The sequence below is a fragment of the Somniosus microcephalus genome, unplaced genomic scaffold (genome assembly GCF_052327205.1).
Source record: "Somniosus microcephalus isolate GS21.2 unplaced genomic scaffold, FLI_Smic_1.0 unresolved_chr2, whole genome shotgun sequence".
Classification (NCBI taxonomy): Eukaryota; Metazoa; Chordata; class Chondrichthyes; order Squaliformes; family Somniosidae; genus Somniosus; species Somniosus microcephalus.
Genome location: NW_028225180.1, coordinates 15,746,207 through 15,889,228, shown reverse-complemented (window position 1 = coordinate 15,889,228; position 143,022 = coordinate 15,746,207). Strand labels below are relative to the sequence as shown.

The following is a 143,022-nucleotide window of genomic DNA, read 5'->3' as shown; positions in this document are numbered from 1 at the left end:
TGGCAGGAATGACGTATGAGGAGAGATTGGGACGATTGGGCTTGTACTCGCTGGAGTTTAGAAGAATGAGAGGGGATCTCATTGAAACTTATAAAATTCTGACAGGACTGGACAGACTAGATGCAGGAAGGATGTTCCCGATGGTTGGGGAGTCCAGAACCAGGGGTCACAGTCTAAGGATAAGGGGTAAGCCATTTAGGACAGAAATGAGGAGGAATTTCTTCACCCAGAGAGTGGTGAACATGTGGAATTCTCTACCACAGAAGGCAGTAGAAGGCAATTCATTAAATATATTCAAGAAGGAGTTGGATATATATCTTAAGGCTAAAGGGATCCAGGGGTATGGGGAGAAAGCAGGGACCGGGTACTGAAATTGGATGATCAGCCATGATTGCATTGAATGGCGGAGCTGGCTCGAGGGGCCGAATGGCCTAATCCTGCTCCTATCTTCTATGTTTATGTCTATCTTGTAGATGGTCCACACTGCAGCCACGGTGCGCCGGTGGTGGAGGGAGTGAATGTTTAAGGTGGCGGATGGGGTGCCAATCAAGCGGGCTGCTTTGTCCTGGATGGTGTCGAACTTCCGGAGTGTTGTTGGAGCTGCACTCATCCAGGCAAGTGGAGAGTATTCCATCACACTCCTGACTTGTGCCTTATAGATGGTCCATGTCAAGCCCTCTCAGAATCTTATATGTTTCAATGAGATCACCTCTCATTTTTCTAAACTCCAGAGAGTATCGGCCCATTCTACTCAATCTCTCCTCATAGGACAACCCTCTAATCCCAGGGATCAATCTAGTGATCCTTGGTTGCATCGCCTCCAAGGCAAGTATATCCTTCTGCGGGAAGATCTAAGGAAATAGGCGGAGTGGACAATCCCTGTACTGAGGAACCCGCTCACCCTCCAGCCGCCCTGGAACGTTGGACCCACCTTTTAGCCATGATGAGCTGATGGATGGCCTTGATGTACTCAAAGCTGGAAAAGCAGCAGATGTCGTAGACAAGGATATAGGCGTGAGCGGGCTGGATGTCCTGGTCTCCCACCTCACTCCATCGCTCAATCCACTCCTGGGGAGACACAAAAAACACAACCCCAGACAAGGCCGTGAGGTCAATTTCAGCAGAATCTCAAAAAAACGCATCAAACTCTTCGCGGGCTTGACAGGGTAGTTGCTGAAAGTCTGTTTCCCCCAGTCTAGAATGAGGGGGGTCACAGCCTCAGGATAAGGGGTTGGCTAATTTAGGACTGAGATGAGGAGGAATTTCCAATTCCAGTTTTTCTTCCCTGCCTATTGACTCTGATGTGCCTCAATAAATCCGAGACTCGATGTTAGCGAAACAAAACAAGGCTTTTATTGACTTAGAAGGTAACACACAGAGGAGAATGTATCTTCCATCCAGAGGTCTGCCGTACTGGATGTGCTGCAGGCTGGGCCAGCTTACATAGGAGCCAGGTATGGGCGGAGCCCTACACACAGTACAATACAATGGAAATGAAACTGAAACCAACCACAGTCACAGGCAGAGAAATACTGATGAGTGATGAATGGAATATTTCATCACAGACTCTATACTTAGTTTCCCATCCCCCTGCCAAGCTAGTTTAAACCCTCCCTCAACAGCACTGGCAAACCCTCCCGCGAGGATATTGGTCCCGTTCCCATTGAGGTGCAACCCGTCTGGTTTGTAGAGGTCCCACCTCCCCCAGAAACGGTTCCAATTCCTCAGGAATCTAAAGCCCTCCCTCCTACACCATCTCTCCAGCCACGCATTCATCTGCTCCATCTTCCTATTTCTGAACTCACTAGCACGTGGCACTGGTAGTAATCCGGAGATTACTACCTTTGAGGTCCTGCTTTTTAACCTCTTTCCTAGCTCCCTAAACTCTGCCAGCCGGACCTCATCCCTCTTCCTACCTATGTCGTTGGTAGCGATATGGACCACAGCCTCTGGCTCTTCGCCCTGCCCCCTCAGAATGCCCTGCAGCCTTGGAGACAAGAAGGCTAAGAGGAGATTTGATAGAGGTGTTTAAAATCCTGAAGGGTTCAGATAGAGGAAATAAAGCGAAACTGTTTCCAATGGCTGAAGGATCAATAACCAGGAGGGACAGATGTAAGGTGATTGGCAGAAGAACCAAAGGCGACATGAGGAAAAACTGATTTACACAGCGAGTGGTGAGGATTTGGAATGCGCTGCCTGATAGGGTGGTGGATACCGACCATAGAGCACATATACCAGAAACGCTGTTTACGGAGGTCACGGTCCATCATCAAAGACCCTACCCACCCCAGCCACAGTCTGTTCGCCCTCCTGCCATCTGGGAGACGCTACAGATGCATTCGCACCCGTACGACCAGATTTAGGAACAGCTTCTTTCCCAGGGCTGTCATCCTACTGAACTCCACAAATAAACCCTAAAGCCTGCACATCTGCCAATGCACTTTATTATGGTTATGTTTATGTTAATGTATTACAAGCCAAATGTATGTTGAATGTTTAAATGTCTTAATCTAAATGTACACTCTCGGGAGCCGCAAGCCTACATTTCGTTGTACTGCACTTGTGCACTAACAATGACAATAAAGCTGATTATGATTATGGTGATTATGAGATTCAATAGTAGCCTTCAAAAGGGAATTAGGTCAATACTTGAAGGAGAAAAAATTGCAGGGATATGAGGAAAGAGCGGGGAGTGGGACTGACTGGATTGCTCTTCGATGGGCCGAATGGCCTCCTCCTGTGCTGTATTATTCCATGATTCTATGATAAGGGCTCCTCTCTCTAATGGGGTGGGGGCAGTGTGTCAGACTCTGACCTTTCCCCCTCCAGGAGCTGGAGGTCAAACCAGCCCCAGACATAGAGTCATAGAGTCATACAGCACAGAAAGAGGCCCTTCGGCCCGTCGTGTCCGCACCAGCCATCAAGCCCTGTCCATTCTAATCCCATTTTCCAGCACTTGGTCCGTAGCCTTGTATGCTGTGGCGTTTCAAGTGCTCATCTAAATGCTTCTTGAATGTTGTGAGGGTTCCTGCCTCTACCACCCTTTCAGGCAGTGAGTTCCAGATTCCAACCACCCTCTGGGTGAAAAAGTTTTTCCTCAAATCCCCTCTAAACCTCCTGCCCCTTACCTTGAAACTATGCCCCCTGGTTATTGACCCCTCTACTAAGAGGGAAAAGTTCCTTTCTATCTACCCTATCTATGCCCCTCATAATTTTGTACACCTCAATCAGGTCCCCCCCTCAGCCTTCTCTGCTCTAAGGAAAACAACCCCAGCCTGTCCAGTCTCTCTTCATAGCTGAAGCGCTCCAGCCCAGGTAACATCTTGGTGAATCTCCTCTGCACCCTGTCCAATGCAATCACATCCTTCCTATAATGTGGCGACCAGAACTGCACACAGTATTCCAGCTGTGGCCTCACCAGCGTTTTGTACAGCTCCATCATAACCTCCCTGCTCTTATATTCTACGCCTCGGTTAATGAAGGCAAGTATCCCCTATGCCTTTTTAACCACCTTATCTACCTGTCCTGCTGCCTTCAGGGATCTATGTACATGCACACCAAGGTCCCTCTGATCCTCTGTCCTTCCTAGGATCCTACCATTCATTGGCCCAGTAATTCCGTTCCAAACGCGCGAGTACGGTTGGGGTACTCACGCGTCTGGCCGGAGGAAATGCCGGTTTTCAGCATGCACAGCGCATGCGGGGAAAACCGGCAATTCCTGTCCTCTGAACGAAGGGGTTCAGAGGCACAGCGCGTGCGCAGTGAACTTCGTCGATTTCATTCATGGATTCAGTGAGGTTAAGTCCTTACAACTTACACATGAAAAAAGCATGAGTAACGTTGCTCCAGAGGCTGCGGAGGAAGATATATTTTATCGTGGAGCTTCTGAAAGGCAATATTTTTCTTTGGTAAAGGGAGGAAAGTTATTTTAAGAAATGCTGAGGTAGGTTTTAAAGTTTAATTTTTTTTTTTTTAAATGGGTTTTCAGTACTGTAGGTAGAAGGAGCAATTGTGGCTGTGTGAATTGAATTTGCTGTGTTTATTAAATGTGAAAATGACTGTTCTAAAATGAGTAATGTAACATTTCCAACATTTTTAAGAAAGAAACTTTTCATCAGTAATATATTCTTTTAAGTAATTATGTATGTATGTCCATATATATTCCTTTACGTATATGTATGTATGTATATATTCCTTTACTTATGTGTCTGAATGTATGTATTTAATTACAATTTTCCAATAAGTTACTTTCTCTGAAAGTCATAATTAAATACATACATTCATACACATAAGTAAAGGAATATATACATACATACATATACGCAAAGGAATATATACAGACATACATTCATTAATACTTAAAAGAATATATTACTGATGAAAAGTTTCTTTCTTAAAAATGTTGGAAATGTTACATTACTCATTTTAGAAGTCATTTTCACATTTAATAAACACAGCAAATTCAATTCACATCGCCACAATTGCTCCTTCTACCTACAGTACTGAAAACCTGTTTTAAAAAACAAAAATAAACTTTAAAACTTACCTCAGCATTTCTTAAAATAACTTTCCTCCCTTTCCCAAACAAAAATATTGCCTTTCAGAAGCTCCACGATAAAATATATCTTCCTCCGCAGCCTCTGGAGCAACTGTACTCATGCTTTTTTCATGTGTAAGTTGTAAGGACTTAACCTCACTGAAAGCATGAATGAAACCGGTGAATTTTACTGCGCACGCGCTGCCTGTACAGTCGCACGCGTTCTGCCTCTGAACCCCTTCGTTCAGAGGACAGGAAATGCCGGTTTTCCCCACATGCGCTGTGCATGCTGAAAACCGGCATTTCCTCCGGCCAGACGCGTGAGTACCCCGACCGTACTCGCGCGTTTGGAACGGAATTACTGGGCCAACATTTTACATGTCAATAAAATGAAAAATTTAACAATTGCATGATTTGCCCCCTCGCATCTGCGACTGAGGGTCCAAGGGGGTGCATTGCACAAGAGGTCATCGTCGTACGTATCCTCACATTGTTCCCTTTCGGGAACTGTATGAAGTGGTGGAAGGATTTCTGGCCACGTTAACGCTCCTTCCGTGACCATAACCATCTTCATACCAGCCATTAGGGTGGTTAGTCCTATGGCGTGAGGGTTTTACGGGCTCCCGCAACCCATCTGAGGGGGGGGGCCACCCACACCCTCGGACGCAAGTATCCCGCTGGATGTCCACCCAGAATTTATAGCTGGAGCTCCGACTCCACTTGCCGGGACTGTCTGGAGTGGGGTTCGAAACCCTACTCCTTCTGGCCCAGCGGCGGGGATGCTTACCGCTACGCAAAAGGCCCACTCCGCGCAAAAGGTGACACCCATACGTTTCCTGCGCCTTTTCCCTCCCCGTGACTGGAGCCCTATGCTGCCACTTGAAAGACCAAGCTATCATCTGCCCTTTTTGCGGCGCCTTTGACTTCTCATTACCAATGATGAGCAGGCGCTGCGCCTCCACCTCCTTGAGGAGATTGCTGAGGTCATCATCAGTTCAATTGTGAGTTCTTTTAATGCCGTGAATTGTGCTCATTCCAGCCATTTCACGTTGCTAATTGGAGTGGGCCTTTGGCGTAGCGGTAGGATCCCCGCCGCTGGGCCAGACGGGGTAGGGTTTCGAACCCCGCTCCAGACAGTCCCGGCAAGTGGATTCGGAGCTCCGGCTCTAAATTCTGGGTTGACATCCAGTGGGATATTTGCGTCCGTGGGTGTGGGTGGCCCCCCCTCCTCGTATAGCTTGTGGGAGCCCGTAAAACCCTCCCGCCATAGGACTAACCGCCCTAATGGCTGGTTCAAAGATGGTTACTGTCACGGAATGAGCGTTAATCACGGCCATAAATCCTTTCACCACTTCATACAGTTCCCCAAAGGGAACAGTGTGAAGACACGTATGACAATGACGTTGCTAAATAAATAAGTGGAAAGAAAAAAATTCTTTCAGGGCTTTTAAAAGTCTTTAAATTGCTTTAATTCTGTTTAAAACTACTTCAGATTCTTCAAAATAATGTAAACGTTTTTTAAAGTTTATAAAAGTTACCAAAAGCTTCATAAAAATACCAAACACCTATTTAAAATGCTGCTCGCCATGTAAAAATGCTTAGCAGCTTGTGAGAAACATTGGGGGCGTGTCCTATTAAACTGAGACCTCAAGGGGCGTGTCTCACTTGCACAGCGCGCTCCAGGCTTCGCGCTGGCTGCACTCCTGGGCGGCGTGATGTCAGACGCTGCCCAGGATTCTTCTGTTTCAAAAAGGAATTCCAGGCGTCCCTGGAGGTGAACAGCAGGTGCGTCGGGTAAGTGCAGATAGGGGGCTTGCACGCGCGGCAAGCCCCCGATCCGAATTTCTGCCCCATTGTGTATTCCCTTGCCTTGTTAGTCCTCCCAAAATGCATCTCCTCACACTTTTCAGGGTTAAATTCCATTTGCCACTGTTCTGCCCATCTGACCAACTCGTCTATATCGTCCTGTAGCCTGAGGCTTCCCTCCTCGCTATTTACCACTCCACCAATTTTCGTGTCATCTGCGAACTTACTGATCATACCTCCTACATTCATATCTAAATCATTAATGTACACTACAAACAGCAAAGGACCCAGCACCGATCCCTGCAGTACACCACTGGACACAGGCTTCCAGTCACAAAAACAACCTTCGACCATCACCCACTGCCTCCTGCCATTAAGCCAATTTTGGATCCAATGTGCCAAATTGCCCTGGATCCCATGGGCATTCATGGAGATGAAGGGCTCCTCTCTCTCTCTGATTGGGTGGTTGGGGGGGGGGGGGGGGTGGTCAGTGGGTCAGACAAACGTCCTTACCTGCTGGTTGTCGGTGAACATGAGTGACGCCGGGATGTCCAGAATGACCAGGTGGTAAATCCGATCGTTGAGGACCACGGACGGCCTGTAGACTCCCCCGTTGGGGCTGTGCCCGTTCTCGGCGAACTCGTTCCACAAGAACTGCTGGATGATCGCTGTCTTCCCCACCCCTGGGGCCCCCAGGATGGCAATCTTGAGGAAATCAGCCATGTAATAACGCAGGACCATGAAGAAGTGCGTAACAACAAAAGGAAAAGGTCTTGGCAGAAACCTTTTAAAGGACAGAATGGTTTGGGGAAGAATTCCTGGCGTGGTTGGCAGGAGATTTAGTGAGGTACCAGGTTCTTATACGTCACTGTTCGGGAGGGAGCCTGATGCTTGAGCTGGGAATTCTCAAACAGATAGTTTGGATCCCTCCCCGGGCTGGGACCACCCAGCAAGTTAAATCTTGAGCCTCCTCCCTCTTCTTCTGCGAAGCTCTTTCTCCAACGGAGAGGGTCGAACCTTTGTGGTGCTATTCCTTGTGCAGCTTTGGTGACCCGATGTTCAAAACGTTTGGCTCTTTTGCAGGGATTAGAAGCACATCTCAAGTGATTATCTCTTGGCTTCTGCGCCCCATGTAGAGCCTTGGTCCCAATCTCGCTACAAAATGAGGTGTGCTCCCTCAGAGCGTGGTGGGTTCCTAGTTTGACGTTGCCGATTTAATCGAGTTGGACCTTGAGTTTTTTTTCCCAACTCGATCAAATATTTTTTGGACTCCTTTCTCTTCAGGATAGAAAAAATAATACCCTCCCGAGCTCATCGATCTCGTCGAGTCTTTGTTTAAATTCTATCTCGGTTTCAAACCATCCCTCCCTGTTTCAGTTTGACTGTTTCAAAATCTTCGCTTTGTTCATTTCAATCGGTCAACTTCATCTCTTCGCTTTCAAGCGGTGCTCAATCCCAATTCTTCGCCAGTTTCTCAATTGGCCACTTCAAGCCGCTGTCAGTTGCGGACCGTATTTGACTTCAATTCATCGGTTTCAAACTAAAGCTTGCTTCTTTTGCCCCAATCATGTCTAGGAGGGACGAACGGATGGATGAATAATGCAATCTTCAAAAAAAATCTGCTTCGTGCAAACCGTCCTTTGGTTTCTCGTGTTAGCAAAGGAGACGATGTTAGAATGGACAAACCTGCTTGGATTTCAAGAGGTTAGTTATAATCGGGTGGGGGGCAGAAATGGAGGTGAGGAGGAGGGGGTGGGGTTACCCCATCCAAAGACCAAACCCATCCAAAGTGGACTTCTCCAGTCAGACCTGCCCGCAAGCCAGTTTGCTGTTGAAGGGAGGTCTAGCTGAGGCTCGACAGAACAGGACGCACAGCCGCTGGAGGTTTGGGAGCAAACTCCGGATTGATGTTGTGTAGCGACCCCCGCCCCCCCCACCCAGGGATTGTGGGTTTGGTCAGTTGACCTTTGGAGGTAGGGGGAGGGGCGGCCAGCAAGGATGGGGGAGGGGGTCAAAACTGAACCAAAGAATCAGAAGCGAGGGCAGTTCACTGAAACCGCGCACACACACACCCCCTGGCCAGGTAACTCGCCTTCGCTCACTGCGCCCTTCACCACCTCAGGACGCGCCGACGCGCTTTACGGTCAACTTTTTGAAGTGTTGGTCACTGCCGTGACGTAGGGAAACGCAACTGGCCGATTTGCGCACGGCAAGATCCCACAACACAGCGATGAGTGTCCACCCCACCTCCACCCCCCGGCACTAACTGAGTGTTGGCGAGACAATGTCTGAATGGAGACCGGTTGCGACCCCTTTAGTCCACCCTTCAGTTGGAGATTTCAGGGTTCTTCTCTCCCTCAGAATCTTTTTGTCTTTTGAGGAGGCCTACGATGGATGTGGAGGCGGGAGGGGCTCCAGTCTCTCGAATGTCGTCCACGCAACTTGGGTAAGGGCCTTGCATTGACGGAAGACTCTCGCCCTCCCAGGTCCCTCACTCGCCCGCTGGAGGGGGTGGGGGGGCTACGCTCCTGGGCCTTCAGAGAGTTTGAGACGCCAGCATCCGTTGACCCGCGGAGGGATTATCAGACCTCGGGACCTGGATTCGAAGACAGAACGGTCTGCGACTTGGTGACTCAACAGCCCCGCCTCCGTCCCCCGCCCTTCTCGAAGGACCACCCGACGTCTTCAGGCTCCTGCCGAGTCCTGTGGTAGAGGAAAGGGGGAGAGAGAAAGGAGTCAGTCTGAAGGTGGCGCAGAACAAAAGCCAATGTTCAAGTGGCTGCCGGTTCGACAATGACTCAATTTTAAAATTCTCCCTCCATCCTTGATTTCAAATCCTTCCATGGGCCTCGTCCCCCACCTCTCCCTATCTCTGTAAACTCCTCCAGCCCCTACAACCCTCCATATCTCTGTAACCTCCTCCAGCCCCAACAACCCTCCCTATCTCTGTAAACTCCTCCAGCCCCTACAACCCTCCCTATCTCTGTAACCACCTCCAGCCCCTACAACCCTCCCTATCTCTGTAACCTCCTCCAGCCCCTACAACCCTCCCTATCTCTGTAACCTCCGCCAGCCCCTACAACCCTCCCTATCTCTGTAACCTCCTCCAGCCACGACAACCCTCCCTATCTCTGTAACCTCCTCCAGCCCCTACAACCCTCCCTATCTCTGTAACCTCCTCCAGCCCCTACAACCCTCCCTATCTCTGTAACCTCCTCCAGCCCCTACAACCCTCCCCATCTCTGTAACCTCCGCCAGCCCCTACAACCCTCCCTATCTCTGTAACCTCCTCCAGCCCCTACAACCCTCCCTATCTCTGTAAACTCCTCCAGGCACTACAACCCTCCCTATCTCTGTAAACTCCTCCAGCCCCTACAACACTCCCTATCTCTGTAACCTCCTCCAGCCTCTACAACCCTCCCTATCTCTGTAACCTCCCCCAGAACTTACAACCCTCCCTATCTCTGTAACCTCCTCCAGTCCCTACAACCCTCCCTATCTCTGTAACCTCCTCCAGGCCCGACAACCCTCCCTATTTCTGTAATCTCCTCCAGCCCAACAACCCTCCCTATCTCTGTAACCTCCTCCAGCCACTACAACCATCCCTATCTCTAACCTCCTCCAGCCCCTACAACCCTCCCTATCTCAGTAACCTCCTCCAGCCTCTACAACACTCCCTATCTCTGTAACCTCCTCCAGCCCCTACAACTCTCCCTACCACTGTAACCTCCTCCAACCCTACCATCCTCCCTATCTCTGTAACCTCCTCCAGCCCTACAAATCTCCCTATCTCTCTAACCTCCTCCAGCCCTACAACCCTCTCTATCTCTGTAACCTCCACCAGCACTACAACCCTCCCTATCTCTGTAAACTCCTCCAGCCCCTACAACCGTCCCTATCTATGTAACATCCTCCAGCCCATACAACCCTCCAAATCTCTGTAACCTCCTCCAGCCCCTACAACCCTCCCTATCTCTGTAACCTCCGCCAGCTCCTACAACCGCCCCTATCTATGTAACCTCCTCCAGCACTACTACCCTCCCTATGTCTTTATACTCCTCCAGCCCCTACAACCCTCCCTATCTCTGTAACCTCATCCAGCCCCTACAACCCTCCCTATCTCAGTAACCTCCTCCAGCCTCTACAACACTCCCTATCTCTGTAACCTCCTCCAGCCCCTACAACTCTCCCTACCACTGTAACCTCCTCCAGCACTACAACCCTCCCTATCTCTGTAACCTCCTCCAGCCCCTACAACCCTCCCTATCTCAGTAACCTCCTCCAGCCTCTACAACACTCCCTATCTCTGTAACCTCCTCCAGCCCCTACAACCCTCCCTAGCTCTGTAACCTCCTCCAGCCCATACAAATGTATATAAATGCAAGTTGTTGTTGTCTCTAAAGGCAAGTTGTTGTTGTGTAAAAATGCAAGTTGTTGTTGTATTTACATTAAGTTGTTGTATCTAAAGGCAAGTTGTTGTTGTATATACATGCAAGTTGTTGTTGTATATCACTGCCAGTTGTTGTATATAAGTGCAAGTTGTTGTTGTTGAAGGTTCAGCCCTCCACCCCCTCCGCCCCCACCCCCCCATAGACCAGGATCTCCGCCCCGTTATGTTAACATAAACAGCTAATCTCCTTATGTGGCTCGGCGTTAAATCGTCTGCCTGTGAAGCGCCTTGGGACATTTTACAGGGTTAAAGGAGCGACGTAAATCATGTGTGTGTGCGACAGGTGTGCGTTTGTACGGTACGTGCATGTGTGTGCAAGGTGTGCGTGCGATATGCGGGCATGCGTGCGATTTGTGATATCTGCGCGGGGGGAATATGCGCGCACGTGTGATATCTGCGTGATTGGTATGTGTGTGTGTGTGTGCAATATGTGCGTGTGTCTGATATGTGCGAGCCTGTGATATTTGCGTGCGTGTGATATGTGCGTGTGGGAGATATGTGCGAGCGTGTGATATGTGCCTGTGTGAGATATTTGCGTGCGATATGTGCCTGTGTGAGATATTTGCGTGCGTGTGATATGTGCGTGTGGGAGATATTTGCGTGCGTGTGATATGTGCGTGTGGGAGATATGTGCGAGCGTGTGATATGTGCCTGTGCGAGATATTTGCGTGCGATATGTGCCTGTGTGCGACATGTGCATGCGCTTGCGAGTTGGATTCGATCTCCGGTTCGCTCGCCCGTCTCTAGTATTTGCTTCCCTCGACAACAGTCAGGAAATTCCACGGCTGCTGGCTGGGTTGTCATGACGACCCGTCTCTAATGAGATGCCCAAAACAGGAATGCCGTCACTGAACCCCAGCTGCCAGCCGGAGCTAACATACCCCCACCGGCGACCGCTCCCGCTCCGTCCCCCTCCCCGCACCAATCTTCCCGTCTACGGGGGCTCGATGGACCGAATCGAAAGGATTGAGTTCGGCCTCGCTCACCCGAGCCCTTCTCCACTCGCAAAGTCTCTCCCGATAAGTTCATTCCGAACGGGGACGGTTAACCCGTCCACCACCTCTTTCACCGTTTACGGTTAGTCACTGAGAGAATTTCAATGTGTGAAACTCTTACCTGGCTCTCTCTCTCTCCCCCCGCCCTCACTGAATCTCGAGCGCACTGGCTGCGGAGCCTCCGACTGGCTTGGCTTGCAAATGCCTGCACAGGCAGCGATGGGAAACAGCCCCAGGAAGGAGCGAATAGATTATGGGAAGGGCTGCCTGGGTTGCCATAGCACCGTATTGACTGCAAAAAGCCATTGTTCATGAAACCGCCGGCACCAGTCCAGTCACTCGCACAAGCGCCCTGGAGGCTGGTGCTGCAGCTGATCGTCCGCTCCGCTCCCCCTCCCCACCCCTCCTCCGACACTGCCCCATCACTGAACAAGCAGCCCGCCAGCAGTAACAAAGGCGGTCCCACCATCAGGGACCCTTTTAAATGAGGGAGCCTCTTCATCAGGAACACGTTTAATTGAAGGAATCTCTCCATTGGGGACTCGTTGAAATTAAGTGTTTCATCGCTGGTACCATTGCTTCTTCAATGCACCCTGCCGTACCCACCCCATCCCCCAACCCCCGCCCCCAACACACCTCAATATCCACCACTGGCACAGTCCCTGCCCTGGGAGTGTTTGATGGGACAGTGTAGAGGGAGCTTTACTCTATATCTAACCCGTGCTGTAACTGCCCTGGGAGTGTTTGATGGGACAGTGTAGAGGGAGCTTTACTCTGTATCTAACCCGTGCTGTAACTGCCCTGGGAGTGTTTGATGGGACAGTGTAGAGGGAGCTTTACTCTATATCTAACCCGTGCTGTAACTGCCCTGGGAGTGTTTGATGGGACAGTGTAGAGGGAGCTTTACTCTGTATCTAACCCGTGCTGTAACTGCCCTGGGAGTGTTTGATGGGACAGTGTAGAGGGAGCTTTACTCTGTATCTAACCCGTGCTGTACCTGCCCTGGGAGTGTTTGATGGGACAGTGTAGAGGGAGCTTTACTCTGTATCTAACCCGTGCTTTACCTGCCCTGGGAGTGTTTGATGGGACAGTGTAGAGGGAGCTTTACTCTGTATCTAACCCGTGCTGTACCTGCCCTGGGAGTGTTTGATGGGACAGTGTAGAGGGAGCTTTACTCTGTATCTAACCCATGCTGTAACTGCCCTGGGAGTGTTTGATGGGACAGTGTAGAGGGAGCTTTACTCTGTATCTAACCCGTGCTGTAACTGCCCTGGGAGTGCTTGATGGGACAGTGTAGAGGGAGCTTTACTCTGTATCTAACCCGTGCTGTACCTGCCCTGGGAGTGTTTGATGGGACAGTGTAGAGGGAGCTTTACTCTGTATCTAACCCGTGCTGTAACTGCCCTGGGAGTGTTTGATGGGACAGTGTAGAGGGAGCTTTACTCTGTATCTAACCCGTGCTGTACCTGCCCTGGGAGTATTTGATGGGACAGTGTAGAGGGAGCTTTACTCTGTATCTAACCCGTGCTGTAACTGCCCTGGGAGTGTTTGATGGGACAGTGTAGAGGGAGCTTTACTCTGTATCTAACCCGTGCTGTACCTGCCCTGGGAGTGTTTGATGTGACAGTGTAGAGGGAGCTTTACTCTGTATCTAACCCGTGCTGTAACTGCCCTGGGAGTCTTTGATGGGACAGTGTAGAGGGAGCTTTACTCTGTATCTAACCCGTGCTGCACCTGCCCTGGGAGTGTTTCATGGGACAGTGTAGAGGGAGCTTTACTCTGTATCTATCCCGTGCTGTACCTGCCCTGGGAGTGTTTGATGGGACAGTGTAGAGGGAGCTTTACTCTGTATCTAACCCGTGCTGTACCTGCCCTGGGAGTGTTTGATGGGACAGTGTAGAGGGAGCTTTACTCTGTATCTAAACCCGTGCTGTACCTGCCCTGGGAGTGTTTGATGGGACAGTGTAGAGGGAGCTTTACTCTGTATCTAACCCATGCTGTACCTGCCCTGGGAGTGTTTGATGGGACAGTGTAGAGGGAGCTTTACTCTGTATCTAACCCGTGCTGTACCTGCCCTGGGAGTGTTTGATGGGACAGTGTAGAGGGAGCTTTACTCTGTATCTAAACCCGTGCTGTACCTGCCCTGGGAGTGTTAAATGGGACAGTGTCGAGGCAGCTTTACTCTGTATCTAAACCCATGCTGTACCTGCCCTGGGAGTGTTTGATGGGACAGTGTAGAGGGAGCTTTACTCTGTATCTAACCCATGCTGTAGCTACCCTGGGAGTGTTTGATGGGACAGTGTAGAGGGAGCTTTACTCTGTATCTAACCCGTGCTGTACCTGCCCTGGGAGTGTTTGATGGGACAGTGCAGAGGGAGCTTTACTCTGTATCTAACCCATGCTGTACCTGCCCTGGGAGTGTTTGATGGGACAGTGTAGAGGGAGCTTTACTCTGTATCTAACCCGTGCTGTACCTGCCCTGGAGTATTTGATGGGACAGTGTAGAGGGAGCTTTACTCTGTATCTAACCCGTGCTGTACCTGCCCTGGGAGTGTTTGATGGGACAGTGTAGAGGGAGCTTTACTCTGTATCTAACCCGTGCTGTACCTGCCCTGGAGTATTTGATGGGACAGTGTAGAGGGAGCTTTACCCTGTATCTAACCCGTGCTGTACCTGCCCTGGAGTATTTGATGGGACAGTGCAGAGGGAGCTTTACTCTGTATCTAACCCATGCTGTAGCTACCCTCGGAGTGTTTGATGGGACACGACAAGGGAGCTTAACTTTGTATCTAACCCGTGCTGTACCTGCCCTGGGAGTGTTTAAACTTAGAAACATAGAAACATAGATGATAGAAGCAGGAGTAGGCCATTCGGCCCCTCGAGCCTGCTCCACCATTCAATACTATTATGGCTGATCATCCAAATTCAGTACCCTGTCCCTGCTTTCTCCCCATATCCCTTGATCCCTTTAGCATTAAGAAATATATCCAACTCCTTCTTGAATATATTTAATGAATTGGCCTCTACTGCCTTCTGTGGTAGAGAATTCCACAGGTTCACCACTCTCTGGGTGAAGAAATTCCTCCTCATCTCTGTCCAAATGGTGTACCCCTTATCCTTAGACTGTGACCCCTGGTTCTGGAAAATCCATCTAACCCATGCTGCACCTTCCTTGAGAGTGTTTGATAGGACAGTGTAGAGGGAGCTTTACTTTATATCTAACCCATGCTGTACCTGTCCTGGGAGTGTTTGATGGGACAGTGTAGAGGGAGCTTTACTCTGTATCTAACCCGTGCTGTACCTGCCCTGGGAGTCCTTGATGGGACAGTGTAGAGAGAGCTTTACCCTGTATCTAACCCGTGCTGTACCTGCCTTGGGAGTGTTTAATGGGACAGTGTAGAGGGAGCTTTACTCTGTATCTAACCCGTGCTGTACCTGCCCTGGGAGTGTTTGATGGGACAGTGTAGAGGGAGCTTTACTCTGTATCTAACCCGCGCTGTACCTGCCCTGGGAGTGTTTGATGGGACAGTGTAGAGGGAGCTTTACTCTGTATCTAACCCGTGCTGTACCTGCCCTAGGAGTGTTTGATGGGACAGTGTAGAGGGAGCTTTACTCTGTATCTAACCCGTGCTGTACCTGCCTTGGGAGTGTTTAATGGGACAGTGTAGAGGGAGCTTTACTCTGTATCTAACGCGTGCTGGACATGCCCTGGGAGTGTTTGATGGAATACTAGAGGGAGCTTTACTCTGTATCTAACCTGTGCTGGACCTGCCCTGGGAGTGTTTGATGGGACAGTGTAGAGGGAGCTTTACTCTGTATCTAACCGATTCTGTACCTGCCCTGGGAGTGTTTGATGGGACAGTGTAGAGGGAGCTTTACTCTGTATCTAACCCGTGCTGTACCTGCCCTGGGAGTGTTTGATGGGACAGTGTAGAGGGAGCTTTACTCTGTATCTAACCCATGCTGTACCTGCCCTGGGAGTGTTTAATGGGACAGTGTAGAGGGAGCTTTACTCTGTATCTAACCCGTGCTGTAACTGCCCTGGAAGTGTTTGATGGGGCAGTGTAGAGGGAGCTTTACTCTGTATCTAACCCGTGCTGTACCTGCCCTGGGAGTGTTGATGGGGCAGTGTAGAGGGAGCTTTACTCTGTATCTAACCCATGCTGTACCTGCCCTGGGAGAGTTTGATGGGACAGTGTAGAGGGAGCTTTACTCTGTATCTAACCCATGCTGTACCTGCCCTGGGAGAGTTTGATGGGACAGTGTAGAGGGAGCTTTACTCTGTATCTAACCCGTGCTGTACCTGCCCTGGAGTATTTGATGGGACAGTGTAGAGGGAGCTTTACTCTGTATCTAACCCGTGCTGTACCTGCCCTGGGAGTGTTTGATGGGACAGTGTAGAGGGAGCTTTACTCTGTATCTAACCCGTGCTGTACCTGCCCTGGAGTATTTGATGGGACAGTGTAGAGGGAGCTTTACCCTGTATCTAACCCGTGCTGTACCTGCCCTGGAGTATTTGATGGGACAGTGCAGAGGGAGCTTTACTCTGTATCTAACCCATGCTGTAGCTACCCTCGGAGTGTTTGATGGGACACGACAAGGGAGCTTAACTTTGTATCTAACCCGTGCTGTACCTGCCCTGGGAGTGTTTAAACTTTGAAACATAGAAACATAGATGATAGAAGCAGGAGTAGGCCATTCGGCCCCTCGCGCCTGCTCCACCATTCAATACTATTATGGCTGATCATCCAAATTCAGTACCCTGTCCCTGCTTTCTCCCCATATCCCTTGATCCCTTTAGCCTTAAGAAATATATCCAACTCCTTCTTGAATATATTTAATGAATTGGCCTCTACTGCCTTCTGTGGTAGAGAATTCCACAGGTTCACCACTCTCTGGGTGAAGAAATTCCTCCTCATCTCTGTCCAAATGGTGTACCCCTTATCCTTAGACTGTGACCCCTGGTTCTGGAAAACCCATCTAACCCATGCTGCACCTTCCTTGAGAGTGTTTGATAGGACAGTGTAGAGGGAGCTTTACTTTATATCTAACCCATGCTGTACCTGTCCTGGGAGTGTTTGATGGGACAGTGTAGAGGGAGCTTTACTCTGTATCTAACCCGTGCTGTACCTGCCCTGGGAGTCCTTGATGGGACAGTGTAGAGGGAGCTTTACCCTGTATCTAACCCGTGCTGTACCTGCCTTGGGAGTGTTTAATGGGACAGTGTAGAGGGAGCTTTACTCTGTATCTAACCCGTGCTGTACCTGCCCTGGGAGTGTTTGATGGGACAGTGTAGAGGGAGCTTTACTCTGTATCTAACCCGCGCTGTACCTGCCCTGGGAGTGTTTGATGGGACAGTGTAGAGGGAGCTTTACTCTGTATCTAACCCGTGCTGTACCTGCCCCAGGAGTGTTTGATGGGACAGTGTAGAGGGAGCTTTACTCTGTATCTAACCCGTGCTGTACCTGCCTTGGGAGTGTTTAATGGGACAGTGCAGAGGGAGCTTTACTCTGTATCTAACGCGTGCTGGACATGCCCTGGGAGTGTTTGATGGAATACTAGAGGGAGCTTTACTCTGTATCTAACCTGTGCTGGACCTGCCCTGGGAGTGTTTGATGGGACAGTGTAGAGGGAGCTTTACTCTGTATCTAACCGATTCTGTACCTGCCCTGGGAGTGTTTGATGGGACAGTGTTGAGGGAGCTTTACTCTGTATCTAACCCGTGCTGTACCTGCCCTGGGAGTGTTTGATGGGACAGTGTAGAGGGAGCTTTACTCTGTATCTAACCCATGCTGTACCTGCCCTGGGAGTGTTTAATGGGACAGTGTAGAGGGAGCTTTACTCTGTATCTAACCCGTGCTGTACCTGCCCTGGAAGTGTTTGATGGGGCAGTGTAGAGGGAGCTTTACTCTGTATCTAACCCGTGCTGTACCTGCCCTGGGAGTGTTGATGGGGCAGTGTAGAGGGAGCTTTACTCTGTATCTAACCCATGCTGTACCTGCCCTGGGAGAGTTTGATGGGACAGTGTAGAGGGAGCTTTACTCTGTATCTAACCCATGCTGTACCTGCCCTGGGAGGGTTTGATGGGACAGTGTAGCGAGAGCTTTACTCTGTACCTAACCCGTGCTGGACCTGCCCTGGGAGTGTTTGATGGGACAGTGTAGAGGGAGCTTTACTCTGTATCCAACATGTGCTGTACCTGCCCTGGGAGTGTTTGATGGGACAGTGTAGAGGGAGCTTTACTCTGTATATAACCCATGCTGTACCTGCCCTGGGAGTGTTTGATGGGACAGTGTAGAGGGAGCTTTACTCTGTATCTAAACCCGTGCTGTACCTGCCCTGGGAGTGTTTGATGAGACAGTGTAGAGGGAGCTTTACTCTGTTTCTAAACGATGCTGTACCTGCCCTGGGATTGTTTTATGGGACACTATAGAGGGAGCTTTACTCTGTTTTTAACCCTTGCTGTACCTGCCCTGGGAATGTTTGATGGGACAGTGTAGAGGGAGCTTTACTCTGTATATAACCCATGCTGTACCTGCCCTGGGAGTGTTCGATGGGACAGTGTAGAGGGAGCTTTACTCTGTATCTAAACCCGTGCTGTAACTGCCCTGGGAATGTTTGATGGGACAGTGTAGAGGGAGCTTTACTCTGTATCTAACACTTGCTGTACCTGCCCTGGGAGTGTTTGATGGGACAGTGTAGAGGGAGCTTTACTCTATATCTAACCCATGCTGTACCTGCCCTGGGAGTATTTGATGGGACAGTGTAGAGGGAGCTTTACTCTATATCTAACCCGTGCTGTACCTGCCCTGGGAGTATTTGATGGGTCAGTGTAGAGGGAGCTTTACTCTGTATCTAACCCGTGCTGTACCTGCCCTGGGACTGTTTGATTGGACAGTGTAGAGGGAGCTTTACTCTGTATCTAACCGATGCTATACCAGCCCTGGCAGTGTTTGATGGGACAGTGTAGAGCGGACTTTACTCTGTATCTAACCCATGCTGTGCCTGCTCTGGGAGTGTTTGATGGGACAGTGTAGATGGAGCTTTACTCTGTGTCTAACCCGTGCTGTACCTGTGCTGGGAGTGTTTCATGGGACAGTGTAGAGGGAGCTTTACTCTGTATCTAACCCGTGCTGTACCTGCTCTGGGAGTGTTTCATGGGACAGTTTAGAGGGAGCTTTTCTCTGTATCTAACCCTTGCTGTACCTGCCCTGGGAGTATTTGATGGGACAGTGTAGAGGGAGCTTTACACTGTATCTAACCCGTGCTGTACTGACAATGGGTGTCTGAAATGGAAACTTTTTCATTCCCCAGTACTGACACCCCCTCAATTTAATAATCGAAGATTATTCACCCCCACTCCACCAATTTACTTCAGATTTATCCGTATAAAGATTTGTTTGCAATCATTTATTGTCGATTTGAAAAAAAGTTGCCCTTGATCTCCGATTGGCCTTCCTCATCAGTATCTGACCAGTGACCTGCATTGCCCAGTGAGGCTGGCAACAGCTGGAAGAGAGGAATGGAGACAATTGAGAGAAAGATTAACTTGGGTGGATGCCATTGTAAGGAGCCAAACCCCTTCCCTGATTTAAAGAGACGGTTTTACTGTTTGCTTATTCCCATTAAGGATGTGTCAAACCAGCCTCATGGGAGTCTTTCCCTTCAGCACTGCATTACATTGTGTTGTTATTTTTAGTATGAAAGCACTATTGACAATTAGTTTGTTTTTAGCACTTTATATCAACAACTTCTACTTAAGAAAGAAAACATTTCCATTTTTACAGCACTTTTCACAACATCAGCACGTCCCAAAATGCTTTACAACCAATGATATACTTTTTGAAGTGTAGTCACTGTTGTAATGTAGGAAATCTTGAAGCCAAATTACGCACAGCAAGCTCCCACAAACCTCAATTTGATAATGACCAGATAATCTGTTTTTTTACTGATGCTGGTTAAGGGATAAACATTGTCCCCGGAATACTGGGGAGAACGTCTCCCCTCTGCTCGTCTTACAATACTGGCCGTGGGATCTATTACGTCCACTTGAGAGAGCAGATAGGGTCTCTGTTTAATGTCTCATTCACAAGACGGCTCCTCCGACAGGGCAGCGCTCCCTCAGTACTGCCCCACCGACAGTGCAGCGCTCCCTCAGTACTGCCCCTCCGACAGTGCAGTGCTTCCTCAGTACTGTCCCTCCGACAGTGCGGCGTTCCCTCAGTACTGCCCCTCCGACAGTGCGGCGTTCCCTCACTACTGCCCCTCCGACAGTGCAGGGCTCCCTCAGTACTGCCCCTCCAACAGTGCAGCGCTCCCTCAGTACTGACCCGCCGACAGTGCGGCGTTCCCTCAGTACTGCCCCTCCGACAGTGCGGCGTTCCCTCAGTACTGCCCCTCCGACAGTGCGGGGCTCCCTCAGTACTGCCCTTCTGACAGTGCAGCGCTCCCTCAGTACTGCCCCTCCGACAGTGCAGCACTCCCTCAGTACTGCCCCTCCGACAGTGCAGCACTCCCTCAGTACTGCCCCTCCGACAGTGCAGCACTCCCTCAGTACTGCCCCTCCGACAGTGCAGCACTCCCTCAATACTGCCCCTCCGACAGGGCAGCGCTCCTTCAGTACTGCCCCTCCGACAGGGCAGCGCTCCCTCAGTACTGCCCCTCCAACAGGGCAGCACTCCTTCAGTACTGCCCCTCCGACAGGGCAGCGTTCCTTCAGTACTGCCCCTCCGACAGGGCAGCGCTCCCTCAGTACTGCCCCTCCGACAGGGCAGCGCTCCTTCAGTACTGCCCCTCCGACAGGGCAGCGCTCCCTCAGTACTGCCCCTCCGACGTTACGGTGCTCCCTCAGTACCGACCCGCCGACAGTGCAGCGCTCCCTCTGTAAAACAAGGCCCTCATCCCCATCCTCGACGCCTCTTGTTCTTGTAACCTTATCTTCCAATCGAACTTCTGCCAAATTAGCCGAATGTTTTAAAGCATTTGGGGCTGAGGCCTTGGAAATGTTCCTGGCCTTCATTTTCTTAGTTTTTTTTTACCAGAATGATACCTGGATTCCAAGGATTAAATTCCGGGGAGTGATTATTTATTTCATTTTTATTTATACATTTCACAGGATATGGGCGTCGCTGGCAAGGCCAGCATTTATTGCCCATCCCTAGTTGCCCTTGAGAAGGTGGTGGTGAGCCGCCTTCTTGAACCGCTGCAGTCCGTGTGGTGAAGGTGCTCCCACAGCGCTGTTAGGGAGGGAGTTCCAGGATTTTGACCCAGCAACGATGAAGGAACGGCCGATATATTCCCAAGTCAGGATGGTCTGTGACTTGGAGGGGAACTTGGAGGCGGTGGTGTTCCCATGTGCCTGCTGCCCTTGTCCTTCTAGGTGGAAGAGGTCGCGGGTTTGGGAGGTGCTGCCGAAGAAGCCTTGGCGAGTTGCTGCAGTGCATCTTGTAGATGGTACACACTGCAGCCACGGTGCGCCGGTGGTGGAGGGAGTGAATGTTTAAGGTGGTGGATGGGGTGCCAATCAAGCGGGCTGCTTTGTCCTGGATGGTGTCGAGCTTTGAGTGTTGTTGGAGCTGCACTCATCCAGGCAAGTGGAGAGTATTCCATCACACTCCTTACTTGTGCCTTGTAGATGGTAGAAAGGCTTTGGGGAGTCAGGAGGTGAGACACTCACCGCAGAATTCCCAGCCTCTGACCTGCTCTTGTAGCCACAGTATTTATGTGGCTGGTCCAGTTAAGTTTCTGGTCAATGGTGACCCCCCAGGATGTTGATGGTGGGGGATTCAGTGATGGTAATGCCGTTGAATGTCAAGAGGCGGTGGTTAGACTCTCGCTTGTTGGAGATAGTCATTGCCTGGCACTTGTGTGGCACGAATGTTACCTGCCACTTATCAGCCCAAGCCTGAACGTCCAGGTCTCGCTGCACACACAAACTAGGGTTGTATTCACTAGAATTTAGAAGGTTAAGGGGTGATCTGATCAAAGTTTTCAGGATATTAAGAGGAACAGATAGGGTAGACAGAGAGAAACTGTTTCCGCTGGTTGGGAAGCCTAGGACTCGGGGGCAGAGTCTAAAAATTAGAGCCAGACCTTTCAGGAGTGAAGTGAGGAAACACGCCTACACACAAAGGGTGGTAGAAGTTTGTAACTCTATTCTGCAAATGACAATTGATGCTAGATTAATTATTACGTTTAAATCTGAGATTGATAGATTTCTGTTAACCAAAGCTATTAACGGATATGGGGACAACGCTGGGTATATGGAGTCAGGTCCATGATCTTATTCTAAGATTCTGAGGGGGATTGACAGGGTAGATGCTGAGAGGTTGTTTCCCCCTGGCTGGAGAGTCTAGAACCAGGGGTCACAGTCTCAGGATAAGGGGTCGGCCATTTAAGACCGAGATGAGGAGGAATTTCTTCACTCAGAGGGTGGTGAATCTTTGGAATTCTCTGCCCCAGAGGGCTGTGGATGCTGAGTCTTTGAGAATATTCAAGGCTGAGATCGATAGAATTTTGGACTCTAGGGGAATCAAGGGATATGAGGATCGGGCGGGAAAGGGGAGTTGAGGTCGATGATCAGCCATGATCTTATTGAATGGCGGAGCAGGCTCGAGGGGCCGAATGGCCGACTCCTGTTTTATGATCATTTGTTTGCTCGTTATTTACCATAATCTTCAAAGTGCTCCTTCCATAATACGCTTAAAGGAAAGGAAAAATCGAAAGACAGCACGCCTTTAAAAGGTGACACGTGACTCGTGGGATCTTACTTAAATATTATTGACCTGTCCAGTGGATGGCTCCCACAAGGACAATGGCACCTCTACTCGTACAGATAAACCAATTTGCCAGTAATGGCTTTACACTGAGATCAGGATTAACACTTCACCAGATGACACACTGCACTGAGCACCGAAACACGAGCGACGTATCAAAGACCAGTTTGTAATCAACCTTTCACAAGAGCCTGGCGCCCTGCGAAAGTGTTTAAAGAAAGGAGAACGCACTCCCATTTTCTACAGCGCCTATCACAAGCTCAGGACGTCCCAAAGCCCTTCAGAGCCATTGACGGGCGTTGCGAAGTGCGGCCACGGTGGTCCCGTAGGAAACGCAGCAGGCGACGCTCCCCCGAATGTTATTTCCGTGCACGGTCCCGTCGGATTTGCTGCACGGCCTGCGCGGAACCTCACGACTGGCCGCACTCCTTCGGGGGAACATTGGGGGCAGTCTAATCTGTGCACAGCAAGCTCCCACGAACAGCAAGGAGATGAATGGCCAGACCATCTGTTCTTTAGGTGTTGGTTGAGGGATAAATATTGGGCCCCAGGGCCCCGGGTACAGCTTCCCTACGCTTCTTCCAATAGTGGCCGTGGGATCTTTTACATCCACCTGCAAGGGCAGATGGGGAATTGACTTAATGTCTCATCCGAAAGACAGCACCTCCGACAGTGCGGCGCCCACTCAGTACTGCCCCGCCGACAGTGCGGCGCTCCCTCAGTACCGCCCCTCCGACAGTGCAGCGCTCCCTCAGTACTGCCCCTCCGACAGTGCAGTGCTCCCCCAGTACTGCCCCTCCGACAGTGCAGCGCTCCCTCAGTACTGGCCCCCCGACAGTGCAGCGCTCCCTCAGTACTGCCCCTCCGACAGTGCGGCGCTCCCTCAGTACTGCCCCTCCGACAGTGCAGCGCTCCCCCAGTACTGCCTCTCGGACAGTGCAGCACTCCCTCAGTACTGCCCCTCCGACAGTGCAGCGCTCCCTCAGTATTGACCCTCTAACAGTGCGGTGCTCCCTCAGTACTGCCCCTCCGACAGTGCAGCACTCCCTCAGTACTGACCCTCTGACAGTGGAGCGCTCCCTCAGTACTGCCCATCCAACTGTGCGGCACTCCCTCAGTACTGCTTCTCTGATAGCGCAGCGCTTCCTCAGTACTGCCCCTCCGACAGTGCAGCACTCCCTCAGTACTGCCCCTCCGACAGTGCAGCGCTCCCTCAGTACTGCCCCTCCGACAGTGCAGCGCTCCCCCAGTACTGCCTCTCGGACAGTGCAGCACTCCCTCAGTACTGCCCCTCCGACAGTGCAGCGCTCCCTCAGTATTGACCCTCTAACAGTGCGGTGCTCCCTCAGTACTGCCCCTCCGACAGTGCGGCGCTCCCTCAGTACTGCCCCTCCGACAGTGCAGCGCTCCCCCAGTACTGCCTCTCGGACAGTGCAGCACTCCCTCAGTACTGCCCCTCCGACAGTGCAGCGCTCCCTCAGTATTGACCCTCTAACAGTGCGGTGCTCCCTCAGTACTGCCCCTCCGACAGTGCAGCACTCCCTCAGTACTGACCCTCTGACAGTGGAGCGCTCCCTCAGTACTGCCCATCCAACTGTGCGGCACTCCCTCAGTACTGCTTCTCTGATAGCGCAGCGCTTCCTCAGTACTGCCCCTCCGACAGTGCAGCACTCCCTCAGTACTGCCCCTCCGACAGTGCAGCGCTCCCTCAGTACTGCCCCTCCGACAGTGCAGCGCTCCCTCATTACTGCCCCTCCGACACTGCAGCGCTCCCTCAGTGCTAACCCTCTGACAGTGTAGCACTCCCTCAGTACTGCCCCTCTGACAGTGCAGCGTTCCCGCAGTACTGACCCTCCGATAGTGCAGCGCTCCCTTAGTACTGCCATGCGACAGTGCAGCGCTACCTCAGTACTTCCCCTCCGACAGTGCTGCGCTCCCTCAGTACTGCCCCTCCAACAGTGCAGCGCTCCCTCAGTACCGCCCCTCCGACAGTGCCGCGCTCCCTCAGTACTGCCCCTCCAACAGTGCAGCACACACTTAGTACCGACCCTCCAACAGTGCAGGGCTCCCTCAGTACTGCCCCTCTGAAAGTGCAGGGCTCCCTCAGTACTGCCCCTCTGAAAATGCAGGGATCCCTCAGTACTGCCCCTCACAGCACTCCCTCAGTACTGCCCCTCTGACAGTGCAGTGCTCCCTCAGTAGAGACCTTCCGACAGTGCAGCGCTCCCTCGGTACTGCCCCTCCGACAGTGCAGGGCTCCATCAGTACTGCCCCTCTGACAGTGCAGTGCTCCCTCAGTACTGACCTTCCGACAGTGCAGCGCTCACTCATTACTGCCCCTCCAGCAGTGCAGGGCTCCCTCAGTACTGCTCCTCTGAAAGTGCAGGGCTCCCTCAGCACTGCCCCTTTGACAGTGCAGAGCTCCCGGAGTACTGACCTACCGGCAGTGCAGCACTCCCTCAGTACTGCCCCTCCAACAGTGCGGCGCTCCCTCAGTACTGCCCCTCCGTCAGTACTGCCTCTCCGACAGTGCAGCGCTCCCTCAGTACTGCCCCTCCGACAGTGCAGTGCTCCCTCTGTACTGCCCTTCCGACAGTGCAGTGCTCCCTCAGTACTGCCCCTCCGACAGTGCGACGCTCCCTCAGTACTGCCCCTCCGACAGTGCAGCGCTCCCTCAGTACTGCCACTCCGACAGTGCAGTGCTCCCTCAGTACTGCCCCTCCGACAGTGCGACGCTCCCTCAGTACTGCCCCTCCGACAGTGCAGCGCTCCCTCAGTACTGCCACTCCAACAGTGCAGCGCTCCCTCAGTACTGCCCCTCCGACACTGCAGCGCTACCTCAGAACTGCCTCTCCAACAGTGCAGCGTTCCCTCAGTACTGCCCCTCAAAAAGTGCAGTCCTCCCTCAGAACTGCCCCTCCGACAGTGCGGCGCTCCCTCTGTACTGCCCTTCCGACAGTGCAGCGCTCCCTCTGTACTGCCCTTCCGACAGTGCAGCGCTCCCTCAGTACTGCCCCTCCGACAGTGCAGCGCTCCCTCAGTACTGCCCCTCTGACAGTGCAGCACTCCCTCGGTACTGCGCCTCCGACAGTGCAGCACTCCTTCAGTACTGCCCCTCCGACACTGCAGCGCTACCTCAGATCTGCACCTCTGACAGTGCAGCGCTACCTCAGTACTGCCCCTCCGACAGTGCGGCGCTCCCTCAGTACTGCCCCTCCAACAGTGCGGCGCTCCCTCAGTACGACCCCTCCGACAGTGCAGCGCTCCCTCAGTACTGCCCCTCCGACAGTGCGGTGCTCCCTCAGTACTGCCCCTCCGACAGTGCAGCGCTCCCTCAGTACTGCCCCTCCGACAGTGCGGTGCTCCCTCAGTACCGCCCCTCCGACAGTGCGGTTGGGAGTGAGGAGAGAGGTTAGGAGCGAAGTCTGCACACAGAGTGCTTTGCTGTAGGCTGTAATTGAGGCAGAGGCCATGACATCTTTTAAGGCAAAATTGGATGACTACTTGAAGCAGAGGCAGATCCAAGGCTATGGGGGAGAGCGCGGGGCAGCAGGATTAGTTTTTGGTTTGTCCTGGCACAGACATGATGGCCCGAATGGCCTCCTTGTGTGGCTCACACCTTCTGTGGTTCTACGCAGGTCGATATCCCAAAGGACTAACATTTGGCGCAAGGTGCTCTTGCTATAACCCTGCATCTGCCAACATCGCCTGGCGTTCCTTCATCGTCGCTGGGTCAAAATCTTGCAACTCCCTCCCTAACAGCACTGTGGGAGTACCTTCACCTCACGGACTGCAGCGCTTCAAGAAGGCGGCTCACCACCACCTTCTCAAGGGCAATTAGTGACGGCCAATAAACGCTGGCCTTGCCCAGCGACGCCCACATCCCATAATGAATAAAAAGAAACATACACCAGATAGAGAGAGAAAGTGAGAGACAGAGAGAGAATGTGAGAGAGAATGTGAGAGAGAAAGTGAGAGAGACAGAGAGAGACGCTGTAAGATTCGAAATTTTCATTAATAATCACGCAGTAAAATAGGGTTAATAAGACAGTTTTATTGACCAAAAGAAGCTTGTACAGAGAAACCTTTGATAAAAGGGCACACAAAATGGCCGCCGGACCTCGTGACCAGCTTCTGGGACCATTTGAATTTCTGTTACTGCAAGTCAGACAGGCTTGTGGATTGAGGACATTAAGCCCGCGAAAACCAGTTTCGGGAAGCCGAAACTCAGGGAACTGAGCATACATATTGATTAGATTATAAGTACAGGACAGTTTTGGGTAGCAGGATGAGGCCCATCAAGAAATGGGCGGACAATTGAACGAACGCTTAAACCCATTTACTGTACAAAGAAAAGCCGTTTAACAGCCATCCAGGGCAATCTCCAGACCGATCAATATACAAACCGAGTTACAGGGACAAAGCAAAGACATTATCGGCCCAGCAAGGGTGCCAGTTAAGCTATCACCGGCTCCCGTTACGAAGACAAAACGCCCCTGCAGAGAATTCTGCCCGCCAACAATATTACAAAGACAGGACTATGATTTGGCGGGAGATAAGAATGTCCCAAAAAGGTATAACTGTGGATTGAAAGGTCCATCAGTAGCTTCACTTCGGTTTTCATTTCTTCAACGCTTCGGGACAGACTCTTCGGTTAAGGCAGCACTTCGGTTTCGGAACGTGGTCGGTGTTCGGCCAGGCAAGGCTCGGCCACGACGGGAAGACGACGAGGGTGGCCCGGGTACTTTTGTCGGGAGATCATCGACAACCCAGGCCGAAGGAGAAGACACCCTGGGGAAAAACGACGATCCAGGCCGGAGAAAAAGGACACTCCGGGCCCAGCACTCCAGTGCCTCAACATCCCATCGGTAACGGATTCTCACAGGTGCATTCAGTGCTTCAACATCACGTCGGTAACGGATTCATCCGTGGCGAGCGCTCACCAAGGCTGTATCGGCTGCCTCATCGCCTGAGAAGAACAAGCTGCGCCAGAAGTTTCCAAATCCACGTGACGACGGAAAGCTGTGCCAAAAAGGCTGCGAACCCCTTTTCGCAATTCTGAAAGTGGTGAGCATGATCCCGAGTTCCTCAAGTCGAAACTTAGTTAGGTCTAGGGGAGGGGGTTAAGGGTAGTTGTAATGCGTTACCCCTTTTACGATGTGCCGTGTGTTCCCCATTTCCATAGAGTTAAGTTCATAGATGTGTGCATGCTTGTAGTTGCTTTAATCTGTGCTTATGACATGTATTTTATAATCACAGAATCACAGAAACCCACAGTGCAGATAGAGGCCATTTCGGCCCATCGAGCCTGCACCGACACATATCCCACCCTATCCCCGTAACCCCACGTATTTAATCCCCCTAACACTAAGGGTCAATTTATCATAGCCAATCAACCTAACCCGCACATCTTTGGACTGTGGGAGGAAACCGGAGCACCCGGAGGAAACCCACGCAAACACGGGGAGAATGTGCAAACTCCACACAGACAGTCGCCCGAGGCCGGATTCGAACCCGGGTCCCTGGCGCTGTGAGGCAACAGTGCTAACCACTATGCCACCGTGCTGCCCTGCAAACTGTTTAATAAAAGCATCCATTTCGTGCTATTCAACCTGGTCTATTGAGGTTTTTCTCTGCGCTACAGTTCCCTGCACCTAAGTCCAAGGTCTAGAACCGTAGGGAAGAGTGGGTCGAACCACTCAAGGGTAATTATTGCACGAAGCCTGGCAGGAGACCAGAACGAGCAAGAGAAACCCCCTACAACGCCCACATCCCATAAGCGAATAAAAAAAAATCACACTAAACTCAAACCAAAGCAAAATACTGCGGATGCTGGAAATCTGAAATAAAAACAGAAAATACTGGAAATACTCAGCAGGTCAGGCTGCATCTGTAGAGAGAGAAACCAGAGTTAACGTTTCAGGTCGATGACCCTTCGTCAGAACTGGAAAAAGTTGGCGATGTAACAGATTTTTAAGCAAGTGTTGGGGCAGGGAGAGGGGGGAGGGGAGGAAAGAACAAGAGGGAAGGTCTGTGATAGGCCGGAAGGCAGGAGAGATTAAGAGACAAAAGGCATGATGGTGCAAGGCAAAAGGAGATGGTAATGGGAGAAGTTAAGAAACAAAGGGTGGCTCTAGATGAGGTGTAAATGGCGATGGCAGGATGATCGACACCTGCCATGTGAGAGAGAGGGGGAAAAAATGATAGGGGCAGAGGTTACGGTCTGAAATTGTAGAACCCGATGTTGAGTCCAGAAGGCTGTAAAGTGCCGAATCGAAAGATGAGGTGCTGCTCCTCGAGCTTATGCTAAGCTGTTTGAAATAACTAGAATAAAGCCTGCAGAAAAATAGCAAGCGTCGTGTAACCGCGCGGGTGAGGCTTTATACTTCAGTGGGGGTGTAAAATGGTTGTCCGTGGACCCTGAGACAGCCCGCCTGATATTGGTAATGCAGACAGTCCTGCACTTAACTTAAATTAAACCGACATTAAAGGGGTTAAGCGGCTGCACTGTACAGGCAGTTTTGTAAATTGACCAATCATAGGAAATTGACCAAGCTTCATATGCCAGCATGCCGCGAGGAACCAACGGGACTTTTAAATGGACTTTTAAGAGAAGCTGTGAGCCGAACGGAAGGCAGGAGGAAATTATTCACACAGAAACGATTGATTGACTTTATGAATATGCGAACCAAGGAAGTAGCTGGAGTGCTCAGGCCGCACGATGACATGTCTCTGTTTAAATTTAATTGACTGTCCTGTCCATTGAACCCCTGTGGTCAGGCTGTTAACAAGACTGACAAATCAGCACGTCTATGGTCCCACCGAGTCTGGATCAGTTCCCTCCTCCTTTGGAGATGTTAATATCAAAATTGTTGCTGGGGTGAAATCCATGCGCCAACCTTTCAGAATGCTGATAAGCCCGGAACTTTTCCCCATCTAAACACCTTTGCGTGAAAACGGACGATTCACTGACCCAGGATGGAGAAGTGATCAAATCAAGCACTCTATAGATTGGCAGAAACAGACAAGATTAAGATTTTTTAAAATTCGTTTTTACGGGATGTGGGCGTCGCCGGTAAGACCAGCATTTATTGCCCATCCCTAGTTGCCCTCGAGAAGGTGGTGGTGAGCCGCCTTCTTGAACCGCTGCAGTCCGTGTGGTGAAGGTACTCCCACAGTGCTGTTAGGGAGGGAGTTCCAGGATTTTGACCCAGCGACGATGAAGGATCGGCCGATATACTTCCAAGTCAGGATGGTGTGTGACTTGGAGGGGAACTTGGAGGTGGTGGTGTTCCCATGCGCCTGCTGCCCTTGTCCTTATAGGTGGAAGAGGTCGCGGGTTTGGGAGGTGCTGCCGAAGAAGCCTTGGCGAGTTGCTGCAGTGCATCTTGTAGACGGTACACACTGCAGCCACGGTGCGCCGGTGGTGGAGGGAGTGAATGTTTAAGGTGGTGGATGGGGTGCCAATCAAGCGGGCTGCTTTGCCCTGGATGGTGTCGAGCTTCTTGAGTGTCGTTGGAGCTGCACTCATCCAGGCAAGTGGAGAGTATTCCATCACACTCCTGACTTGTGCCTCGCAGATGGTGGGCTGCATCAATCAATTGTCACGGGTATGATCTTTATATTATAAAAAGGGTGCGTTTATGGACAAACTTCGGCAACTTGCAAGGGATCTGCGGACGGATCTGATCACCCGTACAGATGGAAACAAACTCCTCGGAGTGATCGTCGGGGTGAGTGGTGTTTGAAATTAAAGAGTGTTAAAGGGAACGGTGTATGTGAGTACAGTTTGAGTTAAAAGGAGCAGTGCATTGAGGTTTGTGTGTTATCCGTAGTACAATAAACAGTTAACAGAATACTGAGTTGTACTGAGCCATGACCATTTTACCCCACCCGGACGGGTTCAGGTCGGATTCTGGAATTAGAGTACAAGAGGGAAGGTGCGGGTTCACCTGCCTACAACATAGAGAGAGGGAGAGAAGGAAAGACAGAGAGAGAGAGGGAGGGAAAAAGAGAGGGGAGAGAGGGAGCGCGAGAGAGGGACAGAGAGAAAACGTTAGATAGAGAGGAAAAAAGAAAGAGGGAGAGAGAGATAGAGAGGGAAAGAGAGAAAGAGGGAGAGGGAAAGAGAGAGAGGGAGAAATGGAGAGGGAAAGAGAGAGGGGGAGAGAGAGGGAAAGAGAAAAGAAAGCGAAGAGAAAGAGAAAAGAGAGAATGATAGAGAGAAAGAGAGATAGCGAGAGGAAGATAGAAAGAGAGCAAAAGAGAGACAGTGAGAGAGTCAGAGAAAAATTGAGCGAGAGAAAGAAAAGGACAGACTTGCATTTGTATAGCGCCTTTCACCACCTCAGGACGTCTCAAAGCGCTTTACAGCCAATGGAGCACTTTTGAAGTGTGCTCACTGTTGTAACGTTGGAAACTGTGGAATGAGTTCGATGGAGGGGGCACTCGAGCAGGCAGACCGTGTGCTGCCGATTCACCACAGCCCTTCTCCCCGCTGCCGGGGGTGAAAGACTGGCCCCGTGCGTCCCTATAAAGGCTGACCTTGTACATTGCTCTTACTGAGGTCTGCAGAGGCACCCGCTCAACCCCAGATTTCAGCACATCAGTTCCAGGCTCTCCTTCCCTGTCACTCTCTCCTTGTGTCGGCCACTCTCCCTCTTTCTCTGTCACTCTCCCTCTTTCTCTGTCACTCTCCCTCTTTCTCTGTCACTCTCCCTCTTTCTCTGTCACTCTCCCTCTTTCTCCGTCACTCTCCCTCTTTCTCTGTTACTCTCCCTCTTTCTCTGTCACTCTCCCTCTTTCCCTGTCACTCTCCCTCTTTCCCTGTCACTCTCCCTCTTTCCCTGTCACTCTCCCTCTTTCCCTGTCACTCTCCCTCTTTCCCTGTCACTCTCCCTCTTTCTCTGTCACTCTCCCTCTTTCCCTGTTACTCTCCCTCTTTCTCTGTCACTCTCCCTCTTTCCCTGTCACTCTCCCTCTTTCTCTGTCACTCTCCCTCTTTCTCCGTCACTCTCCCTCTTTCCCTGTCACTCTCCCTCTTTCTCCGTCACTCTCCCTCTTTCTCTGTTACTCTCCCTCTTTCTCTGTCACTCTCCCTCTTTCCCTGTCACTCTCCCTCTTTCTCTGTCACTCTCCCTCTTTCCCTGTCACTCTCCCTCTTTCCCTGTCACTCTCCCTCTTTCTCTGTCACTCTCCCTCTTTCCCTGTCACTCTCCCTCTTTCTCTGTCACTCTCCTTCTTTCTCCGTCACTCTCCCTCTTTCTCCGTCACTCTCCCTCTTTCTCTGTCACTCTCCCTCTGTCCCTATCACTCTCCCTCTTTCTCTGTCACTCTCCCTCTTTCTGTCACTCTCCCTCTTTTTCTGTCACTCTCCCTCTTTCTCTGTCACTCTCCCTCTTTCCCTGTCACTCTCCCTCTGTCCCTATCACTCTCCCTCTTTCTCTGTCACGCTCCCTCTTTCCTGTAAAGTCTGTAGGTATTATGGCGAATTAATACACAGACTACAAGAGTAACTTTAACAGGACTTTACTATTCGAAGGTCAGGGCGAATCTGCCCAATAAATCCTGACACAGCACTTATATACCGGTGTGGTCACCATCGGTATTACAGTATACAGCAGCCAAGATAAAGTAGTGCCACACCTAAAATAGTTCTCTTAAAGGTGGACGGTTACATACAATAGTTCTCTTAAAGGTAGAACAGTTACATACACTACAGTCCTCCCTTTTTAGCTTACAACATACTTATTCCCCATTAACATAACATCATAACATATATACAACTTATGCAAAACAGTTCACAGATTCAGTCTCTATGGAGGCTTCCTGACTCTGTCCGGATAACGCCTCGGTGGTGTAGTAGTTTTCGGCGGGGTAGTAGGTTCTTCTGGCAAGGTCGATTCGGCTTGAAGGACAGTGTCAGGTTCATCTGATTCCAGTATTACCAGATCGGAGGTAGGTGCTCTGGGTATCTCTGCTTCAACATTAGCCGTGTAAGGTTGTGGAGTAGGTTGGTCCTTTGTGGATGACCCTATGATCTGGTCAACATGGCGCCTTATTATGCTGTCACCAATGTCCACGGTATACATCAGCGGCCCTAGCCTTTTCCCAATAGTTCCAGGCTGCCATTTCTCGGTACGGTAGTCCCGGGCCAAAACTTGTTGACCTATCTGAAAGGATCTAGTTGGCCTTTCATTCATGCCCTGAAATTGCCAGTTCTCTACGTCCCTTCTGACGTTTGGCTTAATCAAATCCAGCCGGCATCTTAGTCTTCTATTGAAAAACATCATGGCGGGAGTTTGGTTTGTGACCGCATGTGTTGCATTCCTGTACGCCAACAAGAAGTTATCTACCTTATGTTGTAGGTTGATGTCTTCATTACCCATGGCCTTTATGGCCTTCTTGAAGGTCTGGACAACCCTTTCAGCTAATCCATTGGTGGCGGGATGGTATGGGGCTGACGTGTGGTGCTTGACCCCATTCCTTTTTAAGAACTTCCTGAATTCTTCGGACACAAACTGCGGTCCATTATCAGAACAGATCTGTTCCGGCAGCCCATTCCTGGCAAATATGGTCCTTAATACTGTGATGGTTTTTTCCGTGGTGGTGGAGGACATCTTTATTACCTCCGGCCACTTGGAGTGTGCATCCACCGCGATTAGAAACATTGAGTCCATAAATGGACCAGCAAAGTCGACGTGTACCCTTTGCCAAGGAGATGAGGGCCACTCCCATGGATGCAGAGGAGCTTGTGGTGGCGCGTTTTGGACCTTCTGGCATCCTAGACAGCTCTTGGTTATTTCTTCGATGTCTCCATCAATACCTGGCCACCACACAAACGCTCTTGCTAGGTTCTTCATTTTCACTCCACCCAGATGCCCCTCGTGAAGCTCCTTTAGCACCTTATGCTGAAGTTTGGGTGGAATCACCACTCTAGATCCACACATCAAGGTTCCTCGGCACACTGACAGCTGTTCTTTTCTTTGCGAAAATGCGGGCAGCGTTGGTTCGCCATGTGCTGGCCATCCCTCCACTGTTAAATCGTAGACTCGTGAGAGAGTCGGGTCATTTCTTGTTTCATTTTCGATCATCGAATTTGTTACTGGTAGACATTCCACTATGGATGAGTGGAACATCTCTACCGGGTCCACTGTAGCCACCTCTTCTACTACTGGCAACGGTAGGCGCGATAACCCATCAGCATTTCCATGCTGTTTGGACCTTTTGTATTCGATGTCATATTGGTGTGCCCCAAGTAACACGGACCACCTCTGTAGCCTTTGCGCTGTCATAGTGGAAACGGCCTTGTTAGGGTTGAATATGGACACCAACGGCTGGTGGTCTGTCAGTAATGTGAACTTCTTGCCCTGCAGGTAATGATTGAATTTCTTTACTCCCCACACAAGGCTGAGGGCCTCCCTATCTATCTGAGCATAATTTCGCTCAGCGGAGGTCAATGATCGGGACGCAAATGCGACTGGCCTTTCCGAGCCATTTGGTAACTTGTGTGAAAGTACTGCTCCAATTCCATAAGGGGAAGCATCACAAGCTAGACGAAGAGGTAACGTTGGGTTGAAATGAGCCAACACTTCCTCAGAGGTAATCAACGCCTTGCTTCTGCGAAAGGCCTTCTTACAGTCCTCGCTCCACTTCCATGGTACTTCTTTCCGCAACAGAGCATTCAGCGGATGCAGCACCGTGGATAGATTTGGCAGAAACTTATGGTAATAGTTAATCAACCCCAGAAACGATCTCAACTGTGAAACGTTTTCCGGAGCGGGGGCCTTCACAACAGCTTCTATCTTGTCAGGTGACTTGTGCAGCCCCTCTTGGTCAATGACATGACCGCAGTACGAGATCCGTTTCTGGAAGAACTCGCATTTCTGGCGATTAACTCGAAGGCCATATTCCTTCAACCTGGTGAGCACCAGTTTCAAATTTGTGAGGTGTTCCTCCTCGTCTTCTCCCGTAATCAGGATATCGTCCAAGTAACACTGCGTGCTTGGAACACCTTGTAAGACCTGCTCCATGGCCCTCTGCCAAATTGCTGGAGCCGAAGCTACTCCAAAAACCAGTCTATTATATCGATACAAGCCTCTGTGTGTGTTGATTGTGAGATACTGGCGCGACTCTTCCTCGACTTCCATTTGTAAGTATGCTTGTGCCAGGTCTATCTTGGTGAAGTGTTTCCCGCCAGACAATGAAGCAAAGATATCCTCAATCCGCGGGAGCGGGTATTGTACCGTGTGAAGCACCGGATTAACTGTGATCTTGAAGTCTCCGCAGATGCGGACCTTTCCCGGTCCCCCTGGCTTGTTACTTGATGAAGACTTCATGACGGGAACAATGGGCGTGGCCCACTCACTCCAGTCCACCTTAGACAGTACCCCTGAACGTTCAAGCTCTTCCAGTTCTGCCTCCACAGCAGGTCGTATCGCGTAAGGTACCGATCTGGCTTTGAAAAATTTTGGGCTTGCATGTTCTGCAATCTTGATTTTTGCTTTAATTCCTCTCAGTGTTCCCAGTCCTTGCTGGAATACCTCTTTAGCTTCGTCCAATATTCTGGACAACCGTTCAGGTTTGACATCTTCCTTTCCGGAATCTACCGTCATTGTGTTTAGTGAATGCCAGTCTATCTTTATTTTCCTGATCCACTCCCGTCCCAGAAGTGGTGGACCTCCCTTGGGCAGCACATACATGTCCATCCCTTGGTGATCTTTGTCCTTGTATCTCACCTTGACTTTTATCTTTCCGATGGGGTATACTTTGTGCCCCGTGTATGTCTGCAATACTATCTCCGTATCCCGTAGGGGAATATGTTTGAATAACTTTTTGTAATCTTGCTTATTCATGACCGTCAACGCCGATCCGGTGTCCACTTCCATCTTCACTTGGACTTTTGCAATCTGTAGTGTGACCCAGATAGTTTGTCGGTCAGCTTCTTTACTCACATTGTGAATCCTCAGACTACCCAGTTCCTTGCTGTTGGAGTCTGAGTCCGAATTCTGTTCATCTGGACTCTTCCCAGTCACCTTATGTACCTTTCTGTACTTCTTCTGCGGTGACTTATTATTGCTGGTCTTCTTTCCTGACCGGCATACCTTAGCTATGTGACCAAGCTTGCCACATTTTCTACATTCCTGGTTTTTAAACCAGCATTGGTTCTGGTCGTGTGTTGTCTTCCCACAACAATAACATTTCGTTGTACCCGAAGTCATTTGATCCACACTGAGTACCGCTGTCTTCCGCTGCATTTCCGCCGTGCCTCTTGCTGCGGCTTCGTGCGATGCTGCAATAAGGACAGCCTTATCAAGTGTAAGATCGTTCTCTTCGAGCAGTCGTTTTTGTGTTCCTTCCTTCGACATCCCACACACGAACTTGTCTCTCAGTGCCTCTATCAGATTTACCCCAAACTGACAGTATTTTGCTAGCCTACGCAGTTCAACCAGGTACTCCGCGTTGCTTTCCTCTTTTCGTTGCGTTCTCACGTAAAATTTTGATCGTTCCGCTAACATCAGCAGTGCGGGGTTAAAATGATCCTTTAGGACAGCAACAATATTAACGAAAGACTGATCCGCCGGTTTAGCTGGTGATAGAAGATGCTTCAATAACCCGTATGCCTTCGCACCCATTGAGTTTAGTAAGGTTAGAGCTTTGTCATAATTTGCTATCTTATTGACCTTACAATATATCTCGATGCGTTCTACATACGTGGCCCAATCTTCCACATCGGAATCGAAACCGTTGATGTTACTACGCTTAGGCATCTTCACACTCTTCCTGAGAAACAACAACGAAATATTTCTTTAACTTTTTTTTTCAAAATGGCGGTTTCCCGCGCTTCTGTCTTCTTCCCTGCCTACTGGCGGCTTCCCGCGTTTCTTCCCCTGGCGGGAGGGGTAAGCTTTTCCCTCGGGCGACGACCGCTGGCTTTCGGGGTTCGCAGCCTGCGCGTCGGCTTCAGTGCGTTCCTTGTTCCCTTTTCTCGGCAGGGCAACCGGCGCTGGGTACAACCCGTTGACGGCGAACAGTTTCAGCCGCTGGGCTGGATCTCACTCAGTCTCTGTCTCTCCCGCTCGCTCGGGCTCTGTCTTTCCCTCAGCGGCTTCCAATCGCGCCTCCCAGCCCTCTCGCAGTCCGATGCTTTCCTCCCCGGCTGCGGCTGAGTTCTCCGCGATTTATTTATTTTTATATCTTCCCGCGCCTTACGATCCCGGTCGCAGCGCTTCGTGGCCTCGGTCGCTGCCCGGCTTTTTTCACTCCAATCGCGCCTCCCAGCCCTCTCGCAGTCCGGTGCTTTCCTCCCCGGCTGCGGCTGAGTTCACCGCGGTTTATTTATTTTTATATCTTCCCGCGCCTTACGATCCCGGTCGCAGTGCCTCGTGGCCTCGGTAGCTGCCCGGCCTTTTTCGCTGGTCACGGTCAGCCCGTCCAGCCTGTTACACAGGAACAGGAGAAGGCCATTCAGCCCCTCGGGCTTGTTACACAGGAACAGGAGGATGCCATTCAGCCCCTCGAGTCTGTTACACAGGAGCAGGAGGAGGCCCATTCAGCCCCTCGAGCGTGTTGCACATGAACAGGAGGAGGCCATTCAGCCCCTCGAGCCTGATACACAGGAACTGGAGGAGGCCATTCAGCCCCTCGAGCCTGTTACACAGGAACAGGAGGAGGCCCATTCAGCCCCCCGAGCCTGTTACACAGGAACAGGAGGAGGCCCATTCAGCCCCTCGAGCCTGTTACACAAGAACAGGAGGAGCCATTCAGCCCCTAGAGCCTGTTACACAAGAACAGGAGGAGGCCATACAACCCCTCGAGCCTGTTACACGGGAACAGGAGGAGGCCATTCAGCCCCTCGGGCTTGTTACACAGGAACAGGAGGAGGCCATTCAGCCCCTCGAGCCTGTTACACAGGAACAGGAGGAGGCCATTCAGCCCCTCGAGCCTGTTACAAAGGAACAGGAGGAGGCCCATTCAGCCCCCCGAGCCTGTTACACAGAAACTGGAGGAGGCCATTCAGCCCCTCGAGCCTGTTACCTAGGAACAGGAGGAGGCCATTCAGCCCCTCAGGCCTGTTACACAGGAACAGGATGAGGCCCATTCAGCCGTCTCGAGCCTATTACACAGGAACAGGAGGAGGCCATTCAGCCACTCGGGCTTGTTACACAGGAACAGGAGGAGGCTCATTCAGCCCCTCGAGCCTGTTACACAGGAACAGGAGGAGGCCATTCAGCCCCTCGGGACTGTTACACAGGAACAGGAGGAGGCCCATTCAGCCCACCGAGCCTGTTACACAGGAACAGGAGGAGGCCATTCAGCCCCTCAAGCCTGTTACATCGGAACAGGAGCAGACCATTCAGCCCCTCGGGCCTGTTACACAGGAACAGAAGGAGGCCCATTCAGCCCCTCGAGCCTGTTACACAGGAACAGGAGGAGCCCATGCAGCCCCTAGAGCCTGTTACACAAGAACAGGAGGAGGCCATTCAGCCCCTAGAGCCTGTTGCACAAGGACAGGAGGAGGCCATTCAACCCCTCGAGCCTGTTACATGGGAACAGGAGGAGGCCATTCAGCCCCTCGGGCGTGTTACACAGGAACAGGAGGAGGTCATTCAGCCCCTCGAGCCTGTTACACAGGAACAGGAGGAGGCCCATTCAGCCCCTCGAGCCTGTTACACAGGAACAGGAAGAGGCCATTCAGCCCCTCGAGCCTGTTACACAGGAACAGGAGGCCATTCAGCCCCTCGTGCTTGTTACACAGGAACAGGAGGAGGCCATTCAGCCCCTCGAGCCTGTTGCACAAGAATAGGAGGATGCCATTCAGCCCCTCGAGCCTGTTACACAGGAACAGGAGGAGGCCATTCAGCCCCTCGAGCCAGTTACACAGGAACAGGAGGAGACAATTCAGTCCCGTCAAGCATGTTATGCAGGAACAGGAGGAGGCCATTCAGCCCCTCAAGCCTGATACACAGGAACAGGAGGAGGCCATTCAGCCCCTCGAGCCTGTTACACGGGAACAGGAGGAGGCCATTCAGCCACTTGAGCCTGTTACACAGGAACAGGAGGAGGCCATTCAGCCCCTCGAGCCAGTTACACAGGAACAGGAGGAGACAATTCAGTCCCGTCAAGCATGTTATGCAGGAACAGGAGGAGGCCATTCAGCCCCTCGAGCCTGATACACAGGAACAGGAGGAGGCCATTCAGCCCCTCGAGCCTGTTACACGGGAACAGGAGGAGGCCATTCAGCCACTTGAGCCTGTTACACAGGAACAGGAGGAGGCCATTCAGCCCCTCGAGCCTGTTACACAAGAACAGGAGGAGATCATTCAACCCCTCGAGCCTGTTACACAGGAACAGGAGGAGCCATTCAGCCCCTCGAGCCTGTTACACAAGAACAGGAGGAGATCATTCAACCCCTCGAGCCTGTTACACAGGAACAGGAGGAGGCCATTCAGCCCCCTAGAGCCTTTTACACTGGAACAGGAGGAGGCCATTCAGCCCCTCAAGCCTGTTACACAGGAACATTAGGAGGACATTCAGTCCCCTCGAGCCTGTTACACAGGAACAGGAGGAGGCCATTCATCCCCCTCGAGCCTGTTAGACAGGAACAGGAGGAGCCATTCAGCTCCCTTGAGCCTATTACACAGGAACAGGAGGAGGCCATTCAGCCTCCTCGAGCCTGTTACACAGGAACAGGATGAGGCACATTCAGCCCCTCGAGCCTGTTACACAGGAACAGGAGGAGGCCATTCAGCCACTCGGGCTTGTTACACAGGAACAGGAGGAGGCCATTCAGCCCCTCGAGCCTGATACACAGGAACAGGAGGAGGCCATTCAGCCCCCTAGAGCCTGTTACACTGGAACAGGAGGAGGCCATTCAGCCCCTCAAGCCTGTTACACAGGAACATTAGGAGGACATTCAGCCCCTTCGAGCCTGTTACACAGGAACAGGAGGAGGCCATTCATCCCCCTCGAGCCTGTCACACAGGAACAGGAGGAGCCATTCAGCTCCCTTGAGCCTGTTACACAGGAACAGGGGGAGGCCATTCAGCCCCCTTGAGCCTGTAACACAGGAACAGGATGAAGCCCATTCAGCCCCTCGAGCCTGTTACAGAGGAACAGGAGGAGGCCATTCAGCCCCTCGGGATTGTTGCACAGGAACAGGAGGAGGCCATTCAGCCCCTCGAGCCTGTTACACAGGAACAGTAGGCCACTCAGCCCCCTCGAGCCTGTTACACAGAAACAGGAGGAGGCCCATTCATCTCCCTCGAGCCTGTTACACAGGAACAGGAGGAGCCATTCAGCTCCCTTGAGCCTATTACACAGGAACAGGGGGAGGCCATTCAGCCCCCTCGAGCCTGTTACACAGGAACAGGATGAGGCCCATTCAGCCCCTCGAGCCTGTTACACAGGAACAGGAGGAGGCCATTCAGCCCCTCGGGCTTGTTACACAGGAACAGGAAGAGGCACATTCAGCCCCTCGAGCCTGTTACACAGGAACAGGAGGAGACCATTCAGCCCCTTGGGCCTGTTACACAGGAACAGGAGGAGGCCCATTCAGCCCCCCGAGCCTGTTACACAGGAACAGGAGGAGGCCACTGAGCTCCTCGAGCCTGTTACATAGGAACAGGAGGCCATTCAGCCCCTCGAGCCTGTTACACAAGAACAGGAGGAGCCATTCAGCCCCTAGAGCCTGTTACACAAGAACAGGAGGAGGCCATTCAACCCCTCGAGCCTGTTACCTAGGAACAGGAGGAGGCCATTCAGCCCCTCAAGCCTGTTACACAGGAACAGGATGAGGCCCATTCAGCCGTCTCGAGCCTGTTACACAGGAACAGGAGGAGGCCATTCAGCCACTCGGGCTTGTTACACAGGAACAGGAGGAGGCTCATTCAGCCCCTCGAGCCTGTTACACAGGAACAGGAGGAGGCCATTCAGCCCCTCGGGACTGTTACACAGGAACAGGAGGAGGCCCATTCAGCCCCCCGAGCCTGTTACACAGGAACAGGAGGAGGCCATTCAGCCCCTCAAGCCTGTTACATCGGAACAGGAGCAGGCCATTCAGCCCCTCGGGCCTGTTACACAGGAACAGAAGGAGGCCCATTCAGCCCCTCGAGCCTGTTACACAGGAACAGGAGGAGCCCATGCAGCCCCTAGAGCCTGTTACACAAGAACAGGAGGAGCCATTCAGCCCCTAGAGCCTGTTACACAAGAACAGGAGGAGGCCATACAACCCCTCGAGCCTGTTACACGGGAACAGGAGGAGGCCATTCAGCCCCTCGGGCTTGTTACACAGGAACAGGAGGAGGCCATTCAGCCCCTCGAGCCTGTTACACAGGAACAGGAGGAGGCCATTCAGCCCCTCGAGCCTGTTACAAAGGAACAGGAGGAGGCCCATTCAGCCCCCCGAGCCTGTTACACAGAAACTGGAGGAGGCCATTCAGCCCCTCGAGCCTGTTACACAGGAACAGGATGAGGCCCATTCAGCCGTCTCGAGCCTGTTACACAGGAACAGGAGGAGGCCATTCAGCCACTCGGGCTTGTTACACAGGAACAGGAGGAGGCTCATTCAGCCCCTCGAGCCTGTTACACAGGAACAGGAGGAGGCCATTCAGCCCCTCGGGACTGTTACACAGGAACAGAAGGAGGCCCATTCAGCTCACCGAGCCTGTTACACAGGAACAGGAGGAGGCCATTCAGCCCCTCAAGCCTGTTACATAGGAACAGGAGCAGGCCATTCAGCCCCTCGGGCCTGTTACACAGGAATAGGAGGAGGCCCATTCAGCCCCTCGAGCCTGTTACACAGGAACAGGAGGAGCCCATGCAGCCCCTAGAGCCTGTTACACAAGAACAGGAGGAGCCATTCAGCCCCTAGAGCCTGTTACACAAGGACAGGAGGAGGCCATTCAACCCCTCGAGCCTGTTACATGGGAACAGGAGGAGGCCATTCAGCCCCTCGGGCTTGTTACACAGGAACAGTAGGAGGCCATTCAGCCCCTCGAGCCTGTTACACAGGAACAGGAGGAGGCCCATTCAGCCCCTCGAGCCTGTTGCACAGGAACAGGAAGAGGCCATTCAGCCCCTCGGGCTTGTTACACAGGAACAGGAGGAGGCCATTCAGCCCCTCGAGCTTGTTGCACAAGAATAGGAGGATGCCATTCAGCCCCTCGAGCCTGTTACACAGGAACAGGAGGAGGCCATTCAGCCCCTCGAGCCAGTTACACAGGAACAGGAGGAGACAATTCAGTCCCGTCAAGCCTGTTATGCAGGAACAGGAGGAGGCCATTCAGCCCCTCGAGCCTGATACACAGGAACAGGAGGAGGCCATTCAGCCTCTCGAGCCTGTTACACGGGAACAGGAGGAGGCCATTCAGCCACTTGAGCCTGTTACACAGGAACAGGAGGAGGCCATTCAGCCCCTCGAGCCTGTTACACAAGAACAGGAGGAGCCATTCAGCTCCCTTGAGCCTGTTACACAGGACCAGGATGAGGCCCATTCAGCCCCTCGAGCCTGTTACACAGGAACAGGAGGAGGCCATTCAGCCCCCTGGAGCTTGTTACACTGGAACAGGAGGAGGCCATTCAGCCCCTCAAGCCTGTTACACAGGAACATTAGGAGGACATTCAGTCCCCTCGAGCCTGTTAGACAGGAACAGGAGGAGCCATTCAGCTCCCTTGAGCCTATTACACAGGAACAGGGGGAGGCCATTCAGCCTCCTCGAGCCTGTTACACAGGAACAGGATGAGGCACATTCAGCCCCTCGAGCCTGTTACACAGGAACAGGAGGAGGCCATTCAGCCCCTCGGGCTTGTTACACAGGAACAGGAGGAGGCCATTCAGCCCCTCGAGCCTGTTACACAGGAACAGTAGGCCACTCAGCACCCTCGAGCCTGTTACACAGAAACAGGAGGAGGCCCATTCATCTCCCTCGAGCCTGTTACACAGGAACAGGAGGAGCCATTCAGCTCCCTTGAACCTGTTACACAGGAACAGGGGGAGGCCATTCAGCCCCCTCGAGCCTGTTACACAGGAATAGGATGAGGCCCATTCAGCCCCTCGAGCCTGTTACACAGAAACAGGAGGAGGCCATTCAGCCCCTCGGGCTTGTTACACAGGAACAGGAAGAGGCTCATTCAGCCCCTCGAGCCTGTTACACAGGATCAGGAGGAGACCATTCAGCCCCTCGGGCCTGTTACACAGGAACAGGAGGAGGCCCATTCAGCCCCCCGAGCCTGTTACACAGGAACAGGAGGAGGCCATTGAGCTCCTCGAGCCTGTTACATAGGAACAAGAGGAGGCCATTCAGCCCCTCGGGCCTGTTACACAGGAACAGGAGGAGTCCCATTCAGCCCCTCGAGCCTGTTACACAAGAACAGGAGGAGCCATTCAACCCCTCGAGCCTGTTACACGGGAACAGGAGGAGGCCATTCAGCCCCTCGGGCTTGTTCCACAGGAACAGGAGGAGGCCATTCAGCCCCTCGAGCCTGTTACACCAGAACAGGAGGAGGCCATTCAGCCCCTCGAGCCTGTTACAAAGGAACAGGAGGAGGCCCATTCAGCCCCCCGAGCCTGTTACACAGGATCAGGAGGAGACCATTCAGCCCCTTGGGCTTGTTACACAGGAACAGGAGGAGGCCATTCAGCCCCTCGAGCCTGTTCCACAGGAACAGGAGGAGACCATTCAGCCCCCCGAGCCTGTTCCACAGGAACAGGAGGAGGCCATTGAGTTCCTCGAGCCTGTTACATAGGAACAGGAGGAGGCCATTCAGCCCCTCGGGCCTGTTACACAGTAACAGGAGGAGGCCCATTCAGCCCCTCGAGCCTGTTACATTGGAACAGGAGCAGGCCATTCAGCCCCTCGGGCCTGTTACACAGGAACAGGAGGAGGCCCATTCAGCCCCTCGAGCCTGTTACACCGGAACAGGAGGAGGCCATGCAGCCCCTGGAGCCTGTTACACAAGAACAGGAGGAGCCATTCAGCCCCTCGAGCCTGTTACACAAGAACAGGAGGAGGCCATTCAACCCCTCGAGCCTGTTACACGGGAACAGGAGGAGGCCATTCAGCCCCTCGGGCTTGTTACACAGGAACAGGAGGAGGCCTTTCAGCCCCTCGAGCCTGTTACACAGGAACAGGAGGAGGCCCATTCAGCCCCTCGAGCCTGTTACACAGGAACAGGAAGAGGCCATTCAGCCCCTCGAGCCTGTTACACAGGAACAGGAGGCCATTGAGCCCCTCGGGCTTGTTACACAGGAACAGGAGGAGGCCATTCAGCCCCTCGAGCCTGTTACACAGAAATAGGAGGAGGCCCATTCAGCCCCTTGAGCCTGTTACACAGGAGGAGGCAATTCAGCCCCTCAGGCTTGTTACACAGGAACAGGAGGAGGCTCATTCAGCCCTTCGAGCCTGTTACACAGGAACAGGAGGAGGCCATTCAGCTCCTCGGGCTTGTTACACAGGAACAGGAGGATGCCATTCAGCCCCTCGAGTCTGTTACACAGGAACAGGAGGAGGCCCATTCAGCCCCTCGAGCGTGTTACACAGGAACAGGAGGAGGCCATTCAGCCCCTCGAGCCAGTTACACAGGAACAGGAGGAGGCAATTCAGTCCCGTCAAGCCTGTTATGCAGGAACAGGAGGAGGCCATTCAGCCCCTCGAGCCTGATACACAGGAACAGTAGGAGGCCATTCAGCCCCTCGAGCCTGTTACACGGGAACAGGAGGAGGCCATTCAGCCGCTTGAGACTGTTGCACAGGAACAGGAGGAGATCATTCAACCCCTCGAGCCTGTTACACAGGAACAGGAGGAGCCATTCAGCTCCCTTGAGCCTGTTACACAGGAACAGGGGGAGGCCATTCAGCCCCCTCGAGCCTGTTACACAGGACCAGGATGAGGCCCATTCAGCCCCTCGAGCCTGTTACACAGGAACAGGAGGAGGCCATTCAGCCCCCTAGAGCCTGTTACACAGGAACAGGAGGAGGCCATTCAGCCCCTCAAGCCTGTTACACAGGAACATTAGGAGGACATTCAGTCCCCTCGAGCCTGTTACACAGGAACAGGAGGAGGCCATTCATCCCCCTCGAGCCTGTTACACAGGAACAGGAGGAGGCCATTCAGCCCCTCGGGCTTGTTACACAGGAACAGGAGGAGGCCATTCAGCCCCTTGAGCCTGTTACACAGCTCCTCCAGCCCCTACAACTCTCCCTATCTCTGTAACCTCCTCCAGCCCCTACAACCCTCCCCATCTCTGTAACCTCCTCCAGCCCCTACAACACTCCCTATCTCTGTAACCTCCTCCAGCCCCACAACCCTCCCTATCTCTGTAACCTCCTCCAGCCCTACAACCCTCCCTATCTCTGTAACCTCCTCCAGCCCTACAACCCTCCCTATCTCTGTAACCTCCTCCAGCCCCTACAACCCTCCCTATCTCTGTAACCTCCAGCCCTACAACCCTCCCTATCTCTGTAACCTCCTCCAGCCCTACAACCCTCCCTATCTCTGTAACCTCCTCCAGCCCCTACAACCCTCCCTATCTCTGTAATCTCCTCCAGCCCTACAACCCTCCCTATCTCTGTAACCTCCTCCAGACCCTACAACCCTCCCCATCTCTGTAACCTCCTCCAGCCCTACAACCCTCCCTATCTCTGTAACCTCCTCGAGCCCTACAAACCTCCCTATCTCTGTAACCTCCTCCAGCCCCTACAACACTCCCTATCTCTGTAACCTCCTCCAGCCCCACAACCCTCCCTATCTCTGTAACCTCCTCCAGCCCTACAACCCTCCCTATCTCTGTAACCTCCTCCAGCCCTACAACCCTCCCTATCTCTGTAACCTCCTCCAGCCCCTACAACCCTCCCTATCTCTGTAACCTCCAGCCCTACAACCCTCCCTATCTCTGTAACCTCCTCCAGCCCTACAACCCTCCCTATCTCTGTAACCTCCTCCAGCCCCTACAACCCTCCCTATCTCTGTAATCTCCTCCAGCCCTACAACCCTCCCTATCTCTGTAACCTCCTCCAGACCCTACAACCCTCCCCATCTCTGTAACCTCCTCCAGCCCTACAACCCTCCCTATCTCTGTAACCTCCTCGAGCCCTACAAACCTCCCTATCTCTGTAACCTCCTCCAGCCCCTACAACCCTCCCTATCTCTGTAACCTCCTCCAGCCCTACAACCCTCCCTATCTCTGTAACCTCCTCCAGCCCTACAAACCTCCCTATCTCTGTAACCTCCTCCAGCCCTACAACCCTCCCTATCTCTGTAACCTCCTCCAGCCCTACAACCCTCCCTATCTCTGTAACCTCCTCCAGCCCCTACAACCCTCCCTATCTCTGTAACCTCCTCCAGCCCTACAACCCTCCCTATCTCTGTAACCTCCTCGAGCCCCTACAACCCTCCGAGATCTCTGTGCTCCTCCAATTCCGGCCACTTGTGCATCCCCCGATTTCCATCGCTCCACCATTGGCGGCCGTGCCTTCAGTTGCCTGGGCCTCAGGCTCTGGAATTCCCTCCCTAAACCTCTCCGCCTCGCTCTCCTGCTTTAAGATGCTCCTTAAAACCCACGTCTTTGACCAGGTTTTTGGTCACCTGTCCTAATGCCTCCTAATTGCAGAGCTGTGAAGCGCCTTGGGAGGTTAAAGGCGCTATATAAATGCAAGTTGTTGTTATCATCATTCTGGAGAATCTGCGCGTGCACCCCTTCCGAGGCCAATGTGCCCTTCCTGAGGTGCGGGGCCCAGAACTGAACGCAGTTATGCCAGACGGGGGTCTTACCCGAGCTTGGTAGAACTTTCACTCAAAAAAGGCAATATTAAAAACCGGCTTCACGTAGTCACACTCGCCAGGCGACAGCAGAACACAGGCAGCCATTATTGTCGAGTGATTTTATTTGGAAACATATTTTTGTCCCGATTTACGCTCCCCGTGAAGCGCCGTGGGACATTTCTAGCAGGTTAAAGGCGCTATATAAATGCAGGTAGCTGCTGTTCAGCGAGCGGAGGATGCAAGAGGCGCCCGACTGAGACGCAAGGGGTGAAATTCAACGTTTGGCACGACGCCAATCGGGCGGTCGTGGATCTGCTGCCCATTATAAGGACATAAGAAATAGGAGCAGCAGACGACCATTCGGCCCCTTGAGCCTTCTCCGCCATTCAATAAGATCATGGCTGATCTTCAACTTCAACTCCACTTTCCCACCCGATCTCCATATCCCTTGATTCCCTTAGCGCCCTAAAATCTAGCGATCTCAGCCTTGAATATGTTCAATGACTGCGAATCCACAGCCCTCTGGGGTAGAGAATTCCAAAGATTAACAACCCTCCGCGTGAAGAGATTTCTCCTCATCTCAGTCCTAAATGGCCGAGCCCTTATCCTGAGACTGTGACCCCTGGTTCTAGACTCCCCAGCCAGGGGAAAACAGCCTCTAGGATTCAACACCGTCAAGCCCTTTTAGAATTTCAAATGTTTCAATGAGATCACCTCTCATTCTTCTGAACTCTGGGGAATATAGGCCAATTCTACTCAGTATATCGTCATAGGACAATCCCCTCATCCCAAGAATCAGTCTGGTGAACCTTCGTTGCACTCCCTCTAAGGCAAGTATATCCTTCCTCATCCATGTCTTTGTTACCTCTAGACTCGACTATTCCAACGCACTCCTGGCCGGCCTCCCACATTCCACCCTACGTAAACTTGAGGTGATCCAAAACTCGCACCAAGTCCCGTTCGCCCATCACCCCCTGCGCTCACTGACCTACATTGGTTCCCGGTTAAGCAGCGCCTCGATTTCAAAATTCTCATCCTTGTTTTCAAATCCCTCCATGGCCTCGCCCCTCCCTATCTCTGTAACCTCCTCCAGCCCCACAATCCCCCAGAGATATCTGCGCTCCTCTAATTCTGCCCTCTTGAGCATCCCTGATTAGAATCGCTCAACCATTGGTGGCCGTACCTTCTGTTGCCTGGGCCCTAAGCTCTGCAATTCCCTGCCTAAACCTCTCCGCCTCGCTACCTCTCTCTCCTCCTTTAAGACGCTCCTTAAAACCTACCTCTTTGACCAAGCTTTTGGTCACCTGCCCTAATTTATCCTTATGTGGATCGGTGTCAAATTTACTGTCTTAAAATACGCCTGTGCAGCACCTTGGGACATTTACTACGTTAAAGGTGCTATATAAATACAAGTTGTTGTTCCTTAGGTAAGGAGACCAAAATTGTACACAATACTCCCGGTGTGGTCTCACCAAAGCCCTATATAATTGCAGTAAGACGTCTTTGCTCCGATACTACAATCCCTTTGCAATAAAGGCTAACATACCATTTGCCTTCCTAATTACTTGCTGTACCTGCATGTTAACTGCGTGTATATACCCAACATGATTTTCCTTTTGAATATATCTTGCGCACGACGCCACACAGACGGTTAAAGAAAAATACACACGGGGGGGCAGGATGTGGTTAAAACTAAAAGTTTATTATAGATCCGCTTCTGAAAACGTGTAACACACCAGTGTGAGGAATCATAAGTTAACTTTGGAGACGCACAGCACAAAATTAACAGTAAGTTGTTCAGTGGCCAATAGGAGAGACGCCGTCAGATTCTGCGTGGGCGAGTTCAAGGAAGGTCAACAGGTTTTGCACGTGGGGGGAACGCTGAATTGTTTGAAGATCCTGAAGCAGGTGGTCACGATTTCCGATGCCCATCAGATTCTCCTGTGAGCACGGAACAGACAGGCGGTCACAGGGAGGCACAGTGCACATAGGAACATAAGAATTAGGAGCAGGAGTCGGCCATTCGGCCCCTCGAGCCTGCTCCGCCATTCAATAAGATCATAGAAACAGAAGATAGGATCAGGAGTAGGCCATATGGCCCCTCGAGCCTGCGCCGCCATTCAATATGATCATAGAAACAGAAGATAGGATCAGGAGTAGGCCATATGGCCCCTCCTGCCATTCAATGAGATCATGGCTGATCTTCTACCTCAACTCCACTTTCCCGCCCGATCTCCATATCCCTCGATTTCTTTAGCGTCCAAAAATCTATCGGTCTGTGTCTTGAATATACTCACCGACTGAGCCTCCACAGCCCTCTGGGGTAGAGAATTCCAAAGATTCACCACCCTCCGAGTCAGCCCTTATCCTGAGACTGTGATCCTGGTTCTAGACTCCCCAGCCAGGGAAAACAGCCTCCAGGCATCGACCCCATCAAGCCCCTTTAGAATTTCAAACGTTTCAATGAGATCACCTCTCATTCTTCTGAACTCTAGGGAATATAGGCCCATTCACTCAATATCTCCTCATAGGACAATCCCCTCATCCCAGGAATCAGTCTGGTGAACCTTCGTTGCACTCCCTCTAAGGCAAGTATATCCTTCCTCATCCATGCCTTTGTTACCTCTAGACTCGACTATTCCAACGCACTCCTGGCCGGCCTCCCACATTCCACCCTACGTAAACTTAAGGTCATCCAAAACTCGGCTGTCCTAACTGGCACCAAGTCCCGTTCGCCCATCTCCCCTCAGCCTCTCAGTATATACCCTGTCAAGCCCTCTGAGAATTTTACGTTTCAGTGGGATCACCTCTCATTCTTCTAAACTCCAGAGAGTACAGGCCCATTCGACTCAATCTCTCCTCATAGGGCAACACTCTCATCCCAGAAATCTGTCTAGTGAACCTTTGTTGCACCGCCTCTAAGGCAAGTCTATCCTTCCTTAAATACAGAGAGCAAAACTGTGCACAGTACTCCAGGTGTGGTCTCACCAAGGGCCTGTACAATTGCAGCAAGACTTCCTTACTCTTATACTCCAACCCTCTTGCAATAAAGACCAACATGCCATTTGCCTTCCTTATTGTTGGTTCCCCTGCATGGGGAAAGGAGCTGATCCGATGTATCAGAGTCGTAAGGTCACAGGGAGGAGGGGGGAGCGGTTGGGGAGGCAATGTAATCGGCTTCATCACCCTTAGGTTAGGAAAGAGAAACTGGTGGGGTGGGGGGACATTCTGGATTGCCATCGAGTTACCCCTGCATGTGCATGTTTGGACAGGAACGAGTTGGGCTGCGATCAACCTGTGGACTCTCGCTGTCCAGCTCACGCAAGAGATGCGTATCTATCAGGGCGATGTGGAGAGACTGGAGAAGCTGGGGTTGTTCTCCTTGGAGCAGAGAAGGTTAAGGGGAGATTGACCAGAATGGTACCAGGGATGAGGGACTTCAGTGACGTGGAGAGACTGGAGAAGCTGGGGTTGTTCTCCTTAGAGCAGAGAAGGTTAAGGGGAGATTGACCAGAATGGTACCAGGGATGAGGGACTTCAGTGACGTGGAGAGACTGGAGAAGCTGGGATTGTTCTCCTTGGAGCAGAGAAGGTTAAGGGGAGATTGACCAGAATGGTAGCAGGGATGAGGGACTTCAGTGATGTGGAGAGACTTAAGAGAAGCTGGAGTTGTTCTCCTTAAGGTAAAGAACCAGAGGCGAGATGAGGAAAAATTTGTTTTACAGCGAGTTGTTGTGATCTGGAATGCACTGCCTAAAGGGCGGTGGAAGCAGATTCAATAGGAACTTTCAAAAGGAAATTGGATAAAGACTTAAAGGGGAAAAAATGGGCAGAGCTGTGGGGAAAGAGCAGGGGGGAGTGTGGGACTAATTGGAGAGCTTGTTCAGAGCCGGCACAGGCACGATGGGCCGAATGGCCTCCTCCTGTGCTGTAAGATTCTACGATGCTACGATTCAATGTTTGAGAGGCCGTGGATCTTACTCCAGCAAGAGTCAAGATGGGAAGGAAAAAGTATATTAGCACCGTCTAGTGCAGCATTCTCTTTTTGAATGCCTCTCCCCGGTTGTCCTGCTGCCCGTGCCCCTGTTCGGTGAAGTGCCTAACTTGGCAGAGTCGCAGGAGATTGTACTACACTTCACTGCTGAGGGTAATTTGCTGCCAGTGAATCAGGCTGTCAAAGTGCTTGTACTACTCAGGATCCTTGCTGTTTGCCGCCTGCTGGTTAATAATTACCGTTTTACACCACAGATTCCCTGCTGCCTTCTAACAAGTCCCTTCTGTATACCCGCTAGCTCTATATTTCAATGCTGCCCACCTGAATTCTGTTGGGCTGCGTGATATTAGGCACTTATTATGCGCACTAATCGCTGGGATTGAGTAGATCGAAAGTTTGTGTCTGCTATTGTCAGGGGGCACACTGCTACTTTAGCCGTGTTGCACAGACATGGTATTGGGACCTGGGGGTCAGACTCTGAACTTTCAGCCTCAGGGGCCGGGCGTCAAATCCAGCCCCAGACAGATGGCGGATGAAGGGCTCCTCTCTCTGATGGGGTGGGGTCAGTGGGTCAGTCACTGACCTTCCATCCTCTGGGACCCGGGGGCATCAAATCAGAGGATCATATGGAAAAGGAGGAGGCCATTCGGCCCCTCGAGTCTGCTCTTTCAAAGAGCAAGCCAGTTAGTCCCCACTCTTTCCCCATATTCCTGCAATTTTTTCAAGTATTTATCCAATTCCCTGTTGAAGGTTACCATTGAATCTGTATTCACCGCCCTATCATAGAAACATAGAAGATAGGAGCAGGAGTCAGCCATTCGGCCCCTCGAGCCTGCTCCGCCATTCAATGCGATCATGGCTGATCATCCAAATTCAGTACCCTGTCCCTGCTTTCTCCCCATATCCCTTGATCCCTTTAGCCTTAAGAAATATATACAACTCCTTCTTGAATATATTTAATGAATTGGCCTCTACTGCCTTCTGTGGTAGAGAATTCCACAGGTTCACCACTCTCTGGGTGAAGAAATTCCTCCTTATCTCTGTCCTAAATGGCTTACCCCTTATCCTTAGACTGTGGCCCCTGGTTCTGGACTCCCCCGCCATCAGGAACATCCTTCCTGCATCTAGTCTGTCCAGTCCTGTCAGAATTTTATAAGTTTCAATGAGATCCCCTCTCATTCTTCTAAACTCCAGTGAGTATAAGCCCAATCGACCCAATCTCTCCTCATACGTCATTCCTGCCATCCCAGGTATCAGCCTGGTGAATCTTCGCTGCACTCCCTCCATGGCAAGAACATCCTTCCTCAGGTAAGGCTATGAGGCTATTCCAGATCCTAACTACTCAGTTTCCCTCATGTTGCCTCTGGTTCTGTTGCCAATCACCTTAAATCTGTGTCCTCTGGTTATCGAGCCTTCAGCCACTGGAAACAGTTTCTCTTTATTTCCTCGATCTAAACCCTTCATGATTTTAAACACCTCTATCAAATCTCCTCTCAACCTTCTCTGCTCCAGGGAGAACAACCCCAGTCTCTCATCCCTCTGTAACTGTACATCCAACTGTAACCCCTCATCCCTGGAACCATTCTTCAGTTATGTGGATAGACTGGAGAAGCTGGGGTTGTTTTCCTTGGAGCAGAGAAGGTCGAGAGGAGATTTGATGGAGGTGTTCAAAATCATGAGGGGTCTAGACAGAGTAGATAGAGAGAAACTGTTCCCATTGGCGGAAGGGTCGAGAACCAGAGGACACAGATTTAATGTGATTGGCAGCAGAACCAAAGGCGACATGAGGAAAAACATTTTTACGCAGCGAGTGGTCAGGATCTGGAATGCACTGCCTGAGAGGGTGGTGGAGGCAGATTCAATCGTGGCTTTCCAAAGGGAATTGGATAAATACCTGAAGGAAAAAAATTTGCAGGGCTACGGAGAAAGGGCGAGGGAGTGGGACTAGCTGAAGTGCTCTTGCAGAGAGCCGGCACGGGCTCGACGGGCCGAATGGCCTCCTCCTGTGCTGTAACCGTTCTACGACTCTACAAATCTCTTCTGCACCCTCTCCAAAGCCTTCATGTGCTTCCTGAAGTGTGGTGCCCAGAATTGGACACAATACTGCAGCTGACGCTGAATTAGTGTTTTATGATACAGGTCATAAGATTCTATGGGGCAAAAATTCGGTCACGCCTCCTTTGGGGCGCTCCTTTTAAAAGTTAGCGCCCCCGCACACGAAATTCAATGGTAGCGCCCCGAGGAGGCAGGGCGCTACTGGAAGCGCTCCCCCTCCCCCTTGGGGCGCTCCCAGTGTAAATCGCGGCGCTATGTGCCGCGGTACTGCAGGCCTTCCTCCCCTTATCACTCAAGAGGAGTGCCGGGCTGACGGATTGCGGCCGGCACCCTGCGGGGGGGGGCGGCAGAGGGGGCAGGTGGCCAGCAAGAAAAATGGCCGACCGGCACCTCCCCTTTAATTATTGCCGCCCTGGCCGCACGTATGTCCCCCTGACCCTGTTGGACATGGCGTTCGGCGGTAAGTCAGGGGGCGCGACCGAAGTTTGCGGCCGGGGCGCGAGTGGGGCGTCATCGGCCAGAGGCGCTGCACCACGGGGCGCTATCGGCTACCGCTGCCGCTAACCTCCCGCTGAATTTCACGGGAGGCATTAGCGGCGCCGCGCCCCAGTTGCTTTGCCCTCGTTAGTGCCCTCTTAGGGAGGTGCAAAGCAACCGAATTTTGCCCTCTATGTCGTCACTCGGTGTCTACACATTTCCTCTGCCCAGATTAGTGTTCGGGGAGGGATACCTGGCTGATTTTCCAAGCTCTTTCAGACACCCAGGGCTCGATTTTGCCGGCGCTCAGGGGACGGGTTTGGAGGCGGGACTGCTGGCAAAATCAAAAAGATTGGCAGCGGGTCCCGAACCCGCTTCCAACTCGCCTCCAATCAATCTTCCCAGGAGTCGGGTCCCCGAATTGCGCAGGGACCCGACTCCTAGCGGTGGGAAGAGGATTAAAGCCATTTAACTGCTTGTTAACAGGCAGTTAAGAGGCTTTTTCCAATTTTGCCAGGTCGACTGCGGGCTTCTTGTGGAAGAGAGTTCCAAACTTCGACCACCCTTTGTGTGTAGAATGTTTCCTAACTTCACTCCTGAAAGGTCTGGCTCTACTATGTCCCCTAGTCCTAGAATCCCCAACCAGCAGACATAATTTCTCTCCATCTACCCTATCAGTTCCCCTTAATATCTTGAAAACTTTAATCATCTAAATTCTAGGGAATACAACCCTAATTTGTGTAATCTCGCCTTGTAATTTAACCCTCGAAGTCCAGGTATCATTCTGGTAAACCTAGGCTGCACTCCCTCCAAGGCCGATATATCCTTCCTAAGGTGTGGTGCCCAGACCTGCTCACAGTGCTCCAGGTGTGGTCTAACCAAGGCTTTGCATAGCTGCTGGAGAGGTACCACCAACGCTGCCTCCGCAAGATCCTGCAAATCCATTGGCAGGATAGGCGCACCAACGTCAGTGTTCTCGCTCAGGCCAACATCCCCTGCATCGAAGCTCTGACCACGCTCGATCAGCTCCGATGGACGGGTCACATTGTCCGCACGCCCGATACGAGACTCCCAAAACAAGTGCTCTACTCTGAGCCTCAGGTGGGCAGAGCAAATGCTTCAAGGACACCCTCGAAGCCTCCTTGAAAAAGTGCAACATCCCCGACACCTGGGAATCCCTGGCCCAAGACCGCACAAAGTGGAGAAGAAGCATCCGGGAAGGCGCCGAACACCTCGAGTCTCTTCACCGGGAGCAAGCGGAAGCCAAGCGCAAACAGCGCAAGGAGCGCACGTCAACCCAAGCACCCCACCCACCCGCCCCTTCAACCACCGTCTGCCCCACCTGTGACAGAGACTGTAGGTCCCACATTGGACTCAGCAGTCACCTGAGAACTCATTTTTAATGTGGAAGCAAGTCATCCTCGGTTCCGAGGGACTGCCTGCAGCATACCTTCTACCCCCTTGTATTCTAGTCCTCTAGATATAAAGGCCAGCATTCCATTAGCCTTTTTGATTATTTTCTGCACCTGTCCAGGTCATTTTAATCTCTTTGGGCCTCCACCCCTTCTAGCTTTTCACCATTTAGAAAGTACTCTGATCTATCCTTTTATAGGTCCAAGATGGATGGCCTCGCACTTATTAAAATCCATTTGTCACAGTTTTGCCCATTCACTTAATCTATTGATAATTCTTTGTACCATTATGCGTTACACTGCTTACAACGTTGCCTATCTTCCTACGTGATGTTTTCATTCAGTTTTTATCACCAGGTGCACATTATTAATGAGGCAGGCCCTGGATATTTCCGTCGCTTTCCTGTGCCATTTCCCCGCTCTGCGGGCACTAACCTGAAGGGTGGCTTGCTGGAAACTGGTTTGAGGAAGCTCGGGGAGGTTTAGAACCCCAGCACTCACATTCTGTGGGAAAACAGGAGAAAGGGAAAGTTATCAGTCTCCTGTGTCGAGGAGAGACTCCGAGAAATGGTTCATTCCAGCTTGGCCAATGGCTCATGACCTCAGGAGGTCCCGAAGCGCTCGACAGCCAATGAAATACATTTCAAAGTGTAGTCACTGTTGTAATGTAGGAAACGCCGCAGCTAATTTGCGCACAGCAAGCTCCCACAATGTGATAATGACCAGGTAATTGTTTTTTTTTTATGATGATGTTGATTGAGGGATAAATATTGGCCAGGAAACTGGGGAGAACTCTTCTTTGATATAGTGCCATGGGATCTTTTACGTCCACCTGAGAGGGCAGACAAGGCTTCGGTTTAACATCTCAACCGAAAGACGTCACTTCGTGTAGCACTCCCTCAGTACTGCGCGGGGAGTGTCAACCTAGATTGATGTGCTCAAGTCCCTGGTATGGGACTACGAACCCATAACCCTCTGGCTTAGAGGCGAGAGTGCTACGGCTGGCACTAGCTTCAGTTACGTTTCAGAAAGACTTCAGTGATGTGGAGAGACTGGAGAAGCTGGGATTGTTCTCCTTAGAGCAGAGAAGGTTAAGGGGAGATTGACCAGAATGGTACCAGGGATGCGGGATTTCAGTTACGTGGAGAGACTGGAGAAGCTGGGATTGTTCTCCTTGGAGCAGAGAAGGTTAAGGGGAGATTTGATTGAGGCGTTCAAAATTACGAGGGGTTTTGATAGAGTAGATAAGGAGAAACTGTTTCCAGTGGCAGGAAGTTTGCTAACCAGAGGACACAGATTGAAGGTAATTGGCAAAAGAACCAGAGGCGAGATGAGGAAAGATTTATTTACGCAGCGAGTTATTGTGATCTGGAACGCGCTGTCTTAAAGGGTGGTGGGAGCAGATTCAATCGTGGCTTTCAAAAGGAAAGTGAATTTATACTCGAAAGGGAAAATATTACAGGGAAAATGGGGAAAGAGCAGTAGGAAGGTGGGATTAATTGGATAGCTCTTGGAAAGAGTTGGCCCAGGCACGATGGGTCGAATGGCCTCCTTCTGCGCTGTATCGTTCTATGATTCTAATGGGTTAGAAATAGCCTCGGTGCTATTCTCAGCAAGGTTGGGGAGGGGGTGAAAATCAGCCAGGGCTGACGCTCCTGCCAACAGTCACTGTCTAGGTGAGTGAGTGAAGTACGCCGCCTTGAGTGAGGCATTGGTCCCTGCGGAGCAGTAGCAGGAGATGATGCAGGGAGAAAACGGAGAATCGAAAATGATCAGAGATAGACAAGCTTCGGACAAAGTTGTACTGCGCTGTAGTGAAGCGGCAAGTGAATGTGAGTGGACAGAGCCTGTGACACACCAACCTGTAATTCTTCACACTCGGTCTCATCCAGAAAGTCTTTCAAGCTGTTGATATCATCCTGCAGCCTCTCCACTTCTTCCCTGTTCCGTTCCAACGTATCGAGAGTTTTGTCCAACTCATCCTGCGACACAAGGATACATACAGGTAATGTAGTGCACCTTGGGAGGAAGAGGTTTAAACACATTCCAGTAGCATGGAGCGATAGAACGGCACATTGAGAGATCGGGAATAGAGTGTTAACACACTGAGGGATCGGGAATAGAGGGTTAACACACTGAGGGATCGGGAATAGAGTGTTAACACACTGAGGGATCGGTAATAGAGGGTTAACACACTGAGGGATCGGGAACAGAGCGCTAACACACTGAGGGATCGGGAATAGAGGGTTAACACACTGAGGGATCGGTAATAGAGGGTTAACACACTGAGGGATCGGGAATAGAGGGTTAACACACTGAGGGATCGGGAATAGAGCGCTAACACACTGAGGGATCGGTAATAGAGGGTTAACACACTGAGGGATCGGTAATAGAGTGTTAACACACTGAGGGATCGGTAATAGAGGGTTAACACACTGAGGGATCGGGAACAGAGCGCTAACACACTGAGGGATCGGGAATAGAGTGTTAACACACTGAGGGATCGGGAATAGAGGGTTAACACACTGAGGGATCGGGAATAGAGTGTTAACACACTGAGGGATCGGTAATAGAGGGTTAACACACTGAGGGATCGGGAATAGAGGGTTAACACACTGAGGGATCGGGAATAGAGCGATAACACACTGAGGGATCGGGAATAGAGCGATAACACACTGAGGGATCGGGAATAGAGCGATAACACACTGAGGGATCGGGAATAGAGGGTTAACACACTGAGGGATCGGGAATAGAGCGATAACACACTGAGGGATCGGGAATAGAGCGATAACACACTGAGGGATCGGTAATAGAGGGTTAACACACTGAGGGATCGGGAATAGAGGGTTAACACACTGAGGGATCGGGAATAGAGCGATAACACACTGAGGGATCGGGAATAGAGTGTTAACACACTGAGGGATCGGGAATAGAGTGTTAACACACTGAGGGATCGGGAATAGAGGGTTAACACACTGAGGGATCGGTAATAGAGGGTTAACACACTGAGGGATCGGGAATAGAGGGTTAACACACTGAGGGATCGGGAATAGAGGGTTAACACACTGAGGGATCGGGAATAGAGGGTTAACACACTGAGGGATCGGGAATAGAGGGTTAACACACTGAGGGATCGGGAATAGAGGGTTAACACACTGAGGGATCGGGAATAGAGCGATAACACACTGAGGGATCGGGAATAGAGCGTTAACACACTGAGGGATCGGGAATAGAGCGATAACACACTGAGGGATCGGGAATAGAGCGATAACACACTGAGGGATCGGGAATAGAGGGTTAACACACTGAGGGATCGGGAATAGAGGGTTAACACACTGAGGGATCGGGAATAGAGGGTTAACACACTGAGGGATCGGGAATAGAGCGATAACACACTGAGGGATCGGGAATAGAGCGATAACACACTGAGGGATCGGGAATAGAGCGATAACACACTGAGGGATCGGGAATAGAGCGATAACACACTGAGGGATCGGGAACAGAGTGTTAACACACTGAGGGATCGGGAATAGAGCGATAACACACTGAGGGATCGGGAACAGAGTGTTAACACACTGAGGGATCGGGAATAGAGGGATAACACACTGAGGGATCGGGAATAGAGCGATAACACACTGAGGGATCGGGAATAGAGCGATAACACACTGAGGGATCGGGAATAGAGCGATAACACACTGAGGGATCGGGAATAGAGTGTTAACACACTGAGGGATCGGGAATAGAGGGTTAACACACTGAGGGATCGGGAATAGAGCGATAACACACTGAGGGATCGGGAATAGAGTGTTAACACACTGAGGGATCGGGAATAGAGGGATAACACACCGAGGGATCGGGAATAGAGTGTTAACACACTGAGGGATCGGGAATAGAGTGTTAACACACTGAGGGATCGGGAATAGCACGATAACACACTGAGGGATCGGGAATAGAGTGTTAACACACTGAGGGATCGGGAATAGAGCGATAACACACTGAGGGATCGGGAATAGAGTGTTAACACACTGAGGGATCGGGAATAGAGCGATAACACACTGAGGGATCGGGAATAGAGCGATAACACACTGAGGGATCGGGAATAGAGTGTTAACACACTGAGGGATCGGGAATAGAGGGTTAACACACTGAGGGATCGGGAATAGAGCGATAACACACTGAGGGTTCGGGAATAGAGTGTTAACACACTGAGGGATCGGGAATAGAGTGTTAACACACTGAGGGATCGGGAATAGAGGGATAACACACCGAGGGATCGGGAATAGAGTGTTAACACACTGAGGGATCGGGAATAGAGTGTTAACACACTGAGGGATCGGGAATAGAGTGTTAACACACTGAGGGATCGGGAATAGAGGGATAACACACCGAGGGATCGGGAATAGAGTGTTAACACACTGAGGGATCGGGAATAGAGTGTTAACACACTGAGGGATCGGGAATAGCACGATAACACACTGAGGGATCGGGAACAGAGTGTTAACACACTGAGGGATCGGGAATAGAGTGTTAACACACTGAGGGATCGGGAATAGAGGGATAGCACACTGAAGGATCGGGAATAGAGGGATAACACACTGAGGGATCGGGAATAGAGGGATAACACACCGAGGGATCGGGAATAGGGCGATAACACACCGAGGGATCGGGAATAGAGGGATAACACACCGAGGGATCGGGAATAGAGGGATAACACACTGAGGGATCGGGAATAGCGCGATAACACACCGAGGGATCGGGAAAGCAGCAAACCTGAGGATTGGGAGCAGTTTAGGATTCAGCAAAGGAGGACAAAGGGATTAATTAAGAGGGGGGGAAATAGAATATGAGAGTAAGCTTTCAGTGAACATAAAAACTGACTGTAAAAGCTTCTATAGATATGTGAAGAGAAAAAGATTGGTGAAGTCAAGCGTAGGTCCCTTGCAGTCAGAATCAGGGGAATCTATAATGGGGAACAAAGAAATGGCAGACCAATTAAATACATACTTTGGTTCTATCTTCACAAAGGAGGACACAAATAACCTCCCAGAGATGTCGGGGAACATAGAGGGAGGAACTGAATGAAATCAGTATTTGTAGGGAAATGGTGTTAGCGAAATTGACGGGATTGAAGGCTGATAAATTCCCAGGGCCTGATAATCTGCATCCTAGGGTACTTAAGGAAGTGGCCCTAGAAATAGTAGATGCATTGCTGGTCATCTTCCAAAATTCTATAGACTCTGGAACAGTTCCCATGGATTGGAGGGTAGCTAATGTTACCCCACTGTTCAAAAAAGGTGGTAGAGAGAAAGCGGGGAATTATAGACCGGTAAGCCTGACATCGGTAGTGGGGAAAATGCTAGAGACCATTATAAAAGATGTAATAGCAGAGCACTTGGAAAACAGTGAATGGATCGGACAAAGTCAACATGGATTTACAAAATGTAAATCGTGCTTGACTAATCTACTGGATATTTTTAAGGATGTAACTGGTAGAATAGATAAGGGAGAACCAGTGGATGTGGTGTATTTGGACTTTCAGAAGGCTTTCGATAAGGTCCCGCATAAGAGACTAGCGTGTAAAGTTAAAGCACATGGGATTGGGGGCAAGGTACTGACTTGGATAGAGAACTGGTTAGCAGACAGGAAGCAAAGAGTTGGAATAAATGGGTCTTTTTCCGAGTGGCAGGCAGTGACTAGTGGGGTACCGCAGGGATCGGTGCTAGGACCCCAGCTATTCACAATATATATTAATGATCTAGACGAGTGAACTAGATGTAATATCTCCAAGTTTGCAGATGACACAAAGCTGGGTGGGCGTGTGTGCTGTGAGGAGGATGCCGAGAAACTCCAGTATGATTTGGATAGGTTGGGTGATTGGGCAGATGCAGTATAATGTGGATAAATGGGAGGTTATCCACTTTGGTGGCAAAAACAGGAAGGCAGATTATCTGAATGGCAATAGATTGGGAGAAGGGGAACTGCAACGAGACCTGGGTGTCCTTGTGCACCAGTCGCTGAAGGTAAGCATGCAGGTGCAGCAGGCGGTTAAGAAGGCAAATGGTATGTTGGCCTTCGTAGCGAGAGGATTCGAGTACAGGAACAAGGATGTCTTGCTGCAGTTGTACAGGGCCTTGGTGAGACCACACCTTGAGTATTGTGTGCAGTTTTGGTCGCCTTATCTGAGGAAGGATGTTCTTGCCATGGAGGGAGTGCAGTGAAGATTCACCAGACTGATACCTGGGATGGCAGGAATGACGTATGAGGAGAGATTGGGTCGATTGGGCTTATACTCACTGGAGTTTAGAAGAATGAGAGGGGATCTCATTGAAACTTATAAAATTCTAACAGGGCTAGACAGACTAGATGCAGGAAGGATGTTCCCGATGGTCGGGGAGTCCAGAACCAGGGGTCACAGTCTAAGGATAAGGGGTAAGCCATTTAGGACAGAGATGAGGAGGAATTTATTCACCCAGAGAGTGGTGAACCTGTGGAATTCTCTACCACAGAAGGCAGTTGAGGCCAATTCATTAAATATAGTCAAGAAGGAGTTAGCTATATTTCTTACGGCTAAAGGGATCAAGGGATATGGGGAGAAAGCAGGAACAGGGTACTGAATTTGGATGATCAGCCATGATCTCATTGAATGGCGGAGCAGGCTCGAGGGGCCGAATGGCCTACTCCTGCTCCTATCTTCTATGTTTCTATGATAACACACTTGAGGGATCGGGAATAGAGGGATAACACACAGAGGGATCGGGAATAGAGCGATAACACACTGAAGGATCGGGAATAGAGGGATAACACACAGAGGGATCGGTAATAGAGCGATAACACACTGAAGGATTGGGGATAAAGGGCCTTGTATAACCCTGGCATGTATCGTGAAATGGCAATGCTGATGAAATGGAGCACCAGCCTACGTACATCACTTTGATTTGAAATCCAAGTTGGCATAAAGGAAGATTTTAAAAAAGCTATTTTTCCCAATTGATCCAAACGACCTCAGGAAGGATATACTTGCCATAGAGTGGCGACAACAAAGTTTCACTGGACTGATTCCCGGGATGAGGGCATTGTCCTCTGAGGAGTCTCGGTCTATATTCCCTAGAGTTTAGAAGAATGAGAGGAGATCTCATTGAAACGTATAAAATTCTTACAGGGCTGGACAGGGTAGATGTAGAGAGGGTGTTTCCCCGGGCTGGGGAGTCTAGAACCAGGGGTCACAGTCTCAGAATAAGGGGTCGGCCATTTAGGACTGAGATGAGGAGGAATCTCTTCACTCGGAGGGCGGTGAATCTTTGGAATTCTCCACCCCAGAGGGCTGTGGAGGCTCAGTTGTTGAGTACATTCAAGACAGAGAGCGATAGATTTTTGAACACCAAGAGAATCAGGGGATATGGGGATCGGGTGGGAAAGTGGACTTGAGGTAGAAGGTCAGCCATGATCTTATTGAATGGTGGAGCAAGCCCAAAGGGCCGAATGGCCGACTCCTGCTCCTATTTCGTATGTTTTTACGTCCCATTTTCAATTACTTCCTGCAGTGGCAAATCTACTACAATGGCAGCAACTTGCATTTATATAGCACCTGTGTATATAGAATACACAATGAATGGTAGGACACTAGGAAGGACAGAGGATCAGAGGGACCTTGGTGTGCATGTACACAGATCCCTGAAGGCAGCAGGACAGGTAGATAAGGTGGTTAAAAAGGCATATGGGATACTTATATTCTATGCCTCGGCTAATGAAGGCAAGAGCAGGGAGGTTATGATGGAGCTGTACAAAACGCTAGTTAGGCCACAGCTGGAGTACTGTGTGCAGTTCTGGTCACCACACTATAGGAAGGATGTGATTGCATTGGAGAGGGTGCAGAGGAGATTCACCAGGATGTTACCTGGGCTGGAGCGCTTCAGCTATGGAGAGAGACTGGACAGGCTGGGGTTGTTTTCCTTACAGCAGAGAAGGCTGAGGGGGGACCTGATTGAGGTGTACAAAATTATGAGGGGCATAGATAAAGTGGTTAAGAAGGCATATGGAATGCTTGCCTTTATTAGCCGAGGCATAGAATACAAGAGCAGGGAGGTTATGCTTGAACTGTATAAAACACTAGTTAGGCCTCAGCAAGAGTACTGCGTGCAGTTCTGGTCACCACATTACAGGAAAGATGTGATTGCACTAGAGAGGGTACAGAGGAGATTTACAAGGATGTTGCTGGGAGTAGAGAATCTTAGCTCTGAGGAAAGACTGGATAGGCTGGGTCTGTTTTCCTTGGAACAGAGGAGGTTGAGGGGAGACCTTATTGAGGTGTATAAAATTATGAGGGACATAGATAAAGTGGATAGAAAGGAACTGTTTCCCTTGGCAGAGGGGTCAAAAACCAGGGGGCACGGATTTAAAGTAAATGGTAGGGGGTTTAGAGGGGATTTGAGGGGAATTTTTTTCACCCAGAGGGTGGTTGGAATCTGGAACTCACTGCCTGAAAGGGTGGGAGAGGCAGGAACCCTCACAACATTCAAGAAGCATTTAGATGAGCATTTGAAATGCCATAGCATACAAGGCTACGGACCAAATGCTGGAAAATGGGATTAGAATAGACAGAGCTTGATGGCCGGCGTGGACACGATGGGCCGAAGGGCCTCTTTCTGTGCTCTATAACTCTGACTCTTGGGAGTACAGCGTACAGTTCTGGGCGCCATATTAAAAAATGGACATAGAGACACTGGAAAAGCTGCAAATAAGATTTACAAGGATGGTACCAGAACTGCAAGGTTATACTTATCAGGAAAGATTGAACAGACTGGGTCTCTTTTCTCTTGAAAAGAAAAGACCCGATAGTGAGCAAGTTGTTGTGATCTGGAACACACTGATTGAAAGGGCGATGGAAGCAGATTCAACAGTAACTTTCAAAAAGCAATTGGATAAACGATTGAGGCTCGGCCCCCCCACCACTGCTTTCTATCACGGTTAACGCCTGGGTGGGTGAGTTGTGTTGGACTGGAATACCTGCAAGATTTGCAGGGCGGCCTCATCTTCTCTTAGGTGTTCTTTCTGTAATGCACAAGACTTCTTGAAGTTTTTTAAATCCTTCAGTTTGCTCACAGGAGCTTTGATGGAGGAACATCGATCCAGAAACCTGGAAACAAAAGGCAAGAATTTTAATCGCCTGGTGTGAAAATGCCCTAATGCTTGGGGGGTTTCGCTCTGGACTCAAGCGCCCTGGTGTTGACTGAGGTTAAGACTGGTCTTTCGTCTCGAAGGGAGCTTTCAACAGTCTTTCTTTTTAATGTGTTCTCAGGACGTGCCCATCCTTAATTGCCCCACAGGCGGTCAGAGTGAGCCTTCTTCTTGAACGTAGCAATTTCCTACATTACAGCAGTGACTACACTTCAAAAAGTACTTCACTGGCATTGCGAGTCAGCCACAGCTATACAAAGCCCTGGTTCCACCACACCTGGAGCACTGTGAGCAGTTCTGGGCACCACACCTTAGGAAGGATATATTGGCCTCGGAGGGAGGGCAGCGCAGGTTTACCAGAATGATACCCGGACTCCAAGGGTTAAGTTACGAGGAGAGATTACACAAACTAGGATTGTATTCCCTAGAATTTAGAAGATTAAGGGGTGATCTGATCAAAGTTTTCAAGATATTAAGGGGAACTGATAGGAGAGATAGAGAGAAACTATTTCCGCTGGTTGGGGTGTCTAGGACTGAGGGGCAGAGTCTAAAAATTAGAGCCAGACCTTTCAGGAGTGAAGCGAGGAAACATTTCTACACACAAAGGGGGTTAGAAGTTTGGAACTCTCTGCTGCAAACAGCAGTTGATGCTAGATCAATTGTTAATTTTAAATCTGAGATTGATAGATTTTTATTAACCAAAGGTATTAAGGGATATGGGCAAAGGCGGGTGTATGGAGTTAGGTCACAGATCAGCTGGGAGGGGGGGTCAAGGTAGAAGCGTTCACGTCGCAGCCCTGTTTCAACCAATTCTACCACCACCGCGCACAGCATGCCTGAAGACGGAAGTAGTCGTCGATGTCAGAAACACGGGTCTTTTTCAAGACCGGCATTGACTGTTATATCTGCTAACGTTGAAGGGTTCTCTGTAGCTAAACCAAACATCCTCGCTACATTATGCAATGAGTTGGAGTGTGATGTCCTCTGCCTGCAGGAGACACATAGAGGAAGTGAGAACAACCGCCCAAAAATACCAGGAATGGTCCTGGCTATTGAAAGACCTCATCGACAATAAGGCAGTGCTGTATTTGTTAGAGCTGGTTCAGTTGTAGAAGCCACTTCTAAAACAGAGGAGGACAACATCGAAATTCTTACCGTAGAGCTGAGCAAAGTAGTAGTGACCTCAGTGTACAAGCCACCTGGCACAGACTTCAGCTTCTCTGACCCTGTACCCAACCTGCACAATAAACCACAGATCATCATTGGAGACTTTAATAGCCACAGTACCCAATGGGGGTACAAGGAGACTAACAACGATGGAGAAGCAGTCGAAGAATGGATGGGCGCTAACCAGCTTAGTCTCATCCACGATCCTAAATTGCCAGCCTCCTTCCACAGTGCCCGCTGGAAGTGTAGATATAATCCAGATCTTGCCATTGCCAGCAACGACATCGCTGGCCTCTGCAAGAAGTTTGTCACAGACCCAATACCACAGACACAACACCGTCCTATTGGCATCCAGGTAAATGCAGCAGTGTTACCAACCGTCGTACCATTCAAAAGGCGCTTCAACTTCAAGAAGGCCGATTGGAACGGTTTTACACGAACACTTGACCGCAAGGTTAAACGCATTAAACTACTACCTGAGCACTACAACCTCTTTGCAAAAGCTGTCCAAAAAACAGCTAGAAGGAAGATCCCCCGAGGTTGCAGAGTACACTACATCCCTGGTCTCACCAAGGAGAATGCTGAACTCTACTGGGAGTAGGTCTCAATGTTTGAATCTGACCCCTTCTCATAGGAAACAATATCTACCGATGAGAGGGTGATGTTAAGTATCTCTCAAGAACGTCAAAACACCTGGAACACCTTGATAGAGACAACAGATCTTACAAAAAACAGCAAGAAGGCATGGTCTCTCATACACAAACTTGGAGGTGATCCCAAGAAAGCTGCCCAACATCCAAATGTGTCTGCTAGCCAAGTTACACACCAGTTGCTCCTAAATGGAAAAATCAACAAGAAACAACCAAGGGCACAACTAGATAGGAAGAAGTACAGCGATGATCCTGGCTTCACTAGACCATTCACCATGGAAGAGCTGGAAACTGGTACATCTAGTCTAAAACACGGGAAAGCAATTGGTCTTGACAACATAGCAGATAAAGCATTTTGGACAGAAAGCAAAGAAATGGCTCCTACAATTGTTCAACCACTGTCTGGCAACACACAATCTACCTAATATCTGGAAGAAGGCACATGTAATAGCACTATTAAAGCCTGGAAAAGATCCCTCAGATCCTAAGAGATTTCGGCCAATTTCACTGCTTTGCCACACCTATAAGCTGTTTGAATGCCTGATACTCAATAGGATAGCACCAACTGTAGATGAGAAGATCATTTCGGAGCAAGCAGGTTTCCGCCCCGGCAAATCAACAACAAGCCAACTGCTCAACCTCACACAACACATCGAAGATGGTTTTGAGCAAGGGATGGTAACAGGTGCTGTTTTTGTAGACCTGTCAGCAGCATACGATACAGTGAACCATAGACGTCTCCCTCTGCAAGATTCTAGAGATGGCAAAAGATATTCACTTAACAGAGCTGGTTCTTTGTTGAACTAGGTGGGAAGCGCAGCAGGTCGCGTATTCAGAAGAATGGTCTTCCTCAGGGAAGCGTGCTTGCACCGCTGCTGTACAACATCTACACAAATGACCAACTGATAGACGGTGTCACACGCCATTTTATATATGCTGATGACTTATGTGTCACTGCCCAAAGCACTGATTTTAACACCGTGGAGAAAACGCTTTCTGAGGCCTTGGAGGGACTAAAATCCTACTATGAAGAAAACCACCTTCGCGCAAACCCATCAAAGACGCTAGTTTGTGCATTCCACCTCAGAAACCGTGAAGCCAAACGCCAGTTGAAAGTAACCTGGTGTGGAGCAACACTGACGCATTGCGAGCACCCTATCTACTTAGGAGTCACCCTTGACCGATGCCTCACCTTCAAGAACCACATCGAGAAGACAAAGGCAAAAGTGAGCGTACGAAACAACATCCTGAATAAGCTCACTAACACAAGATGGGGAACAAGCCCGAAAACATTGCGAACCAGTGCACTTGCTCTTTGCTATTCCACTGCCGAATACGCCTGCCCTGCATGGGAAAGGTCTACTCATGCCAAGAAGATGGATGCCGTTCTGAATGCAAGCTGCCGATTTATCACAGGTTGCTTAAAACCAACAAACACCAACAGCCTATATATCCTGGCGGGTATCGCTCCTCCTGATAAGAAGAACGATAGCCAGCAAGAAAGAACGACTCCGTCAAACATCAGATGAGAGACACCCTCTGCATTGTCATATACCTACACACAGCTGCCTAAAGTCAAGAAAGTCCTTCATGAACAGTGTTGTTCCATTACAATCAAGCTCATCTGAAGCCCGCATCGCCTTGTGGAAAGACCGGCTCGCCAGTCTTGAACAACCCCCAGCGAGGGAAATTTTACTTGATGAAAGCCTTCCCCCAGGAGCTAATTGCAACTGGGCAACCTGGAAGTGGGGATATTCAACCAGCCCGACAACTTGTGAATGTGGAACTGAGGCACAGACTATGCAACATCTCCTGCAATGCCCATCGTTAGAGGAACCTTGCACTGTTGCAGGTCTTGCCGAATTCAACAACAAGGCGCAAAAATGTGTCCCGTTCTGGCTGGGCTATGTATAGACTGTCCGTGGACACGATAAGAAGAAGAAGCTGGGAGGGGAATGTGAGGAAAAACTTTTTTACGCAGCGAGTGGTGAGGACCTGGAACTCGCTGCCGACAGAAGTGGTGGAAGCGGAGACACTCGATGTTTTCAAGGGGAGACTGGAAAGACACTTGAGGGAAATAAACGTGCAGGGCTACAGGGATCGAGCGGGGGAATGGGACTGACTGGATTGCTCCACAGAGAGCCGGCACGGACTCGATGGGCCGAATGGCCTCCTTCTGTGCCGTTATGACTCTGTGACTAAATAACGGAACAAGCCTCCTCCTGTTCCTAAGCCACACAGACCAGGCTGGGTGAGGGCGGGAAGTTTCCCTGAAGAGAGCCAGTTGGGTTTCACGGGTCATTTCCGTCAGCCCAAAATTGAGCAGATATGAACAAAGGTTGCTGCCCACAGCTGTACCCGTCCAGGGATTGAAAGGAGGCACAAAAGCAAAATACTGCGGATGCTGGAAATCTGGATTAAAAACAGAAAATGCTGGAAATACTCAGCAGGCCAGGCAGCATCCGTGGAGAGGGAAACAGAGTTAACGTTTCAGGTCGATGACCCTTCGTCAGAACTGGAAAAAGTTCGAGATGTAACAGGTGTTAAGCAGGTGCAGGGGTAGGGAAAGGGGGAGGTGGGAGGGAAAGAAAGAACAAAGGGATGGTCTGTGACAGGGTGGAAGGCAGGAGAGATTAAATGGCAAAGGAACGATGGTGTGAGGCAAAAGGAGATGGTAATGGGGCAAGTAAAGACACAAAAGATGGTCTAGAAGAGGTGTAAATGGGACTATCAGAATCATCAGCAGCTGCCGCCTGAAAAAATGGGGGCAGAGGTTATTGTCTGAAATAGTTGAACTCAGTGTTGAATCAGGAAGGCTGTAAAGTGCCGAATCGAAAGGTGAGGTGCTGTTCCTCGAGCTTCATTGAAACAGTGTAGGAGGCCGAGAACAGAGAGGTCAGAGTGGGAGCGGAGCGGAGAGTTAGTGTGACAGGCGACCGGAAGCTCGGGATCACGCTGGCGGACTGAACGGAGGTGTTCCGCAAAGTGGTCACCCAATCTGCGTTTGGTCTCCCCAGTGTAGAGGAGACCGCATCGTGAGCAGCGAATACAGTACAGGTACAACCCCGGTAATCCGGCACCCGAAGGTCCGGCACCTTCAGTGGTCCGGCACGAGGAAGGTCCTGCTGTCACATTCCCTCCCTGGGATGGGTCCGGCTCGGGTCCCGGGACCGCCGCGCAGCATCAACGACGGCTCGGCGGAGCGATGGAGCCCGAGCCCGAGCAGCCCGTGGGCGGCGGGGGCACAGGGAGGGCAGCAGCAGGAAGAGGAGGAGCAGGTGCTGGCGGTGTTTGTGGTGACTTTCGACACCTTCAGTGGTTCGGAATTTTCAGTGGTCCGGCTCCGGCCTGGTCCCGAGGGTGCCGGATTACCAGGGTTGTACCTGTGTACCAAATTGCAAGAAGTACAAGTAAATCGCTGTTTCACCTGGAAGGGGTGTTTGGGGCCCTGGACAGTGGGAAGTGAGGAGATAAAAGGGCAGGTGTTGCATCTCCTGCGCTTGCACGGGAAGGTGCCGGGCGAAGGGTAGGGGGTGTCGCAGGTGATTGAGGAGTGGACTATGGTGCCGCGGAGGGAATGGTGCCTTTGGAATGCTGAACTGATGGGAGGGGAAGATGTGTTTGGTCCAGAACAAGGGGGCATAGCCTTAAAATTAGAGCCATTCAGGGGATATGTCAGGAAGCACTACTTCATACAAAGGGCAGTGGAAATCTGGAACTCTCTCCCCCAAAACGCTGTCGATGCTGGGGTCAAGTGAAAATGTCAAAACTGAGATTAATAGATCTCAGTTTTGGGACCTGAAATGAGTCGGCAGTCCCGGAGAAGGCAGAGGATGAAGAGCGCGGGAGGCCGAGGACAGCGGACCTGAAAGGAGTCGGGAGCCCCGGAGAAGGCAGAGGATAAAGAGCGCGGGAGGCCGAGGACAGCGGACCTGAAAGGAGTCGGCACTGGAGAAGGCAGAGGGCAAAGAGCGCGGGAGGCCGAGGACAGCGGACCTGAAAGGAGTCGGCACTGGAGAAGGCAGAGGATAGAGAGCGCGGGAGGCCGAGGACAGCGGACCTGAAAGGAGTCGGCACCGGAGAAGGCAGAGGATAAAGAGCGCGGGAGGCCGAGGACAGCAGACCTGAAAGGAGTCGGCACCGGAGAAGGCAGAGAATAAAGAGCGCGGGAGGCCGAGGACAGCGGACCTGAAAGGAGTCGGCACCAGAGAAGGCAGAGGATAGAGAGCGCGGGAGGCCGAGGACAGCGGACCTGAAAGGAGTCGGTAGTCCCGGAGAAGGCAGAGGATAGAGAGCGCGGGAGGCCGAGGACAGCGGACCTGAAAGGAGTCGGCACCAGAGAAGGCAGAGGATAGAGAGCGCGGGAGGCCGAGGACAGCGGACCTGAAAGGAGTCGGCACCGGAGAAGGCCGAGGATAGAGAGCGCGGGAGGCCGAGGACAGCGGACCTGAAAGGAGTCGGCACCGGAGAAGGCAGAGGATAGAGAGCGCGGGAGGCCGAGGACAGCGGACCTGAAAGGAGTCGGCACCAGAGAAGGCAGAGGATAGAGAGCGCGGGAGGCCGAGGACAGCGGACCTGAAAGGAGTCGGCACCAGAGAAGGCCGAGGATAAAGAGCGCGGGAGGCCGAGGACAGCGGACCTGAAAGGAGTCGGCACCAGAGAAGGCAGAGGATAGAGAGCGCGGGAGGCGAGGACAGCAGACCTGAAAGGAGTCGGTAGTCCCGGAGAAGGCAGAGGATAAAGGGCACGGGAGACCGAGGACAGCGGACCTGAAAGGAGTCGGTAGTCCCGGAGAAGGCCGAGGATAAAGAGCGCGGGAGGCCGAGGACAGCGGACCTGAATGGAGTCGGTAGTCCCGGAGAAGGCCGAGGATAAAGAGCGCGGGAGGCCGAGGACAGCGGACCTGAAAGGAGTCGGTAGTCCCAGAGAAGGCAGAGGATAAAGAGCGCGGGAGGCCGAGGACAGCGGACCTGAAAGGAGTCGGCACCGGAGAAGGCAGAGAATAAAGAGCGCGGGAGGCCGAGGACAGCGGACCTGAAAGGAGTCGGGAGCCCCGGAGAAGGCAGAGGATAAAGAGCGCGGGAGGCCGAGGACAGCGGACCTGAAAGGAGTCGGCACCGGAGAAGGCCGAGGATAAAGAGCGCGGGAGGCTGAGGACAGCGGACCTGAAAGGAGTCGGCACCGGAGAAGGCCGAGGATAAAGAGCGCGGGAGGCTGAGGACAGCAGACCTGAAAGGAGTCGGCACCAGAGAAGGCAGAGGATAGAGAGCGCGGGAGGCCGAGGACAGCGGACCTGAAAGGAGTCGGCACCGGAGAAGGCCGAGGATAAAGAGCGCGGGAGGCTGAGGACAGCGGACCTGAAAGGAGTCGGCACCGGAGAAGGCCGAGGATAAAGAGCGCGGGAGGCTGAGGACAGCGGACCTGAAAGGAGTCGGCACCAGAGAAGGCAGAGGATAGAGAGCGCGGGAGGCCGAGGACAGCGGACCTGAAAGGAGTCGGCACCGGAGAAGGCCGAGGATAAAGAGCGCGGGAGGCTGAGGACAGCGGACCTGAGAGGAGTCGGCACCAGAGAAGGCAGAGAATAAAGAGCGCGGGAGGCCGAGGACAGCGGACCTGAGAGGAGTCGGCACCAGAGAAGGCAGAGAATAAAGAGCGCGGGAGGCCGAGGACAGCGGACCTGAAAGGAGTCGGCACCGGAGAAGGCAGAGGATAAAGAGCGCGGGAGGCCGAGGACAGCGGACCTGAAAGGAGTCGGCAGTCCCGGAGAAGTGTAGAAGTGCATTAGCATAGATATATATATCCACACATATTAGTATAAAATAAGCACACATACTCTGTTATATTAAAATGGAGTCTGGAACGTTCAGCAGGCCAAAATGGCTTCACACAGTACAAAATAAGGGGAAACAGGCAGGCCCATATTAGGAAGCGGTTTAAGGAAGAGGATGTGACTCCTTTGTAGCTTGCAGGCTAGACAGTTCCATAAACAAGATAAGCTTAGCAGAACAAATTAATGATAACCGAAGGACATGTACTGTAAACATTCATATGAATGTCCAGAACCAAAGTGAGAGACAAACCGTCTCCATTGTATAAAATTAATTAACTTTATCTAAAGGTATTCCTGCATCTTGACTTTTGATTATCTATTGGCTAACCTTATCTTAAGACACCGAGGCTCTGCTGACCCTTTAGTCATCTTCTTGTTGACCTTAAACATTCCTTACTCATCTCTTTTTAATGTTATTAATTGTGTCTCTCAATACTATACCATGTGATAAAAGGTTTTGATCTTTGTGTATAAAAAGAGGTGTTTTTGTCCATGTATTCGGAGAACTCACGATAGCCATTGCCTACGTGAGGCTCCCCTTGCTAGCAAGTAATTAAATAAAGTCTGCCTTTGACGATCACTTTGTTTCACAGAGTCTTATTGAACAGTCGAAACTTCGACAGAAGGCAGAGGATAAAGAGTGCGGGAGGCCGAGGACAGCGGACCTGAAAGGAGTCGGTAGTCCCGGAGAAGGCAGAGGATAGAGAGCGCGGGAGGCCGAGGACAGCGGACCTGAAAGGAGTTGGCAGCCCCGGAGAAGGCAGAGGATAGAGAGCGCGGGAGGCCGAGGACAGCGGACCTGAAAGGAGTTGGCAGCCCCGGAGAAGGCAGAGGATAGAGAGCGCGGGAGGCCGAGGACAGCGGACCTGAAAGGAGTCGGCACTGGAGAAGGCAGAGGATAGAGAGCGCGGGAGGCCGAGGACAGCGGACCTGAAAGGAGTCGGCACTGGAGAAGGCAGGGTATAAAGAGCGCGGGAGGCCGAGGACAGCGGACCTGAAAGGAGTCGGGAGCACCGGAGAAGGCAGAGGATAGAGAGCGCGGGAGGCCGAGGACAGCGGACCTGAGAGGAGTCGGGAGCACCGGAGAAGGCAGAGGATAGAGAGCGCGGGAGGCCGAGGACAGCGGACCTGAAAGGAGTCGGCACTGGAGAAGGCAGAGGATAAAGAGCGCGGGAGGCCGAGGACAGCGGACCTGAAAGGAGTCGGCAGCCCCAGAGAAGGCAGAGGGCAAAGAGCGCGGGAGGCCGAGGACAGCGGACCTGAGAGGAGTCGGCACCGGAGAAGGCAGAGGATAAAGAGAGCGGGAGGCCGAGGACAGCGGACCTGAAAGGAGTCGGCAGGCCCGGAGAAGGCAGAGGATAGAGAGCGCGGGAGGCCGAGGACAGCGGACCTGAAAGGAGTCGGCACTGGAGAAGGCAGAGGATAGAGAGCGCGGGAGGCCGAGGACAGCGGACCTGAAAGGAGTCGGCACCGGAGAAGGCAGAGGATAAAGAGCGCGGGAGGCCGAGGACAGCGGACCTGAAAGGAGTCGGCACTGGAGAAGGCTGAGGATAAAGAGCGCGGGAGGCCGAGGACAGCGGACCTGAAAGGAGTCGGCAGCCCCGGAGAAGGCAGAGGATAGAGAGCGCGGGAGGCCGAGGACAGCGGACCTGAAAGGAGTCGGCACCGGAGAAGGCAGAGGATAGAGAGCGCGGGAGGCCGAGGACAGCGGACCTGAAAGGAGTCGGCAGTCCCGGAGAAGGCAGAGGATAGAGAGCGCGGGAGGCTGAGGGCAGCGGACCTGAAAGGAGTCGGCACCAGAGAAGGCAGAGAATAAAGAGCGCGGGAGGCCGAGGACAGCGGACCTGAGAGGAGTCGGCACCAGAGAAGGCAGAGAATAAAGAGCGCGGGAGGCCGAGGGCATCGGACCTGAAAGGAGTCGGCACTGGAGAAGGCAGAGGATAAAGAGCGCAGGAGGCCGAGGACAGCGGACCTGAAAGGAGTCGGCAGCACCAGAGAAGGCAGAGGATAGAGAGCGCGGGAGGCCGAGGACAGCGGACCTGAAAGGAGTCGGCACCAGAGAAGGCAGAGAATAAAGAGCGCGGGAGGCCGAGGGCATCGGACCTGAAAGGAGTCGGCACTGGAGAAGGCCGAGGATAAAGAGCGCGGGAGGCCGAGGACAGCGGACCTGAAAGGAGTCGGCACCAGAGAAGGCAGAGGATAAAGAGCGCGGGAGGCCGAGGACAGCGGACCTGAAAGGAGTCAGCACCGGAGAAGGCAGAGGATAGAGAGCGCGGGAGGCCGAGGACAGCGGACCTGAAAGGAGTCGGCACTGGAGAAGGCAGAGGATAGAGAGCGCGGGAGGCCGAGGACAGCGGACCTGAAAGGAGTCGGCACTGGAGAAGGCTGAGGATAAAGAGCGCGGGAGGCGAGGACAGCGGACCTGAAAGGAGTCGGCACTGGAGAAGGCTGAGGATAAAGAGCGCGGGAGGCCGAGGACAGCGGACCTGAAAGGAGTCGGTAGCCCCGGAGAAGGCAGAGGATAGAGAGTGCGGGAGGCCGAGGACAGCGGACCTGAAAGGAGTCGGCACCGGAGAAGGCAGAGAATAAAGAGCGCGGGAGGCCGAGGACAGCGGACCTGAAAGGAGTCAGCACCGGAGAAGGCAGAGGATAAAGTGCGCGGGAGGCCGAGGACAGCGGACCTGAAAGGAGTCGGCACCGGAGAAGGCAGAGAATAAAGAGCGCGGGAGGCCGAGGACAGCGGACCTGAAAGGAGTCAGCACCGGAGAAGGCAGAGGATAAAGTGCGCGGGAGGCCGAGGACAGCGGACCTGAAAGGAGTCGGCACTGGAGAAGGCAGAGGATAGAGAGCGCGGGAGGCCGAGGACAGCGGACCTGAAAGGAGTCAGCACCGGAGAAGGCAGAGGATAGAGAGCGCGGGAGGCCGAGGACAGCGGACCTGAAAGGAGTCAGCACCGGAGAAGGCAGAGGATAGAGAGCGCGGGAGGCCGAGGACAGCGGACCTGAAAGGAGTCAGCACCGGAGAAGGCAGAGGATAGAGAGCGCGGGAGGCCGAGGACAGCGGACCTGAAAGGAGTCGGCACTGGAGAAGGCAGAGGATAAAGTGCGCGGGAGGCCGAGGACAGCGGACCTGAAAGGAGTCGGCACTGGAGAAGGCAGAGAATAAAGAGCGCGGGAGGCGAGGACAGCAGACCTGAAAGGAGTCGGCACTGGAGAAGGCAGAGGATAGAGAGCGCGGGAGGCCGAGGACAGCGGACCTGAAAGGAGTCGGCACTGGAGAAGGCCGAGGATAAAGAGCGTGGGAGGCCGAGGACAGTGGACCTGAAAGGAGTCGGCACTGGAGAAGGCAGAGAATAAAGAGCGCGGGAGGCGAGGACAGCGGACCTGAAAGGAGTCGGCACTGGAGAAGGCCGAGGATAAAGAGCGTGGGAGGCCGAGGACAGCGGACCTGAAAGGAGTCGGCACTGGAGAAGGCTGAGGATAAAGAGCGCGGGAGGCCGAGGACAGCGGACCTGAAAGGAGTCGGCACCGGAGAAGGCAGAGGATAAAGAGCGTGGGAGGCCGAGGACAGCGGACCTGAAAGGAGTCGGCACTGGAGAAGGCAGAGAATAAAGAGCGCGGGAGGCGAGGACAGCGGACCTGAAAGGAGTCGGCACTGGAGAAGGCCGAGGATAAAGAGCGTGGGAGGCCGAGGACAGCGGACCTGAAAGGAGTCGGCACTGGAGAAGGCTGAGGATAAAGAGCGCGGGAGGCCGAGGACAGCGGACCTGAAAGGAGTCGGCACCGGAGAAGGCAGAGGATAAAGAGCGTGGGAGGCCGAGGACAGCGGACCTGAAAGGAGTCAGCACTGGAGAAGGCAGAGAATAAAGAGCGCGGGAGGCGAGGACAGCAGACCTGAAAGGAGTCGGCACTGGAGAAGGCAGAGGATAGAGAGCGCGGGAGGCCGAGGACAGCGGACCTGAAAGGAGTCGGCACTGGAGAAGGCAGAGGATAAAGAGCGCGGGAGGCCGAGGACAGCGGACATGCGAGGTGTCGGCACCGGAGAAGGCCGAGGATAAAGAGCGCGGGAGGCCGAGGACAGCGGGCCTGCGAGGTGTCGGGACCGGAGAAGGCAGAGGATAAAGAGCGCGGGAGGCCGAGGACAGCGGACCTGAAAGGAGTCGGCACCGGAGAAGGCAGAGGATAGAGAGCGCGGGAGGCCGAGGACAGCGGACCTGAAAGGAGTCGGCAGTCCCGGAGAAGGCAGAGGATAGAGAGCGCGGGAGGCCGAGGACAGCGGACCTGAAAGGAGTCGGCACCGGAGAAGGCAGAGAATAGAGAGCGCGGGAGGCCGAGGACAGCGGACCTGAAAGGAGTCGGTAGTCCCGGAGAAGGCAGAGGATAAAGAGCGCGGGAGGCCGAGGACAGCGGGCCTGAAAGGAGTCGGGAGCCCCGGAGAAGGCAGAGGATAGAGAGCGCGGGAGGCCGAGGACAGCGGACCTGAAAGGAGTCGGTAGTCCCGGAGAAGGCCGAGGATAAAGAGCGCGGGAGGCCGAGGACAGCAGACCTGAAAGGAGTCGGCACTGGAGAAGGCAGAGGATAGAGTGTGCGGGAGGCCGAGGACAGCGGACCTGAGAGGAGTCGGCACTGGAGAAGGCATATACAAATCCGCCGAATTGCAAAACAGCAAAGGCAAGGAGTGACGTCACAGGACTGCAGGTAGGTGATTGGTGAGTGAGTATTAGCGTTTTATTCTCTCTAACTTAACTAGATAAACTAACTAATATAACTATAAATAATCGTGTGAATAAAGACATAACTAAGAGAGCGAGAGAAGCGCCTGGAGAGAAAGGTAGGCCCAACTGTAAGTTTCTGTAAGTTAGCTGATAGTCAAATAAATAGAGGCATGGCAGGGCACCTCAGTCCTGCAGAATGCACATCCTGTGCCATGTGGGAACTCCAGGACACTTCCTGTGTCCTCGACAACCACGTGTGCAGGAAGTGTCGTCAGCTGGAGGAGCTCGAGCTCCGGGTTTCGAAGGTTGAGCAGCACCTGACGTCACTGCGGTGCCTCCGAGAGGCTGAGAGCTTCGTGGACAGCACGTTTCAGGAGGTGGTCACCCCGCAGCGTGAGAGTGTGCAGGCAGAGAGGGAATGGGTGACCGTCAGACAGAAGAGGAGGACCAGGCAGGTAGTGCAGGAGTCCCCTGAGTGCATCTCACTCTCCAACCAGTATTCAGTACTGAGTACTGGTGAGGGCGATGGTTCCTCAGGGGAGTGCAGCCAGAGTCAAGTCCACGGCCCCACAGGTGGCTCAGCTGTATGGTGGTGGGTGGGGGGAAGAGGACGATCGGGGAGGCAATAGTTGTAGGGGATTCGACAGTTAGGGGAACAGACAGGCGTTTCTGTGGCCACAGACGTGATTCCAGGTGTCACTGAGCGGCTGCAGAACATTCTGAGGGGGGAGGGTGAACAGCGAGAGGTCGTGGTCCATATCGGTACCAACGATATAGGCAGAAAAAGGGATGAGGTCCTGCAGGTAGATTTTAGGGAGTTAGGAAAGAGATTAAAAAATCAGGACCTCAAAAGGTAGTAATCTCTGGATTACTCCCTGTGCCACGAGCTAGTGAGTATAGAAATAGGAGGATAGAGCAGGTGAATGCGTGGCTGGAGAGATGGTGCAGGCAGGAGGGCTTCAGATTCCTGGGACATCGGGACTGGTTCTGGGGGAGGTGGGCCGGACGGGTTGCACCTCGACAGGGCCGGAACCAATGTCATCGCACAGGGGTTTGCTCGTGCCTTAGAGAGAGTGCAGAAAAGATTGACGAGAATGATTCCAGGGATGAGGGACTTCAGTTACGTCGACAGACTAGAGAAGCTGGGGTTGTTCTCTTTAGAGCAGAGAAGGTTGAGAGGAGATTTGATAGAGGTGTTCAAAATCATGAGGGGGAGAGAGAGAAACTGTGCAATTGGTGGAACGGTCCAGAATCAGAGGACACAGATTCAAGGTGATTGGCATAAGAACCAAAGGCAACATGAGGAAAAACTTTTTTACGCAGCGAGTGGTCAGGATCTGGAATGCACTGCCTGAGAGGACGGTGGAGGCAGATCCAATCGTGGCTTTCAAGAGGGAATTGGATAAGTATCTGAAAGAAAAAAAATTGCAGGGCTACGGGGAAAGGGCGGGGGAGTGGGACTAGCTGAAGTGCTCTAGCAGAGAGCCAGCACGGGCTCGACGGGCCGAATGGCCTCCCTCTGTGCTGTAACCATTCTATGATGCTAGATTGTTGTTGGGTAAGGGGTATTAAGGGTTAGGGAATCAAGGCAGGTAGATGGAGTTGAGGTACAGATCAGCCATGATCTAAGTGAATTGCAGAATAGGTTTGAGGGGCTGAATGGCCTCCTCCTGTTCCTTGGTTCCATGGGTGCTGGAAGCTCTGGGACCTCACCCAACGTGACGTCTTCACGCCCAGGTCCCAGCGGTTCATATCGGCGGGATACTCAACTTCTGGGTATGTTGCAACTGGCCCTGGCCTCAAACAGACACTTTTGATCATAAATGGGAATCCGGGCTTACTTATCCCTCCCTCTACCTAATCTGAGGAACTTTGATTAAGAGTAGCATTCCCCAACCTCGGCCCAAAGTGACATCGGCTAACTCGCCACACACCAGGTATCCATCCTGGGACTTTTTGGTCGGTGTGGATCAGGAACATTTCTCCGACAGGCCATTAAAAGTAATACCTCCCGTTTACACAGTGCCTTTCATGACCTCAGGATGTCCCAAAGCACTCGACAATGAATGAAGTACTTTTGAAGTGTCGTCCCTTTTGTAATGTAGGAAACGCAGCAGCAAATTTGCGCACAGCAAGATCCCACAAACAGTAATGTGATAATGACCAGATCTCCTGTTTTTTAGTGATGGTGCTTGAGGGATCAATATTGGCCAGGATACCTGCTCTTCTTTGAAATAGCGCCCGGGGATCTTTTACGTCCACCCGAGAGGGTAGACGGGGCCTTGGTTTAAGGTCTCATCAGAAAGACACCTCCGACAGTGCAGCGCTCCCTCAGTACTGCCCATCGACAGTGCGGCGCTCCCTCAGTACTGCCCCTCCGACAGTGCAGCGCTCCCTCAGTACTGCCCCTCCAACAGTGCAGCACTCCCTCAGTACTGCCCATCGACAGTGCGGCGCTCCCTCAGTACTGCCCATCGACAGTGCGGCGCTCCCTCAGTACTGCCCCTCCGACAGTGCAGCGCTCCCTCAGTACTGCCCTTCCGACAGTGCGGCACTCCCTCAGTACTGCCCCTCTGACAGTGCAGTGCTCCCTCAGTTCTGCCCCTCCGACAGTGCGGCGCTCCCTCAGTACTGCCCCTCCGACAGTGCGGCGCTCCCTCAGTACTGCCCCTCCGACAGTGCGGCGCTCCCTCAGTACTGCCCCTCCGACAGTGCGGCGCTCCCTCAGTACTGCCCTTCCGACAGTGCAGCGCTCCCTCAGTACTGCCCCTCCGACAGTGCCGCGCTCCCTCAGTACTGCCCCTCCGACAGTGCCGCGCTCCCTCAGTACGCCCCTCCGACAGTGCGGCGCTCCCTCAGTACTGCCCCTCCGACAGTGCAGCGCACCCTCAGTACTGCCCCTCCGACAGTGCGGCACTCCCTCAGTACTGCCCCTCCGACAGTGCCATGCTCCCTCAGTACTGCCCCTCCGACAGTGCCATGCTCCCTCAGTACTGCCCCTCCGACAGTGCCGTGCTCCCTCAGTACTGCCCCTCCGACAGTGCGGCGTTCCCTCAGTACCGCCCCTCCGACAGTGCGGCGCTCCCTCAGTACTGCCCCTCCGACAGTGCGGCGCTCCCTCAGTACTGCCCCTCCGACAGTGCGGCGCTCCCTCAGTACTGCCCCTCCGACAGTGCGGCGCTCCCTCAGTACTGCCCCTCCGACAGTGCGGCGCTCCCTCAGCACTGCGCTGGAGTGTCAGCCTTGATTTTATGTTCAAGTCTCTGGAGTGGGCCTGAACGCACAACCTTCGGACTCAGAGGCGACAGTGTGCCATGACTACATTACAAACAAGAGCAAGGTGTTGGGCGATGACGAAAAAAGCAATCTTACATAATACTTCCAACTCAATATTAATAGGCCTTGAACTGGAACTCCTACTCAATACCTCCTGTGCATTTTGCAACTTTAAGGATGAAAAAAATGCTGCTTCAAGACTCGCAATGGATTCTGTTAACCTCAACATACCTGTCGGCTGCTCGCAAGGTTAACAGCGCCACAATTACCTTTGCTTCAGCTGGCTCAGATGCTCCTGACTGGCCTCCTTCTCGGCGCCTTTCTGTGGCAAAGAATCGCTGTGGGGAATCAAAGGGCACAGTTACAACCAGCTGCTATTTGGCACGGAGCGAGAGACAAGAGAGAGATGCAGTATCAGGAACGCTGACTGCCAGGACGGTACGGGCCGAAGAGCAGGGAGGAACAGCCACAAGACAATGACGTCCCAAAGCACCGAGCACGGGGTTCGGAGGTCTCCACATGTGGTGAATTTGTTGGCTCTGCTCTTGGCAGGCAGCGATTGGAGGCCGGGAACATCTGGGTTGGCGGCAGACAGTAGGAGATAGGTCAACCCTTAACCTTTGCTTCACTACTGGGCCAGCGGTAGCGGCAGAGGCCTCAATGCCTGCTCAGCCAGAAGACAGCAAGAAAAAGGGACAGTGGACAATTTTTCTGAATAAAATGCCAACAGAAGAACTGGAAGGATACCTTGTCACAACAGAGAATTTTAGCAAACATAGAAACATAGAAGATAGGAGCAGGAGTCGGCCATTCGGCCCCTCGAGCCTGCTCCGCCATTCAATGCGATCATGGCTGATCATCCAAACTTAGTACCCTGTCCCTGCCTTCTCCCCATATCCCTTGATCCCTTTAGCCTTAAGAAATATATCCAACTCCTTCTTGAATATATTTAATGAATTGGCCTCTACTGCCTTCTGTGGTAGAGAATTCCACAGGTTCACCACTCTCTGGGTGAAGAAATTCCTCCACATCTCAGTCCTAAATGGCTTACCCCTTATCCTTAGACTGTGACCCCTGGTTCTGGACTCCCCCGCCATTGGGAACATCCTTCCTGCATCTAGTCTGTCCAGTCCTGTTAGAATTTTATAAGTTTCAATGAGATCCCCTCTCATTCTTCTAAACTCTAGCGAATACAAGCCCAATCGACCCAATCTCTCCTCATACGTCATTCCTGCCATCCCAGGTATCAGCCTGGTGAATCTTTGCTGCACTCCCTCCATGGCAAGAACATCCTTCCTCCATGCCTTTGTTACCTCTAGACTTGACTATTCCAACACACTCCTGGCTGGCCTCCCACATTCCACCCTACGTAAACCTGCGGTCCTCCAAAACTCGGCTGCCCGTGTCCCGTTCGCCCATCACCCGAGCTCGCTGACCTACATTGGCTCCCGGTTAAGCAGCACCTCGATTATCAAAATTCTAAACCTTGTTTTCAAATCCCTCCAGGGCCTCGCCACTTCCTATCTCTGTAGTCTCCTTCAGCCCCCCACCCCCTGAAATATCTGCGCTCCTCTAATTCTGCCCTTTTGATCATCCCGGATTAGAATCGCTCAACCTTTGGTGGCCGTGCCTTCTGTTGTCTGGGCCCTAAGCTCTGGAATTCCCTCCCTAAACCTCTCCACCTCTCTTTCCTCCTTTAAGACGCTCCTTAAAACCTACCTCTTTGACCAATCTTTTGGTCACCTGCCCTAATTTATCCTTATGTGGATCGGTGTCAAATTTGTTATCTTAAAATACTCCTGTGCAGCACCTTGGGACGTTTTACTACGTTAAAGGCGCTATATTAATACAAGTTGTTGTTCCCCTTAAATGCATCTCTGCTATTCCCCTCAACCACTCCCTGTGGTAGCGAGTTCCACTTCTCACCACTCTCTGGGTAAAGAAGTTTCTCCTGAATTCCCGATTGGATTTATTAGTGACTGTCTCATCTTCATGGCTCCTAGTTCTGGGCTCGCCCACAAGTGGAAACATCTTCTCTACGTCTGCCCTATCAAACCCTTTCATAATCTTAAAGACCTCTATCAGGTCATCCCTCAGCAACGTTCCCTCTGAGCTGCGCAGCCACACAGCCTGGGGCCGGCTGTTTAAACGTTAAATTTCACGCATGCGCGAAACTGTGAATTAAAAAATTAGGGGGAAGCATTGCCCCTCAGTCTTCTCTTTGCTAGAGAAAAGAGCCCCAGCCTGTTCAGTCTTTCCTGATCGGTATAACCTCTCAGTTCTGGTATCTGGAGTACAGCGTACAGTTTTGGTCTCCATATTTAAGAAAGGATATACTGGCATTGGAGGCAGTTCAGAGACGATTCACGAGGTTGATTCCTGGGATGAAGGGGTTGATGTATGACGAAAGGTTGAGCAGGTTGGGCCTATACTCATTGGAGTTTAGAAGAATGAGAGGTGATCTTATTGAAACATATAATATTCTGAGGGGGCTTGACAGGGTGGATGTTTCCCCTAGTGGGGGTATCTAGAAGTAGGGGGGCATAGTTTCAGAATAAGGGGTCGCCTATTTAAGACGGAGATGAGGAGGAATTTCTTCTCTCAGAGGGTCGTGAATCTTTGGAATTCTCTTCCCCAGAGAGCTGTGGAGGCGGAGTCAGTGAATATATTCAAGGCAGAGATCGACAGATATTGGAACTACAAGAGAGTCGAGGGGTGTGGGGAGAGAGCGGGCAAGTGGTGTTGAGGCCAAGATTGGATCAGCCATGAGCTTATTGAATGGCGGAGCAGGCTCGAGGGGCCGATGGGCTCCTGTTTCTTATGTTCTTAGCATTCTAGTCAATATTTTTTGGCTCCTTCTCCGGTGGTTCTATGTCCTTTTTATCATATGGAGACCAGAACTGTGCACAATCTCCAAAAAGCGAGCTTCTAACCACCACCCCTTGGCATTACCATCATCGAATCCCCCACCATCAACATCCTGGGGGTCACCTTTGACCAGAAACTGAACTGGACCAGCCACATAAATACTGTGGCTACAAGAGCAGGTCAGAGGCTGGGTATTCTGCGGCGAGTGTCTCACCGCCTGACTCCCCAAAGCCTTTCCACCATCTACAAGGCACAAGTAAGGAGTGTGATGGAATACTCTCCACTTGCCTGGATGAGTGCAGCTCCAACAACACTCAAGAAGCTCGACACCATCCAGGACAAAGCAGCCCGTTTGATTGGCACCCCATCCACCACCTTAAACATTCACTCCCTCCACCACCGGCGCACCGTGGCTGCAGTGTGGACCATCTACAAGATGCACTGCAGCAACTCGCCAAGGCTTCTGTACCCCCAGTTCTCTCTGTTCCTGTACCCCAATTAGACACTTATGTTAAAACTGACAAATTAACACATTCCATTCCAGGAATGTGGTCAGCATCAAACACTCCCATGTCAGACACAGTGCTGGTTGAATGCAGCTTAAAGCTCCCTGCTTAAGCATCTTAGATGCATCTTAGTTGCAGAGTAAAGCTCTCTTCGCTTCCTCCTGATAATGGAGTGGTTTGTTGGGCCACTTAAGAGTCAACCAAAGTGCTGTGGGGCTGGAGTCAGGTATAGGCCCAGACCGGGGGCAAGGACGGCAGGTTTTGACGAAAATCTGACAGGTTCATTGAATCGCAGAATGATACAGCACAGAGGGAGGCCATTCAGCCCATTGTGCCTGTGCCGGCTCTCTGAAAGAGCAATCCAATTAGTCCCATTCCTCCTGTTCGTTCCCCATAGCCCTGCAAATTTCTCCTTTTCAAGTATTTATCCAATTCCCTTTTGAAAGTTACTATTGAATCTGCTTCCAGCGCCCTTTCAGGCAGCGCGTTCCAGATCACAACAACTCGCTGCGTAACATTTTTTCTCCTCATGTCGCCTCAGGTCCTTTTGCCAATCACCTTAAATCTGTTGTCCTCTGGTTACCGACCCTCCTGCCACTGGAAACCGTTTCTCCTCATTTGCTCGATCGAAACCCTGCAGGATTCACGGTCACCTTGAGAACAGTTTTCTGAACTGAGTTCAAAATTCTCAAACTGCCAGAGATTATGGGGTTGGTTTTCCTGGAGCCGTCAGGTGGGGTTTCAGGCGTGTGTGGTGGGGTGGGGGGGGGGGGGGGGGAAATCCCGAAATCAGGGATCCCGACACCATCCCGCCCAAAACCCGCCTCCACGTAAGTTTCACAGGAGGCGGGTGCCCGCCCCGCACTGGGACCCGCTGACCCGGGGCGGGAAGGGATTAGTGCCAATTAACTGCCTGTTAACAGGTAGTTAACGGGCAGTTTTTAGCCTAATCCCTATTTTGAGGGGTGTTGTGTGGGATTCCCGACGGCTCCAAACCACGCCAGGTTAGTGAGGCGGGCCGTCGGGTTGAAGGACTTGGAGGGGTCGCGATGTCGGTGTTCAGGTGAGTGATGGGTGCATGAGTGCAAAGGTAAGTGTGTTTGGTGTGTGTAAAGAAGTTTAAATTACCTGTACTTACCTTTACAGCCTTTCTTCCTCTAGGCTGCGGGAGTCCATCACTCAGCCGGCACTGAAAGCCGAACGGCTGCGATCTGTCAAAAGTGACAGCCTTCAGCTTTCAGTGCCGGTGAGAGTTCTGAGTCTGTGTAGAAGGACTCAGGTTAGAAGTCAGACTGTCAGTGTTTGAGAGCTTCAAACAGCTGTGAAACACTGATATTTCATCTGTCAAGACCTCTTGACAGGTGAAATTTCAGTCTGTGACGTCACCTGTTGCCGGGTGGCCATTACTTGGCCTGCTGAGCCCGCTGGGCGGGCTTAACAAGGTCAATCAAGGGAAAATCGTGTGGATTGGCCAGACGTCGATGGAGGCGGGACTAAAACCCGAAAGTTGTAGTCCCGCCTCCTTCCCGACAGCTTAAGGAAAATCTACCCCGATCAGTCCAGGCCACTCAACTATGAGTCCAGTAACACTACTGTGCCCTCTATCTGGGACTTCTTGATGGGCCAGCGTGGAGAGTGCTTTACTTTGCATTTAGTCTACATTGTAGCTGACTTGGGATTGTTTGATGGGGCAAGTGCAGAGGGAACTTTACTCTGGGTCCAGCTCTGCCTCACCTGGGTGTGCTTCTTGTTGACACTGGGTGTCTGAAATAGAAAGTGTTTCATTACGTAGAATTACATAGAATGTACAGCATAGAAAGGTTGGGTGATTGGGCAGATGCAGTATAATGCGGATAAATGTGAGGTTATCTACTTTGGTGGCAAAAACAGGAAGGCAGATTATTCTCTGAACGGCAATAGATTGGGAGAAGGGGAAGTGCAACGAGACCTGGGTGTCCTTGTGCACCAGTCGCTGAAGGTAAGCATGCAGGTGCAGCAGGTGGTTAAGAAGGCAAATGGTATGTTGGCCTTCGTAGCGAGAGAATTCGAGTACAGGAGCAAGGATGTCTTGCTGCAGTTGTACAGGGCCTTGGTGAGACCACACCTTGAGTATTGTGTGCAGTTTTGGTTGCCTTATCTAAGGAAGGATGTTCCTGCCATGGAGAGAGTGCAGCGAAGATTCTGGGATGGTAGGAATGACGTATGAGGAGAGATTGGGTTGATTGGGCTTATACTCGCTGGAGTTTAGAAGAATGAGTGGGGATCTCATTGAAACTTATAAAATTCTAACAGGGCTAGACAGACTAGATGCAGGAAGGATGTTCCCGATGGCGGGGGAGTCCAGAACCAGGGGTCACAGTCTAAGGATAAGGGGTAAGCCATTTAGGACTGAGATGAGGAGGAATTTCTTCACCCAGAGAGTGGTGAACCTGTGGAATTCTCTACCACAGAAGGCAGTTGAGGCCAATTTATTAAATATATTCAAGAAGGAGTTAGATATAATTCTTAAGGCTAAAGGGATCAAGGGATATGGGGAGAAAGCAGGGGGCCGGGTACTGAATTTGGATGATCAGCCATGATCTCATTGAATGGTGGAGCAGGCTTGAGGGGCCGAATGGCCGACTCCTGCTCCTATCTTCTATGTTTCTATGAAACAGGACATTTGGCCCAACTTGTCTATGCCAGTGTTCATGCTCCACACGAGCTTCCTCGCACCCTTCTTCATCTCTCCCATCAGTATAACCTTCTATTCCTTTCTCCCTCATGTGTTTATCTAGATTCCCCTTAAATGCTTCTATACTATTCGCTTCAACCGCTCCCTGTGGCAGCGAGTTCCACATGCTCACCACTCTCTGGGTAAAGAAGCTTCTCCTGAACTCCCGATTGGATTTTTCAGTGGCTAACTTACATTTACAGCCCCTAGTTCTTGGTCTCTCCCCACAAGTGGAAACATCTTCTCTACGTCTACCTTATCAAAGCCTTTTATAATCTTAAAGACCTCTATCCGGTCACCACTCAGCCTCGCTTTCCTCGAGGAATGAGCCCCAACCTGTTCAAGATCCTTAGTACTGATACCATCCTTGTAAATCTTTTTTTGCACCTTCTCTAGTCCCTCTGAGATCCTGTTTATAATATGGAGACCAGAAGTGTGCGCAGTTCCCCAGCACCAACAGCTCTCTGCTCGCTACAAATCAAAGCCATAATGAAACATGCTGCGGTCAAAGCACATTGGGAACTACGAGCACATACTACATAGCAATGTCGATCGCGGCAGTGAAGTAGTCTCTGGTACTGTGGGGTAATGGCTTCCATCGCGCAGCCTTCGCAAGGGACACCTTCACCTTCTTCGGTTTGGGATCTGCGCAAAAAACATTTTGAAAAGAACATGTGTTATTCCAGTACGATAGCAAAATGCTGCGGACGCTGGGAATCCGAAATAACAACCAGTTCTGACGAAAGGTCATCGACCTGAAACGTTGATTCTGTTTCTCTCTCCGCGGATGCTGCCCTGGCCTGCTGAGTTTTTCCAGCGTTTTCTGTTGTTATATGTGTTATTCCAGAATGTTCTGGGCTGTCATGTAACAGGCTGACGGGGGGGGGGGGGGGGGGGGGCGGGAGTCAGTATCTGTTGCTTCTGAATTAGGCAACAAGAGCAGGTCAGAGGCTGGGTATTCTGTGGCGAGTGTCTCACCTCCTGACTCCCCAAAGCCTTTCCACCATCTACAAGGCACAAGTCAGGAGTGTGATGGAATACTCTCCACTTGCCTGGATGAGTGCAGCTCCAACAACACTCAAGAAGCTCGACACCATTCAGGATAAAGCAGCCCGCTTGATTGGCGCCCCATCCACCACCTTAAACATTCACTCCCTCCACCACCTTAAACATTCACTCCCTCCGTGTACCATCTACAAGATGCACTGCAGCAACTCGCCAAGGCTTCTTCGGCAGCACCTCCCAAACCCGCGACCACGCCCACATCCCATAAAAAAAACAAGATGCAGAGAAGTGCTCACTTATCTGACTGGTAGCTCCTGCTGTTTTTCTTTGCTTTTTGGCAGGCGGTTCACTCTGTAGACAGGAGAGACACATTAATGAGTGGGACTGATTAAGGCTGAAGTGAATTTAAGGCCGTTACTTTACTGAGGGATTCATGAGACACCCCCCCCCACCCAAGATTTAGTTCTTCCTGCTATTTATGCTCAATCTATATAAACACTAGTTCAGCCTCAGCTGGAGTATTGTGTCAAATTCTGAGCACTTTAGGAAGGGTGTGAAGGCCCCAGAGAGGGTGCAGAGGAGATTTACTCGAATGGTTCCAGGGATGAGGGATTACAGTTACGTGGAGAGACTGGAGAAGCTGGGGTCGTTCTCCTTAGAGCTGAGAAGGCCAAAAGGACATCTGTTTACAATCACGAAGGGTTTAGATAGAGTAGATAAAGAGAACCTGTTTGCAATGACTGAAGGCTCGATGACCAGAGGGCACAGATTTAAGGTAATTGGCAAAAGAACCAGAGGCGACATGAGGAAAAACCTTTTTTACGCGACGAGTGGTTAGGATGTGGAATGCGCTGCTTGATAGGGCGGTGGAAACAGATTCAATAGCAGCCTTCAAAAGGGAACTGGAGAAGAAATTGCAGGATATGGGGAAAGAGCAGGGAAGTGGGACTAACTGGATTGGTCTCCGAAAGAGCTGGCGCACTCGATGGGCCGAATGGCCTCCTTCTGCGCTCTACTATTCTACGATTCTATTTTCCATCTCCCTCTGCTGGCTGACCCGTGTTGCAGTGCGGTTCCATGGGCAGTGGTCACAATCAGGGAAGCTACTTCATGTGTAAGGCTGGACTGTTAGTTAAGAACAACTTGCACTGTTAAAACACCTTCAACGTAACAAAACATACGTCTCCAGAAATATGTTTCAATGAAATTGTGGCCGATCTGTACCCGAACTAAATTGGCTCTATAATCCTCAATACCCTTGTCTAGCAAAAAACGATCGATCTCAGCTTTAAAATGATTAATTGAGCTAGCGTCTAGTGGTTTTGTGAGGGAGTGCTCCACATTTCTGCCACCCTTGACGTGAAGAAGTGTTTCCTAACTTCTCTCCCGAATGGCCTGGCTCTGATTTACATCCCCCTCGGGGATGTAACTGGTAGAATAGATAAGGGAGAACCAGTGGATGTGGTGTGTTTGGACTTACATAAGGCTTTCGATAAGGTCCCGCATAAGAGATTAGCGTGTAAAGTTAAAGCACATGGGATTGGAGGCAAGGTACGGACTTGGATAGAGAACTGGTTGGCAGACAGGAAGCAAAGAGTTGGAATAAACGGGTCTTTCTCCGAGTGGCAGGCAGTGACTAGTGGGGTACCGCAGGGCTCGGTCCTTGGACCCCAGGTATTCACATTATATATTAATGATCTAGACGAGGGAACTAGATGTAATATCTCCAAGTTTGCAGCCGACACAAAGCTGGGTGGGTGTGTGTGCTATGAGGAGGATGCCGAGAAACTCCAGTATGATTTAGACAGGTTGGGTGATTGGGCAGATGCATGGCAGATGCAATATAATGTGGATAAATGCGAGGTTATCCACTTTGGTGGCAAAAACAGGAAGGCAGATTATTATCTGAATGGCAATAGATTGGGAGAAGGGGAAGTGCAACGAGACCTGGGTGTCCTTGTGCACCAGTCGCTGAAGGTAAGCATGCAGGTGCAGCAGGCAGTTAAGAAGGTAAATGGTATGTTGGCCTTCATAGCGAGAGGATTCGAGTACAGGAGCAAGGATGTCTTGCTGTAGTCGTACAGGGCCTTGGTGAGACCACATCTTGAGTATTGTGTGCAGTTTTGGTCGCCTTATCTGAGGAAGGATGTTCTTGCCATGGAGGGAGTGCAGCAAAGATTCACCAGACTGATACCTGGGATGGCAGGAATGACGTATGAGGAGAGATTGGGTCGATTAGGCTTATATTCGCTGGAGTTTAGAAGAATGAGAGGGGATCTCATTGAAACTTATAAAATTCTAACAGGACTAGACAGACTAGATGCAGGAAGGATGTTCCCGATGGCGGGGGATTCCGGAACCAGGGGTCACAGTCTAAGGATAAGGGGTAAGCCATTTAGGACAGAGATGAGGAGGAATTTCTTCACCCAGAGAGTGGTGAACCTGTGGAATTCTCTACCACAGAAGGCAGTTGAGGCCAATTCATTAAATATATTCAAGAAGGAGTGAGATATATTTCTTAAGGCTGAAGGGATCAAGGGATATGGGGAGAAGGCAGGGACAGGGTACTGAATTTGGATGATCAGCTATGATCTCATTAAATGGCAGAGCGGGCTCGAGGGGCCGAATGGCCGACTCCTGCTCCTATCTTCTATGTTTCTATGTTTGTCCTAGATTCCCCCGCCAGCGGAAAAAGTTTCTCAGCATCTACCCTATCAATTCCTTACAAAATCCAATAACTTCAATCTAATCACCCCTGAACCTTCTATATTCCAGGGAATACAAGCCTAGTTTATGTCATCTCTCCTCCTAATTTAATTCTTGGAGCCCTGGCAACATTAGCTGAAGGCTGTGCTACCAAAGGTCGAGCAGAAGAAACGACAAGCACAGGAGTGGAGAGTCGGAAGAGCTGAGGGAGCATGTTGGCAGGGAGGGGCAAGGCTACGGAGGGACTTGTAAAAGAAGGGGGAGAAATTCGGCATCGCCCTGTTTGGGGCGCAATTATCGGCCGGGCGCAAAGTTTAGCGCCTACCGCTAATTATCGCCTCCGACTGCAAACTTGGCCTCTATCGCCCCTGGAGGTGATTGGAGCGCCGAGGAGTGAGGCGCTACCTCAGAGCGCTGGCGAAGCTCAGGTGGTGTCAGTCAGCAATGGAACACAGACACACTAGCGCCGGCCAGTTCTTAAAGGGGAGGGTCGATCTTGCTCTCCATCCACACCCTGCTCATACCAGCCTTGAATCTGGGCCTGGAGAGACCTGTACATCAAATCTGCTGGAAAGAACAATGGAGAGGCCCAGGGAAAGAGCTCAGAGTGCAGCCCCCACAGTCTCTTCTAAATCGATGCAAGGAAGGTCAAATCAAAATGAACCTGCAAAGTGTTGCTCAGAACCCAAAACTCCTTCACACAGCGTTGAATCTCTCCAGAAGCCTCTCTCTCTCTCAGAATGCGTGGTGCAAAAATGTCGCCAACAAAAAAAGGCAGGAAGCGGCCGCCTTTAAATAGCGCTCCCCCAGTCCCATCCTGACTGCAAAACGCTCCCCTCTACCTGTCATTGCTAGCGGCAGGCGGTAAGGCAGGGGGCGGCACTCAATATCCGGTCCGGGGCGCTAGTGGAGCGTTGCGCGCTCGACTGACGTCACGATCTGCCGGCGCAGGCGATCGTGGCGGTAGTGTTTAGCGCCGCCGCAAAATGTCTGGTCAATTCCGCGAGCGGCGCAAACATTGCCACGCCCGGGCGCCAATTGCTTTGCGTGCTAACGGGAGGCGCTAATCAACCGAATTTTTCCCCCTAAGGATTTTGTAATCAATGCATTGGGAGATAGCAGCCAGTGGAGGTTGGTGAGAGGAGAGCTACTTTGTGGGGTAATAGAAGCCTTCCCCTCGTTCCTTCCCATCTCTGTAACCTCTTCCAGCCCTACAACCCTCCAAAATCTCGGGTCTCCTCCAATTCTGGCCTTTGCGCATCCCTGATTTTCTTGGCTCCACCATTGGCGGCCGTGCCTTCAGCTGCCGAGCCCCAAAGCTCTGGAATTCCCTCCCAAAACCTCTCCGCCTCTCTCTCCTCCTTTAAGATCCTCCTTAAAACCTACCTCTTTGACCAAGCTTTTGGTCACCTGTCCTGATATCTCATGTGGCTCGGTGTCAAACTTTGACTGATTAACGCTCCTGTGAAGCGCCTTGGGACGTTTTACTACATTAAAGGCGCTATATAAATGCAAGTTGCTGTTGTTGTAGAATGCGGGCAGCAGAGATTTGGACAAGTTGCAATTGGGCAAAGGGTGAAACTCGGAAGGCTTGCAAGCGGAGTGCTGGAGTGAGCAAGTCTGGAGGTGGCCAAGGCATGGTTAAGGCCTTCAGGTGCAGTAGGGCAAGAAGACAGAGGTAGGTGGTGTTGTGGGAATAGGTGGCTTAGGGGTATTTAGAACGTGGAGTTTGATACTGTGGGAAGAAAGCAGGTCCAAGAGATTCAAACAGGAGGTGATGGGTGAGGTGGGCACGGAGCTGGTGGCAGCCACGTGCTCGAGAGTCTGGAGCGAATGGGAGGTTGGAGATTCGGACGGTAGTTGGATCATGCGTGGTCTTTGAGAAGAAGGCGGTTGACGTTAGTCTTGGAAGAAAGGTGCCAAAAAGAGATCCATTGATGACGTGCGCAACCGTTGGGCTAAGGAGTTGTTACCTGTGTCGGTAGGGGAGCCGAGGTGGCTTTCTTGGGCGTGAGGAGAGGAAAGTGCAGCAAAGTTTTGAACGTCCGGTGACCCTCGGATTTGGAGACACGGAGATGGGAATTGTACCGTGACAATGATGGGGATGGGGGCGGGGGGGGGCTACCATGAGGGACTTGAAAGGGACAAGGGCATCAAAGGAAGAAGCATTGGGCAATTCAGCAGGTCAAATGCAGAAGCTGTGCTGATGCAGGTGGAGGACCAGGGAAAAGAAAGTTAGAAATTTGAGGCGCTATTGGAAAGGGAGCTGGGAATGGTTTCTTCTCGGGAAGGAGGGTGGCCTTAAGAGAAGTTTGAAGCAGGAATGATGTGGATGTTCAGGGAAACAGGAAGTGATCAGAGATGGCTTTGTCAAAGATTGAAACTTTGGAGGTGGCAAGGCCTCGCGAGATTGTGATGGGGGTGGGTGGGAGGCTAAGGTTGAGGGAGGACCGTACTGGGGCAAAGCAAAATCAGAGCAGAGGGGACTTGGGGAAGATAGGTGAAGCTTGGGGGGAGGGGAGAAAATCACAGCTGACCCCAATCCTGTCGTCATGCTACATGTACATATCCACACTTTCCAACAGGGGTCGCTGGATAGCCAACAAGAGCTAGAATCTATCCGATGCATACACCCGTTTTAACCCATGGGCTCCAGTCGCTGAAGGTAAGCATGCAGGTGCAGCAGGCGGTTAAGAAGGCAAATGGTATGTTGGCCTTCATTGCGAGTACAGGAGCAAGGATGTCTTGCTGCAGTTGTACAGGGCCTTGGTGAGACCACACCTTGAGTATTGTGTGTAGTTTTGGTAGCCTTATCTGAGGAAGGAGGTTCTTGCCATGGAGGGAGTGCAGCGAAGATTCACCAGACTGATACCTGGGATGGCAGGAATGACATATAAGGAGAAATTGGGCTTATACTCGCTGGAGTTTAGAAGAATGAGAGGGGATCTCATTGAAACGTATAAAATTCTAACAGGACTAGACAGACTAGATGCACGAAGGATGTTCCCGATGGTCGGGGAGTCCAGAACCAGGGGTCACAGTCTAAGGATAAGGGGTAAGCCATTTAGGACTGAGATGAGGAGGAATTTCTTCACCCAGAGAGTGGTGAACCTGTGGAATTCTCTACCACAGAAGGCAGTAGAGGCCAATTCATTAAATATATTCAAGAAGAAGGAGTTAGATATATTTCTTAAGGCTAAAGGGATCAAGGGATATGGGGAGAAGGCAGGGACAGGGTACTGAATTTGGATGATCAGCCATGATCTCATTGAATGGCGGAGCTGGCTCGAGGGGCCGAATGGCCTACTCCTGCTCCTATCTTCTATGTTTCTATGTAGCATTACTACTGGGATCAGTAACTCAGCACAGGCAGGTGATAGAAGCCGAGACTTTCTTGGTCTGTACAACTCATATGCCCACTTCCTTAAACAGGGGAGAGAGCAGAGTGATTAACTACATACGTATAAAACTGCAGCTGGTTTCAAAGTGTGGCGCAGTGGCACCTGACTACCGACTACCCACATACTTACTGCAGGGTGTAGGTTAGGTTACTTATCTTGCTGGTTTCCTCATTTCATCTGTGCTGCTGTGGGGAGCAGCTGAACAACGGCCAAACCATAAGGGAAAATTGGAGGGACATTCAGCATTTCCCAATCTCCGTCCCCTCCCACACATTCTCTCCTCATTTCCCAAGCTCCATCCCTGCTGCTACATTCTTTATTTTCCAATCTACGTCCCTCTCGATTCTCACGTGCTCTTTCTCTCGGTTACATTCCGTACCTCTCCGTGTCCCGTTTCAACATTCTTTTCCTTTGCTGCCCTTGTTGATGTGGTCTCTGACGGTTTCTTCCTTGGCTTCATCATCTTGGCTTTCGGGGTGCCTTTTTTGGCTGGCTTTCCTGGCTGCTATTGATTCTTGGATTTTTTATTCTTTTTAGTTCCTGAATAAACAGAATTTGGAAGAAGGTGAAGCACATCATTTGCCTCCGTGCGTTTTAACTTTTTTTTTTTTACACGCACAGCTGAGCCCCACCCTGACTTCAACAAACATTTGCACGCGTGCACTTTTCCGGCAGGCGACACGTCGAGAACAGGAGCATAGCGGTTATGTTACTGGGCGAGTAATCCAGAGTTCGTCAGTTCTGACGAAGGGTCATCAATCCGAAACGTTAACTCTGGTTTCTCTCTCCACAGATGCTGCCTGACCTGCTGAGTATTTCCAGCTTTTTCTGTTTCTATTTCAGATTTCCAGCATCCACAGTATTTTGCTTTTGCATTAGTAATCCAGAGGCCTGGACTAATGATCCAGGGACATAAATTCAAATTCCACCATGAATTTAAATTCAGTTAATTAAATAAATCTAGAATTTAAGAAAACTAGCATCAGCAACGGTTACCATGTAAATATCGGACTGTCGTAAAATCCCATCTGGTTCACTGATGCCCTTTAAAGAAGGAAATCTGCCGCCCTTATCTGAGGAAGGATGTTCTTGCCATGGAGGGAGTGCAGCGAAGATTCACCAGGTTGATACCTGGGATGGCAGGAATGACGTATGAGGAGAGATTGGGTCGATTGGGCTTATACTCGCTGGAGTTTAGAAGAATGAGAGGGGATCGCATTGAAATTTATATAAAATTCTGACAGGACTGGACAGACTAGATGCAGGAAGGATGTTCCCGATGGTGGGGGAGTCCAGAACCAGGGGTCACAGTCTAAGGATAAGGGGTAAGCCATTTAGGACTGAGATGAGGAGGAATTTCTTCAGCCAGAGAGTGGTGAACCTGTGGAATTCTCTACCACAGAAGGCAGTAGAGGCCAATACATTAAATATATTCAAGAAGGAGTTGGATATATTTCTTAAGGCTAAAGGGATCAATGGATATGGGGAGAAAGCAGGGACAGGGTACTGAGTTTGGATGATCAGCCATGATCGCATTGAATGGCGGAGCAGGCTCAAGGGGCCGAATGGCCTACTCCTGCTCCTATCGTCTATGTTTAACTGGGCAGGTAAGGGTCAAACAAAGCATTTCAATTAAGACAATACAAAATATACCTGTGATGTTCAGTTGAACGCTTTTTTGTGTTGAAATTGTTTTTTCTGAAACTTCTATGGTAAATGAGATAGAAACAGGCTCCAAACAGTTCCCAGATGATATGGTCGATTTAAGCCTTAATTGGCATCAAATTGACAAAAAACTACAAGGTGGGTGCGGTGGGAAAAACTTCAATGACTTTGCCCTACACAGTCTTCTTCCTCCCTCCATCCTCACGGTGTTGATATCAAGACTCCCTGCACTGCTTCCTGCTCCGATGCATTTATTATCCCCTGGATCTCAAAACTATAGAACTCTCTGTCCTTTAGTGTTTCCTTCCTCCTACTTCTATATCAACTCCACTTGTCGCCCTATTAATAATAATAATAATAATCAACTTTTATTGTCATTGTTAGTGCACAAGTGCAGTACAACGAAATGTAGGCTTGCGGCTCCCGAGAGTGTACATTTAGATTAAGACATTTAAACATTCAACATACATTTGGCTTGTAATACATTAACATAAACATAACCATAATAAAGTGCATTGGCAGATGTGCAGGCTTTAGAGTTTATTTGTGGAGTTCAGTAGGATGACAGCCCTGGGAAAGAAGCTGTTCCTAAATCTGGTCGTACGGGTGCGAATGCATCTGTAGCGTCTCCCAGATGGTAGGAGGGCGAACAGACTGTGGCTGGGGTGGGTAGGGTCTTTGATGATGGACCGTGACCTCCGTAAACAGCGTTTCTGGTATATGTGCTCTATGGTCGGTAGCCGGGTGCCGGTAATGCGTTGGGCAGTTTTGACTACCCGCTGCAGGGCTTTCCGGTCATAGTAGCTACAGCTGCCATACCATACTGTGATACAGTTCGTCAGGATGCTCTCTATTGTGCAGCGGTAAAAGTTAGAGAGGATCAGGGGTGACAGGTTACATCCCTTCAGCCTCCTTAGGAAATATAGGCGCTGCTGGGCCTTCTTCACCAGAGAGGAGGTATTGAGGGACCAGGAGAGGTCTTCTGTGATGTGGACTCCGAGGAACATCCCTTGATTCCGACTGCCCAAGAATCTATCGATCTCGGTCTTGAATATACCCAATGACTGAGCATCCCGAGCCCTCTGGGGTAGAGAATTCCAAAGATTCACAAAGCTCACAAATAAAGACATTTCTCCTCATCTCAGTCCTAAATGGCAGACCCCTTATCCTGAGACTGTGCCCCCTAGTTCTGGACACTCCAGCCAGGGGAAACAAACTCTCAGCATCTACTCTATCGAGCCTTCTAAGAATGTTATACATTTCAATGAGATCATCTCTCATTCTTCTAAACTCTATGGAATATAGGCCGAGTCTACTCACTCTCTTCTCATAGGACAGTCCCCCCCATCCCAGGAATCAGTCTAGTGAACCTTTGTTGCACTGCCTCTAAGGCAACTACATCCTTCCTTAGGTATGGAGACCAAAACTGCACACAGTATGCCAGGTGTGGTCTCACCAAAGCCTGACATAATTGCAGCAAGACTTCCTTACTCTTATATTCCAATCCTCTTGCAATAAAGGTTAACATACCATTTGCCTACTTAATCTCTTGAATTCAGAAGAATGAGAGGTGATCTCATTGAAGCATACAAAATTATTACAGGGTTTGATAGAGTGGATGCTGGGAGAATGTTTCCCTTGGCTGGGGAGTCTAGAACCAGGGGCCACAGCCTCAGGATAAAGGGTCGGTCATTCAGGACTGAGATGAGGAGACATTTCTTCACAGAGGGTGGTGAATCTTTGGAATTCTCTATCCCAGAGGGCTGTGGAGGCTCAGTCATTGGGTATATTCCAAACAGAAGTCGATAGATTTCTGACTAGTAAAGGCATCAAGGGATATGGCGATAGGGCCGGTGAATGGAGTTGATACAGAAGATCAGCCATGATCTCATTGAATGGCGGAGCAGGCTCGAGGGGACGAATGGCCGACTCCTGCTCCTATTGTTTATGTTCTTAATTGCTTGCTGTACCTGTACATTAACTTTGTGATTTATATACACAAGGACACCCGCACGACCAGATTTAGGAACAGCTTCTTTCCCAGGGCTGTCATCCTACTGAACTCTGCCAATAAACTCTAAAGCCTGCACATCTGTCAATGCACTTTATTATGTTTATGTTACAAGCCAAATGTATGTTAAATGTCTTAATCTAAATGTACACTCTCGGGAGCCGCAAGCTTACATTTCGTTGTACTGCACTTGTGCACTAACAATGACAATAAAGTTGATTATTATCCCTCTGAATACCAACATTTCCCAATCTCTCGCCTTTTAAAAAATATTCTGCTTTTCTATTCTTCCTACCAAAATGGATCATTTCACACTTCCCCACATTATATTCCATCTGCCACCTTCTTGCCCAATCAGTCTATATCCCTTTGCAGCCTCTTTGCGTCCTCCCACCTAGCTTTGTATTGTCTGCGAACTTGGATATAAATAAAAGCTTGCCATCATTTAACCACTGCTTTGGGATTTATTTCTCTCTTTAACCTTGGAGGTGTCCTGTACCATTTGTGATTTAGCGTGGCATAAAATGCCAAAAATAGCAAGGTAGTTGGAACTCACCCACTCAAAAGGTCAGGCTTCATAGGCCATCAGCCCCTCCAGCCCGTTCTGCCATCAGATCAGATTGTTACTAATCTGTATCCGAACGCTATCTACCCGCTTTGGTTCCGTTACCTTTAATAACTTTGCCTAACAAAAATCTATCAATCTTATCCTTTTTTTCTACCTAATAATAATCACAGAAACTATTAAATATTGACTTGTATTCACCTTTTAGACACTTGGATTCCACAGATTTCAAAGTAGTTATCAGCAATGTGTCAATGTTCTAAGGCATAGGGTCTCTTGGCCACACAACACTCTCGCGACGAGGGTCTCTTGGCAAAGACACGTTATCGGGTACAGGGTCTTCTCCCTCCGCTGCGTTGTGAACAGGATCGCTCTGGGGCAAAGGGTCTCGTGGCCACACAACACTCTCGCGACGAGGGTCTCTTGGCAAAGACACGTTATCGGGTACAGGGTCTTCTCCCTCCGCTGCGTTGCGAACAGGATCGCTCTGGGGCAAAGGGTCTCGTGGCCACACAACACTCTCGCGACGAGGGTCTCTTGGCAAAGCTGCGTTGTCAGGTGCAGGGTCTGCACCCGCCACTGTGTTAGGAACAGGATCCCTCTGCAACTCTATGCTCTGGGGCAAAGGGTCTCGTGGCCACACAACACTCTCACACCGAGGATCCCTGGGCAATGCTGTGTAATTGGGGACACGGTCCCTCTGTATCACGACGTTTGGGGGAAAAGGGTCTCTTGGCCAAACAACACTCTCATGCCGAGGATCCCTGGGCAATGCCACGTTATCCACGGCACGACCCCTCTGTAACAGTGCGTTCAGGGGTAGAAGATCTCTCGGCCACACAACGCTCGCACGCCGAGGCTCTCTTGGCAATGCTACGTTATTAGGATTAGAATCAGAATCAGGATCCCTCTCCCTCTGTAACAGTGCGTTCAGGAGTAGAAGATCTCTCGGCCACACGACACTCTCACGTGGAGGTTCCCTGGGCAATGCTACGTTTTGAAGAACACGGTCCCTCTGTAACACTGCGTTTGGGGGCAGAAGATCTCTCGGCCACACGACACTCTCACGTGGAGGTTCTCGGGGTAAAGCTCTATTATCGGGAACAGGGTCTCTCTGCCGCACTGCACCTCGTGACCAATTAAAACGCTCACGTTGACGGTCACTGGGAAACGCTATTTTGAGATCACAGTCTGAATTAACGTTAAATAAAGGTAAGTTGTTATTATCTGGATCAGGGTCTCCTTGGTTGTTGTTGTTGTTGTTGGCATTATCGTCATCGAGGCCTCTCTGCAGTATCACGTTCTGAAGTGCAGCGTCCTGCGGCCCAATAATATTTGCGTAATAAGCCTCGCTCGGAAATGGATCAGCAGGATCAAGATCCCTCTGCAGCAATGCGGGTGAAGGCACAGTGCTTTGTGTCCAAATAACACGCTCAGACTGCTGTTCTCTGGGCAAAGGTCTATTCGCAGGCTCAAAGTCTCTCTGCAACACAATATTCCGTGGGACAATGTCTTCTGACCAAACAGCACTCTCACGCCAATGCACTCCTGGATTAGTCAGATCACGATTGTCAGGTTCAAAATCTCTCTGCAACACTATGTTCTGAGGCACAGCGCTTTGTGGCCAAACAATATATTCACACTGATGTTCTCTCTGCAGCACTATGTTATTGGGAACAGGACATCTACATGTATTCTGGCATATAGGCTCTCTTTGCAATACAATACTACCAGGCCGAGATACCCTTGGTAGAGTTACATTAGTGGACGCATTAGTATAACGCCATGGATAACTCCGTAAACTCCTGACCTGCCTCCGAGCTTCTCTTGGTAATGCAACACGGTTATTCAAAGGACCGCTCCCCAAAACATTGATATCAGGCTCAGGGTATCTCCGCAATGGACGGACCTCTCGGCGAGGGTATCGCCGTGGCGCAAACTTCTCATTTCTTGGCACTCTTGAGCGTAACCCAGTTTGGTTCCCAGACTTTGGTGGCCACAACATGCGCTGGTTCCAATTCGAAAGTTGAAAAGAAGTCCCTGCACCAAGATTGTTTTGGTTACGTGATACTCTTGTGCGGACGTTTAAAGGGCCACAAAATGCTTTTGCAGCAAGGCTCTTTCTAACACGTAGTGTTTTTCTACTAACACCCTTAATTTTCCGCTGGCATGATGCTCGACCAGCTGGGGATGGTCTCTGATGAACTGCACTCAAGGCAACGGTCCTTTTCTGACAGGGCGCTCTTGCACTGACAGATTGTCGATTATTCTTTGCTCTCGGCTGGGCGGTCTGTCGTCGACACGTTGCTCTCAAATGGACATTTGGTTGAGGTCGTGATGCACGCTCACGAATTCGCCGACATGATAACTTCCAGGAACCAGTACTCCCTCGATGAGATGCTTTTGTAGGAACTGTCTTTCTGCTTCGTGCTCCTGTACAAGCAGCCTTCCGTCTAGTAGTTGCTCTTGTAGGAGCAGCCCTTCGCTTGATAGGCGTTCTTCTACGAGCAGGTGCTCTTCTACGAGCAGACTTTCGCCGACGAGATGCTCTTGCACAACCAGTCGGTTGTCGACGGCGGTATCTTGCCCTTGCAGCTGGCCGCCGATAGGTGGCTTTTGCACGGGCAGCCCTTTGTGGACGCGATGGTCTGCCGGCTCGCTGGCACGAACTTTTTGCGGAAACCTTTGGCCGGCGTCTTCCCTTAGCGCCACATGGCGCTCTTGCGCCCGTGGTCCGTCGCCTGTGCGCCACTCTGACGCTGAAGGCCTCAGTCACACTTCTCGCCAATCGCATACACCACCTCTGCAGGAGGAGGAGGAAGGGGGGTCTCCCATTCACCGGGCTGTTGGGAGGAAGTTGGTTACATCGCTCACTCTGGGTCTCGGCCCCAAGCAACACGTCTCTCAATTGTTCGACCCTCTCCTCGGCGGTCTCTCGGTCACGTTAACTCGCTTGGAGGCAGTTTCTCGGTTATGCTACTTCCTTGGTCTCCTGTAGACTCTCTCTGAAAGTGGGGGTGGTGGGGGGAAATGCTTACCTGTCAGGGAACACTCTTAAATCTTTCTTAAACTGCTGAGGGGGGGAGAGGGGCGAAGTCTCAGGTTACGTTACTACTTCTCAGCATCTTTGACGTCAACTTTGGGCTCCCGTTGACCGTGGTCTTGGCCCCTGGTCGCACGATTCTTGCCGAGGAGATGGTGGTGGGGGTTTTTGGGGGGGGGGGGGGATGCGGATTCTCCCTGTCGGTTAACAATCTGTGGCGGCGGAGGGGATGGAGTTGAGGGAGGGGTGGAGGGGAAGGGTTAAAAAAAAATCTTCCAGTCGCATGCCATTATCTCTCCGTCACACGGCGACCGCGGAAGGGCGCGTTCCCTCCGTCACAGCAGCATCGTCCCCGGGAGGGGGCGGGCGGGCAGTGGTCTTCCAGTCATGCAATCCTTTCCCTCATCCGTCCTTCTTCCTCAATAAAACACCTCAGGATTTCTTTTTTGTTTTGTTTTTTTCTTCTTAAAACAAAAAAAACTGCTGTTCCTTCTCCACCCTCACAAGAGAAAAACCAAACCACACACAGACAAAACACAACCTTCCTCACAAGACAACCAGCATTACAATGAGCCCAAACTCGAATGAACAGATTTTAATTCGAGGGACGAACGGTCGCTTCCAACCGTCGTCAAAACCGCCCGTTGGCGCGAGAGCGCAGGGCGCAGGCGCGGAAAGGGGGCGGGGCCGGTCAGAGCGCGCATGCGGACTGCAAGGGGGCGGGGCTACAGGAGCGCTGGGCGTAGGCGCGAAAGGAGTGAGCAGGGAGAGCGCGCATGCGGACTGCAAGGGGGCGGGCTACAGGAGCGCTGGGCGCAGGCGCGAAAGGAGTGGGAGGGAGGGGAGAGCGCGCAAGCGGACTGCAAGGGGGGCGGGAGGGCTCTGCGCACGCGCGGCAAGGCGGGGCGGCAGCGAGCGAGCTCGGCGCAAAGGGGCGGATTGAAAAGGTAAAAAAGGGGGCGGGGCTACAGGAGAGGGTGGGCTGTGCGCAGGCGCGCGAAGGGGGGGGAATTAAAGATCTGCTGCCGGGATCCTGAGCTCTGCTGCTAGGTTTTGCTGGGATCCTCAGCTCTGCTGCTAGGTTTTGCTGGGATCCTCAGCTCTTCTGCTGGGATCCTCAGCTCTGCTGCTAGGTTTTGCTGGGATCCTCAGCTCTTCTGGGATTCTCAGCTCTGCTGCTAGGTTTTGCTGGGATCCTCAGCTCTGCTGCTAGGTTTTGCTGGGATCCTCAGCTCTGCTGCTAGTTTTTGCTGGGATCCTCAGCTCTTCTGCTGGGATCCTCAGCTCTGCTGCTAGGTTTTGCTGGGATCCTCAGCTCTTCTGCTGGGATTCTCAGCTCTGCTGCTAGTTTTTGCTGGGATTCTCAGCTCTGCTGCTAGGTTTTGCTGGGATCCTCAGCTCTTCTGCTGGGATCCTCAGCTCTGCTGCTAGGTTTTGCTGGGATCCTCAGCTCTGCTGCTAGTTTTTGCTGGGATCCTCAGCTCTTCTGCTGGGATTCTCAGCTCTGCTGCTAGGTTTTGCTGGGATCCTCAGCTCTTCTGCTGGGATTCTCAGCTCTGCTGCTAGGTTTTGCTGGGATCCTCAGCTCTGCTGTTGGGTTTTTTCTGGCTCCTCAGCTCTTCTGCTGGGATCCTCAGCTTTTCAGCCGGGATCCTCAGCTCTTCTGCTGGGTCTTGCTGGAATCCTAAACACTTCCAGAATCTTCAGCTCTTCTGCTGGCTTTTGCTGGGATTCTAAGCTCTTCCGGGATTTTCAGCTCTTCTGCTGGGATCCTCACTAAACTGCCATGGAGGGGTGGGGGGGAGCGGTCAGCTCCCAATCACTTATTTCCCTCCCCCCATTTTAAAAATACCTGTTCACAAATTAAGAAAGCGCGAGAAAAAGAGACAGAAAAGGGAAATCACAGAACCACACAAGGGGGCCATTCGGCCCATTGTGTCCATGCCAGCCCTTAGAAAAAAATATCCAAGTAGTCCAACCCTCGCCACCCTCCCTCCCCCCCCCTCCCCCCCCCCCCCCACCCACCCCTTGCTCTTTCCCCTGCAAATTTCTCCTTTTCAAGTATTTATCCAATTCCCTTTTGAAAGTACGATTGAATCTGCTCCCACCGCCGTTTCTGGCCGTGCATTTCCAGATCACAACAACTCGCTGAGCTAAAAAAAAAGTTTCCTCATCTACCCGCCCCAGTTGATTTACCAATTATCTTAATCTGTTGTCGTCTGAGCCTCCTGCCACTGGAAACAGTTTCTCCCCATGTACTCTTATCAAAGCACCTCACATCTGTGGCCCTCAACACCAATGACATAGAATCCGGCTGAACGAGGGGGTCCACAGTCTCAGGATAAGGGTCGGCCAATTAGGACTGCGATGGGAGAAATTTCTTCACTCAGCGGGCGGTGAATCTTGGAATTCTCTACCCCAGAGGGCTGTGGAGGCTCAGTCGTTGAGTATATTCAAGACAGAGATCGATAGATTTTTGGACACCTTAAGGAAGGGCAGGAAAGTGGAGCTGAGGTAGAAGATCAGCCATGATCTTATTGAATGGCGGAGCAGTCTCGAGGGGCCACATGCCGACTCCTGCTCCTATTTTTTATGCGCCTAGCACAGAAACAGGCCATTCGGCCCAACAGGTCCATGCCGGTCGGTGTTTATGCTCCACACGAGCCCTCCTCCCACCCTACTCATCTAACGCGATCAGCATACCCTTCTATACCTTCTCCCTCATGAACTCATCCAGCTTCCCCTTAAATGCATCTACGCTAGTCACCTCAACCACTCCCTGTGGTAGCGAGTTCCACATTCTCGCCACTCTCTGTGGAAAGAAGTTTCTCGTGAATTCCTCGTTCGATTTATTCGTGACTGTCTTACACTTATGACCCTAGTTTTGGACTCACCCCACAATTGGAAAACATCTTCTCTACGTCTAGCCTATCGAACCCTTTCATAATCTTAAATCTGAGCCATGGCTCAGTGAGTAGCACACTCGCCTCTGAGTCAGAAGGTTGTGGGTTCAAGTCCCACTCCAGGGACCTGCGCACATGAAAGCTAGGCTGATACCCCAGTGCAGTGCAGAGGGAGCGCCGCACTGTCGGAGGTGCCGTCCTTCGGGATGAGACGTAAAACCGAGGCCCCGTCTGCGCTTTCGGGTGGACGAGAAAGATCCCACGGGCATTATTTCGAAGAAGAGCAGCGGGAGTTCTCCCCGGTTGTCCTGGGGCCAATATTTATCCCTCAACCAACATCACTAAAAACAGATGATCTGGTCATGATTACATTGCTGTCTGTGGGAGCTTGCTGTGCGCAAATCAGCTGCCGCGTTTCCCACATTGCAACAATGACTCCACTTCAAAAAAAAAGGTACTTCATTAGCTGTAAAGTCCGGTGGTCGTGAAAGGCGCTATATAAATGCAAGTCTTTTTTTCTTTTCTTATAAAGACCTCCATCAGGTCGCCCCTCGGCCATTGCTCCCGCGCAGCGCTCTGCAGGTCCTGCGCAGGCCATTCGCCAGCTTTGCAATGGAGAAACCCCCCCTCCTGCCCTGCTGAAAAAAAATTAGAGGGAGCATTGCCCTGAGCCTTATCTTTTTTTTAAAAAAGAGAACAGAGCCCCAGTGTGTTCAACCTTTCCTGATGGTTGTAACATCTCAGTTCTTGCGTCATCTTTCGAAATCATTTTTGCTCTTTCTCCCATCTTCTACACGGAGACCAGAACTGTGCACAAGTCCTCTTAAATGTGGTTGAAGCAAACACCGAAACTATTACTTCTCTGCTTTTGAATCCTATTCCTCGGGACAGTTCTTCACAGAGTTGGGTCGCATCTCAACATGGGCACTAACCTCTATTATTTTCAGTGAGTCAATGCCCACGGCTAGTATAGGAGCAGGAATAAGGCCATTCAGCCCCCCTCGAGCCTGTTCCGCCATTCAGTCAGATCATGGCTGATCTGTACTTCAACTCATTTACCCGCCTTGTCTTCATATCCCTCGATACACTAACCCAACTAAAACCTATCGATTCTCGGTCTTAAATTGACCCAACTTATTTCACTCCTGAACGGCTCAGCTCTAATTTTTATTATAAGAAAGCCTTCTCAGTACTGCCCCGCCGACAGTGCAGCACTCCCTCAGTACTGCCCCTCCGACAGTGCAGCGCTCCCTCAGTACTGCCCCTCCGACAGTGCGGCACTCCCTCAGTACTGCCCCTCCGACAGTGCAGCGCTCCCTTAGTACAGCCCACTCCGACAGTGCAGTGCCTCCCTCAGTACTGCCCCTCCGACAGTGCAACGTTAAATCAGTACAGCCCCCTCCGACAGTGCAGCACTCCCTCAGTACTGCCTCTCCGACAGTGCGGCGCTCCCTCAGTACAGCCCCCTCCGACAGTGCAGCGCTCCCTCAGTCCTGCCCCTCTGACAGTGCAGCGCTCAGCTAAGTACTGCCCCTCCCGACAGTGCAGTGCTCCCTCAGTACTGCCCCTGCGACAGTGCGGCACTCCCTCAGTACCTGCCCCCTCCGACAGTGCAGCGCTCCTTAGTACAGCCCACTCCGACAGTGCAGCGCTCCCTCAGTACTGCCCCTCCGACAGTGCGGCACTCCCTCAGTACTGCCCCTCCGACAGTGCAGCGCTCCCTTAGTACAGCCCACTCCGACAGTGCAGTGCTCCCTCAGTACTGCCCTCCGACAGTGCAACGTTAAATCAGTACAGCCCCCTCCGACAGATGCAGCACTCCCTCAGTACTGCCTCTCCGACAGTGCGGCGCTCCCTCAGTACAGCCCCCTCCGACAGTGCAGCGCTCCCTCAGTCCTGCCCTCCGACAGTGCAGCGCTCGCTAAGTACTGCCCCTCCGACAGTGCAGCGCTCCCTCAGTACTGCCCCTACCGACAGTGCAGCGCTCCTCAGTACTGCCCCTGCGACAGTGCGGCACTCCCTCAGTACTGCCCCTCTGACAGTGCGGAGCTCCTTCAGTACTGGCTCTCCGACAGTGCAGCTGCTCCCTCAGTTTCTCTCTCTCGCTGGAGCCTAGCATCAAGGCCCGTTGCTACAAATTGGAGTGAAACCACACACACGATATCTGGTAATGAAACACTCCCCAGCAAAATCTAGCTGCAGTTTGATCACTGGAATGGACACGAGGCCTAGCATGTTCTCCCGAGATATAAATATATAGAACTAGATAGAACGTACGGCACAGAAACAGGCCATTCGTACAACAGGTCCATGACAATGATCCCTTTAGGCCGCACAGCTCCCGCAGCCGGATCACAGGCTCTTCAATGGGCCGTGCGCGAGTGGCCCCAAAATATTAGAGGGAACATTGATCCACACGAGCCTCCTCGTCATATCGACAACAAATACAACTTATATATTTATGTAGCGCCTTTAACGTAGTAAAACATCGCAAGTTGCTTCACAGGAGCCTATTCGAAAACAATTTGACACCGAGCCACATAGGGAGGTATTAGGGCAGGTGACCCAAAGCTGGGGCAAAGGGGCAGGTTTTAAGGAGCGTCTTAAAGGAGGAGAGAGAGGCGGAGAGGTTTAGGCAGGGAATTCCAGAGCTCAGGGCCCAGACAGCTGAAGGCACGGCCACCAATGATAATGCGATTAAAATCGGGAATGCGCAAGAGAACAGAATTAGAGGAGCGCAGAGGTCTCGGCGGGTTCTGGGGTTGGAGGAGGTTACAGAGATAGGGAGGGGTGTAGGGGCTGGAGGAGGTTACAGAGATAGGGAGGGGTGTAGGGGCTGGAGGAGGTTACAGAGATAGGGAGGGGTGTAGGGGCTGGAGGAGGTTACAGAGATAGGGAGGGTTGTAGGGGCTGGAGGAGGTTACAGAGATAGGGAGGGTTGTAGGGGCTGGAGGAGGTTACAGAGATAGGGAGGGGTGTAGGGGCTGGAGAGGGAGGGTTGTAGGGGCTGGAGGAGGTTACAGAGATAGGAGGGTTGTAGGGGCTGGAGGAGGTTACAGAGATAGTGAGTGTTGTAGGGGCTGGAGGAGGTTACAGAGATAGGGAGGGTTGTAGGGGCTGGAGGAGGTTACAGAGATAGGGAGGGTTGTAGGGGCTGGAGGAGGTTACAGAGATAGTGAGTGTTGTAGGAGCTGGAGGAGGTTACAGAGGTAGGGAGGGTTGTAGGGGCTGGAGGAGGTTACAGAGATAGGAGGGTTGTAGGGGCTGGAGGAGGTTACAGAGATAGGGAGGGTTGTAGGGGCTGGAGGAGGTTACAGAGATAGGGAGGGTTGTAGGAGCTGGAGGAGGTTACAGAGATAGGGAGGGTTGTAGGAGCTGGAGGAGGATACAGAGATTGGAAGGGTTGTAGGGGCTGGAGGATGTTACAGAGATAGGGAGTGTTGTAGGGCTGGAGGATGTTACAGAGATAGGGAGGTTTGTAGGGCTGGAGGAGGTTACAGAGATAGGGAGGGGCGAGGCCATGGAGGGATTTGAAAAGAAAGGATGAGGATATTAAAATCGAGGTGCTGCTTAACCGGGAGCCAATGTAGGTCAGCGAGCACAGGGGGTGATGGGTGAACGGGACCTGGTGCGAGTTAGGACACGGGCAGCCGAGTTTTGGATGACTCAAGTTTACGTAGGGTGGAATGTGGGAGGCCAGCCAGGAGTGTGTTGGAATAGTCAAGTCTGGAGGTAACAAAGGCATGGATGAGGGTTTCAGCAGCGGATGAGCTGAGGCGGGGCGGAGACGGGCGATGTTACGGAGGTGGAAGTAAGCGGTCTTGGTGATGCCGTGGATATGTGGTCGGAAGGTCATCTCGGGGTCAAATACGACACCAATGTTGTGAACAGTCTGGTTCAGCCTCAGACATTGTCCAGAGAGAGGGATGGAGTCGGGGCTGGGAAGAGAGTTTGTGGCTGGGACCGAAGACAATGGCTTCAATCTTCCCAATGTTTAGATGGAGGGAATTTCTGCTTATTCAGTACCTGATGTCGGACAAGCAGTCTGACAATTTAGGGACAATGGAGGGGTCGCGAGAGGTTAGGGCTGATAAGTGGCAGGTAACATTCGCGCCACAGAAGGCAATGACTATCTCCAACAAGCGAGAGTCTAACCACCGCCCCTCGACATTCAATGGCATTACCATCGCCGAATCCCCCACCATCAACATCCTGGGGGTCACCATTGACCAGAAATTTAACTGGACCAGCCACATAAATACTGTGGCTACAAGAGCAGGTCAGAGGCTGGGTATTCTGCGGCGAGTGTCTCACCTCCTGACTCCCCAAAGCCTTTCCACCATCTACAAGGCACAAGTCAGGAGTGTGATGGAATACTCTCCACTTGCCTGGATGAGTGCAGCTCCAACAACACCCAAGAAGCTCGACACCATCCAGGACAAAGCAGCCCGCTTGATTGGCACCCCATCCACCGCCTTAAACATTCACTCCCTCCACCACCGGCGCACCGTGGCTGCAGTGTGTACCATCTACAAGATGCACTGCAGCAACTCGCCAAGGCTTCTTCGGCAGCACCTCCCAAACCCGCGACCTCTTCCACCTGGAAGGACAAGGGCAGCAGGCGCATGGGAACACCACCACCTCCAAGTTCCCCTCCAAGTCACACACCATCCTGACTTAGAAATACATCAGCTGTTCCTTCATCGTCGCTGGGTCAAACTCCTGGAACTCCCTCCCTAACAGCACTGTGGGAGCACCTTCACCACACGGACTGCAGCGGTTCAAGAAGGCGGCTCACCACCACCTTCTCAAGGGCAACTAGGGATGGGCAATAAATGCGAATAAAAAAAAGGTGGTGGTGAGGTAGAGCTGGGTGTCGTCAGCGACGCTCCCTTTAAGCTGCACGGACCCGCAGCTCTCTGCACCTCCCGTGCAGCCGGCTCGCTGTCTGTTCAATGGCAAAAAACGTGCACCCAAAGTAAAATGACGGGGAATATTGGGCGTCAGTGTACATGTGGAAAATAACGCTGTGTTTTCGGATGATATCGCCAAGGGGCAGCATGCAGATGAGAAAAAGGAGGGAGGGCCAAGGATAGATCCTTGAGGGACACCAGAGGTAACAGTGCGGAAGAGGGAAGGGAAACCGTGGAAGGTGATTCTCTGGCTATGACTGGATAGATAAGAACGGAACCGCCCTATCAGCATAACCTTCTATTCCTTTCTCCCTCATGTGTTTATCCGGCTTCCCCGTAAATCCATCTGTGCTATTCCCCTCAACCACTCCCTGTGGCAGCGAGTTCCACCTTCTCTCCGAGTAGTCATAACAGCACAGAAGGAGGCCATTCGGCCCTCCGTGCCGGCGCTCTCTGGTGCAATCCAGTCAGTCCCATTCCCCCGCTCTATCCCCGTAGCCCTGCAAGTTTATTTCCCTCCAGTGCCTATCCAGTCTCCCCTTGAAAACATCGAGTGTCTCCGCTTCCACCACTTCCGTCGGCAGCGAGTTCCAGGTCCTCACCACTCGCTGAGTAAAATAGCTTTTCCCTCACATCCCCCCCTGTATCTCTTGCCCCAAACCTTGGCCTAGAAATTCGGTTTTGGCGCAGCGAGGGCTTTAGCGCCGGAAGTTAGTGCCGGCGCTAAGTCCCCCTGCGCGCGCCAAAAATTCAGTAGCGCCGCACCCAAACGGCTGCTGGCGCTACGGAGGGGTCTCAGCGCCTCAAAACCGGCGCCACGCGCCGCATTGCGGCGCTATGGCGCCCGCTGCGGTGCGGCAGGCTCGGGAAGTGCAGGCCTCCTCCTTCCGTTAAGGAGGAGCTGCCTGCACCCGGCCGCGGCCCGCGATAATCTTTTTAAAAATGAGCCCGGCACCTCGGACAAGTGCCGGGCTTGCTTCTGTTCCGGGTTTGGGGGGGGGGGGGGGGGGGGGGGGGGGGGGGGAAGTCCGGGGAGGGAGCTGCGGCCAGGCGGCCGGCGGGAAAGCAGCCGGCCGCCGCGGGGCCTTTAACGCGCCGGCGCAAAGTTCTGTAAGGCACCTCTGCCAGAACGTTGCTTGCGGCTGCCACGGGCGAGGCGGCCGCAACTCAATTTCCGAGTTCAGGCGGGTTACCATGGCAACCGGGACGCTGCGCACACCGATGACGTCATCGGTGCCGGCGCAGCGCTACCAGCCTAACGCCGATTTAGGGCCCCTGTCAATTTCTAAACTGGCCATAACTTCGGCGCTAGGCCCTCTAGCGCCTCAAAAGCGGCGCTAAGGCCAGTGAATTTCTAGGCCCTTAAATCTGTGTCCCCTAGTCCTTGTACCATCAACTAGTGGGAACAGCCTTTCCCCGTCTAGCCTATCCAAACCCGTCATATTCTTGTACACCTCGATCAAATCACCCCTCAACCTCCTTTGCTCTAATGAAAACAAATCCAGCTTCTCCAACCTGTCCTTGTAGCTAAGAACCCCCATCCCCAGAACCATTCTGGTAAATCTCCTCTGCACCCTCTCAAGGGCCCTTCACATCTTTCCTAAAGTGTGGTGACCAGAACTGGACGCAATACTCCAGGTGTGGCCTAACCAGCTTGAAATGTCTTGAAAGCCGCTGCATAAAAGCAAGTCTTTCTTTCTTTCACTTTCCCCGATAGTTTTCAGCGGACACTCCTTCAAAGAGCTGGCACAGGCACGATGGGCCGAATGGCCTTCCCAGGTGCTGTAGGATTCCGTGAGACACTCCCTGTCCTTGACATCAGGTTTGGGACAGTCGAACACGGTGCAGAAATTTTTCAGGATAAAATGCACCTGGAACAAAGCTACTGGTTGTGGGAGCTTGCTGTGCGCAAATTGGCCGCCGCGTTTCCCACATCACAACGGTGACCGCACTTCAAAAGCACTTCATTGGCTGTGAAGCGCTTTGGAAACATCCGGAGGTGGTGAAAGGCGCTGACATTCAACGGCATTACCATCGCTGAATCCCCCACCATCAACATCCTGGGGGGTTACCATTGACCAGAAACTTAACTAGACCAGCCACATAAATACTGTGGCAACAAGAGCAGGTCAGAGGCTGGGTATTCTGTGGCGAGTGTCTCACCACCTGACTCCCCAAAGCCTTTCCACCATCTACAAGGCACAAGTCAGGAGTGTGATGGAATACTCTCCACTTGCCTGGATGAGTGCAGCTCCAACAACACTCAAGAAGCTCAACACCATCCAGGACAAAGCAGCCGGCTTGATTGGCACCCCATCCACCACCTTAAACATTCACTCCCTCCACCACCGGCGCACCGTGGCTGCAGTGTGGACCGTCTACAAGATACACTGCAGCAACTCGCCAAGGCTTCTTCGGCAGCACCTCCCAAACCCGCGACCTCTTCCACCTAGAAGGACAAGGGCAGCAGGCGCATGGGAACACCACCACCTCCAAGTTCCCCTCCAAGCCACACACCAACCTGACTTGGGAATATATCAGCCATTCCTTCATCGTCGCTGGGTCAAAATCCTGGAACTCCCTCCCTAACAGCACTGTGGGGGTACCTTCACCACACGGACTGCAGGGGTTCAAGAAGGCGGCTCACCACCACCTTCTCAAGGGCAATTAGGGATGGGCAATAAATGCTGGCCTTGCCAGCGACACCCACATCCTATAAAAACGAATTAAAAAAAAAGAAATGGGAGATCATTCTTTATGCAGTTTACTCCTGGTAACTCAAAGCTGTTTTGGTACTAAAAAAAGATTAAAGCGATCTAAAAAATTCATATTAAGCAACATAAACAAGGCCAAGCGGGCTCAAAACAGTTTCAATTATCAGCTAACTCAAACTACACAACTACGAATTGAGGAATTGACAACTACAACTTGCATTGATGTAGCGCCTTTAACTCAATAAAACATCTCAAGGTGCTTCACAGGAGCGATTATTACATATTACACAGGATTACATCAGATATACGGCACAGAAACAGGCCATTCGGCCCAACCAGTCCATGCCGGCGTTTATGCTCCACTCGAGCCTCCTCCCGTCTTTCCTCATCTAAATCTATCAGCGTAACCCTCGATTCCCTTCTCCCTCATCTCCTTGTCCAGCCTCCCCTTAAATACATCGATACTATTCGCTTCAACCACTCCCTGTGGCAGCGAGTTCCACATTCTCACCACTCTCTGGGTAAAGAAGTTTCTCCTGAATTCCCTATTGGATTTCTTGGTGACGATCTTATATTGATGGCCTCTAGTTATGCTCTTCCCCACAAGTGGAAACACTCTCTCTGTATCCACTCTATCAAAACCTTTCATCATTTTAAAGACCTCTATTAGGTCACCCCTCAACCTTCTTATTTCAAGAGAAAAGAGACCCAGCCTGTTCATCCTTTCCTGATATGTATACCCTCGCATTTCTGGTATCATCCTTGTAAATCTTCTCTGCACCCTCTCCAGTGCCTCTATATCCTTTTTATAATATGGCGACCAGAACTGTACGCTGTACTCCAAGTGTGGTCTAACCAGGGTTCGATGTTTCGATAACTTCCCTACTTTTCAATTCTATCCCTCTAGAAATAAACCCTAGCGCTTGGTTTGCTTTTTTGTGGCCTTGTTAACCTGCGTCACAACTTTTAGTGATTTGTGTATTTGTACTCCGAGATCCCTTTGTTCCTCTACCCCACCTAGACTCGCACCCTCCAAGTGATGAGTGACCTCCCTATTCTTCCTACCGAAATGTAATACCTCACATTTATCTGTGTTGAACTTCATTTGTCAATTATATGCCCATTCTGCAAGTTTATTAATGTCCTCCTGTAACTTGTTGCAGTCCTCCTCATTATTGACTATCTCTCGCCGCAATTTGGTGTCATCCGCAAATTTAGAAATTGTATTTTTGATTCCAAAGTCTAAATCGTTGATGTAAATTGTGACCAGCAGTGGTCCCAGCACTGATCCTTGTGGAACACCACTACCCACCTTCTCCACTGTGAATAGCTGCCCTTTCCTCCCACTCTCTGCTTTCTGTCCTGAAGCCAGCCAGCAATCCATTCTGCTACTTGTCCCCTGACTCCGCATTCTCTGACCTTGTTCATCAGTCTATTATGGGGTACCTCTATCAAACAAAATTTGACACCGAGCCACATTAAGAGGTGTCAGGGCAGGTGACCAAAAGCTTGGTCAAAGAGGCAGGTTTTAAGGAGCGTCTTAAAAGGAGGAAAGAGAGGCGGAGAGGAGCGATTAAAATCAGTGATGCTCAAGGGGCCAAAATTGGGGGAGCGCAGATATCTCGGGGGGGGGGGGGGAGGTTGTGGAGCTGAAGGAGATTAGAGAGATCAGGAGGGGGCGAGGCCATGGAGGGGTTTGAAAACAAGGATGAGAATTTTAAAATCGAGGCGTTGCCGGACTGGGAACCAGCGGGCACAGCCGGGGTGACGGGTGATCGGGACTTGGTGCGAGTTAGGATACGGGCAGCAGAGTTTTGAGGGAGGCCGGCCAGGAGAGCGTTGGAATAGTCGAGTCTGGATAAACATCGATGATCCATTTCAGAATGATGCCAGGGTTGTATTATGAGGATAGGTTGGATGGACCAGGCTCGTTTTCCCTCAAGTATAGAAGATTAAGCGGTGATCTAATTTTAAAAAACATATTTTTATTCGTTCACGGGATGTGGGCATCGCTGGCAAGGCCAGCATTTATTGCCCATCCCTAGTTGCCCTTGAGAAGGTGGTGGTGAGCCGCCGCCTTGAACCGCTGCAGTCCGTGTGGTGAAGTTGCTCCCACAGTGCTGTTAGGGAGGGAGTTCCAGGATTTTGACCCAGCGACGATGAAGGATCGGCCGATATATTTCCAAGTCGAGATGATGTGTGACTTGGAGGGGAACTTGGAGGTGGTGGTGTTCCCATGCACCTGCTGCCCTTGTCCTTCTAGGTGGAACAGGTCGCGGGTTTGGGAGGTGCTGCCGAAGAAGCCTTGGCGAGTTGCTGCAGTGCATCTTGTAGATGGTACACACTGCAGCCACGGTGCGCCGGTGATGGAGGGAGTGAATGTTTAAGGTGGTGGATGGGGTGCCAATCAAGCGGGCTTGCTTTGTCCTGGATGGTGTCGAGCTTCTTGAGTGTTGTTGGAGCTGCTCTCATCCAGGCAAGTGGAGAGTATTCCATCACACTCCTGACTTGTGCCTTGTAGATGGTGGAAAGACTTTGGGGAGTCAGGAGGTGAGACACTCGCCGCAGAATTCCCAGCCTCTGGCCTGCTCTTGTAGCCACAGTATTTATGTGGCTGGTCCAGTTAAGTTTCTGGTCAATGGTGACCCCAGGATGTTGATGGTGGGGGATTCGGCGATGGTAATGTCGTTGAATGTCAAGGGGAGGTGGTTAGACTCTCGCTTGTTGGAGATAGTCATTGCCTGGCACTTCTGTGGCGCGAATGTTACCTGCCACTTATCAGCCCAAGTCTGAACGTCGTCCAGGTCTTGTTGCATGCGGGCATGGACTGCTTCATCATCAATTGAGGTGTTTAAGTTGATTAAAGGAGGTGATAGGGTAGATAGAGAAAAATTATTTCCTCTGGTGGGAGGGTGTAAGATTCGCGAAATTTTCATTAAATAATCACGCAGGAAAATAGGGTTAATAAAACAGCTTTATTGACCAAAAGAAGCTTGTACAGAGAAACCTTTGATAAAAGGGCACACAAAATGGCCGCCAGGCCTCGTGACCAGCTTCTGGGACCATTTGAATTTCTGTTACTGCAAGCCAGACAGGCTTGTGGATTGAGGACATTAAAAGCCCGCGAAAACCAGTTTCGGGAAGCCGAAACTCATGGAACTGAGCATACATATTGATTAGATTACAAGTACAGGACAGATTTGGGTGGCAGGATGAGGCCCATCAAGAAATGGGCGGACAATTGAACGAACGCTTTAACCCATTACACTGTACAAAGAAAAGCCGTTTAACAGCCATCCAGGGCAATCTCCAGACCGATCAATATACAAACCGAGTTACGGTGACAAAGCAAAGACATTATCGGCCCAGGAAGGCCAGTTAAGCTATCACCGACTCCCGTTATGAAGACAAAACACCCCTGCAGAGAGTTCTGCCCGCCAAAATTATTACAAAGACAGGACTATGATTTGGCGGGAGATAAGAATGTTCCAAAAAGTATAACTGTGGATTGAGTAAAGGCCATGGGAACTCTTCGGTACTCTACTTCGGTTCGGTACTTCGGTTCAGCACTGTTTCGGTTCGGAACGTGTTCGGTTCGTGGTTCGGTAAACGGTGTCCGGCGGGGTGTTCAGCCGTGTGTTCCGCGACTTTGGGAGGCTCGGCCCGACAAGGCCCGGCCACGACGAGAAGACAATGAGGGAGGCCCGGGTACTTTTGTCGGGAGATCATCGACGACCCAGGCCGGAGAAGAAGACACTCAGGTCCCGGAGTGTGCATCCAGTTCTTAAACATCACATCGGTAACGGATCCATCCGTGGCGAGCGCTCACCAAGGCTGTATCGGCCGCCTCCATCGCAGGAGAACCAAGAGGAAAACAAGCTGCGCCAGAAGCTTCCAAACCCACGTGACGACGGAAAGCTGTGTCGAAAGGCTGCAAGGCCTTTTTCGCAATTCTTAAAGTGGTGAGCATGATCCCGAGTCCCTCAAATCGAAACTTAGTTAGGTTTAGGGGAGGGGGTTAAGGGTAATTGTAATGTGTTACCCCTTTCACGATGTGCCGTGTGTTCCCCATTTCTATAGAGTTAAGTTTATAGATGTGTGCATGCTTGTAGTTGCTTCAATCTGTGCATATGACATGTATTTTATAATGCTGCAAACTGCTCAATAAAGGCATCCATTTCGTGCTATTCGACCTGGTCTATTGAGTTTTTCTGCACTACAGCTCCCTGCATCTAAGTCCAAGGTCTAGAACCGTAGGGGCGAGTGGGTCGAACCACTCACGGGTAATTATTGCAAGAAGCCTGGCAGGAGACCAGAGCAAGCAAGAGAAACCCCCTACAGTTTTGGGGGGGGGGGGTGGGAGTCCAGAACAAGGTGGGGCGTCACCTTAAAATTAGAGCCAGGCCGTTCAGGGGTGATGTCAGGAAGCAGTTCTTCACACAAAGGGTGGTGGAAATCTGCAACTCTCTCCCCCAACAAGCTGTTGCGGCCGGGTGTTAGACCAGGCTATTAAGGGTTACGGAACCAAGGCGGGTAGATTGAGTAAAGATACAGTTCTACCTTGATCTAACTGAATGGCAGAACAGGCTCGAGGGGCTGAATGGGCCTCCTCTTGTACTTGTGTTACAGTCTCGAGGGGTTGAATGGCCTCCTTCTGTTCCTGTGTAACAGTCTCGAGGGGTTGAATGGCCTCCTTCTGTTCCTGTGTAACAGGCTCGAGGGGCTGAATGGCCTCCTCCTGTTCCTGTGTAACAGGCTTGAGGGGCTGAATGGCCTCCTCCTGTCCCTGTGTAACAGGCTCGAGGGGCTGAATGGCCTCCTCCTGTCCCTGTGTAACAGGCTCGAGGGGCTGAATGACCTCCTCCTGTTCCTGTGTAACAGGCTCGAGGGGCTGAATGGGCCTCCTCTTCCTGTGTAACAGGCTCGAGGGGCTCAAGGGCCTCCTCCTGTCCCTGTGTAACAGGCTCGAGGGGCTGAATGGGCCTCCTCTTCCTGTGTAACAGGCTCGAGGGGCTGAATGGCCTCCTCCTGTTCCTGTGTAACAGGCTCGAGGGGCTGAATGGCCACCTCCTGTTCCTGTGTAACAGGCTCGAGGGGCTGAATGGGCCTCCTCTTCCTGTGTAACAGGCTCGAGGGGCTCAATGGCCTCCTCCTGTTCCTGTGTAACAGGCTCGAGGGGCTGAATGGGCCTCCTCTTCCTGTGTAACAGGCTCGAGGGGCTGAATGGGCCTCCTCCTGTTCCTGTGTAACAGGCTCGAGGGGCTGAATGGCCACCTCCTGTTCCTGTGTAACAGGCTCGAGGGGCTGAATGGGCCTCCTCTTCCTGTGTAACAGGCTCGAGGGGCTGAATGGCCTCCTCCTGTTCCTGTGTAACAGGCTCGAGGGGCTGAATGGCCTCCTCCTGTTCTTATGTAACAAGCTCGAGGGGTGGAACTGCTGTTTCTATGGCCTGCTGATTACCACCTACCGCCCTCCTTCAGCTGATGAATCAGTACACCTCCATGTTGAACACCACTTGGAAGAAGCACTGAGAGTAGCAAGGGCACAGAATGTACTCTGGGTGGGGAACTTCAATGTCCATCACCAAGAGTGGCTCGGTAGCACCACTACTGACCGAGCTGGCCGAGTCCTGGAGGACATAGCTGCCAGTCTGGGCCTGCGACAGGTGGTGAGAGAACCAACACGAGGGAAAAACCTACTTGGCCTCGTCCTCACCAATCTACCTGTCGCAGATGCATCTGTCCATGACAGCATTGGTAGCAGTGACCACCGCACAGTCATTGTGGAGACAAAGTCCCGTCTTCACACTGAGGACACCCTCCATCATGTTGTGTGGCACTACCACCGTGTTAAATGGAATAGATTCAGAACAGATCCAGCAGCTCAAACCTGGGCATCCATGAGGCGCTGTGGGCCATCAGCAGCAGCAGAATTGTATTCCACCACAATCTGTAACCTCATGGCCTGACATATCCCTCACTGTACCATTACCATCAGGCCAGGGGACCAACCCTGCTTCAATGAGGAGTGTAGAAGAGCATGCCAGGAGCAGCACCAGGCGTACCTAAAAATGAGGTGCCAACCTGGGGAAGCTGCAACACAGGACGGCATGCACGCTCAACAGCGGAAGGAGCATGCTATAGACAGGGCTAAGCCATTCTAAAACCAATGGATCAGATCAAAGCTCTGCAGTCCTGCCACATCTAGTCGTGAATAGTGGTGGACAATTAAACAACTAATGGGAGGAGGAGGTTAAATGGCCTCCTCCTGTACCTGGGTAGCTGGCTCGAGGGGCGAATGGGCCTCCTCCTGTTGGTATGTAACAGGCTCAAGGGGCTGAATGGCCTCCTCCTGTTCCTGATAACAGGCGCAAGGGGCTGAATGGCCTCCTCTTGTTCCTGTGTAACAGGCTCGAGGGGCTGAATGAGGTCCTCCTGTTCCTGTTCAACAGGTTCGAGGGGCTGAATGGACTCCTCCTGTTTCTGTGTAACAGACTCGAGGGACTGAATGGCCTCCTCCTGGTCCTGTGTAACAAGCGCGAGGGGACTGAATGGCCTCTTCCTGTTCCTGTGTAACAGTCTCGAGGGGGCTGAATGGGCCTCCTCCTGTTCCTGTGTAACAGGCTCGAGGGGCTGAATGAGGTCCTCCTCTTCCCGTGTAACAGGCTTGAGGGGCTGAATGGCCTCCTCCTGTTCCTGTGTAACAGGCTCGAGGGGCTGAATGGCCTGAGAGTTTCAGCAGCAAATTCTTAGATTTCTTTGGGGTAGTGGACAGACTACCAAAAGCAACGATGTGTATTTTAAAAATCGCGTCAACAGAAAAGCCTGCTTTTAACAGGGAAGGGCGAATTGGGCGGATGAATTATCAATAACTTTCCGATGCGGAAGAAAATTTCTGCTTAAAAACCAAAAGGGCACGAGGGAAAACGTAATGTCGGAGGAGGAGGAGACTTGTGTGTCGGTCGGGCAGCTGGTGAGGCCTGCGCGTGGGCCTCAGCAGGGGGCTAAAGTAGAGCAACAGCCCCAGGCACGGCGCACCACACCTCGGACCTGCCGGTTCAGATTGTCAGCCTAGGGCCGGGATGTCAAGGCAGCTCCCACACGACGAGGAACTGCCAAATTGACCCAGGCTTTTGAAACAACACAATTTGATGATTTAGCTCGTTCCAATTCAGGCCCACACGCGCACACCGACACACTCCGCACATCCCCACAACCGGATCAATAGTGGCCGTGGGATCTTTTACGTCTACCTGAGAATGCAGACGGGGCCTGAACGGTTTAATGTATCATTTGAAAGACGGCAGCTCCGACAGTGCAGCACTCCCTCAGTACTGACGCCTCCGACAGTGTAGCGCTCCCTCAGTACTGACGCCTCCGACAGTGCAGCGCTCCCTCAGTACTGCACCTCCGACAGTGCAGCGCTCCCTCAGTACTGCTCCTCCGACAGTGCAGCGCTCCCTCAGTACTGCACCTCCGACAGTGCAGCGCTCCCTCACTACTGCCCCTCCGACAGTGCGGCGCTCCCTCAGTACTGCCCCTCCGACAGTGCGGCGCTCCCTCAGTACTGCCCCTCCGACAGTGCGGCGCTCCCTCAGTACTGCCCCTCCGACAGTGCGGCACTCCCTCAGTACTGCCCCTCCGACAGTGCGGCGCTCCCTCAGTACTGCCCCTCCGACAGTGCAGCGCTCCCTCAGTACTGCCCCTCCGACAGTGCAGTGAATGGGCCTGCTCCTGTTCCTGTGTAACAGGCTCGAGGGGCTGAATGGCCTCCACCTGTTCCTGTATAACAGGCTCGAGGGGCTGAATGGCCTCCTCCTGTTCCTGTGTAACAGGCTCGAGGGGCTGAATGGCCTCCTCCTGTTCCAATGCAACAGGCCCAAGGGGCTGAATGGGGCTCCTCCTGTTCCTGTTCAACAGGTTCGAGGAGCTGAATGGCTCCTCCTGTTCCTGAGTAACAGGCTCGAGGGGCAGAATGGCCTCTTCCTGGTCCTGTGTAACAGGCTCGAGGGGCTGAATGGCCTCCTCCTGTTCCTGTGTAACAGGCTCGAGGGGCTGAATGGCCGGAGAGTTTCAGCAGCAAATTCTTAGATTTCTTTGGGGTAGTGGACAGACTACCAAAAGCAACAACGTGTATTTTAAAATCACGTCAACAGAAAAGCCTGCTTTTAACAGGGAAGGGCGAATTGGGTGGATGAATTATCAATAACTTTCCGATGCGGAAGAAAATTTCTGCTTAAAAACCAAAAGGGCACGAGGGAAATCATAATGGAGGAGGAGGAGGAGACTTGTGTGTCAGTCGGGCAGCTGGTGAGGCCTGCGCGTGGGCCTCAGCAGGGGGCTAAAGTAGAACAACAGCCCCAGGCACGGCGCACCACACCTCGGACCTGCCGGTTCAGATTGTCAGCCTAGGGCCGGGATGTCAAGGCAGCTCCCACACGACGAGGAACTGCCAAATTGACCCAGGCTTTTGAAACAACACAATTTGATGATTTAGCTCGTTCCAATTCAGGCCCACACACGCACACCGACACACTCCGCACATCCCCACAACCGGATCAATAGTGGCCGTGGGATCTTTTACGTCTACCTGAGAATGCAGACGGGGCCTGAACGGTTTAATGTATCATTTGAAAGACGGCAGCTCCGACAGTGCAGCACTCCCTCAGTACTGACCCACCGACAGTGCGGCGCTCCCTCAGTACTGTCCCTCCGACAGTGCGGCGCTCCCTCAGTACTGCCCCTCCGACAGTGCGGCGCTCCCTCAGTACTGCCCCTCCGACAGTGCAGCGCTCCCTCAGTACTGCCCCTCCGACATTCCCTCAGTACTGCCCCTCCGACAGTGCGGCGCTCCCTCAGTACTGCCCCTCCGACAGTGCAGCACTCCCTCAGTGCAGCACTCCCTCAGTACTGACCCTCCGACAGTGCAGTGAATGGGCCTGCTCCTGTTCCTGTATAACAGGCTCGAGGGGCTCAATGGCCTCCTCCTGTTCCTGTGTAACAGGCTCGAGCGGCTGAATGGCCTCCTCCTGTTCCAATGCAACAGGCCCAAGGGGCTGAATGGGGCTCCTCCTGTTCCTGAGTAACAGGCTCGAGGGGCGGAATGGCCTCCTCCTGTTCCTGTGGAACAGGCTCGAGGGGCTGAATGGCCTCCTCCTGTTCCTGTGTAACAGGCTCGAGGGGGATGAATGGCCTCCTCCTGTTCCTGTGTAACAGGCCCGAGGGGGCTGAATGGCCTCCTCCTGTTCCTGTGTAACAGAAATGAGGGGCTGAATGGCCTCCTGTTCCTGTGTAACAGGCTCGAGGGGCTGAACGGCCTCCTCCTGTTCCTGTGCAACAGGCTCGAGGGGCTGAACGGCCTGCTCCTGTTCCTGTGTAACAGGCTCGAGGGGCTGAATGGCCTCCTCCTGTTCCTGTGCAACAGGCTCGAGGGGCTGAACGGCCTCCTCCTGTTCCTGTGGAACAGGCTCGAGGGGCTGAATGAGCCTCCTCCTGTTCCTGTGTAACAGGCTCGAGGAGGCTGAATGGCCTCCTCCTGTTCCTGTGTAACAGGCTCGAGGGGGCTGAATGGCCTCCTCCTGTTCCTGTGCAACAGGCTCGAGGGGCTGAATGGCCTCCTCCAGTTCCTGTGTAACAGGCTCGAGAGGCTGAATGGCCTCCTCCTGTTCCTGTGCAACAGGCTCGAGGGGCTGAATGGCCTCCTCCTGTTCCTGTGTAACAGGCGCAAGGGGCTGAATGGCCTCCTCCTGTTCCTGTGTAACAGGCTCGAGGGGGCTGAATGGCCTCCTCCTGTTCCTGTGTAACAGGCTCGAGGGGCTGAATGTCCTCCTGTTCCTGTGTAACAGGCTCGAGGGGCTGAATGGCCTCCTCCTGTTCCTGTGTAACAGGCTCGAGGGGGCTGAATGGCCTCCTCCTGTTCCTGTGTAACAGGCTCGAGGGGGCTGAATGGCCTCCTCCTGTTCCAATGCAACAAGCTCGAGGGGCTGAATGGCCTCCTCCTGTTCCTGTGTAACAGGCTCGAGGGGGCTGAATGGCCTGAGAGTTTCAGCAGCAAATCCTTCGGTTTCTTCGGGGGAGTGGGCAGGCCACCAGAAGCAACGATGCGTATTTTAAAAATCACGTCAACAGAAAAGCCTGCTTTTAACAGGGAAGGGCGAATTGGGCGGATGAATTATCAATAACATTTCCGGTGCGGAAGAAAATTTCTGCTTAAAAACCAAAAGGGCTCGCGGGAAAACGTAATGTCGGAGGAGGAAGAGGCTCGTGTGTGGGTCGGGCAGCTGGTGAGGCCTGTGTGTAGGCCTCAGCAGGGGGCTAAAGTAGAACAACAGCCCCAGGCACGGTGCACCACACCTGGGACTGCCAGCTCAGATTGTCAGCCTAGGCCCGGGATGTCAAGGCAGCTCCCACACGACGAAGAACTGCCAAATTGACCCAGGCTTTTGAAACAACACAATTTGATGATTTAGCTCCTTCCGATTCAGGCCCGCACACCGACAGACTCCGCACATCCCCACAACCGGCTGATCAATAAACTCGACACAGTTGTAAATCTTAAAAAGAGTGAAACAAAAAAAAAAGTACCTTCTGGGCACGACCCAGTTCCTGCTGCTCTGTGTCCAGAGTATGAACTGCAGAATTCAAAGGGAAACAGATTAACAGCACCACATAGTGGGCGAGAGTGTTTATCAAAGAAAGGGAAAGACTTACATTTACCTAGCGCCTTTCACCACCACCAGCAGCATGGTCCGGCCAATGAAGTGCTACTTTCTCGAAGTGTGGCCACCGTAGTAATGCGGGAAACACGGCAGCCAATGTGCGCACAGCAAGCGGCGATGTTACCATGGCCAGCTCATCTGCTTTTAGTGATGCTGATTGAGTGATAAATATTGGCCCCAGGACACCGGGGATCACTCTTCTTCAATATAGTGGCCATGGGATCGTTTATGTCCACCTGAGAGGGCAGACGGGGCCTGAATGGTTTGATGTCCCATTTGAAAGACGGCAGCTCCGACAGTGCAACGCTCCCTCAGTGCTGCCCCTCCGGCAGTTTAGCACTCCCTCGGTACGGCCCCTCCGACAGTGCGGCGCTCCTTCAGTACTGCCCCTCTGATAGTGCAGCGCTCCCTCAGTACTGCCCCTCTGACAGTGCGGCGCTCCCTCAGTACTGCCCCTCCGACTGTGCGGTGCTCCCTCAGTACTGCCCCTCCGACAGTGCAGCGCTGCCTCAGTACTGCCCCTCCGTCAGTGCAGCGCTCCCTCAGTACTGCCCCTCCAACAGTGCGGCGCTCCCTCAGTACTGCCCCTCCGTCAGTGCGGCGCTCCCTCAGTACTGCCCCTCCGACAGTGCGGCGCTCCCTCAGTACTGCCCCTCTGACAGTGCGGCGCTCCCTCAGTACTGCCCCTCCGACAGTGCGGCGCTCCCTCAGTACTGCCTCTCCGACAGTGCAGCGCTCCCTCAGTACTGCCCCTCCGACAGTGCAGCGCTCCCTCAGTACTGCCCCTCCGACAGTGCAGCGCTCCCTCAGTACTGCCCCTCCGACAGTGCAGCACTCCCTCAGTACTGCCCCTCCGACAGTGCGGCGCTCCCTCAGTACTGCCCCTCTGACAGTGCGGCCCTCCCTCAGTACTGCCCCTCCGACAGTGCGGCGCTCCCTCAGTACTGCCCCTCCGACAGTGCGGCGCTCCCTCAGTACTGCCCCTCTGACAGTGCAGCGCTCCCTCAGTACTGCCCCCCCGACAGTGCGGCGCTCCCTCAGTACTGCCCCTCCGACTGTGCGGCGCTCCCTCAGTACTGCCCCTCCGTCAGTGCGGCGCTCCCTCAGTACTGCCCCTCCGACAGTGCAGCGCTCCCTCAGTACTGCCCCTCCGACAGTGCGGCGCTCCCTCAGTACTGCCCCTCCGACAGTGCGGCGCTCCCTCAGTACTGCCCCTCTGACAGTGCAGCGCTCCCTCAGTACTGCCCCTCCGACAGTGCGGCGCTCCCTCAGTACTGCCCCTCCGACAGTGCGGCGCTCCCTCAGTACTGCCCCTCCGACAGTGCGGCGCTCCCTCAGTACTGCCCCACCGACAGTGCGGCGCTCCCTCAGTACTGCCCCTCCGACAGTGCGGCGCTCCCTCAGTACTGCCCCTCCGTCAGTGCGGCGCTCCCTCAGTACTGCCCCACCGACAGTGCAGCGCTCCCTCAGTACTGCCCCTCCAACAGTGCGGCGCTCCCTCAGTACTGCCCCTCCAACAGTGCGGCGCTCCCTCAGTACTGCCCCTCCGACAGTGCGGCGCTCCCTCAGCACCACGGCGGAGTGTCAGCCATAGATTTTTGTGCTCAGTTCCCTGGAGTGGGGACTCGAACCCACAACCTTCTGACTCAGAGGCGAGGGGGCCGCCCACTGATCCAGGGCTGACACAGAGAAGAATGAACTTCGAACAATAACAACAACCTACATTTATACAGCGCCTTTAACGTAATTAAGAACATCCCAAGGCACGTCACAGGAGTGATTATCAAACAAAGATTTGATACTGAGTCACACAGGGAGATATTCGGACAGGCGACCAAAAAAAGCTGGGTCAAAGTGACAGGTTTTAAGGAGCGTTGTAGCGGTTCGTGTAGATCGCCACTAAATAAGAGAGCTTGACTTCGACCAACTATAAATAAGTTGTTTATTTACAGGAACAGGCTAATTACAGCAGGTAAGATAGCAGGTAAGATGGCTGACTGTAGGAGCACCGTGGTGTAGGTCTTGTCCCAGCGGGGACTCCATGAGGACTGAGTTCGCAGTCCTGTGGGGAGCGTGATGACGTCATCGCGTTTGTGTTGTGACATCATCACGTTGTTCGCATTTCCCGCGCTTAGGGCGTCTCATGATGCGTGTCGTTGCGTCGCTGGCCGTTGAGGCCGAGGTCGCGCGGCCGGGCTGTGCCGGTGCTTGCCGCGGGAGCGGAAGATCGCGTCGCTCCCGTCGGCTGGCTGTTGAGGCCGAAGATGTTAGGCCGGGCTGTGCCAGCGCACACACATCACGTCGTACGTGATGTGACGTCAGCGCGCTAGGGCGCGTCGTAAAGGGGCAATGGCCCCAACAGGTAAGTTAAAGGGGCAACGGCCCCAACAGGTAAGTTAAACATACAGTAAGGTAAGTTAAAGGGAATTATGTGTCTTTATGTAAGGTACAACCGGTGGCACCACCACATGGGCCCCCCCAGAATTCGCTTTAACAAAAGTCCAAGGATGAGATGGTCTGACGCTGGTGGTCTCGGCGGTCGTGCTGTCTCGGCTTGCTAGGCGAGGTATGAAGATGCTGCTCGTGAGCGGATCCTTACGCGCGTCGTGGCGAATAAAACGTATCCGTCAGGCGAAGGACCGTGGAGACGTGCGAAACAGCAGGCCTTGTCAGAGTGACGGGCAGGTTGGGCGGACGCGGGCGATGTCTCCGTTGATGTTGAAACAAGTCCTTGTTCCGACGAACTCTGCAGGAACGCCAAACGAGCAATCCAGAAGGACTTGAACGAAACCTTCGGGAGGCTGGAACACACGGAACGGTGCGTGCCATAGTGATACGACGATAACACAACGGAGGGTGAAGAGTTGCTGCGTTGATCAGTGATCGGTGAGGCCAGCAACTTTCACGTGGCTGATCGCGGCCGCAGGATGCTCGTTGGACCCGTCCTCGATGTGTGCAGCGTCAGTAGACGTTTGCGTTTGTTAAAGGGAAAACTGGAGAAAGGGCGGCAACGGTCCAGGTTGTTGTTGCTTTCAGGAGGTGTTAACTCTGCCTGGAGGGCGGCAACACTTGTAACAGTTGTAGATTTAGGCGAAAACAGCCGGGATGGCGGCACGCCTTTTGTTCACGCCGAATCGTGTAGTAACACAACCAGCAGGCTGAAGGGCTGGTGCATCGTCGGCGGGGAAGGAGTCGTCGGTGTTCATGAGGGATGGGTTCTCGTGGTTCGCGAGGGATGGGTCCTCGTGCACGAGGAGTGCGTCCTCGTATTTTGCGGGGATGAGTCCTCGTGGTATCCCCGCGGGGCGCGCCCCGATCTTGTGGGCCCGAACATGCTGTACCCTGCGCTTGGAGAGATGTATACTTGCTGTTGCTTTGGACGTAGAGGCGGACGATCCGTGTGGCGGTAGAAGAGTCGAATGCGGAGACCGTGAGCACGTGCGTGGTCTGTGCCGCATCGATGTTCTCGGTGAACAGGGCTTCTACCTTCATAAAGCACGAGGGAGACCGTGGCTCCCTGGATTGCGGCAGCGACAGCAGAACGGCTGATGCTTTCATAGCGTGCTTCGTTTGTGAAAGACGTTCACAAACCCACCAATTGTAGCGCTGGTGGATGACGGTTGCCGTTGGTCGTGCTCTACCTTTGTGAAATCATTCGTGAAAAACGGGCTCACCTCCAAGCTGCGCTTCCATTGCGAATACGTACGCAAAAATGGGGTCGCTTTTGGTGGAATCGATGTTAGGCGGTTGCTGTTCCGTGGTTGTTCGTCGATTGTGCGTTGGTCGTCTTCTGGGAAGACGAGGTTCAGGCGCGCGTTGCTACCATGAAAATCGTTCACGGATACAGGTTCACCAATTGTAGCATAGGAATTGATGAGCTCCCGTACTCACGTCGTTGGGTCACCAATGTAGCGGTTCGTGTAGATCGCCACTAAATAAGAGAGCTTGACTTCGACGAACTATAAATAAGTTGTTTATTTACAGGAACAGGCTAATTACAGCAGGTAAGATAGCAGGTAAGATGGCTGACTGTAGGAGCACCGTGGTGTAGGTCTTGTCCCAGCGGGGACTCCACGAGGACTGAGTTCGCAGTCCTGTGGGGAGCGTGATGACGTCATCGCGTTTGTGTTGTGACGTCATCACGTTGTTCGCGTTTCCCGCGCTTAGGGCGTCTCGTGATGCGCGTCGTTGCGTCGCTGGCCGTTGAGGCCGAGGTCGCGCGGCCGGGCTGTGCCGGTGCTTGCCGCGGGAGCGGAAGATCGCGTCGCTCCCGTCGGCTGGCCGTTGAGGCCGAAGACGCTAGGCCGGGCTGTGCCGGCGCACGCACATCACGTCGTACGTGACGTGACGTCAGCGCGCTCGGGAGCGTCTTAAAGGGGCAATGGCCCCAACAGGTAAGTTAAAGGGGCAACGACCCCAACAGGTAAGTTAAACATACAGTAAGGTAAGTTAAAGGGAATGATGTGTCTTTACGTAAGGTACAACCAGTGGCACCGCCACAGTGTCTTAATGTAGGCGAGAGAGAGGTGGAGAGGTTTAGGGAGGGAATTCCAGAGCCTGGGGCCCAGGCAGCTGAAGGCAAGGCCACCAATGGTGGAGCGATGGAAATCGGGGGATGCGCAAGAGACCAGATTTGGAGGAGGGCGGAGATCACACAATTGTTTTGAACGCCCCAGTGAATTTTTCTCACAGTGGCGGCCAGGTGTTTAACCTTTAATTACCGGTGACTTCTTGACAATCCTGGGGAACAATATTTCTCCATCAACCAACTTCCCCAAAAGAGATTATCCGCTCATTGATCACATGGCTGCTTGTGGGATCTTGCCGTGCGCATTATCGAGCCGCCGCAATTTCCACGTCGCAACAGTGATTACGCTTCGACAGAAAGTCCTTCGCTGGCTGTGAGGTGCTGTGGGACATCCTGAGGCCGTGAAGGGTGCTGGATAAACAGGCGAGCTCCCAACCTCATGTCCGTCCCATCACCGGGACCGCCTGCTCCCCTCTCTCTAACTTCACCCCACTCCGCAAACCCTGCGTCAGCCCAGCTGCTGCGGCGACCCCTCACCGGTGCTTCTTTCGGCCTCTCGGCTCGACCATTCCGACGCTTTCCTGGCCGGGCCTACCATCTCCCGCCCACTGTCCACCTCAGCTCATCCGAAAACTCTGCTGCCCCGCGTCCTAGCGTGCAACATGGTCCCGTTAACCCGTCATGCCCCCTGTGCTCGCCGACCTACGTTGGGCCCTGGTCCAGCAACACATTGATTTGAATCGTAAAATTCATAGACGGGTTACAGCACAGGAGGAGGCCATTTGGCCCGTTGAGCCCGTGCCGGCTCACTGCAAGAGCAGCTCAGCTAGTGCCGCTCACCCGCCCTGGAGGAGTTTACAGAGATAGGGAGGGTTGTAGGGCTGGAGGAGGTTACTGAGGTAGGGAGGGTTGTCGGGGCTGGAGGAGGTTACAGAGATAGGGAAGGTTGTAGGGGCTGGAGGAGGTTACTGAGATAGGGAGGGTTGTAGGGGCTGGAGAAGGTTACAGAGATAGGGAGGGTTGTAGGGGCTGGAGAAGGTTACAGAGATAGGGAGGGTTGTAGGGGCTGGAGGAGGTTACAGAGATAGGCAGGGTTGTAGGTGCTGGAGGAGGTTACAGAGATAGGGAGGGTTGCAGGGGCTGGACGAGGTTACAGAGATAGGGAGGGTTGTAGGGGCTGGAGAAGGTTACAGAGATAGGGATTGTTGTAGGGGCTGGAGAAGGTTACAGAGATAGGGAGGGTTGTAGGGGCTGGAGGAGGTTACAGAGATAGGGAGGGTTGTAGGACTGGAGGAGGTTACAGAGCTAGGGAGGGTTGTAGGGGCTGGAGGAGATTACAGAGATAGGCAGGGTTGTAGGTGCTGGAGGAGGTTACAGAGATAGGGAGGGTTGTAGGGGCTGGAGGAGGTTACAGAGATAGGGAGGGTTGTAGGGGCTGGAGGAGGTTACAGAGATAGGGAGGGTTGTAGTGGCTGGTGGAGGTTACAGAGGTAGGGAGGGTTGTAGGGCTGGAGGAGGTTACTGAGATGGGGTGAATTGTAGGGTCTGGAGGAGGTTACTGAGATAGCGAGGGTTGTTGGGCTGGAGGAGGTTACAGTGATAGGGAGGGTTGTAGGGGCTGGAGGAGGTTACAGAGATAGGGAGGGTTATAGTGGATGGAGGAGGTTACAGAGATAGGGAGGGTTGTAGGGCTGGAGGAGGTTACAGAGATAGGGAGGGTTGTAGGGGCTGGAGGAGATTGCAGAGATAGGCAGGGTTGTAGGTGCTGGAGGAGGTTACAGAGATAGGGAGGGTTGTAGGGCTGGAGGAGGTTACAGAGATAGGGAGGGTTGTAGGGGCTGGATGAGGTTACAGAGATAGGGAGGGTTGTAGGGCTGGAGGAGGTTACAGAGATTGGGAGGGTTGTAGGGCTGGAGGAGGTTACTGAGGTAGGGAGGGTTGTAGTGCTGGAGGAGGTTTCAGGGATAGGGAGTGTTGTAGGGGCTGGAGGGGGTGACAGAGATAGGTAGGGTTGTAGGGGCTGTAGGAGGTTACAGAGATAGGGAGGGTTGTAGGGCTGGAGCAGGTTACAGAAATAGGGACGGTTATCGGGGCTGGCGAGGTTACAGAGATATGTAGGGTTGTGGGGGCTGGAGGAAGTTACAGAGATCGGGAGCATTGTAGGGCTGGAGGAGGTTACAGAGATATGGAGGGTTGTCACGCTGGAGGTGGTTACAGAGATCGGGATTGTAGGTGTAGTGTATGTACCTTTAAGGGGAGAACTACTTTTTACAGCTCCTGTATACTGTAGTACCAGCAGTGACCACACCTGTATATAAACCCTGAGTAGGGATCTGTACAGTTAGTTTTAGAGTAACCCTCATCCAGTAAACACCTGTTGATTGTTCCCTGCAGTCTCTTGTCTAATTATTGAAGGACACACAACATCAAGATACACGGATCTTACATTGGCGACGAGAAGATTCAAACCTACCTGCAACTCTGCATCACCTCCCAGGGATTCGCTCCTGGAGAACAGTGACAGAAGAAGGCCGAGTCCAGAAGCACGGGCGTCGACCATCCAGCGGAGACTTGAGCATCGCAGGGGAGGCTGTTGAGAGCTGGGCTTGGTGCTCCAGTCACGGTGGTCCAGCGAAACGGGCTGGCAACAGGTACGGCGCAGACCCTTCCCGGACAGCGGCTGCTAGAGCCGACCGACCGCACAGAAAAAGGCCGAGCAGCGTCGACGGGAGAAGAGAGAGGGTGGAGCGCACAGGGCGCAGCCGGTGTTCAGGACTGAGCGGCGTCGACGGGAGAAGAGAGAGGGTGGAGCGCACAGGGCGCAGCCGGTGTTCAGGACCGAGCGGCGTCAACGAGAGAGAGAGGCGCGCAGGAAAACGCGCAGAGTGCAGCCGGTGTTCAAGGGCCGAGCAGCATCAGCGGGGAAGAAAGGAAAGTGTGGGAGACGCCATTTTGAGTCACAGCGGAGAAGAAGGGAGAGCGCGGGAGACACCATTTTGAGCCAGTCTAACCACACCCAGGGATGCCGAAGAGTGGCAGTGTCACAGCATTCAACAATGAAGTCGAAGATTGGACGACATATGTCGAACACATAGAAGTGTACTGCAAGGTGAATGAAGTGCCAGATGACAGGAAAGCGCTGGTATTGTTGAATTCAATGGGTGCAAAAACGTATGGCTTACTGTGAAACCTAGTAACCCCAGAGAAGCCAGTAGAAAAGGATTTTGAAAACATAGTGTCAATCCTACAGGACCACTTAGACTCCACACCGCTGCTGATAGCGGAAAGATTTAAGTTTCACAAAATGAACCAGCATAAAGATGAAAGTAATGCTGAGTATTTAACGGAACTGCACAAGCTATCGAAACACTGCCAGTTTGGAACGGGACTAGCAGATACTTTAAGGGACAAGTTTGTGTGTGGGCTTCAAAGTGAAGGAACCCAGAAACGGCTTCTATCAGAAAAGGATCTTACGCTGGACAAGGCTTTCAGCATGGCAGTATCACACGAAGCAGCAGCACGGGGCGCGGCAGAGATACAACGGAGACCGCAAGAATATGGCACAAATGAAATGTCATACGGAACAGTGAAGTGCTATCGCTGCGGCAGAACAACACACGACCATAATGATTGCTGGTTCAAGGACCAAGTGTACAGACAGTGTGGAAAAGTAGGACACATAGCAAGAGTCTGCAGGTCGGAAAAGAAAACCAGCAGCAAGAAATCCCCACAGGAGAAGTACAAGAAGGTACATAAGGTGACGGAGAGTAGTGCAGACGAACAGAAGAGTGATACAGACTCTGGAAGCAAGGAGCTGGGTTGTCTGAAACTACATAATGTGATCAAAACGGAGGATCAACAAACTATCTGGGTCACGCTCAGGATAGCCGGAGTCCAAGTGAAAATGGAATTGGACACAGGATCAGCCCTAACAGTCATAAACCGAAGGGACTACAAGCGGCTATTCTCACATATACACTTGAGAGATACAGAGATTGTCTTGAAGACGTACACGGGGCAAAAAGTCTACCCCAAAGGAAAAATAAGGGTGAACGTTATATATAACGGCAAGGAAACACCAAAAATGGACCTGTATGTATTGCCAGATGGAGGACCACCACTACTAGGACGTGAATGGATCCGGACGATACAGCTAGATTGGCATTCCATACAAGCACTGACTGTCGAAGCCAAAAAGGATGATGACGTCACACCTGGACGACTGTCAAAAATGCTAACTGATGCACAAGAAGTGTTCCAGCAGGGACTCAGAACACTAAAAGGCATAACAGCGACGATCAAAATAGAGGAAAATGCAAGCGCAAAGTTTTTTAAGGCCAGACCGGTACCTTATGCGATCCGCCCAGCCGTCGAAGCAGAGCTGGAAGGTTTGGAACGTTCAGGAGTACTGTCCAAAGTGGACTGGAGCGAGTGGGCTACACCCATCATTCCTGTAATGAAGAGGTCATTGAGTAATACGCCTGGGGAACCAAAGAAGGTTCGCATCTGTGGGGACTTTAAGGTGACAGTGAACCCAATCCTTCACACTGTACAAAATCCGCTTCCGCGGATTGAAGATATTTTCGCCTCGCTATCTGGAGGAAACGCTTCACCAAGATTGATCTGGCCCAGGCGTACCTGCAAATGGAGGTAGAAGAAGCCTCGAAACAGTACCTCACGATCAACACTCATAAAGGTCTCTACCAATACAACCGGCTGGTGTTCAGGGTAGCATCCGCTCCGGCTATTTGGCAAAGGGCAATGGATCAAGTCCTGCAAGAAATTCCAGGGACCCAGTGTTATTTGGACGACATCCTGGTCACGGGCAAAAATGACAGTGATTACCTCGCCAACCTGGAGCAGGTGCTCACTAGATTGAAGGAATATGGGCTCCGAGCTAATCGCCACAAATGCAAGTTTTTCCAGAAGCAGATCTTGTATTGTAGCCATGTTATTGATGAAGAGGGGTTACATAAGTCCCCTGAAAAGATTGAGGCAGTAGTCAAGGCTGCAGCACCGGAAAATGTGTCACAACTGAGGTCGTTCCTCGGGCTGGTGAACTACTACCATAAGTTCTTGCTGAATTTGTCTACAGTACTACACACACTGAACACCCTACTGCAAACGGGGGTACTATGGAAGTGGAATGACGAATGTAAACGAGCTTTCCAGAAGTGCAAAGAATTGATCACATCAAAAGAGGTGTTGGCCCATTTCAAACCAGCACTACCAATTCGGTTGGCGTGTGATGCATCACCCTATGGCATTGGAGCGGTGCTGTCGCACAAATTCCCGGACGGCTCGGAGAGGCCAGTAGCCTTTGCGTCTCGGTCACTAACCTCAGCCGAGCGTAACTACGCCCAGATTGACAAGGAGGCCCTCAGCCTAGTGTGGGGAGTGAAAAAGTTCAACCACTATCTGCACGGGCAGAAGTTCACCTTGCTGACTGACCACCAACCACTTGTCTCCATCTTTAATCCAAAGAAGGGCGTTCCGGTGATGACTGCACAATGGCTACAAAGATGGTCCCTTCTTCTAGGGGCGAACCAATATGAAATAGACTATAAGGGCATGAAACAACATGGAAACGCTGATGGGCTATCACGCCTGCCACTGCCTACCGCGGAGGAAGAACCAACAGTGGACCCTGTCGAAATATTTTATTCGACTATAATTGAACGCTTGCCAGTAACTAACGCTGATATAGAGAAGGAGACCCAAAATGACCCGACACTGTCTCGGGTATATGACTTGACGGTGAAGGGATGGCCAACACATGGCGACTCACTGTTGCCAGCATTCTCATCCAGAAGAGAACAGCTGTCAGTATGCCAGGGGACCTTGATGTGTGGATCCCGAGTGGTAATTCCACCCAAGTTAAGGGAGAGAGTGCTCAATGAGCTTCACGAAGGCCATCTGGGAGGGGTGAAAATGAAAAGCCTTGCTAGGGCTTATGTGTGGTGGCCGGGAATCGATCAGCAAATCGAGGACCTGACAAAGAGCTGCTCAGGATGCCAGAAGGTCCAAAATGCACCACCACATGCCCCTCTACACCCATGGGAGTGGCCCTCATCTCCATGGCAACGGGTGCATATTGATTTTGCTGGTCCATTCATGGACTCAATGTTTTTAATAGCCGCGGATGCGCACTCGAAATGGCCTGAGGTGATCAAAATGTCCTCCACCACCACGGAGAAAACTATTGCAGTCCTACAGACCATATTTGCCAGGAACGGCTTGCCAGAGCAGATTTGCTCTGATAACGGACCACAGTTTGTGTCCGAAGAGTTTCGAAGATTTATGAAAAGGAATGGGGTAAGGCATTACACATCCGCCCCGTATCATCCAGCCACAAATGGATTGGCTGAGAGGTTCGTACAAACCTTTAAAAAAGCAGTAAGGGCCATGTGCGATGACGACATTCCACTGCAGCATAAGGTGGACAATTTCCTGTTAGCCTACAGAAATGCGACACATGCAGTCACCAACCAGGCCCCGACCATGATGTTCTTTAACCGAAGGTTGAGATCTCGTCTGGATTTGCTCAGAACAAATGTACGAAGAGATGTTGAGAATAAGTAATTCCAGCACATCAATGAGAAGCCGACAAGGAGCTTCAATGTAGGGCAACCAGTCTTGGCCCGCGACTACCGAACAGAGAAATGGCAACCAGGAACGATATGCACACAGCAGGGGCCACTAATGTACACAGTGGATGTTGGGGAGAACACTGTGAGATGCCATGTTGACCAGATCCTAGAGTCACAGGAACGAGTCAACCCCATGTCTCGCGTACCTGGTGATGAACCCGATGTACAGGTAGCATCTACACCAGAAACAGTAGCATCGGAAGCTGATGAACCAACCGATGACAGGGGGCCAGAATCGCCTCCGCACCAAGAGCAAGACACTCAGGAAAGGCGCTATCCAGAAAGGATCAGGAAGCCGCCACAAAGACTGAATTTATAAATAGACTATTTTCAGTTAATGTTGCATGTTAAAAGTGTTAATTGTAATTAGTTGATATTTAATTGTTAAATGAATGTTATGGTACTGTTAATCTAAAAGGGGAGGAATTGTAGTGTATGTACCTTTAAGGGGGGAACTACTTTTTACCGCTCCTGTATCCTGTAGTACCGGCAGTGACCACACCTGTATGTAAACCCTGAGTAGGGATCTGTACAGCAAGTTTTAGAGTAACCCTCATCCAGTAAACACCTGTTGATTGTTCCCTGCAGTCTCTTGTCTAATTATTGAAGGACACACAACATCAAGATACACGGATCTAACAGTAGGGGCAGTAGGAGGTTACAGAGATAGGGAGGGTTGTAGGGGCTGGAGGAGGCAACAGAGTTAGGGAGGGTTGTAGGGGCTGGAGGAGCTTACAGAGATATGGAGGGTTGTAGGGGCTGGAGGAGGTTACAGAGTTTGGGAGGGTTGTAGCGGCTGGAGGAGGTTATAGAGATAGGGTGGGTTTTAGGGGCTGGAGGAGGTTACAGAGATAGGGAGGGTTGTAGGGGCTGGAGGAGATTACAGTGATAGGGAGGGTTTTAAGGGGCTGGAGGAGGTTACAGAGATAGAGAGGTTTGTAGGGGCTGGAGGAGTTTACAGAGATAGGGAGAGTTGTAGGGGCTGGAGGAGGTTACAGAGATAGGGAGGGTTGTAGGGGCTGGAGGAGGTTACAGAGATAGAGAGGGTTGTAGGGGCTGGAGGAGGTTACAGAGACAGGGAGGGTTGTAGTGGCTGGAGGAGGTTACAGAGATAGGGAGGGTTGTAGGGCTGGAGGAGGTAACTGAGCTGGGGTGGATTGTAGGTTCTGGAGGAGGTTACTGAGATAGGGAGCGTTGTTGGGCTGGAGGAGGTTACTGTGATAGGGAGGGTTGTAGGGGCTGGAGGAGGTTACAGAGATAGGGAGGGTTGTAGTGGATGGAGGTGGTTACAGAGATAAGGAGGGTTGTAGGGGCTGAAGAAGGTTACAGAGATAGGGAGGGTTGTAGGGCTGGAGGAGGTTAAAGAGATAGGGAGGGTTGTAGGGGCTGAGGAGGTTACAGAGATAGGGAGGGTTGTAGGGCTGGAGGAGGTTACAGAGATAGGGAGGGTTGTAGGGCTGGAGGAGGTTACAGAGATAGGGAGGGTTGTAGGGCTGGAGGAGGTTACAGAGATAGGGAGGGTTGTAGTGGCTGGAGGAGGTTACAGAGATAGGGAGGGTTGTAGGGGCTGGAGGAGTTTACAGAGATAGGGCGGGTTGTAGGGCAGGTGGAGGTTACAGAGATAGGGAGGGTTGTTGGGCTGGAGGAGGTTATGGAGATAGGGAGGGTTGTAGGGGTTGGAGGAGGTTACAGAGATAGGGAGTGTTGTGGGGGCTGAAGGAGGTTACAGAGATAGGGAGGGTTGTAGTGGCTGGAGGAGGTTACAGAGATAGGGAGGGGTGGGGCCAGGGCAAGATTTGATAACAAGGATGAGTGTTTGAAAATCGAGGCATTGCCAGACCGGGAGGCAGTGGAAGCCAGCGACCACAGGTACAAGTTAGAATATGGGGCGAGTAAACTTTTGGACGAGCTAAAGTTTACGGAGGATGGTATGTCGGCGTCCGGCCAGGAGTGCCTTGGACTCGTCGAGTCAGGAGGTTACAAATGGATGGATGAGGGTTTCAGCAGCGGCTGAGCTGAGGCAGGGTCGGAGTCGGGCGATGTTACGCAGATGAAAGTAGGCAGTCTTGGCGATGGAAGGGATATGGTTGTGGGCAGTGAATCTTTTAGCTGGGAACCAATCATGGGTTTCCTTGTTGCGTGTATCACCTGCAGACCAGTTGCCATGGCTGGTGTACAATATGGGCGTGGAAGTTCCAGTAAGAACACGCTTGCTGCTTTGTAACAGAAACCAGTTCCAGTATTCAGCTCTTGCCTCACATACCTACGCAGGCGCACTTTCCTGTGTGTGGTGAAGGTGGGGTGAGATACCAATGGAATGAGTAACGTCTCCATTGTAGGCCGTCTCCTTTCCTGTCGCCCTAAAGCCATCTTTAGTGCTGAGTGCACTGCGCATGCACTGACGCCATTCTCAGTAAGCAGACCTGGTGCGCCAAGTCAACAGATTCCTCTTCCGCAGTCTCATTCTCCGCCGAAGTTATCCTGGGACGAGCTTTTTGTCAGGTCTGTAAGTTGCTAAACATTCTTAAAGGTGGCACTGTGGCGGTTCTACCGAGTGTCCCTTGCTTATAAAGATATAAAATTCCCTTTAACTTTACTACGTATGTATACAACTTACCTATGTTTGTATATAACTTACCTGTTTGGGCCGTTGCCCCTTTAAGAACGCGATGTAACGCACTGACGTCACGTCGCGCATCACGTGACGCATGCGCGGCGACCGCCGGCCCGGCTCGGCCTCCCGTAACGGCCGCCAGCACAGCTCGGCCTACCGCGCCCGCGACTTCGGCCTAATCGGCCAGCCGCAGTGGCGGGTGCCTCCCGCTCTCGCGACTTCGGCCGCAACGGCCAGCCTCATTGCCGGGTAAACGCGTCGACATCACGACGCAGGTCACGTGACCGCCCAAGCACGGGCAAACGCGTCGACATCACGACGCAGGTCACGTGACCACCTAAGCGCGGGAAAACGCGACCGAGCGTGATGACGTCATCATGCAATCCACGGGACTGCGGACTCTGTCCTCGTGGTGTCCCTGCTGGGGAAAGACCTGTTCCACGGCTCTCCTGCCTCGATCTACGCTGTTTTTGTATTTCGTCAAATCCTTCATTAAAGACTTATTGGATTGTTTCTCCTGAAGTCGAACTCGATTATTTAGTAGGCATTCGTCCAATACCTACTTAGGTGAACCCGAATTCCTACAACACCAGTTCTAGTTGCTCACTATTTTTTTTTGATGCGATCTCAGGGTAGCCTGTGGCCAAGCAATGACTTGCTCTGTAGCAATATTCATTTGTTTGTACAGTACAGGTAGACTATCCTTTATCCGAAAACCTCGGGACCAGCCGTGTTTCGGTTTTCGGAAAATTTCGGATTTCAGAAGGTATTTTATAAGACTGGGAAATTTGTCGGGGGTGGGGGTCGGCGTGGGGTCGGGGTCGGCGGGGGTGTCGACGGGGGTCGGGGTCTCGGCGGGGGTTCGGGGTGGGGGTCGGCGGGGGTCGGGGGTTCGGCGGGGGTCGGGGTCGTGCGCACGACTTACGCTGAACGAAAACACTTTCGGTTTTCAGAGGATTTCGGTTTTCGAAAGTGCGGATAAAGGATACACTATCCCTTATCCGAAAGGGTGGGGGTCGGCGGGGGGTCGGGGGTGGGGGTCGGGGTCGTGCGCACGCCTTACGCTGAACGAAAAAACCTTTGGTTTTTAGAGGGTTTCGGTTATCGGAAGTTCGGATAAATGATAGTCTACCTGTACTAGGTTTCGGGCGGGTGGCGGGGGGTAACATGCCTTTGATAGTTTAACCGTTTAAAAGCGGTTAAAAATGCAAACGGGATCCTGGGCTTCATAAGACCATAAGAATATTAGAAATAGGAGCAGGATTCGGCCATTTGAACCCTCGAGCCTGCTTCGCCATTTAATGAGATCATGGCTGATCTGATCTTGGGCTCAGCTCCACTTCCCTGCCCGCTCCCCATAACCCATCACTCCATTATTGTTCAAAAATCTGTCTATCTCCACCTTAAATGTATTCAGTGACCCAGCCTCCACGGCTCTCTGGGGCAGAGAATTCCACAGATTTACGACACTCTGAGAGAAGAAATTCCTCCTCATCTCAGTTCTAAAAGGGCGACCCTTTATTCTGAGACTATGCCCCCGAGTTCTAGATTTCCCCACGAGGGGAAACATCCTCTCTGCATCGACCCTGTCGAGCCCCCTCAGTATCTGATATGTTTCAATAAGATCACCTCTCATTCTTCTAAACTCCAATGAGTATAGGCCCAACCTGCTCAACCTTTCCTCATAAGTCAACCCCCTCATCTCTGGAATTAACCTAGTGAATCGTCTCTGAACTGCCTCCAATGCAAGTATATCCTTCCTTAAATAAGGAGACCAAAACTGTACGCAGTACTCCAGGTGTGGTCTCACCAATACCCTGTACAGTTGTAGCAGGACTTCCCTGATTTTAGACTCCAACCCCCTTGAAATAAAGGCCAACATTCCATTTGCCTTCCTGATTACTTGCTGTACCTGCTTGCCAACTTTTTGTGTTTCATTCACAAGGATCCCCCAGGTCCCTCTGTACTGCAGCATTTTGTAATCTCTTTCCATTTCAATAATAAGTTGCTTTTTTATTTTTCTTACCAAAGTGGATAACCTCTCACTTTCCCACATTATACTCCTTCTGCCAAATTTTTGCCCACTTACTTAGCCTGTCGACATCCCTTTGGAGATTCTATGGGCTGGATTTTGCAAATGGGGAGCTTTTGGAGGCGGGACTCCCACTTGTCGGGTTTTCGTCCCGCCTCCAACAACTTCTGGCCAGCCAACGCTATTTTCCGTTGATTGACCTTGTTAAGTCTGCCCAGTGGGCTCAGCAGGCCAATTAAGGGGAAGCCGGTTACAGAGAACGTCAGCGTATGACGTTTCATCTGTCAAAAATTTGACAGCTCTATGACATTCTCTGTAGTTTGATGAGTTCTTGAATTCAAGACCTCATCAAACCTCTTTTGTGAGCAGAAATTAGATGGTTGTTGCATTGGAGAATGCAGCGGCCACCTGTCATCTCTGCCGCTGAGGTGCGAGACTCTCCGCATACCCAACGGTTGAAGCCTGCAGGAAGAAACAAAGGTGAGTAAACATTTTCTATCACTTTCCACTCACCTCACATACTCACCTCTCCACACTTGCACCCATCACTCACCTCCACAGCGCACTTTTGCACCCCTCCGACCCCCGCAGACCCACTACTCGTCTCGGTGACCCTGGCAGGGTTCGGAGCATTTGGTAAGCCCGCATTTGTGTGGGTAAAATGGGGATAATCCTCTTATCTGCCTGTTAACTCCCTGTTAACAGGCAGATAAGAGGCACTAATCCCTTTCCCGCCTCCAAGGAGATGGGTCTCGGCGCGGGTCGGCTACCCGCCTCCTGGCAAGATGGCACGGAGCTGGGTTGGGCACCCGCCCCTGAATTCTGCCATTTTCCCGGCAGTCCCGCCTCTATACTTGCCTTCCCAGGGTTGGCAAGATCGCGCCCTTTGTGTCCTCTGCACAATTTGCTTTCCCACCTATCTTTGTATCATCAGCAAATTTAGCTACATTACACTCGGCCCCTTCATCCAAGTCATTAATGTAGATTGTAAATAGTTGAGTCCCCAGCACCGATCCCTGTGGCACCCGACTAGTTACAGTTTGACAACCTGAAAATGACCCATTTATCCCGACTCTCTGTTTTTTGTGCGTTAGCCAAGCCTCTATCTTTGCTGATATATTACCCCCAACCCCGTGAGCCCTTAACTTGTGCAGTAATCTTTTATGTGGCACCTTATCGAATGCCTTCTGGAAATCCAAATACACTACATCTACTGGTTCCCCTTTATCCACCCTGCTCCTTACATCCTCAAAGTAGAGGCAGAGAGTACAAAAGCAAGGAAGTTATGATGAACCTTTATAAAACACGGGTTAGGCCTTAGCTGGAGTATTGTGGGCAATACTGGACACTACACTTCAGGAAAGATGTAAAGGCCTTAGAAAGGGGACAGAGGAGGTTTACCAGGATGTTACCAGGGATGAAGGACTTCAGTTATGAGGAGAATTTGGAACAGTTCGGACTGTCCTCCTTGGAACAGAGAAGCTTGAGAGGTGACCTAATTGAGGTTTTCAATATGATGAGGGGGTTTTGATAGAGTAAATAGAGAATAATTATTCCCCCTGGTGCATGGGTCAATAACTAGAGGTCATAGATTCAAAATCATTGGCAAAAGATCTAGAGGGGAGATGAGAAGAAATTTTTTCACTCAGAGAGTTGTCGGGATCGGGAACGCTCGACCTGAGAAGGTGGTGGAAGCTGGTTCCATCAGTACTGTTAAAAGGGAGTTGGACGAGTACTCGGGAATGAGGAGCAAGCGGAAGCCAAGTGCAAACAGCGGAATTCAACCCAAGCACCCTGTTGTGTATGTAATATGTGTGCTACTTTGAACCTATGGACAGGACTGCACTACTTGTAGGGCGTAGTGATACGCAGTACCACTCCTGGCCATAGGGGTATAAATAGTACTGTGGGTACTGATCTCCCCTCAGTTCCCGCCTGTGGGCATGAAGTAAAGACCTACGTATAGTCCCTACCTCCGACCAGTAAAGACCTGTTTGAGTTATACGTTTAAGTCTTTGTGTTAATTGTTCAATACAATACACATACTTAACACACCCCACCCACCCGCCCCTTCAACCACCGTCTGCCCCACCTGTGACAGAGACTGTAGGTCCCGCATTGGACTCATCAGTCACCTGAGAACTCATTTTAATGTGGAAGCAAGTCATCCTCGTTTCTGAGGGACTGCCTAAGAGAGAGAGAGAAGCACTGCGCATACAATGATACCATCATCAGAAACCAAACTGACACACAGGAATAGCCTGTTTCCTTCCTGCCATGTCCCCTGACCAGCGGAATCAGTCAAAGTCCAGCTGTCGAGGCATTCTGAAGTGCTTTTTGTTTGTAAGTTACTGAACATGTATCCTTTTTTTTCACTCGACACTATCTTAAAGATATCGCGAGTTAGAGTTGTTTGCTATTTATGATTCGCTGGGTCGGATGAGGCCGGGCTCCGAAGCAAAATTCATTTCTCGGTGCTAGATTTCGGGTGGGGGAAGGGGTGCCATGCCTTTGATCGTTTAACCCTTGATCGCCACTCTTCCCACTCCCTACTCCGAGTTGTGTCGTTGTGGCTTTTGGCTATTGACATAGCCGAGTGTGGGACCGAGGTGTATTCGGCAGGACAACACCCAGGCTGAAAATAAAAGAGGCCGAGGTAAGTGAGTACGAAAACTATGGGAGGGGCAATCGAGAGAGAGAGTTAGAATAAAAACAGGCGTGACAACCATCTGAGGGGACCAGTACGTCCTGTGGGACGGGGATCAGTGCAACTACAGCACAACAGGTAGGACCGGATACATTTCAAGATCCCTGTTTTTAAAAGTCTATTGCAGTTAAAATTAACCCCATGAAATCATACAGCACAGGAGGAGGCCATTCGGCCCATCGTGCCTGTGCCGGCTCTTTGAAAGAGTTATCCCATTAGTCCCACTCCCCTGCCCTTTCCCCGTGAATTTTTCCACTTCAAGTATTTATCCAATTCCATTTTGAAAGTTAACATTGAATCGTTTCAGGCAGTGTATTCCAGATCGTAACAACTCGCTGCGTAAAAAAACCTCCGCATTAACCCCCTCTGGTTCTTATGTCAATGATCTTCAATCTGTGTCCTCTGGTTACTGACCCTACTGCCAGTGGAAACAGTTTCTCCCTATTTACTCGATCAAAACCCCTCATATTTTTCAACACCTCTGGTCAATCTCCCCTTAACCTTCTCTGCTCTAAGGAGAACAATCCCAGCTTCTCCAGTCTCTCCACGTCACTGAAATCCCTCATCCCTGGTACCATTCTGGTCAATCTCCCCTTAACCTTCTCTGCTCTAAGGAGAACAATCCCAGCTTCTCCAGTCTCTCCACGTAACTGAAATCCCTCATCCCTGGTACCATTCTGGTCAATCTCCCCTTAACCTTCTCTGCTCTAAGGAGAACAATCCCAGCTTCTCCAGTCTCTCCACGTCACTGAAGTCCCTCATCCCTGGTACCATTCTGGTCAATCTCCCCTTAACCTTCTCTGCTCTAAGGAGAACAATCCCAGCTTCTCCAGTCTCTCCACGTAACTGAAATCCCTCATCCCTGGTACCATTCTGGTCAATCTCCCCTTAACCTTCTCTGCTCTACGGAGAACAATCCCAGCTTCTCCAGTCTCTCCACAGAACTGAAGTCCCTCATCCCTGGTACCATTCTGGTCAATCTCCCCTTAACCTTCTCTGCTCTAAGGAGAACAACCCCAGCTTCTCCAGTCTCTCCACATAACTGAAGTCCCTCATCCCTGGTACCATTCTGGTCAATCTCCCCTTAACCTTCTCTGCTCTAAGGAGAACAATCCCAGCTTCTCCAGTTTCTCCACGTAACTGAAATCCCTCATCCCCGGTACCATTCTGGTCAATCTCCCCTTAACCTTCTCTGCTCTAAGGAGAACAACCCCAGCTTCTCCAGTCTCTCCACGTAACTGAAGTCCCTCATCCCTGGTACCATTCTGGTCAATCTCCTCTGCACCCTCTCCAAGACATATACATCCTTGCTAAAGTGTGGTGCCCAGAACTGGACACAGTACTCCAGTTGTGGCCTAACCAGCGCTTTATAAAGGTTCAGCATAACTTCTCTACTTTTGTACTCAATACCTCTATTTATGAAGCCCAAGATCCCGTATGCTTTGCTAACCACTCTCTCAATATGTCCTGCCACCTTCAGGGACATATGCACATTAACTGGAGTATTGTGTCCAGTTCTGGTCACCACACTTTAGGAAGGATGTGAAGGCCCTTGAGAGGGTGCAGAGGAGATTTACCAGAATGGTTCCGGGGATGGGGGATCTTAGCTACAAGGACAGGTTGGAGAAGCTGGATTTGGTTTCATTACAGCAAAGGAGGTTGCGGGGTGATTTGATCGAGGTGTACAAGATTATGACGGGTTTGGATAGGCTAGACGGGGAAAGGCTGTTCCCACTAGTTGATGGTACAAGGACTAGGGGACACAGATTTCAGGTTTTGGGCAAGAGATACAGGGGGGGATGTGAGGAAAATCTTTTTTACTCAGCGAGTGGTGAGGACCTGGAACTCGCTGCCGACGGAAGTGGTGGAAGCGGAGACACTCGATGTTTTCAAGGGGAGACTGGATAGGCACTTGAGGGAAATAAACTTGCAGGGTTACGGGGATAGAGCGGGGGAATGGGATTGACTGGATTGCTCTACAGAGAGCCGGCACGGACTCGATGGGCCGAATGGCCTCCTTCTGTGCCGCTATGACTCTATGACTATGACTCTTCTTGGACTTAACAGCCTGTTTAAGTAACACTATACCTGGAAGATCACTCCTGAATGTCTATGCGTTCAATCACACCCAATGCCGCGATGAGTCAAAGAACTATTGATGGCAACATCCTTGCATTCTTAGTCTCACTTCAAGGAGAACTTTTTCAGAATGGCTCGGTGAAGAATCAAAAGAATTGAAGTTAAGATGAGGTTCTCACAATGTACCTTAGTGACGAGGTATCGAAGATTATGAAATGCTTTTACGGAAGTGTGACATCGCCCGTCTCCGCCCCTGCCTCAGCTCATCCGCTCCTGAAACCCTCATCCATGCCTTTGTTACCTCCAGACTCGACTATTCCAATGCACTCCTGGACGGCCTCCCACATTCCACCCGACGTAAACTTGAGCTCATCCAAAACTCGGCTGCCCGTGTCCTAACTCGCACCAAGTCCCGTTCGCCCATCTCCCCTGTGCTCGCTGACCTACACTGGCTCCTGGTTAAGCAACGCCTCAATTTCAAAATTTTCATACTTTTTTTCAAATTCCTCCATGGCCTCGCCCCTCCCGATCTCTGTAATCTCCTTGAGCCCCACAACCTCCCGAGATCTCTGTGCTCCTCCAATTCTGGCCTCTTGATCATCCCCGATTTCCATCGCTCCACCATTGGCGGCTGTGCCTTCAGCTGCCAGGGCCCTAAGCTCTGGAATTCCCTCCCTAAACCTCTCAGCCTCTCTCTCCTCCTTAAAGACGCTCCTTAAAACCTGCCTCTTTGACCAAGCTTTTGTGGTGAGAAGTGATATTGGCTCAGAAGATCAAGATGTAGAATCGGTTTGGGTGGAGATAAAAAATAATAAAGGGAAAAAGTCTCTGGTGGGCGTAGTCTACAGGCCCCCGAACAGTAGCAATACTGTTGGACAGAGTATAAATCAACAAATAATGGAGGCCTGTAAAAAAGCTACTGTAATGTATATAACTTTAAGGGGGGGAACTATCTTTTACAGCTCATGTATACTGCAGTACCGGCAGTGACCACACCTGTATATAGCACTGAGTAGTAATCTGTGCAGATCAGTTCTAGTGTGAGCCATGTTGAGTAAACACCTGGTGTACCGTTCTCCTGCAGTCTGTGTCTTATTATACACGGACACAACATTGGCGACAAGGCAAGTTTGAACCTACCTGCAACTCTGCATCACCTCCCGGGGATTCGTTCCTGGAGATCAGTGGATTGGAGGTCAAGGCCAGAGACTCGGGCGTCGACCACGGGCAACCGCCCGGTCATCCAGCAGAGATTCGAGAATTGCGGGGGAGGCTGTCGAGAGCCAGGCTTGGCTTTCCAGTCGAGGTGGTCCAGCGAAACGGGCTGGCAACAGGTAGTGCGCAGACCCTTCCTGGACAGCGGCGGGCTAGAGGCCGACCGAGCGGCACAGCAAAGGGCCGAGCAGCGTCGACGGGGGAGAGAGAGAGAGGGCAGAGCGCACAGGGCGCAGCCGGTGTTCAGGGGCCGAGCAGCGTCGAAGATAGGCAGAGAGAGACGCGCAGAAACCCGCGAGGCGCTGCCATTGCCACGAGTACCGCTGAGAGCGGCGTTGGCAGCAGCGCAGGAGAAGTGCGCGAAACCTACAGGGCACCGCCATTGCCACGAGAACC

General features: G+C 51.8%; 2 protein-coding genes across 4 annotated transcripts in view; both read right to left on the bottom strand.

Moving 5' to 3' along the window:
* LOC147092183 (ras-like protein family member 10B) overlaps nt 1-9,043 on the bottom strand; it is a 12,924-nt gene extending 3,881 nt beyond the window's left edge. The window contains exons 1-2 of the mRNA XM_085975868.1: nt 6,857-9,043; nt 932-1,068 (exon numbers count right to left, since the gene is read on the bottom strand). Of these exons, the coding sequence (XP_085831994.1) occupies nt 932-1,068; nt 6,857-7,084 (365 nt within the window). The 5' untranslated portion in view covers nt 7,085-9,043. The remainder of the gene's footprint in view (nt 1-931; nt 1,069-6,856) is intronic.
* A 38,960-nt stretch (nt 9,044-48,003) lies between these two features.
* Nucleotides 48,004-120,772, bottom strand: cenpq (centromere protein Q). Of its 3 annotated transcripts, none has more exons than XM_085975864.1 (9): nt 120,668-120,772; nt 92,650-92,810; nt 86,460-86,514; nt 85,695-85,803; nt 79,341-79,409; nt 63,264-63,393; nt 56,123-56,242; nt 54,696-54,764; nt 48,004-48,263 (listed from the first exon to the last, which is right to left on the bottom strand). In XM_085975864.1, exons 2-9 carry the CDS (start codon nt 92,731-92,733, stop codon nt 48,120-48,122), a joined length of 780 nt encoding a protein of 259 aa, XP_085831990.1. In that variant the 5' UTR covers nt 92,734-92,810; nt 120,668-120,772; the 3' UTR covers nt 48,004-48,119. The 3 variants fall into 3 exon arrangements, 2 of the variants coding, with proteins under 2 accessions (XP_085831990.1, XP_085831991.1); XM_085975865.1 differs by lacking the exon at nt 120,668-120,772 and adding an exon at nt 96,713-99,539; XR_015075032.1 differs by lacking the exons at nt 48,004-48,263; nt 54,696-54,764; nt 56,123-56,242; ... (3 more) ...; nt 86,460-86,514; nt 120,668-120,772 and adding exons at nt 93,924-93,977; nt 96,713-100,186 and having other exon boundaries at nt 92,762-92,810.
* Between the last annotated feature and the right edge of the window lie 22,250 nt (nt 120,773-143,022).

What these genes read in the sequence shown, in the direction of transcription:
- cenpq (XM_085975864.1), bottom strand. Translation starts at nt 92,733, where the DNA reads ATGATGAAGCCAAGGAAGAAACCGTCAGAGACCACATCAACAAGGGCA. An exon ending in CCGCCCTGCAAATCTTGCAG is followed by an intron (nt 56,243 to 63,263) that starts GTATTCCAGTCC and finishes CTTGTGTCGCAG; the next exon opens with GATGAGTTGGACAAAACTCT. An exon ending in CCGAGTGTGAAGAATTACAG is followed by an intron (nt 54,765 to 56,122) that starts GTTGGTGTGTCA and finishes GTTTTCCCACAG; the next exon opens with AATGTGAGTGCTGGGGTTCT.